This window comes from Vipera ursinii (assembly GCF_947247035.1).
Source record: "Vipera ursinii genome assembly, chromosome: 1".
NCBI lineage: Eukaryota > Metazoa > Chordata > Lepidosauria > Squamata > Viperidae > Vipera > Vipera ursinii.
In genome coordinates, this window is record NC_139512.1 from 57,843,309 (window position 1) to 57,987,487 (window position 144,179).

The 144,179-nt window shown below is 37.7% G+C and overlaps 1 protein-coding gene across 3 annotated transcripts; it reads left to right on the plus strand.

The window, feature by feature from the left end:
* Positions 1 to 7,694: 7,694 nt before the first annotated feature.
* On the plus strand, positions 7,695 to 120,816 carry PRKD1 (protein kinase D1). 3 transcript variants are annotated; one of them, XM_083348618.1, is made up of 19 exons: positions 7,695 to 8,114; positions 73,258 to 73,396; positions 84,744 to 84,875; positions 88,913 to 89,073; positions 89,844 to 89,867; positions 92,562 to 92,772; positions 95,900 to 95,977; positions 99,747 to 99,948; positions 100,678 to 100,801; positions 101,980 to 102,057; positions 103,859 to 104,138; positions 104,663 to 104,715; positions 105,141 to 105,213; positions 106,176 to 106,282; positions 109,514 to 109,675; positions 110,462 to 110,560; positions 112,911 to 113,178; positions 119,881 to 119,966; positions 120,543 to 120,816. In XM_083348618.1, exons 1-19 carry the CDS (start codon positions 7,923 to 7,925, stop codon positions 120,759 to 120,761), a joined length of 2,688 nt encoding a protein of 895 aa, XP_083204744.1. In that variant the 5' UTR covers positions 7,695 to 7,922; the 3' UTR covers positions 120,762 to 120,816. The 3 variants fall into 3 exon arrangements, with proteins under 3 accessions (XP_083204744.1, XP_083204745.1, XP_083204746.1); XM_083348619.1 differs by lacking the exon at positions 89,844 to 89,867; XM_083348620.1 differs by lacking the exons at positions 7,695 to 8,114; positions 73,258 to 73,396 and adding an exon at positions 81,659 to 81,845.
* The last annotated feature ends 23,363 nt before the right edge of the window (positions 120,817 to 144,179 follow it).

Here is a 144,179-nt window from a genome sequence, read left to right on the forward strand (position 1 = left end):
ATTTATTATAAATATAATGTGAAGTTTTCTTTATAAGAATATTTAATTCTAATGCATTCTGAATGTACTGTATTCCCAGATTTCAATTCTCATCCTGCTTTCCCACCATTTGTCAGGGTGATTTGCACTGGAATTCAATGGCATATACTGCCTTTTTGCACTTATAAAGCTATTGACCACGAAGTCTAGCTGATATAGAGAATGTTAACAGATGGACTTTGGATTTTATTTAGTTTCCTTGTGTAGGAAACGTATTTTGCATTTTCCTTCGCAACATGTGTCCTATTGATTAGACAGATATTCTCTGTCAGTTCATTTTTCTTTCTCTTCAGACACTGACCTATGCAGTCCAGAGTTGCACTCTCTCCATAAAAGGACAGAACACACTATAGGCTCTTAGCTAGGCAGAATTACCATTTTCTATTACCATGTTTTCTCCTAAATAAAGCTTATCATTGTTTCCTTTCATATAAGCACCAGTCTTATAAAAGTTGCAGTCCTAATTTTAATGTTTCTCTCTCCATGCATTGTCAGCTGCATAAAACTTTTGATTATCCAAGAATTTAAAAACTTGAATAGCAACTAAAAATATCAATTTATTATACTTCACTGAAGAAAAAGGTTGTTTTTTCTTTAAAGTAGAGAGAAGGATATGTTATTTCACAACACAAGAATATTATGAACATTATTATAGGAAAAACTTTCTCCTGTGATAAATTGAGGAAATTGACTTTACTAACTGGAATGATTTGTGCAAAGGCAAATAGTTAAATGCTAAACCATTTGGGACTTTAACAGTTGAAGCAATACTCTGAGTTCCCCACCCCACCCCAGAAAGCAGTGGATAACTATTTCAGGCTTTCCTATTGTTACTAGAAGAACCCAACCATGTTATTTTATACCAGTTGACATCTCTGGACACTTTTCAAGATAGCCACATGCACAGGATGCTTCAGTATTTTAACCATGATAAACACAGCAAATTGTTCCTACCTGATTTGAGGAAGATGCTGCTCCAGAAGAAGGGCCATATAATCCTACTAAGTCCTGTAATTAAGGACCTTCTACTTTGACTCCAATATAGCCTAAATGATATGCTTTCACATCAGGATATAAAGGATTACCCAGTAAATATAGGTAGGCAGAGGGATGCTGAATGCTTTTTTGCAGGGGAGAAACACTATAGGGTTAAGCTCTTTGGGAACAAAGTTCTATTCAAGAACAGCTCAATATTCCTAGATGGCCTGGCCATCTAGATCAGATTTAATGAGCCTCCAAAGAGTAATGGCTGGATAGCAGCAGCCTTTAGTAGAAAGCTTTCTGAGAGCAATGCTATTTTTATTATTTGTGAGGCCATGTGACCAATTATCCTTGTGCCTTGAATACTTGTCTGTCTCTCAGGTTTTTCTAATGTTTGATATCTGATGCTATACTTCGGGGTCACAACTTTGGATCTTGTCTTCATCCACTGGAACCTAAAGAAGGACCCAAACATTGCAGGTCTATCTTATTGACTACACTTTTGTGTGTCATTTTGACCACAAGTAACCATTGTTTGAATGAAGCCTCACACGTTAGGCTCCAGGGCAGAACACTCAGAATACGTAGGTAAAGCAGGTTTACTTTCTCTATGTACAGTACATATATTTAGCTTTTATCTCTTCTGTACTGTATACTTTTACTGCCCAGAGTCGCTTTGGATAATGAGATGGGGGGATATATAAATTAATTAAATGAATAAATATTTAATATATGCAATTGAATGACATAATACAGAAGAGTATAATAATATCATACCATGCCAGTATTTATTTCAATTTGAATAGGCTTCTCCGGATACCTGGAAGTAATATATGAAATGCCAAATATTCTTCTTATATCTCAATGAAGCTGAATTGAGTAATAAATTAAGCATGGGATGGAACTGGGTCCTAGCCAAATTTCAGACAGAAAGAATAATTGAAGTGATATATTTTTCCCTCCTCCTCCTCCTCCTCCCTTTTAAAAGTAGTGATGCATGAGATTCATTTCGCTTCTCATTGTCTAGTAATGATTTGCAACTGCATCTACCCCTATTCAGAACTGGGTCTGAATTGACAACAAGAGATATGGAAGTTCCATGCTTCTCAATTTATTTGTGGTGGCTCATTTATATGTGAAAAACACAACTCCAATAATCAAGATGCTTAAATAAATTAACTCACAATTTTTCATAGTTCAGAAAATGATGGGAAAATAAACAGAGCTCGCTACTTGAAACTCCAAAATTAGCAATCCCAAAAGTACTTGTTAGAGTTGCATTTCTTAACATAGCACCTTCAAATTATGCTAGAATGGACTACAACATGGAATGATAGTCCAACTCATTTGGATAACACTAACTTATCAACGCATATGATAAAGCAAGCTTTGCTAGTATAAAGTTAAATTTAAGATTTAATTCTAAAAATAATCTTTCAAAAATCAGTCTACTTTCCCCCTGAAATTCTTATATTGCTACTGAAAAATATCTGGCAATTGGTAAAAATGTACTTATATTTCCTGCAGAAGAACCCAGAACTTTTTGTGATTCCCCATAAACTCTTTATATCATGTGTTTTGAACTGAAATCAGACTAGTTACTCTAAAGTAGAAATTATGACTATATTTATGACTCCCTAGCCTAACCTTGTTTAAAAAGATATGAAGAACTTTTCTTAGTGTACATGTGAATAATGAGAAGAATAGAATCAGAATTCTAAGTATGATGAAAAACTGCTGAATTTTATATGGAGGTTACTCTGTTTACAGTTTTGAGTAGGCCGTAGCCAAGTGTGATGCTGGCTTATTGGCTTGATTTCCCCCATCCCACATTTGCCAGAGGAGGTGACAGGGGAAGATAAAGTATTGTTAACATGGATTGGGTTTTGTGATTGAATTAGTTGCTTACGTTTGTGGAAAAAAATATATTATAAACCCAAATTCTTTTTATTTTTATCAAGCTGAAAAAATAGATACCTTTTCATCAAAAAAAGCCCAAGTCATACTTGCTCCAGAAAGTCTGGTGAAACAATTTCTGAAGGAAAAGGGTCCAAGATTCAGAACAGTTTAATTTGCCATGCTTTTCAAGAGTTCTTTTGTTTTGAAGTGGTGTTTATTTCAGAATAATTACATAGTGACTTTCCTACTCAAATTGTATCATTTAAGAGTAGTGCAGGCTTCTTACGTTACATTCTCCATTTCGCTTAAGTTTCTGTACAAACCTCTTTATAGCTACGACTTTGAAGATTGGCTCTTTCCTGAAGAAAAAGTACTAGGACAATGTGAAAGTGTTTAGAACAACCACATTTCTAGTTCTTTTCAAAGAATGGGACAATAAGTTCAGTTGTCTTCTGGTAGCTTTTCTTTTATCTGAATCCCAAACGATTTAATCCCAGTTTTAAATACCATACTTGATGTGATCTTTTGGAGATAGTTCATACTGATTGGGGCTTCAAGGGGTTGCCATTCAAAATCACCAGACTGTTCACTCTATGAGAACTGGAGATGAATGGAGGCAGTGGAAAAATAATAAGGACTATAAAATTTCCTAAATTCAGCTAAACTGATGACAACATATTGTAAGTACAATATAACACAATATATCCTAAGCTGTGTGGCCATATCCTCTCATTTGGGGAAACATTACTCAGCCATAAGTCATGTCAATTTTACCGGGAAATTGCTTAACAGAAGTAAACTGACAGCAACTTATAAACCTGAAATTTAGACATGCATACTAGACTATCCTTTTTATCATCTGTCATTTGGTATTTAGAGAATGCAAATGAAAGTCTTATTATTTTGCATAGGCATGGGGGGGGGGAAAGAACAATTCTCAGAATTGAAAAGTGATGACTTCAAACTGTTCTGACACTAATTTGGTGTATTTTCATTCTGTAAGTCACCTAAAGATGTCTGAAGTAATCCATTGGTGATTAAATACTACAGATAATGATCAAAAGAAATCAACCACCCATGGTTGATTTGGAATGGAAAAGTGTTTACATTTTATGCAGTCTGGTATAAAGTCATTTGCCTGACACCAGAATTGTTTCAAATTAGATCCTAAATGATGATGTTCTGAAGGCAATAATCTTTTGATAGAGAGCACTATCTATCAAATCAGATAGCTAGTTTCCTAAGTGGCATGATTAGCACAACTATAAATACTGGGATCTAACCCAACCAATATTTTTGGTCTAGCACTTGGTGCGAAGCCTCCTTGATAGAACAGGAAAAGATACTTAGTCTACTCTAAATTTCATTTTTGAAAGAAAACATGACTTGCTTCCTGAGAAGCCTATATAAGATAAGGAGGACGATAAGAGTTGCCATATATGGACTGGATGTTTCTGCCTATTCATGCTCAAGAGTTCTTCAGACAGAACTGGAGGGAAAGTCCTTGGTCACAGATGCTTTAGTGGATCCTGCACAGAACAGGTGGTTAGAATAGATAACCCTAAACTATGATCCAGCTTTGTGATTCTATGATTCTATGAAGATCCTATGAATAAATTGTGCAAAACAGATGTATCTTTATGTACTTCTCAACCTTTTGTCTAATATATATATATATATATATATATATATATAAATTATATATACCGGTATATATAATTTATATATATATATATATAATATATATATATATATATATATATATATATATATATATATATATATATATATATATATATATATATATACACACACACATACATACACCGGTATATATAATTTTTATATATATATATATATATATATATATATATATATATATATATATATGTGTGTGTGTGTGTGTGTGTGTGTGTGTGTGTGTGTGTTTTCGTAGATTCTCGCGGGTGTCTGTATGTGTAGATCTAGAGTCTCGGGTTTCTTCCCGTGTTCCTTTCATCTTCAGAAAGTTGTGGCGACGTTTCGACGAAATCTCATCCGTCATCTTCAGGCTGGAGTGTTCTTCTTGCTGCTTCCTGGAATATATATATATATATATATGTTTTCTGAGGTTTTCGCGGGTGTTTGTATGTGGATCTTTGGTCATTCGGGTTTTTTCCCACGTAGAATTGAAGGTGGGGAAAAACCCGAATGACCAAAGATATATATGTATGTAAATTGTTTGGATTGCTAATGAAGAATTAAAGGGAGACTGATATGGCCATTTCAAAATCATTTGTTCTCACCAGTCAGCCATACCCTTCTGAGATTCGAACCTGGGCCGATTGCACACATTAGACAGTTGTTTTAACCTCTAGGCCACAGGCTCTTTCTCGCTTTGCTAGCTGAGAGGCAAGGGAGATATGTGTTAAGTATTTGTCAAAAATGCAAGTAGAAAAGTAGGGACCACTACGGTGGGAAGGTAACAGCGTTCTGTGCACCTTTGGCGTCTAATCATGCCGACCACATGACCACGGAGACGTCCTCAGACAAACGCAGGCTCTTCAGCTATGAAACGGAGATGAGCCCCTAGAGTTGGAAACGACTAGCACGCATGTGCGGGGGAACCTTTACCTTTACTTTTTTAAAGGATGGAGGCTGCATTTTCTTGTCTCAGGCTGAGTATAGCAACAACTCATGTCCTGTCTGAAAATGTATGCTACATCTTACGTCTGAATGTCTTGGTCCTGCCTTTATAATTATTGGGTTGTATTTCAGCAGGAACTCTTGCTACTTTTTTTTTAGAACTGTCTCTAAATGTATGCAGATATCCTTTTTGCCTCAGGGAAAAAGAAAATAAAAGTACTCTAAAACATTACAATATACATACAAAACAAAATACAATACACTGAAAAGCATTGCAAACATTAAATGTGTCTGCAGTTACAAACTTCCCACCAAAGTGTATGCAACTTCTCCAGATGTTTAAGTCTATAAAAATATTTTGGTATTCTAAAAAGAAAACCGCATTTTTAATCTAATATTTGCAGAAACAATTTGGAGGGATGAAGCATATCCTGTTTTTTTCTACTTTCTCTTAAAATACTTCTCACAAATAACTATCAGCACAGCTTAGATAGCCTACTACCTGACAACTTGGAATGCAAGCACCAAGTGTGGGCTAGACCAGATAGTTTCTTGGACCAGGGTAAAATAAATTTGAAAGCCTGTTTAGTTCACATGATTGCCTAATCTTTTCCCCCAGACATATTCCTAAGAGGCTTTCCAGCAATCTTTAGAGAAAGCATGGGATGCAAGCGTGCTAAACAAATGAGTGTTTTATCCTCCCTTTATTGTTTGAAAGACAGGAATACACGCAGAAGTAGGCTTGCATTTGTTCCCATGATGGAAAGACAAACTCCTCCTCCTTGGTAGATGAAGGGCTTCTGCTCCGAAAATGACAATCACTAGATAGGATGTTTCCCTCACTTCATGTTTGGTAAACAGAAAAATGACAGGTGGTGGGTGGGATTCTTGCTATGTTCTTCTTCTGTCACAAATGAAGGGGGAGGTGGAGCGGCGGCAGCAGCAGCTGAAATAAGGGACAGTCCCTAGAGCCTCAACTCTGTAGTGACAGCACACTCTTTTTCCTCTCTGCATGTGACTGCCTCTTGGTGGGGGTAATGGCACCACTCGCTGCTGTTCTGCTGGATGGGAGACAACTCGAAGGAATTAGCTGACAGGTTTAAGCTCCTGCTTACATGAAAATTGTAACCCAGCTCAGAAGCAGCCACAAAGCAGGAGGTTTCAGAATTTTCTCTGGCTCTCTCTGCTAGCAGAGCTGTTGTTACCTTTCACTAATACAAGAGCATCAACTGTGGAAGAACCATTAGCAGCCGGGATGAAGGCAGCGTTGAAGGTACTGACTTGAATCAAAGGGAACTTGGAGGATGTAACATTCTCTCTCGGGATCAACCCTTTTCAACTTGGTAGCCTGTCATCCTCAGCAAATGTGCCATGCAGGTTGGGGAAGATGGAAGTTGTAGTTCCCTTCCCCTTCGGAAAGCACCTGGATGGGAAAGACGCAATTACTGAAAAACCAAAGCTAAGTTGGGAGTTTTCTGAAAACAGAAAGGCTGTGATAGGTGGCTAGCAAAGAGCTAGGGCATACAGGGCAGGGCAGAGGGAGTTTAAAACAAAGTTAGGATGGGAAGAAAGGGTTGCCAACTTGCTTTTCCAAATCAGGCTCCTGTACTTTCCTAGCTATGAAATTAGCAGAAGTACCCAGGTGACTCTTTTTCTCTAGCCAGAGTTGGACTAAACTTCACCTACTGGTCAGTTGTTCAGCGCACTACTAGAGTCTCACCAGGATACAGGCCAGAGCAGCCAGCCCTGACCCACAGTTAGGCCAAGGTCGCGTCCAGGAGCGCTTGTCGGGGACAAAGCAGGTCGACGCTACCTTAAAGCGTCGGGGCGAGCTTGGAAGTCAACTCAGCGCCCCGCGGAGCGAGCGGGGCGGGAAAAACAAGAGGAGTGAGCGCCAAGGGGAAAAGCGTGTCAGAGGGACTTGTTTGGGCTACCTGAAGGGGAGGTCCGCCTCTTTGGCTTTGGGTCACTGCCCCGCCACTTAGGCGCCTCAGAGCTGCTGTTGCTACTCAAGGCCGCCGGGTGGTGACTCCGGCGCCTACGCTTGCTTTCCCGCCCTTCCTCTTTCTCTCGCAAAGCGCGCTTGACCGCCCAGTGGCCGCCGCTACCGCCTCCTCCTCCCTCTCCAGTGAGCGCTGGGAGACGCGGCGGCGGCGACAGAGGCGCTCCCCCCTGGAGGCTCGCCTTCCTCTCCCAAGGGTAGCCGAGGTCCGTTCGGCGTCCTTTGCCGCCGTCGCCTCCACGTTGCCAGCCGAGCGGCTTCCAGGAAGTTTGCAAAAGCCCCGCTTTATCGGCGGCCACTGCTTCTGGCAAACTCCTCCCGACTAAGCCGCGTTCTCTCTCTCTCTCACATCTTTCTTTGCTGCGGGAAGTTGTCGATGAGTGCTCCGCCGGTCATCCGGCCGCCCAGTCCTTCGCAGCCCAGCGGCGGCGGCGGCGGCGGCGGCGGCATCTCCTTCCACCTTCAGATCGGCCTCAGCCGGGAGCCGGTGCTCTTGCTGCAAGACTCCTCGGGGGAGTTCAGCCTGACCCACGTCCGGGAAATGGCTTGTTCCATCGTCGATCAAAAGGTAAGGCGCCTCCCTCCCCGGCTGGGTTTTTGGGAGCGGGCGACGTCAGACTCCGATTGTACCGTAGAGAGAGAGAGCATCTGGCCTTCCCAGCTAGGTAACCACCGCCGCCTCTTCTGCCATCCCGGCTCCCGCGGTCCCCGCTTGCTCGCTTCGTTTGGGCAAAGTCTCCCAAGATAGCGGGGCGCGGGGCGGAGGCCACCGCTTCAGGAAGGTTTAAATCCCGGCCCGGGATTCATTTGAGTTAATAAAAGCGAATTCCTTTGGACTGCAACGTCCTCGGACTAGAATACAATGTCATGAAGTTGGGATGCGTCTTTTCTTTGTCTTTCCAACCGAATCCCCTGGCTTTCCTCACGTTATGCTTTCCTTAGTGGTTAGTTGTATTTACTTGTTGACTCTTGGCAGAGTTTGATTGCCACGCGCGGGGAAAAAAAAAGTTTACTTCTCCTTCTCTCTCTCTCTCTCTCTCTCTCTCTCTCTCTCTCTCTCTCTCTCTCTCTCTCTCTCTCTCTCTCTCTCTCTCCCTCCCTCCCTCTCCCTCTCTCTCTCTCCCTCTCTTCCTCCCTCGTCCGTCTCCACCCGCGGGGCTTTCTCCTGTGTCCAGGAATGAGTTTAGTAGGAGGGGCTGGAAAGAAACCGAGAGATAGGGGCGCACTGGCAGCTGTCAAAATAATCCCTCGGCCCTGCATTATGCCCGCTGGGAAATAAAAGTTTCCACTTTGCAAGCCAGAAAGCAAAACAAGCCGGCACGCTTGGCAGCCTGCGCTCAGGCGAGTAATCTGATGCCTGCAAGCCGGTAAGAGCTGGGATATGTGGAATGCCGGCTCTGACCTTAACAGATGGAATCCGGCAGCCAGTCCAGGAAAGAAGACTCCTGGGCTGAAATGTGAGGATTCCATAAATCCGATTTAAAAAAAAAATATTTCCCAAAAGTATGCAGAGGATACAAAAGTGGCATCTTGCAATGCAACCCTAACAGCTAAACTCTGCTGAGTCAAATCCTGGATTGTTTCCCCAAAGTAGTAATCTTTGGATATGTCAGGAGCTCTCAGAACATCCAGACATCTCCCGCAACAGAGGTAACAAACTTGGGGAGCACCACGTGTGAATAAAAGTGCAGCCTCGAACCCTATGCCTATTCCGTTGAAAAGATATACAGTACTGTATTTTTATGGATGAATGTGCATTTTGCAGCAGCCTTGTTTGCTCATCTATGGAACTGTCAACCATTATACCAAATTTTAAAAGTTATTTTGACTCCCTTTCTCACGCTTTCCCTATCATCTGCTTTAGCCCCATTCCTTCACTTTGAGAGTGCTATTACATTTCCCCCTTCTTTGGTACATCAATACATGTATTGATTTGGTGAACATGGGAATGAATGAATGCACGTGGCTGAGGAAAATAGGGTAATTCATACCCCAGAATTGCTGACATGATATTATTTGTGCCATTTTCACCCAAGAGCACTATCTACCCCATGTGGTTTCCAGGAGTTTCCATCCTAGTTTGGAAGGTGGTAAAATTGCAGGGGCTATTATTTGGGGACATATTGCACCTTCCTCTTTGAAAGTGGTAATGTTAGTTCCAAACAGCTGGTGGTTTCACAGAAAGCCTTTTAAGATATGAAGAACTACTTTGTACTACTTTATAGACGAACTGGCTTGTTATAGAATGGGCTTTTCAAGAAACAGCCAATTTTCACAGATGCATAAAATGGATTTAGAAAGTAGCCCCTGATGACAGTTGATTAGATTTCTATTTATCCATAGCCAGCTACCATTTGTTTCCCATGAGATTCAACTTCCTGTTTACTGAATGTTTTTTTTTTTGCTCTCCCTCTTTTGTTTGTTTGTGTGTGAGAAGATAATGATTTCGTCTGAATGAGAAATTAAGGCTTAAGGTATAAAGATGGTGTCTGGAAGGAAATCTTTTAATGCTTCTTATGGGGGTGTAAAGGGATTTGCAAAGAAATAAACTATATTTTGTAATTGAGTACCCTAATCTACTTTCCTAATCAAGTAACCTTGGGTTTGCAACTGAGGGTCAGAAAAGGTTTGCCTAATATGTGTCTGTTCTACCTGTTTAAGAAGGAATGTTGACAAAATCAGAAGGCAGATGTAGCCTGTGAAAGATTTCTGTAATGTCAATACCATAGAAAACAATATATGCAGCTCAGGGTTGAACTATGGAGGCCTTGGTGCTCTCTGAGCTTGGTTGTTTGCTTGTAGACATTTCATTACCTGACTAGGTAACATCATCAGCACTGAATGATGTTACCTAGTTACATAATGAAATGTCTGCAAGCAAACAGCCAAGCTCAGAGAACACCAAGGCCTCCATAGAGTCCTTTATTCTTAGTTATTCTTTTTACTAACATCTTAATTGATTGTGGTTTTGTTATTATCATTTTGGTTTTGTATTGATTATGCATTAAGCTGCAATATACCCAATTTTTATTTGCTTTATTAGAGAGTGAATAGACTGTGGAAGTTCACAAGAGCGATGATCTGCCCTCATTGTACAGTAGCAATTCTGTGATGCATTGTAGCTTTTTGACATCATCAAGCATCCTTCATGGTTGAGTGACTATTCAAGCAGGGGTTTCCCACATTAAAACTCAACACACTGACTAATCACTGCACCATACTAAGTAGTTGGGGAGGAGAATTGTATTGTTGCTGCTGCTGCTGTTTCATGGTGATTATAGTTTGCATAGATCTAATCCTTTTGTTTATGAACAAAGATGGATAATTGTTTTAAAAGTTTTATTACAGCAAACAAATACATTATTTCCTAGAAAACAATAAAACGGATATAGCATTGCATGATTCAGGTGGGATATAGTGAGGAAAGAGTGATGTGTACTGCTAATAATTTTGTTTTTATTTATTTTTCCTAGTGGTAAAATGTTGTGATTTGAAGCATTGGTAACATATAAAATTGCAGTACCAGAAAGATGTTAGTAGTTGGAAATAAGAAAAAGTTGGCAGTTAAACTATAATGTGGAAATCTGTAAGGTACCAAAGCACTTCATATTAGGACATAATGAAGGGTTCACAAAAACTATTAGAAATCAATTACATGCCGCAAAAATATCAAATCTTGTGAGCATAAGGACAGAGGTCTCAAACTGTTGCAGCCAAGAACCTGATAACGGGAGCCACAAATACTTTTGGATTTTACCCTTTTATACTGGGGACTTCCGTAACTACATTACAGATACTTTTAACTTCTTGTTAAAGGAAATACCGTAGCAGAGGCTAAGACTTCTTAGGCACTGAAGGAAAAATGACAGGTGCACATATCTGAAATAACAAGGTCTTATTTTCTAACACCTGTATTGTCCTCAGTGAACTTTTAGGTGCTTAAGGAAAGGTTTATGTTTGGTAACAAACCGAATTTGGTGCAAATGATTGGGATAAGTATGTCAGGGCTTTTTTGTTCAGGACAAAAATATGATGTCAGAGTGGATAGGAACCTTTTAAATTTAAAAGCATTGGTGCTAAATTTCAGCTGGGGGAATTTCCAGGTGACCTCTTTACATAATAAACTTTGAAAGGAGAACCTGATCACTGATCTATTGTTGCAGTTAGTGCTTTCTGTAAAAAAAAAAATCAGTCAAAGAGATGCAGAAACCACTAACTCTTTGCAACTATCCAGTGATGGTTCAGATTTTTGCAGCCCAAATCTTTGAGATGAAAATATATGTTTCTCTCATATTCTTTCCACATTATTGACTTATTATTGATGGGGAAGGTTTGCAATAAAATCGGAATCAGATCCAATTAAATGCATCTTAGAGTGTAGATGGAGTGATGGGATCAATTGTCCTTCAACCTTTATTTTTTTCACCGCAGCTTGCATGGTAGGAAAGTGACATAGGGTAGGAAGTTTTATGTTCTTAGTCTAAAAAAGAAAAATAAGTCACCCCAGCCTAGGTGCAATCGTTCCCTTTTATACATTGGTGGTCCATTAAGGTGATTATATTTTCTGGGGGAGAAGATATCAGGGATTTTTGTCTTGTGGTAATAGTGGTAATGATGCGGGATGATGGGCCTTGTGCAAATCCGGATCCTTTCTATCAAACAATGACATTTTGATGAGCGTTGGAGCTATGCCTTCTCAATTGCACTGCCTCCCCTGTGGAACAGCAGCCCTCTGGAGATTCAGATGGTCCCAGCCCCACAACAAAGCATGTTGGGGCTGTTTTCCTAGGCATTAGGGCTAGGAGGTAGATGAACTCTGTTGTGGCTGATGTGTTTTTGGGTGAGTGGTGTTATTATTTGTCCTTAGTTGCCAGGTATTATATTTTGGGATTTTTCTATATTCAATCTTTGTAAGTCACCGAGAGTCACTTGTATGAGATGGGCAGCATTATAAATTATATAAAATAAATACATTTGTATAGATTATTTAGATAAAACGTTTTACGTTCTCAATGGGCTTAGAGCAATTTTGATTAAATCTAATACTTCAATTTTTTTTAGAATATTATAGGAAGAAAATGTGGATTCTATAGCACTGTTATAACATGTTTCCAAGGATAGCATTTTGAATTTGATCTTTCCTCTATTTAAATCTATTTATATCTATTATTACATAGGTTTTATGCCTGCAAGATTGTAAGAAGCCTGTTCATTAAACCTGTGTCCTTCCACAATATTTGCTGGAGCTGTTGCCATTATATTTGCTTTCACTTAAAACCACATTATAGACAATGGTTACAAACTTAACCTTTTCTGACAGTTTTTTAAAAAATAAAATATAACAGAATATAATCAAAAGTGTTAGGACTGAAATTTTAAAACACCATATCCCATTTTCAGTGTGTTAGGATTAACCCATAGCAAGCTTTTCAACTACATCCAAATATGATATAAACACATTTTATTAGTTTTAGTAGCTTAAATCCTTCACAATATAGAAGTATCTATTTGGACTTTATGGTTAAAGAGTAAGTATAAGAAATGTACTTAGGTCTGATTTTATTGGATGATCTTGTGTACTGACTTCCAATCCGACTTCCAATTTCTTGGAAGTTTTCTTTCCATGAGGAAGTATCTTTGGTTTTGGATCTTAATATCAGAATGCTTTACCTTTTTTCCGGGTTTTTAAAATTGTTTATTATTTCAAAAGGTGAAGAATGTTGATTTTTGTGCTATTATATATCTTCCCCAATTCTGTTTATATCCTTCGTGTTTTCTGATCTAGGAAAAAAAATATTGGAGGAAAATCAGGTGAAGCATAAGAAGTTGGAGAGGCTATATATTTCTGGTGATGCGATTATGTAATGAATCAAATACTGTATATCTCTTTAGCTGAAATACAGGAAGGAATATCTTTGGCTATATTCCTCCTGCCAAAACAGGACTAAAACTTCAACTGCAAGATCCTACACCATATCAATAAAAAGGTCACTGAAACTTCCTTAGTTTGTGAGCAAACTGCTATCTGCTTTTTATTTTTACTCATTTACATTGAATGACTGATTATAAAAATCTAGAATACATTTCTTTACAGCATTCATTCCAACATAACTTCCCTGGCAGTGTTTGTTTTTTTGAGAGAAAAAAAAAGGTACTGCATTGTGCCCCTTAAAGAAAGGGTACCAGACGTATGCCTTGTGAAATTGTTCTGCAATTCCTCTCTTCCTGTATTCAGACAGAGTCAACACTTGTAAAGCAAAAAGCATCAAACTATATGTTTTGAGTTCCTATGATTTTGTTATTAAGTATTAACCATTTCCACACATGATAAGAAATGATTCGTAGCTTTTATATGAAAGAAACATGGATTTCTTCATACACCTCTTATTTAGAAGCTATATTAAGTAAGCCCAACATTTTATTTAAAGAAGAATGGATACTGAAGAGAGTATAAAATAAACAACTCCATTAATTATTTTCAAACTTTAGGAACATGTAATCCTTCCCACCAAAATCCAGGCCATTGCCTCCCATTCCTGCCCATGAAACTGAAACAGCTAGTTAATTTAAATAGCATATAAATAGTTGAAAGCTAAATTGAGCTAGAGCTTTCTTATAGAACTAGAGCTGTGGTGGCGCAGTGGTTAGAATGCAGTATTGCAGTCTGACTCTGCCCACTGCCAGGAGTTCAATCCTGATTGGCTCAAAGTTGATTCAGCTTTCCATCCTTCTGAGGTCAGTAAAATGAGGACTCAGATTGTTGGGGGTAATATGCTGACCCTGTAAATCACTTACAGAGGACTGTAAAAGCACTATGAAGTGGTATATAAGTCTAAGTGCTAAGTGCTATTATATTTATTATAACTGCATTTAAAATATGTCTTCTAATAATTTCTGCTATGTAGAATTAATCAAAGGGAAACTCTGTTTATGCCTGGAGGTGGAGTGTCTTCCCAGTTTGCAGACAAAAGTGGGATTTCATTAGTCATTAGCTATACAGCTATACAAGGTGAAGTTCATGTTATTATTTTGTTTAGAAGTACATTAAGAAGCAAAAATCTACTATAGCAATATTTTGTTTAGCTTCACTAGAACCTACAGAAAAATTTGGATATTGCTGAAATTTTTACATTTTTAAAATAATAATAATAATAATAATAATAACAACAACAACAACAACAACAACAACAACAACTTTAATAATACTTCTGGAAAGCTGGCAGAGGATAATGTTAAATTATCCTTCTATGTGTTGTCTCCTCTGATGTTTCAGATTAGGTAACCAAGTCAAATTTGTTGAATTACCATAAAGAAAATAACTTTGGTGTCTGGTTAGATAAGAAGTAAAGTCTAAAACTTTCAAGTATGCTTTAATAAAGGAAATAAGCTATTTTTTTTCTCAGCTCCAGAGGCAACAGTCTTTTCTGCCTTTTCAGGAAAAAGGATGACTAAGTAGGAAGTCTTGTGAAGTTTGACTAAAAAACAATGAGATTTTTCCCTTTATATTGGAGTTGTTGTGTGGGAAAGAGGAGTGGGGAGAGGAAGAGAGAGTGAGTGCTAGCTGGCTGCATCCCAACTAGAGTCTTTACCTAACTTGCTCTGCAGGCTTTCTTCCTCCTTCGTGAATTTGATGAACCAAAACACACACGGTGAGGCAATTATCCATAGCTGTATGTCACTTCTTTCTTCTGCATTTAATCAAGGAGGGTATACCCTTTAACCTTAGTGCGTAAGTTGTTGGTAATGAACAGAAAACAGATACAAATTAGAAGAAAAGGAAAACTTTTGGGGGATGTATATGTACATCATGTGTAAGCCACAGGAGATGTGAGTTTGTGATTACACACCTACACTTTGGTTGTTCATGTGGACAAGGTGTTACTAGTTGGCTTCCTGGTGCACTCCACTGTTTTTGCATTTGGATATTTAATGACAGGCTACTGATTCTATTTTAAGTTCCCCAGTGCTTGAGAATTTGAGTGCTGACAGCAGGGTGCATTTGGCACTTTTATTGGAGCCATATGGAGCCATTTGCTCTGCCTACCCTGACTGTGATGCCCATTATTATATACTCACAATGTAAAATTCTTTATTATACATACAAGTGAGTGTGAGGAAAAGGATATGGTTTTTACTGAAGATAAAGGTGAAGTCTGAACTTTTTAGTGGATTTTTGCTGTAGGATATACATCTGGGACAGGTCACCAAATGAATCTGGAAGTTCTTAGAAGAGTCAGGGAATTTTGTATTTACAATCAGAGTTGCTATACATATGTAAAAGAGAGTCACTAATAGCCATGGAGCTGGCACATTTATAAAGGGTCTATGACAATTCACTGCGGCCAACTCGCCGTGGGACAACTTGCTGAGGGACAAGTGTTCTAATATCAAAGAAATGCTGGAATAGAATCATTAAAGAAAGGATGCAAAAGGAGGGATAGAATGAAATGTGAATGACAAAAATTAAAATGATTTTTTATTTAAATTAAATTGAATTATTAAATTGTCCAGTGGCACGTTGTCTCGTGTCGAGTTGTCTCATGGCGAGTTGGACATGATGAATTGGCCACAACAACTTGGCCATGGCGAGTTGTCCAGTTCTGTTTATTGAGGCAATGTATGTATGTGTGCAGTGTATCAATGACACTTACATTGATAAAAACCTTTGCATCACTTTTTCTATCATTTTCATTCAGTGCTATTAGCTGTATGATTTTTCAAATAGACACTTTCTAGTACCACTAAGGAATTGCGTAGCTTTTCTTTTTTCTATATCTCTCTGTTTCTTTTTTCTGGTAACAAGTAAGACAGAACATAGAAAGGCTCCAAGGAGGGGGTGTCTCTGTGGGTGGGGTTGGCCAGCAAAAGCCAAAGTGGCCATTATGTTTCTGTGATTGATTACCCTGTTTTACATGTATCAACATGATCCAGATTCCTTCAAAAATTCAGTTGATGAAATGAGAAATTCCATCTTCCAGCTAGTGTTCAGATGATACATTAGAGAATATTTTTAGAATACAAATTTTCTGCTGCTTTCTTGTTTTAATCCTTAGCTTTTTGATGCATAATTCACCAGGATGTTTAATCTGGCTACATTATGTTACTTTGTATGTGTGAACATATGTATATTTGTGAAAGAGAGATGGAAGAGGAACTGACAAGAAGATTTTACCTGTCTTCCTTGAGATCAGGTAGTTTCATCTTCCATTAAATATCTTGGAAGAGCAAGGATTGGTATGTAGCACCCACCAGCATCATGTCACTCATAATTTCTTCAGATAGCATCCATGGGATTCCCTCAAAAGTGTGAATATGTATATTTCAGAGCAATTGTGCCCTAAGATTTCAAGAGAAGATCCTATAAGATTTGATAGTGTTCATGTATTGCAACATGATAACAACACTATAGATGAGAAAGCACTGAGCTGTTAATAGGTTCTTTGACCATTCTACAAATAGAAGTGGCTAAAATAATCCACTTTGCACTTTTCAAATTTGAATCATTTTATGCATCCCTAACTCAAAGCATTTTGCAAAATTAGGTGACAGTGCCTGACATCTGACAGCTTATACGTGGGGGGAAAAGAGGGAAGAATTTCTAGGTACTGAAAAGTTCCAATTCACAAACTTGAATCTTAATTAAATCTCAGATTGCCTAGCTCATGGGAACACTTATGGTTTTAGACATAAGCAAAAGACAGAAAGAGGAGTGCACATTTGTGGGAAGAGGCATGTAGCAGGAATAGCACTGCTTCTAAGTAGCATGTGGGCTTGAAGTGCCAGGCCTTGTAATTAGGTCTGATAGGCACCAACTGTGCTTGGCAGAAGCTGAGAGAGTGTGTATTTAAGGCTTTACTCAAGCACTGTTAAGTGTTGAAATAGTTTTCTGTTACAGCTCAGACTGTGTTGATTGACTTCTGGATTCTTGGGTTCTGCTTTACGTAACTATGTTTCTGCCTTGTCTAGTGAACCTTGGCATCCAAGTTGTTACCTGTATACCTGGTATCTCTCTCTCTCTCTCTCTCTCTCTCTCTCTCTCTCTCTCTCTGTATGTGTGTGTGTGTGTGTGTTCTTCACCCTGACAATGAAGTCTGCTTTTCCTCTGAATCTGGTTTGCTGTTAGAAATTTTATGTTTTGAAGTAGACTTGCACTTCAGATTAAGAGCTTCCTTAATTTATAACCTGCTGAAAGATTGTAGGCCAAGGCAGTTGTTTGAATCTTGCCTCACTCTAATGATATAAAAAGAGATTCTACCTGTTATGTGAAATGTTAGGGATACAGGCCTAAGAAAAATCTAGTGACCCAAAGCATTTACTTCTATTTATCAACATGGGAATATTTTTTTTATACAAAGTTGGCTCATGATTGAAGTTGCTTCTTCTATGATTGTTTTTAAGGGGAACTTGGGTGGGCAAATCAAACTGCATAGTTGGTCACAACATATGGCAATGTAGAGTTGACAATGACTGATCTTATGTAGGGTCTATTCCTGTTAGATGAGATGAACAGGAAATCACTAGGTTATAGATTATAGGCCAGGTTGCCATCCAGATTAAATTCTATGAATGAATGACAAAAAGCATGTTTTGATTCTGATAACTATTAGAGCATATGGGTAGATGTAGAAAACTGAAATGCCAAACAATAGACATAAATGCTTTATATTAATCACTACTGTAGTATTTTAAGTATAACAATTCTTCCATGTTTTCCAGAAGTTATATTTGAAAAGGTTTTAAAAGTTTCAAGTGTTTGCATTAGTGAGTATTCATTTTCTTTCATCACCTTAAGTGTAGGAAATCATCTAAGTGTAGGTAAAAAAGATTTAAAAGTCAACCAGTGACGTTATTAGCACTGGAAAAATATCGCTTCAAGAAGAGAGTGATCATATAGCAGTATGTAAATGTTATCCATAGCAGTCTATTAGTTTGAAATGTTAGTTTTTTACTGTTGTAAGCAACAGAATGACTACTTCAAGTTAAAGATTAATGAAAAATACAACATGACAAGACTTGTTGGCCAGATTAGGAGAAAAATGAATTTTCACATTTTCAGCTCCAACTTTCATTTGTTTCCAGATAATCATTGCTCTGTTTCTTTAGTGACATCATCATAATGCAGTGAAAAAGATATTCAGTTCAGGCAAGCTTACTTGTTCTCTCCATCTGGTATCCTTCTAGTGGCAAATTCCCAAGAAAAACTAGTGCTGGATTACATGCTGGTAATTACTGGTTTTGAAAAACTTTTTACTGGCAGTTATTTGGGAATGGAGAAATGAAATAAATAATAGGTTAATCAACATTATGTGAAAATTAGCAATTTCGCTTTTATTTGTCCTTCAGTGCAGCTTCTGTTAATGCCAATATTCTGCTACTCCCACAAATCCACACGTTGATTAATTCAACTGGAAACAGTTAAACTGGTGGATGAATGTCTTACCCTATGTGCTTGTTTCTATATTGTGATTTCTAGACAAACCTGCTGTATTGTAGATAGTTTCTAGTCTTTGCAGATTTCCTGGACTTAAGTGTGCAGGATTCCCCTGTGTATCCTTTCATTGCTGCTATTTTTACTTATCGTTTGTATAATTCCCCTAAATGTAACCTGTCCTATGGGGGGGAACAGCTACTGAACTATTTTGGCAATGACAAGATTGCATGGCATCTCTCTGAATAGAAATTGTGCATTCTTTTCCTGTTTTTCAGTCTAATAGACAAGGACTTTGATATTCAGAAGGCCTAGGAGAAAAATTAAGGACAATACTTTATAAAAAAGAATGTGGAAACAACAAACAATAGTTGTCATTAATTTATACTGTTGCTAGCAATAAGCAATTCCTTAAAAATAGAATTCTGAGTCAGTTTTCATTAGTCCTCATCTATATTATGTTTACACTCAAAGTTATATGGATATGCACATGGGTTTTTACACTATTAATTTATTGCTGTTAGCCTGCAGTAAGCAAAAGATTCTAATTGGTGTTGATGGCAGTTTCATTTTGGGCTAGGAAGTGTTTCTGGAGGCCCTTTGCCCTGGAGAACGAGAAAGGAGCCAACAGTTTGACTTCCTATAACAGACATGTCAAACACAAGGCCCGGGGGCCAGATCTGGCCTGCAAAGTGGTTTCATGCGGCCCATGAAGCCATCCTGGAAACAGTGAGGGAATGGCCCCCACTGCCTTGGCCCTGGCCCAGAGACCCTCCTTCTGCCAGAGACCCTGAGATCTGTCCCACTCCTGCCCAGGCCCCCATAGGCACCCTTGATACGAATGATGTAGAGCTGGCCATGCCCACCCAGTAGGCCATACTCACTCTAGCCACGCCCACCCAGTAGGCCACGCCCACCCAGGCCATATCCACCAGGCCCCCTGAGGGCAACTGCAATGCTGATGCGGCCCTCAATGAAATTGAGTTTGACACCCCTGCCCTATAAACTTCGTAGTTTCCATTTCAATAAATAATATATAAGAACTGAATATTTTGTGAGGTTTTTTTTATCACAGATGGGCAGATCTGTGCAAGTATTAAGAACCAATAGACTAAATCACAAATTGTTGCAAGCTAGGGTTTTTTTAAAAACAAAAATTATGCTTATTTTAAACTAAAATAGGGATATACAGAAACGCCTTCAAAAATTTCTATTTTAAATGTACTGTAACATCGATTAGTTTTCTGTCTAGTTTCAACTATTTGTTTTTTGCTGCTTGAGAGCTATAGGACATTTTTGTTTGTTTTTTAAATATATAACAGGAGTGATAATGCCTAGATAGTAGTATTCATATTTTATGTAAAGATATTCCAACATCATGGTCTCAAGAGAACAGCTTGAGAGTTTGTAGATCTGGAGCTTTCCCCAAATCCGGAAAACACACTGTAAGGCAGCTAGCTTCTTTTGTTCTATATTCAACGATGATTAGTAAATTCCTCTATCTGAATGATTTGAAAACTGCTGTGTTTTTCAGGAATATACATCCAGATGGACAGTTTTTTCCATGAAAACCTGTCAATTCCTTATACTAATAGCTCTATATGATGTTTTTAAAAATAGCATTTTTATTTCCATGAATAATGTAATGCACAAGCATACAGAAAGTTATCTGAAAACATCTTTCTTCCTTTCTAATATTTAATCATTTCTGGCACTATATTGGTATTTATTTAGTTTTTGCTCCCATGCTTACTTAGATTGATAGCCAATGCTAAGGCAGAAGTAGGTTAATAAAGTAGTTTCTGATCATTAGAACCTCTGAACCTATGTACTGTATGAATATATGTATTTTTGTGTATGTATGCATGTGTGCACATACATACATAGAAAGCGAGAGAGGCAGAAGAGAGTGTTAGGACTAGGTTATTATTCTTATTGGTTGATTAAGCATGCCTGTGATCTAGTACTGTTCTTTGATTACTTCAGCTGCCTGTGTATGTTGTAATTCTTACAGATTCACTGGAGATATATTTTCCCCCAGAAATTCAAGTAAAGCACACAACAGAAAATTTAGTTCTTACTGAAGTGATCATTTAATAAGATCATCAGAAAAGGCACAGAAATGGTTGTGTAGGTGTAATTGGAAAAAAAAGACTCTTAAGCCTAGCTTTATCTCTGGAGAAAGAAAAGGCAGACCATGAAATAGAGGAAGAATTCCGTTGAAATAGTCACAGTGAGTAAATACAGAGAAAAAGAGCATAGTGTGATGCTGACTTTATTGGGAAGATTAATGGATTTGACAATGTCACAGATCCCTGGATGTTATAAACAGGGAGACTTAATTCTTTTTTGGCAAAGAAAATACTTGCTGTTGGGATAGTGTGGTTGGGGATCATCTGGCTTCAACTGAAGCTTGATAAGACTGAGTGGCTTTGGGCTTTGAGCCCATCTGGTTCTAGGATTTTATCATTTTTGGTCCTGGATGGGCTGCACTGCTCAACAGATACTCTGTGCAATCTGGGGGGGGGGTGTCTTCCTGGAATCATGACTCCTCCCAAAAGAGCAGGTAGCAGTCCTGATTAGAAGGGCTTTTGCATAACTTCATATTGTGCACCAGTTGTGCTTCTTTCTAGATCCAGGAGATCTACTCATGGTCACTTATGCCCTAGTGAATTACTGCAATTCACTTTATGTGGGGCTGCCTTGAAGAGTATCTAAAAACTTCAGTTGGTGTAAAATGCAGCACCTGAACATTTATTTGTGTTTTTCGTAAACCACACATTATACTTTTGCTTCATGAACTGCATTGGTTACCACTTCCCCCCCCCCCGAGTTTAATTCAAGGTACTGGTGTTGACTTTTAAAACCATTCATAGCATAGGAGTCGGTTATTTGAGAGACTGCCTCTCCCCAATTTCACCAATTTTTCAGTGTGGTGAAAAATTTAGTGGAGAATTTGATAACGAATTTGAAATCTGGATAGCTAATCTGGAATTCTATTCCCAGAAGGGTGAAATGAGATGAGCAGAATTGCAGAACTGAAATTAACGGCAAAACCATATTAATATAGTTGGATATTACTCTTGCTATTGTGGAACATATTACAGAACCCTTTTATGGATATTGAACAAAAGCTAAATGGAATGTTAATTTTACTGTAAAATACAATAAAGCAGCACTTGTACTTGTGAAAATAAGCATATCAGCACTCACTTGGGCAGCCAGGCCATGTATCATTGGATATCTTTCACTCCAATGGTACCTATTCCATGCCAAAAAGCAAAGACTGAGGTCTCAACTTCTCCTTCCCCATAAACGCTGATTGGAACTGGTTCTGGAGGAAGAAAGAGAATTACTGTAACACTTTGCCTCCCAATTCCCCTGAAAATATCTAGAAGAATGCCAAGATAAATGGTATTGAAAGCCACCAAAACATCAACTAGGACAGAAAGATGCACTGCCCCTATTCTAGTCCTGCCACCAGTGATCCATGGGTGCAAGCAATGCTCGTTTGCTATTGTATTTGAGCTTAAACATAACTGAATGGATCCAGATAATCCATTTCTTCAAGAACTCTCTCAAACTGCAACCCAATCATCTATACTGCAACCTTCACTAAAAAGAGAAGATTGGAAAGGAGACAGAAATTACCCAAACCATTGGGACTGAACTAGAAGGGGCTAGGACATGTAGTAGACCTTCCCTGAGAGTGCCAGGAGAAGTCATGTCTAACATGAGTTTGTCAAAAACAGATCATGTCAGACAAGTCTTATTGCATTCTTTGACCAAGTGACAAAATTAGTGGACCAGAGGATTGCTGTGGATATAATTTACTTGGACTTCAGTAAGGCATTTGATAAAGTAGATCACAACCTACTACTTGATGAGATAGAAAAATGTGGGTTAGACAGCATCACCACCAGATGGATTTGCAGCTGGCTGACTGGCCATACTCAGCGTGTGGTCCTCAATGGAACCACATCTACATAGAAGGAAGTGTGTAATGGGGTGCCCCAGGTCTCTGTTCTAGGCCCAGTGCTCTTCAACATCTTCATCAACGATTTGGGAACATCAAATTTGCAGAGGACACCAAGCTGGCAGGAATAGCCAATACTCCAGAAGATAGGCTTAAGATACAGGAGGATCTAGACAGATGTGAACACTGGGTGCTATCTAACAAAATGAAATTCAATGGTAAAAAAGTAAGGTTCTACATTTAGGCAGGAAAAAATCAAATGCACAGGTATAGGTGGTATCTTGTTCAATAGTAGTAACTGTGAGAGGGATCTTTGGAGTCCTAGTGGACAATCACTTAAATATTTATTTATTTTTTATTTTTTTATTTTAATTCCATTTATATCCCGCCCTTCTCCGAAGACTCAGGGCGGCTTACAAGCTTAGCAGTAGCCTTCATTCTATGTATATGCCTGCTTATTAGGGCTTTCACACCCCCCCCAAGCGGCATTATTACAAAGTCAGCTTAATTGCCCCCAACAATCTGGGTCCTCATTTTACCTACCTCGGAAGGATGGAAGGCTGAGTTCAACCTTGAGCCTGGTGGGATGCGAACCTGCACTAATTGCAGGCAGCTGGTGTTACTTAAGGAGGCATTAGCCCACTGCTAATGTGTGCTGCAGCTGCCAAAAAAGCCAACACAGTGCTAGGCTGCATTAACAGAGGAATAGAATCAAGATCTATTTTTGCCCAGGTTCGCCTGGTGCGCCAGTTGTGACCCTATCTGGACCGGGATGCCCTGTGTACAGTCACTCATGCACTCGTGACCTCTCGTATAGACAGACTACTGCAATGCTCTGTACATGGGGCTGCCCTTGAGGACCACTCAGAGGCTTCAACTGGTGCAGAATGCGGCCGCGCGAGTTGTGATGGGGGTCTCCTGATACTCCCATGTAACACCTCTACTCCGCGAGCTGCATTGGCTTCCAGTTGCCCTCCGGGTGAGATTCAAGGTGCTGGTGATTACCTATAAAGCCCTAAATGGCATGGGTCCGGATTACTTACGGGAGCACCTGCTGCCGGCGTCTACTTCCCTTCGTCCTGTGTGCTCCCACAGAGAGGGCCTCCTCAGGGTGCCGCCGGTCAGAGAGTGCCGGCTGGCAGCCCCCAGGGGGAGAACATTTTCTGTGGGCGCGCCAGCCCTTTGGAATCAATTACCGGTTGAGCTCTGGATGGCTCCTGACCTTTGCTCTTTTCACCGTGATCTGAAAACTTACCTATTTGAACAAGCCGGCCTGGTCTAATGGGTTTGGGGTATTTTATTTAGTATTTTTAATTATTTATTGTAATGGGCTAGCTCTATTTAATCTTATTTTTAACTTTTGTATATTGTATTTTTATTGTATTTTTATTGCCCTGTACACCGCCCTGAGTCCTTCGGGAGAAGGGCGGTATAGAAATTAAATAATTAAATTAAATTAAATTAAATCAAATTAAATTAAATTAAATTAAATTAAATTAAATAATTAAATTAAATTAAATTAAATTAAGTTAAATTAAATTAAATTAAATTAAATAAATAAATAAATAAATAAATTGTTAATACCACTTTACAATGCCTTGGTAAGGCCACACTTAGAATACTGCATCCAGTTTTGGTCACCACGATGTAACAAGATGTTGAGACACTAGAAAGAGTACAGAGAAGAGCAACAAAGATGATTAGGGGACTGGAGGCTAAAACATATAAGGAACTGTTGCTGGAATTGGGTATGTGTAGTTTAATGAAGAGAAGGTGAGGGAGGACATAATAGCAGTGTTCCAATATCTCAGAGGCTGCCACAAACAAGAGGGAGTCAAGCTATTCTCCAAAGCACCTGCAGGCAGGACAAGAAGCAATGGATGGAAATTAATCAAGGAGAGAAGCAAACTAGAACTAAGGAGAAACTTCCTGACAGAACAATTAACCACTGGAACAACCTGCCTCCAGAAGCGGTGAATGCTCCAACTCTGGAAGTTTTTAAGAAAAGACTGGACAGCCATTTGTCTGAAATGTTATAGGATTTCCTGCCTGACCTCCAAGGTCCCTCCCACCACATATTATTATTATTATTATTATTATTATTATTATTATTATTATTATTATTATTATTACTATTATTAATCATTGCACAGTCAGCCAGATGTTCAGACTGGATTTGGCATTTTTGTCTACCTATTGAGTCCTTACCAAGGACCTGGGATAGGCAGATGTGGATGTTTGATGGTATTATAGATATTGTTGCAGGATGGAAGCAGTTCCTAGTAAGGCCGCCTTTTGCAATTGACTAATGGTGAATTTGTCAATGCCAATGGTGTTCAAGTGGTGCTCCAGTTGTTTTGGGATTGTACCCAAGGCGCCTATTACTATTGGTACTACCCTTGCTTACCTTTGTCACAGTCTTTCTATTTCTATTTGTAGGTCTTTGTATTTTGTTATCTTCTCCAGTTTTTTCTTGTCTGTTCTGCTGTCTCCAGGCACTGCCACATCCACTATCTAGACTTTTTTGTCTTTCTTATCGATAATTGTTAATTCCGGGTGTTATGTTGCAGGTGCTTGTCTGTTTGAATTCTGAAGTCCCAGAGCAGTTTAACTTTATCATTTTCTATGACTTTCTCTTTTTTATGATCCCACCAGTTCTTGCTTACAGGCAAATGATATTTCTTGCAGATCTTCCAATGCACCATTGTTGCAACTTTGTCATGCTGCTGCTTGTAGTCAGTCTATGCGATCTTCTTGCAGCAGCTTACCAGGTGGTCCACTGTTTCTTCAGCTTCTTTGCATGGGTGGCACTTACTCTCTGTTGCTGTCTTCTCAATTTTGACTTTGTATGCATTTGTCCTTATCTTGTGCAGCCATAATTAGTCCCTCGGTCTTTTTTTAACTTTCCTGCTCTTAGCCATTGCCAAGTCTTGTTATTATCTGATAATAATAATAACAATAACAACAACAACAACAACAACAATAATCAGATACACCATCAGAGACAAAACGTCACTTCCAATCCCATACCTGCTGTATGGGGAAAGACACCTTCAGCACAATGTGATTGCGGGGCTCCCCGACAGACTATCCAACATATAGTGAGGGAATGCACTAGTTAATAGAAGATACCCAGGAGATTTTAAGGACTTCCTCTGCGTAACAACGGCAGCTACTGACTGGATCTCCAAACTCAACATTAAACTCTGAAATGTTATTTCTGTTTTCCTCTTAGGTTTTATAATTGCTTCTTTTTTAAAAAAAATTGTTTTAACTGTTCTAACTTGTAAATATGAAGTGCTTTTAATTCTGTGTGTGACCAGCCATACGCTAAATAAATAAATGTCAGGAGAAGTAATTGGGAGCACAAAACCTACTCTAACTCATTTACAGCTTAGAATGATCTGAGGGGGATATTGTTATCCACCAGTCCTTCTTCTCATATTCAAAAGAAAACAAATGAACTCAGTTATCACCAGTCTTAAAATAACATTCACCCTAATCTTTCAATGTACAGAACATAAATCTTAGTGTTCGGTGATTTAATTTCATTTGGTAATGTAAATGTAAATAACATAGAAGGCACTGCCAGCAGGAGGAAGAACAGCTAAAAGGTCCCAATGGCACAACCTGATAGCTGCTGCCCATGATGATGGATGCTGCAAAATCATCCAACTGGGTCTCTGGCTTGACCCTGTTGCTTCCTTATGTTACACAGTTGCCCTAGTATTCTGGCACCACTGAACCACAGAAGAATAAATATTTAGCACTAATAAAGAATCACTTGCTGTCTTCAGCCTATAACCCAACATCAAACGTGGATGGTTTGCTCCTCCATTGCAAGTATGCACAACCATTCAACAGCTGACTGGTGACATCTGTGTTTCTGCTGCTTTCTCCAAACTTGACAGAATTGCTTTCTGACTGTAGCATTTTCTTCAGCTCCTGGACAAGTTCCGATGATATTAAAGAGGTTGAAAAACCTGTTCTTGGTAAGCATATTTACCCAGCCACTCCAGAGGTGCCTTTGTTTTGATCTACAATGCTGCTGTTGCCAAAGTTTACAAAAGCTGCTGACAGACTCACCAGAACAAATAATATTGTGTAAGAGGTAGGATATCTGTATTGTGGAAGAGGTAGCATATTGGATTGTTATTCCTGTTGGTTAAGCTTACCTGCCATCTAATATTGTGTTGTTGATTGCCTTGGAATGCCTGTTTTATTTTTTTTATTTAAAAGATTTGTATCACTGTCCATCAAAACACAGTTGTGAGTGGCTCACAACAGTAATATGTCTTGTAATTCTTGCAAACTCAAGTGTTTTTATGAAAGTTTTAGTAATACAAGCAATTGAAGATTTATCCCGCCTTGAAGTGACTTTGATCATTAGAAAAAAAATCTTCAAAAATAGCCCAGTCTGAGACATACTGTGCATATCTTCTTTTCCTCCTTACTCCATTTTTTTCCTGACATCTGCAGGTCATGTGACTAAATATTTGATTTGCTGAAGTGAACATTTTGGATTTGACTGTCATGGTGTTTGCTCTGATATTACTGACATCTTACAAATGCCTTGCAGCATAGGAGCAATTGTCTCCAATTCCCAGCATCACATTTTAAGATATTAGTATGCATGGATGCATGTGACACAGAACTGCAGCTGAAGGGTGTGTGTGTGTGCACTCGTCACACTCTGCAAACTAATCTTGGTTTTTATTTGTTTCATGGATTGAATAGAATGTGGAAAGAATTCAAACTAGGGTTATTATCAGTTTTGATTGTACCCATTTTCTATTTCAGTTTTGGGAAAAAATGAGCATCCATTTTTTAAGGCAAAATAGTACAAAGACAGGAGTGGGGAATGAGTCCTGTAAAGCAACTTATGGAATAAGCAAGAATGCATACTTTTATACTGCAAAAGGAAAACATCTTTAGTGTAAAATAGATTTGATTCCCTAAGGATGTGATAGATGGGAAAAAATGAAAAAGCAGATGGAAAATGAAAGCAAAAAAGTTGGTAGTTTCAAGATTGAATTTAATATCTCCCTGAAATTGCTACTGACTCATAAAACTGAAGGGAACAACAATGACACCCATTTTAAAAAATATTGTATTTTTGGATATGACCTACCATTAGGTAGAGTGAGGTAACTCTCTGACTTTGACTGAACTGGAAAAACAAAGCAGGATCAAGTCTGGTTAGTAACTGGATGGGAAACTACTAGAAAATCCCAGGCTGTCGGAGACATCACAATTTGGAAAAATATGCTGGATATGTGTGTCCATGAAGTTACCAGGAGTTAAAGTGAACTTGAGGGAGTATTTATTTTGATAAGTAAACTATATTTGCAGTTGGTAGATTCAGAACCTATTAAGAGCAGGGTGAGAGTATTTTGCTCCATACAAAGCAGTTCTGGCTCCTCCATAGTATGAAGTGCTTGTTATAGAGAGGGAGATTATTTGGAAGAAGGACTTTTTTTCTGGATGTTTTCCAGTCATATTATTATATACTAAAGATAAGGGTAATCAACGTTGGGGATGGAGGGAGAAAATGGAATGAAACTGCCTAAAAATTTAGGAGCATTGTAAAATCATTTTTTGAGATGATGTTCAGAAAACATTTGTGAATTCATTTCAGAATTGGCCATTGAAGAGACAGATGATTTTATATCTCTGTGCTTCATATTATGCTCTTATTACTGCAGCTGTATCATGCATATACTGTATGCTTGAGCTTATTATAATCTCCCTTTACTTGTCACCAGTGCTTTTTTTGTAAAAGAAAAAGGTACCTGAACTCACACATGTCATACAACCCGCCTTGCCTACCCTACAAGGTTCCATCCAAAAAAGGTGCTGGAACTCCGTTCTGAGCGTTCTATGACAAAAAAAGGCCCTGCTTGTCACCCTTCAATAGCATTGGACTACAATTAGTCAAACATGTAGGGAGTTCCAAGTTAAGCAAAGATATTTTACTTTGTATATGAAGAAAAATGCCTACTTGCCATAGTGGCATAATATATAGTAATATGATTCATTAGAACTAACCATTATTGGTTCCTCAGATCTACTTTTGGATCTTTGCTTGCTTTTCTCTTGTTCATTTCTTTCCTCACATGTCAAGGCTGTTTGATCTGAATGCTATAGATACTATGGTGCCAGTAATTTCTTTTTGCAGTACTTCAAAGTACTAAAAATAGATAAGGTTCCTATTTCAATATGGATTTGTTGATATGATCATGGATTTTCAATACAGTTAGTTTTACTTTGCATACAATTTTAAATATATTACTTAGGCTTCTGGGATTCTTAACATCATTTTGAGCTTTAAAAAATTCTTGGTTCAAATGTTGCTTTATAATGCTCATTATGTGAATAAAAATACAGAAGTTAAGTTGGTACAACATAGTTTTATAGAACAAAAATTATATTTATTTAGTAAGTAAGTCTATCTTGGGGGTCACAAGAGGACTACCAGGAGATTCAAATCAGCACAAAAGCTTGAACCAGACATTATGCTTTTTAGTCCATCATAATAAAAACATAGATCTGTATGCAATCCTGTAATGAGATGGCATTATTTGTATGGTGCCTATTGATTTTAGTTCTGTATGAACAATCAGAATTATATATTGTTGGCTGATGTTCTGCAATTACAGCAGAACAAAGTTAACATAATTGAAACAATATACCAGCTGATTTCAGTAAATTGCATAACCTTGTCATGTCAACAGTTTTACATTTGTTTTAATATCATTTGTTTTTATTTTTATGCAATTGTTTCCCTTTCCAGATATTCAAAACAACATACACTTAAAACTGTAAAATTCAAAATTCATTATAGAAATCATACGGTCAAGGATAAACAGAAACTCATGGTGGTTAAAAGCTTTCTCAGTTAAGAAAGGCTTAGAAGAAAAGTTTTTATCTCTAAGAGTTTAATGAAATGGTTCTTCATTTTTCTACTAAGTTAGGGAGCAGTAACTTAAATCTATCACCTTGAACTTCCACCATAGCCTTTCTAGTCTATGTACTATTTATGCATTGTCCATGTGCTCTGTTGCTGCTGTGATTTTATTTTGGATTTTTATTTTGCCATGGTTGTGATGCTATGCAGTGCACTTACTTTTAAACTGTACCATTGCTGATTTCTATTGTTCATTCCCTGAATGTAGGAACTATATAAGAAAAACTTAATTTACAAATATTCTGAGAAGAAGCCTGTGTCAATAGCTTCCTGTACCAGGCCTTTTTCTAGATGCTATATTTTTATTATTACAACTTTACAGTAAAGCATGCATACACAGTCTATGTTTGCTGTATATGAATTCATGTATATATTCCCCTTTATTAGGAAATTTTCTGATAAGGATGCTCCTAAATATTTATAAGTAATTAAAATTCTCTAATGACTTTTAACATGGAAGACAGAAATTTTGCATGATTAATTAAGTAACTATGCAAGAATCTAACATAATTGAATAAGTTAAACTTAGTGAGAGAATTGCAGCTCTAAAATTGTGGGCATTACTTACTGTAACATAACTTTCTTTGATTCCTCAGGTTGTTGAAGAAATAATTGTTGTATTCCTTTGTTCACAAAGGAGATAAAACATGATTTTATATAGCAAAATTAAGGGGGATTAAGCATGAGTAGCCTAAAGTGTAACAAAGCATTTCAGCTGAGGCAACTCTTAAGCCTCTTGAAAAATAATGGCTCATAATATATTAACTGATAATGGCTTTATAGAGATCCATTTGTTGAAATGTCCCTTATAAAGAGCATTGTCTTTTAGCCCTGCAAGTTTGTAAAGGCTTCATGAGGTTGGTAATACATTCCTCAGACAAATTATTACTTTAGAAAAATGAATAAGAAAATTAGTCTCACTGGGAGATTTCAGCTAATCCTGATTTTGGTGCCCCTGCTGTTTAGTGAACTGTATGCCACTAGCATAGATAAAATACATTTTTTTAAAGGAATCTATTTATTCTTTTGGAAGAAAGTACTCATAAAATCAGACCCAAATACTCTTGGATTCTTCAGTGTAAAAATGTTACTTCTGAAACTGAAGGAGCTAAATTAATTTCTTGAATCTTACAGGGGAAATTTGAACCGTGAGTTTTTCAAAGAATGTTCATCAATCTTTCTGAAGCTCCAGTAGGATTAGAAAGGCTGAACATGATATGAAAAGTACATTTGGCAGTAAGAATTTTACTTTGAAATTTATGATTTAAATTGTGAGGAAGATATGTCATCAGTTCTAAGAAGATGACAAGTTCTAAAAAGTCATTTTTTAAAAATAAAGATTGTAAACTTGCAGATATGTAGTCATGTCTCTAATGATGTTGGTACAAAATGCTAACATTTTAATTAGAATTATTTTTATATATATTTATTTATTTGTTATTTATTATAAATTCAGTTTGAGATGCTATTTCATTGGACTAACACATTTTGGGGATTAAATGGAATGTAGAATCAGAAACCAAACAGACACATCCATATTGGGAAGTACCATTGATATCCATCAATTAATTTAACATGTAAGCAGAAGATATTACTAGGTGAATAAAACATGAAATTTGGTTCAGATCTCCGTTCTCTGAACCATTCTTCTCCATCTCCTTTCAACAATTTGGAAAAATAGTTCATTTCTTGTTGGACTGCACCTTGAGGGGCTTATTCAGAATCCTCTTGAGGGGAAAAGGCAAGAAAAGAAGGAAGAAGGAAAATAAAATAAAATGAAATTTATTATAACACATCTTTCTTTAGAAAGTGAAAAGACTGTTGCACATGTCTTTGGGACATTTCATCAGCAATGCAGTTTTGATTAATAAAAAGTTTAACTCTTTGTACAAATGAGTTTATATGCTCAGGAAGTCTTCAATTTCCCATGAAAATATGATCATATGTGCTGTGCTCTTATTTCTGTAAATAGGTATAAAATTCCTCATCGCATGAAACCAGTCAACATTGACTACCACAGTGATATTCAATGGCACTGGCAACAGGGTTAATTCCCAGAGGCGTTAAAAGGTTTCTCTAATATTGATGCAATGGAAGGAAGAAAACTGAAGCTCTCAATGTATGAGATTCTAACATTTACAAGCCTGTTTAATATATGCAGGAAGGCAGATGATGAAGAGGAGAAAGAGCAGAATATTGGATTGCTTCAAATATTTCTAACAGTTTGATACCAGAATTCCCACTGTGGCATTGTAAGGTCTCCAAAGTACCTTGCAATATTTTGATCACCACCAGTCAGGTTCCATGCCTCCTTGGCATATGTGTGTGAATGATCAGCCTTCATCAATCCACTGCAGGATGAATTTCTCACCACTGAAGATTATACTGTAGACTGTAAATTTGCATTGCTAGCTAATTATGGCTGGTGGATAGATGTTTTTCAAATTTCCCAATCTAGAGCTGAAAGAGAGTGTCACTGGCTGAATGTCATCCAGCCAGCTTCTGTAGCTAAGAGGTTTAGAATGTGGATATTCCTGCTTTTTAGTCCAGCACCATTATACCACTATCCACTTAAAGAGACCCAGTTTCTTGTAGTGGTTAAAGAAACTGGATTAGAAACTGGGGGACTGTGAGTTGTAGTGCAGCCTTAGGCATGAAGCCAGGCGGGGCACTCATACTTTCTGTCTCTAGGAAGAAGGCAGTGGTGAAGCACTTCCAAAAATGTTGCCAAGAAAACTGCAGGAATGTGTCCACTCACCAGGAGTTGAATGCACAAAAGAAAGGTAAATAAGGCAGCTACTTTGTGAAAAGGTTTGATAAAGAAAAATTTCCATAAGTGGCATTCAGAAAACTTGCACAGGTTAAAGCAGGGTAACTGATGTATTATAGGACTTAAACATAGGATATATAAACAAGACAATGTATACAAATGTCCTGAGGTCTTAACAGGATCTCTAAATAGCTTGTAGGTGAAATAACAAAACTCTTGATTACTGTATAACACTAATCATAATGCTGCTTTTGCAATGTTAAAGTCAAATTAGTCATGCAAGATGATTCAATAGTTTTATCCATATTCCTTTTAAGTAAAATATTTTTAGATTGACAGCTAATGTTTGCAGGTTGCTAAATAATACGCGTAAATACACAAGTTTCTACATGTAGCTCACTACCATAACTTTAAATAAATTTGAGATTACCCTTATTATCTAATGATATGTTTAGAAAGAAGAGGTCTTTGAGATTTTGGTTTTCCAGATGCTTAGACAATGTGCTTTAACTACTGCATTCACAGGCCAGTCTTGTAACACATAAGAACTGCTATTTTAAGATTTGTATAGTGAATAATATGCACAGGATTCAAATACCATCACATCATTACTACTTACAAATCTGGATAGCCTGAATTAGCAGTACTAACTTCAATTCTACATTCTGTGAAAATTTGGGATTTTTAGGTATGTGCATTTAAAAATTTAGCTTTGTAATATTGCTGAATTAATATTATCTGATCAATCATTCAACAAACATATCAAATTTAATTTAATTTAATTTATTAATATTTCTATACCGCCCTTCTCCCGAAGGACTCAGGGCGGTGTACAGGGCAAGAATAAAACACAGAATTACAAAAGTTTAAAAGTAATTAAATACATGCCCATTAAAAAACAGTTAATACATAATAAAAACCCCAATAAAATAACAGTAAAAACCCCACCAATCCCCCCTCAGGCCAGGCCGGCTTGTTCGAACAAGTATGTTTTTAGATCACGGCGAAAGGAGCGGAGATCGGGCGCCGTCCGGAACTCAACTGATAACTGGTTCCATAGTTCCGGGGCGCCCACAGAGAAAGATCTCCCCCTGGGGGCCACCAATCTACATTCTCTGACCGGTGGCACCCTGAGGAGGCCCTCTCTGTGGGAACGCACAGGGCGGAGGGAAGTTGATGTCTATATCATATTTTACCATAATTGAAATGTAGATAATTACTGTAAACAATAATATAAACTTCAGACAGTTCAGTCTTAAGAATTCAAAATTGTTAATTGATTTGTAAACCAAATGTACACATTTTTTATTTTGCCAAAACTTTTCCTTTCAATTTTTATTGTGTAAATGTGATTTAACTTCTTTAATAAGTCATTGAAGATCTGAGTATGGAATAAACTAAGAATCAAAACCTTAAATATGTGTGTTGATTCACATTTTATATCTAAAAAAACAATATAGGGGTTATACCGTAGATTCCAGCGTATAAGACTACTTTTTAACCCATGAAAATCTTCTCAAAAGTCAGGGGTCATCTTATATGCCGGGTGCTGAAACTTTAGGGACAGGGCTGGCTGGAAAACCTGGAGCGGATCTTCCATTTAGTCTGCGCAGGGAAAGCGGGACCAATTGGAGTAGAAGCTGCAGTCTGTGATTTTTTACAGGCTGGGGTCTGGGCTTCTTTCCTTCTAAAGTTGAAGAGCAGCTGTAGGCAGGTGGGGAATGCAAGAGCAATTTGAAAGGCAGGTGAGGAATGCATAGCCAGAGCAGCAGCTTAGTTCTAAGGACACATTTGACTCAGGAACTGGGCGGGCTGGCTGGAAAACCTGGAGTGGATCTCCCATTTGGTCTTTTTTTAAAATCCCATTTATATCCCACCCTTCTCCGAAGACTCAGGGCGGCTTACAATTTAAAGCACAAATCAATGTGCTTAGCAATAGCCTTCATTCTATGTATATGCCTGCCTATTAGAGCTTTCACCCCCGCCCCTCAGAAGCAGCATTATTACAAAGTCAGCTTATTGCTCCCAACAATCTGAGTCCTCATTTTACCTAGCTCGGAATGATGGAAGGCTGACTCAACCTTGAGCCTGGTGGGATGAGAACCTGCACTAATTGCAGGCAGCTGGGGTTACTTAAGGCTCTGTGCAGGTAAAGCTTTAGAGTGAATTAGGAAAAGTGAAAAAGTGAATTAGGAAAATAGGAAAAGGGTTGCTGGAATTGGGTACGTGTAGTTTAATGAAGAGAAGGGTGAGGGGTGACACGATAGCAGTGATCCAATATCTCAGGGGCTGCCACAAAGAAGAGGGAGCCAAGCTATTCTCCAAAGCACCTGAAAGCAGGACAAGAAGCAATGGATGGAAACTAGTCAAGGAGAGAAGCAACCTAGAACTAAGGAGAAACTTCCTGACAGAAGTTTACATGTTTGATGACAAACAGCCTTATGTTTATAAGTGACAGTTTTCCTACTAAGTACCTGCATGTCATAAGCATTTGAATTAAAATTACCATATTAAAATCAAATCTGATGTTTTTTAATTTTTATTTGGTGTGCGTTGGAAGAGGGGTAGTCTTATACGGCGAGTATAGCCCAAACCCTATAATTTAACAGGAAATGTAGGGGGTCGTCTTATACGCCCAGTCATCTTATACGCCAGAAAATACGGTATCTTGTAGGTAGAGTTCTAGAAATCAAGTTTCAGTAATCTTTGAGTGACCAAAGTATGGAAATGGAATGAAAATGAAATTATTTCAATCTTCTAGTTCATATATGTATCACAGGTGGTATTTTTCAAGCTGTCTGAAACATACTCAAAGACCTGTAATCATCAAGGTACCGTTGATTATCCTGATTACAATGAATGCTTGGATGGGTGAATGTATCTTGGATTTGAGAGAACTTTGTTTAATCATTAGCTTGACACAGCTGATCCTTGCTATATTTGTCTATCTGCCTGAAAGTACTGCATGTTTTCTATCCTACACCTACCTGGACATTACAGTACTTTGTGTTGCTTAAATTTAGAAACCAGAAATAATACAATAATATAATTCATTCATATATTTGTACTACAACTCCTAACATAGTGATTTTGTTGTTGCTGAAATAAAAGGTTGCGTTGATCCGGATGACATTTTCTTGAAAGATTTATGTTGTAAAATATATTGTGCAGAAAAAAGCCAGCTCAGCTTTGAAGCCAATACAGTTTAATGGGTAATATGAAATAAACCATGTTGGATTGGATTCAGAGTAAATGAGTCAAACTCGAATTCTATTGATTTTAACTAAGAAAAACATATTATAAATGTTAACTTTATATTCTTTGTTGTACACTCTTTCAATGTAGAACATAGAGAAACTTTCCTGAAGAAAGCAATGACAAATCTTTCTATATTATTCCCAAGAAAACTGTATAGCTGTGTCTGTGACATCACCAGGGCCTGACTCACTTTATATTACCATAGTCTTGAATATATTGAAGTGGCAGAATGCTCTCCAGGATTGTGGGTCTAGCCTTACTATATTGGATGTTCACAAATAACACTTCATTAGTGTTTGGAGAAATACAGTATGCTTTTTTTGGACAATAACATTCAATAAGTCATCCAGTATTTGAAACTGGAGAATATAAAGGCAAGATTGGCATGTAACATTTTGTTCTACATTTGGGTAAATTTCTGAATTTTAGTTTCCTGTTTGTGGGGTGTTTGGTGCTTTCTGAGCTTGGTGGTTTTCTTGCAGATGTGCACTTATGTGCACTTATGATGTCACCTAGTTTGCTAATAAAACATTTGCAAGAAAGCCACCAAGCTCAGAGACCACCAAAGCCCCTCAGAGATAAATTCTGAGCTACAAATAATTTCTTCTGTCAGTTCACAGTGTCTCTTACTTACAGTATCCATAAAAGGCTTGTGGAATGAATTTGATGAATAAGCAGTTAAAAGGACATTGTATTAATATACAGTACATCCTATTTTTTATAATTGAATTTGATCACGTGATTCATTTTCTGTATCTATTAATACATGGCTGATTGAAGATATGCCATAAGTTTGGGCTAAAAGCTAGATGATTTTCAGTTACTGTAGATTTCAACTACCAACTGTCCAGCTAGCATTGCCAAGGACCAAGATATATGGGTCATCTAAAGTCCTGGTAGCTCCCTGAAAAAAAGGAAATAATCTGGGAGATTTCAGGTAACACCTTGCCAGAATTGAATTTGTCTATCTAGTGTGGTCATGTAATGGTTCAGGTGAAAATTTCCGCCCCTTATAGGATTTACAAGGTGTAGATGAGATACCAGCTTTCATAGCTTTACCATACGGAATTCTCCCCACAGATCTTGCCTTCCCACAATACAGGTGTATTCCAGTGACTGGGAACAGTTGAATTATTGCTGATAATTTTGTTATTGGAGGTTTTTATTCTTTGTGATGCTGTTCTGGGTTCAGTTTTTTTACATGGCTTCTTTTTTTGGGATTTTTTTTTGATGTTGTATGCCACTTACACTTGGAATTGGGGTGGATTACACATGTTGCAAAATAATAAATGTTTACCAAGTAGATAAATGTGTTGCGCAGAATATTGGAATTTGTTTTTCCTAAAACCTGGAACAAATAATAAGCACAAAATTTCAATATAGTTTAAAGTTAAGAATTTACATAGTAATAGAAAAATATCTAAAGTAAAATAGGGTCTTAATATTAGTGAATTTATTTTCAAAACGTAATGATGCCATTTATAATTGGGGGCTAGGCTTGAAAACATTGATTAAATCCAAAGTTAAAGTATCTTAATGTCATTAGTAACTTTTTTTTGGGGGGGGGAGGGTGAAATCAGAAAAGAATCCTGAAGGATGACAGTAGCATTTCCATATTGTTGCCAAGGAAATGACTTGGGCATATCCACTGAATCATCTAGGTCAAGTTTGATCTTAGGACATAACGTGCTCTTACTTAGCCAAACCCAAAATTTAACTGCAGATCATAATTATGGGATTAGAATGTCTATGTGCATTGTGTGTGTGTTTATTTCTGATTTGGTAACATCAGAAATTACCAGAAATTACCTTTTAACATTTAGCAGATACAGTCTTGAAACAATTTTATGGCTGGGAAAAACTATACATTTATTTTGTGTATAACCCCCATTGCACTGCTTTAAGGTTTTTCAGTATAACAGTCTGGATCCAACTGTTTCATGCAGTTGGTGAAAACTAGGGAAAATTAAAATTAATATTAATCTATTAATAATTTGGATAAATTCTAATTGGTTAATATTTCTGAAATTATGTGTACATAGTATGCACAAGAGTCTAATATTTATAATTCAAAATCTTTAGAACTTCAATTTAATTTTATATTATGCAAACTTAAATTGAGATGTTAAATGTATTGTGTTGTCATCATTTTAAATTTGTAAAAGCTGCCTATTGGCTTGTTTCCTTTTTTAATGTAGCTATTTTAGAAGTGTAACAGCACCATCAATGCAATCCTTATTTAAATCAATATTAACATAATTGCTACTTTAAGGTTTCAAAGTTCTCAGCTTCACTTTTTTATCATTTGCATAAGGATTTTCAACTAAAACTATATTTTCTTTTCCAAAATTAGTTTCCTTCAGTTGTTAAGAAAGTTGGAATATAAACTTATTTAAATTTATCAATATAAAGTGTTGCTTTTTCATAAGTGATTTTGGAAGTTTGTTGGCAAAGATTTCATTTTTATGGTTCTTTGCTTCAGTACATACCTGGAACAAGTATTAATAAAGTAAAAAATGTGAAATAAGTTTTGCAGATGTTAAGAAGTAGTAGTTATTAAAGCTAAAGTTCAAGCTAACTTTTGTTTTTGATCAAATTTATGCTTTTGTTTTCTCTGCTGAACTCTTGAACCACATAATTTTATGTAAATAATATAAATAATTTTATACTTGATTCTTCCACATTGCAAATTGTACCATTCAGACAACCTGATGTTTTCTTTCTCTTAATATATTTTTTCTGTAGTGATTTTATTGTATATACAGATATTCAAAAAATGCAATAGTAACTCAGGTATTTTCAAAGCAGCAAGTGTTTAGTGGTGCTGTCTTGCAAATTTAACAGAATTTACAAGAAATGTTGCAACTTAGAATTATGGGAGCTTGGAACATTTAATAATATTGAAGTTGCATTGTGGATATGTCATTTTCTTTTTCAATAGCAAGTTCAAATTCGTATTGATTTTTTAAAAGAGGGAACTGTCATACTGATTGCTTCATCTACAATCTGCCATTCTAAACTGTCACCAGAATTAATTGAGCATTAATCTGAATAATTCAGCCAACAGTGCACTTTATTAAATCTGTAGTGCTAATTTGAAAAAAAGAGTAACTGCATTAAAAAGAGAGAATTGCATAATTTGCATTAAGATAAATTTCTACTTTATTTTTTTGGCTTATTTTTGCTTATTTTTTTAATGCTTATTGAAAGATGTTGAGATTCTTCACAAGAAAAAGATCCCCTCACCATTTCCTAGTTTATGTATAATGATTTTTTTTAAAAAAAACCTTCATTTCCTGATTTCCTTCCTACACTTTTTCTGTCTTTCTTTTCCTTCATGGAGACAAATACATAGGTTTTAATTTCTGCTATTCTGTAGTTTACTGAGTATTATTTAGAGTAACAAAAAAGTAAAGATGATACCCAGCACTGATATTATAATGATAACCATTATGTAAGATTTTGAATAATACAAAGTTTTAATCAGTGGTGGGATTCAGCTGGTTCGCACCAGTTCAGCAGAACCGGAAGCTAATTTTTTGTTGCCCAAGTCCAGAATGGACTTCTGGAAGGGGCATCCACAGAGAACCAGTTGTTCACATATTTAAATCCCACGGCTGGTTTTAATGTATTATTGGAAATCCACACATGTCCTATTTTCTGTGTAGCTGAAAGTATTTTGTGAGAAATCTGAATTTTTGTTTGTGTCCTTATATGTTTTCAAGATTAAAAAGCATTGTAATGCAAGTGTTTTGGCTAACATCTAAAATCAAACACTATTAATGGATAATTAAAGAAAGAAGATTAAATGAACAATAAAATTCTATTGTCAGATTTGCCATCACACTGCTGTGGCCCTGCTTCGCTTTGATGGCAGTCTGCCATAAATGTGGGAGGGGAAAAAAGAGGATATTGGGAAGGGGAGGGGGAGTGACAGGAACCAGAAATGTGAACCAGAGACTATGGTTGAACAATCTAAGGACACAGGCCTGGGAATGGAATGCAAACACCCACCAGAAAGATATCAAATCTAACAACTAATTTGAACTCTATTGGACACTTGCAAAATGACCAAAGTGGGGAGGGCAAGGGAGAAGGGAAAACTATCAGCTTTATGTGGGAATATTCAGATCTGGCTTTTTTTTTACACTGTAACCACTTGGCTTTAGTAAAAGTATATCTTTTGCTACAAATTGAGTCAAAGGTCTTTCTTTTCTAAATGCCCAAGCTAGGACAGGCCTGACATCTATGATTACAGTAAAGTCCTATGGTTACAGATACAGTAAGACTATTCAAGATGGTGACTATGGCTCCCTATAAATGTAGATATTCCATTTCAAATCTTAGCAATGGGGGAAAGTAGGAACATTTATCTGTGGTAACTGTAGTTAAAGGAGAATAAGATTCAGCACAATTTAAATTCTCTCTCTATTCATTTAAGATTAAATTGAGAAAAGCCCAAAATATCTATAAGAACATCTGTTGTTTTGCATACATTACAGTCCCTGTTTTTAATATGTAGCAGTTTTTTTATGCAAAATATGTTATCTTTTTTGATAGTCTTACCTAATTAAAGATCCATTTAATTATTTAATAATGTCACTGTGTATAGAATCATGGGCAGCCCGAAAGAAAAATTCTTTTTCTTTTGGAGAAAGAATGAAGGTTTTTTTTTTATTGAAAAGTTTTACATTTTTGAATACAGAAAGCCCCCTCCTCCCCCTCCCCTCTCCCCAACCCTCCCCAACCCTCCCCTCCCCTCCCCTCCCCCTCCCCGACTTCCCAGAGCTGAATACAGGGTATAATAATACAAACAAGCATAGTCTAAAATAAGCTAATAACAATAATAAAACATTAAATTCTATCGCACTTTAACTCTCCATAGTCAAAATATTAATAAAATAACTACTAACTACTTATACGTCATAAAAATCCACTACTTATTCAAATGCTAAATGATACTTTTTAGATCCATATTTATTCTGAATATATTCAATCCATCTTCTCCATTCCACAATGTATCTCTGTCGGGATTGATCTTTCAAATACCGTATATACTTGAGTATAAGCCGAATTTTTCAGCCCACTTTTTGGGCTGAAAAATTCCACTTCGGCTTATACTCCAGTCAACAAAAAAACTTACCGAGGACTTGTGCGCGGCCGAGGCTTTGGTGCTTCCGGGATCGCGCGCACCTCTCCCAAGCCACCGCCGTCCGAGACCTGCCGAAGTTTGGGGAGGTTTGGGGAGGTGCGCGCGCACCTCCCTAAACCTCCCCAAACGTCGGCAGGTCTCCGTTCCTCCGCGCCCTGCCTGCCTGCTTCAGGGCGCGGAGGAACGGAGACCTGCCGACGTTTGGGGAGGTTTGGGCGCCTCCCCAAACCTCCCCAAACGTCGGCAGGAGGAACGGAGACCTGCCGACGTTTGGGGAGGTTTGGGGAGGCGCCCAAACCTCCCCAAACGTCGGCAGGTCTGCGCGGAGGAACGGAGACCTGCCGATGTTTGGGGAGGTTTGGGGAGGCGCCCAAACCTCCCCAAACGTCGGCAGGAGGAACGGAGACCTGCCGATGTTTGGGGAGGTTTGGGGAGGCGCCCAAACCTCCCCAAACGTCGGCAGGTCTGCGCGGAGGAACGGAGACCTGGGGAGGTTTGGGGAGGCGCCCAAACCTCCCCAAACGTCGGCAGGTCTGCGCGGAGGAACGGAGACCTGGGGAGGTTTGGGGAGGCGCCCAAACCTCCCCAAACGTCGGCAGGTCTGCGCGGAGGAACGGAGACCTAGGGAGGTTTGGGGAGGCGCCCAAACCTCCCCAAACGTCGGCAGGAGGAACGGAGACCTGGGGAGGTTTGGGGAGGTTTGGGGAGGCGCCCAAACCTCCCCAAACTTCGGCAGGTCTGCGCGGAGGAACGGAGACCTGGGGAGGTTTGGGGAGGGCGCCCAAACCTCCCCAAACGTCGGCAGGAGGAACGGAGACCTGCCGACGTTTGGGGAGGTTTGGGGAGGCGCCCAAACCTCCCCAAACGTCGGCAGGTCTGCGCGGAGGAACGGAGACCTGCCGACGTTTGGGGAGGTTTGGGGAGGCGCCCAAACCTCCCCAAACGTTGGCAGGTCTGCGCGGAGGAACGGAGACCTGGGGAGGTTTGGGGAGGCGCCCAAACCTCCCCAAACGTCGGCAGGAGGAACGGAGACCTGCCGATGTTTGGGGAGGTTTGGGGAGGCGCCCAAACCTCCCCAAACGTCGGCAGGTCTGCGCGGAGGAACGGAGACCTGGGGAGGTTTGGGGAGGCGCCCAAACCTCCCCAAACGTCGGCAGGAGGAACGGAGACCTGCCGATGTTTGGGGAGGTTTGGGGAGGCGCCCAAACCTCCCCAAATGTCGGCAGGTCTGCGCGGAGGAACGGAGACCTGGGGAGGTTTGGGGAGGCGCCCAAACCTCCCCAAACGTCGGCAGGAGGAATGGAGACCTGCCGACGTTTGGGGAGGTTTGGGGAGGCGCCCAAACCTCCCCAAACGTCGGCAGGAGGAACGGAGACCTGCCGATGTTTGGGGAGGTTTGGGGAGGCGCCCAAACCTCCCCAAATGTCGGCAGGTCTGCGCGGAGGAACGGAGACCTGGGGAGGTTTGGGGAGGCGCCCAAACCTCCCCAAACGTCGGCAGGAGGAACGGAGACCTGCCGACGTTTGGGGAGGTTTGGGGAGGTGCCCAAACCTCCTCAAACGTCGGCAGGTCTGCGCGGAGGAACGGAGACCTGCCGACATTTGGGGAGGTTTGGGGAGGTGCGCGCGCACCTCCCCAAACCTCCCCAAACTTCGGCAGGTCTCCGGACGGCGGCGGCTTGGGAGAGGTGCGCGCGATCCTGGAAGCACCGAAGCCTCGGCCGCGCGCAAGTCCTCGGTAAGCTCCGGGCGGTCACTTGCTTCGCGTCTCCTGAGGGAAGGGGGGGCGACTTGAACGGGCGTGTTTCCTCGCCTGCTGGGCGCCGCGATTTGCCCGGGGAATGCGCGGGCCCCGAATGGCAGCGTGGAGTGAGGAAGCGGACAGCCAGGGCTTCCCCGAGAGCCGCGGCCACACAGGGTATTCCTGTGTATTCAGGCTTGCAAAATGGCGGATCGAGCCTCTGCTGGCAGCAGAGGCTTGCAGAGCGTGGATCCAGCCTCCGCCGGCGGCGGAGGCTTGCAGAACGGCGGATCGGCTTATACTCGAGTCAACAACTTTTCCCAGTTTTTGGGGGTGAAATTGGGGGTCTCGGCTTATACTCGAGTCGGCTTATACTCAAGTATATACGGTATGCTGAAATCTTTGCCATTTCCACCAAGTTAGAAACTTTCAAAGTCCACTCTTCTATAGTCGGCAGTTCTTCCTTCTTCCAATAGAGAAAGAATGAAGTTTTGTATAAAATGCAGATGAGGAGACCTAACTAATAATTTATCACAGAGTCAAAGTATCAATATATAGAGGAAAGAATCAAAAGGTGATTTGGTTGCTTCAGAGCATAACACAAAAATATGAAGGAGGTGTTATATATAAAAAGCTGTTTAGCACAAAACAATCCACACTGTTAAAGTATCATTAGCCATTATACCCTAAGATAGAAGCAATGGATAGAAACTAATCAAGGAGAGAACCAATACAGAACCAGGGAGATATTTCCTGATAGTTAAAATAATTAATCAGTGGAATGACTAGCCTTCAGAATTTGTGGGAAGAGATTGCACAACCATTTGTATGAAATGGTATAGCAGGGGTATCAAACTGCCAGTCCGCGGGCCAGATGTATCATGGCAAAACCGCACCCATGCCATTGCCAGCAATGCAAAAAAAGTCACGATACATCATGACACGTCATGTGATGTTGCGAGTTTGACACCCCTGTGGTATATGGTTTCCTGCTTGAGCAAGAGGTGGACTAGAAGACCTCCAAGGTCCCTTCCAACTTTGTTATTCTGTTATAGTTGTTGTCATCAAATTTATTCCCCGTGGCTGATAACCAAGATACTTGAAACTTGGAAAGTAAATATGAACTTAATCAATAATCCTTTATTAAATCATGGCTAAATTTTTGTTTAGCAATTAGATAATTTTTAACTATGCTAGCAAATGGTTTTGAACACCGGTATTCTGTTCTATGCTGGTCCAAAATGGTTCATTAGAATACATTCCTGTTTAAAGCTAAGGAGTGATTTGCAATCACAGGCAAATTTAGGGGTGATATTTTATAATTTGTTGTTGTTAGTTGCAAAGTCGTGTCCAACCCATCACAACCCCATAGACAACGTTCCTCCAGGCCTTCCTATCCTCTACCGTCTTCTGGAGTCCATTTAGGCTCACGCCTACTGCTTCATTGACTCCATCCAGCCACCTCATTCTCTGTCGTCCCCTTCGTCTATTGCTCTCAACCTTTCCCAGCATTAGGCTGTTCTACAGTGAGTCCTTCCTTCTCATTAGGTGGCCAAAGATTTTGAGTTTCAACTTCAGGATCTGACCTTCTAAAGAGCAGTCAGGGTTGATCTCCTTTAGGACTGACTGGTTTGAATGCCTTGCAGTCCAAGGGATTCGAAGGAGTCTTCTCCAGCACCGTAGTTCAAAGGCCTCAATTCTTCGGTGCTCAGCCTTTCTTATAGTCCAACTTTCACAGCCATACATTGCAACTGGGAAGACCATAGCCTTGACTATACAAACTTTTGTTGGCAGGGTGATGTCTCTGCTTTTTAGTGTGCTTTCTAGATTTGCCATGGCTTTCCCCAGGAGCAAGCGTCTTTTAATTTCTTGGCTGCAGTCCCCATCTGCGGTGATCTTGGAGCCCAGGAAAATAAATCTGTCACTACCTCCATTTCTTCCCCATCTATTTGCCAGGATTTGAGAGGGCCAGATGCCATGGTCTTGGTTTTCTTAATGTTAGGTTTCAACCCAACTTTTGCACTCTCCTTCTTCACCCACAACAAGAGGCTCTTTAGTTCTTCTTCACTTTCTGCCGTTAGAGTGGTATCATCTGCATATCTTAGGTTGTTGATATTTCTTCCGGCAATCTTAATTACAACTTTTGATTCATCTAGCCCTGCCTTTCTCATGATGTGCTCTGCTTATAAGTTAAACATGCAGGGTGACAGTATACAGCCTTGCTGGACTCCTTTCCCAATTTTGAATCAATCAGTGGTTCCATGTCCAGTTCTCACTGTTGCTTCTTGACCCGCATATAGGTTTCTCAAGAGACAAATAAGATGGTCTGGTACTCCCATTTCTTTAAGAACTTGCCACAGTTTGTTGTGATCCACACAATCAAAGGCTTTAGCATAGTCAATGAAGCAGAAGTAGATGTTTTTCTGGAACTCCCTAGCTTTCTCCATGATCCAGCGTATGTTGGCAATTTGATCTCTAGTTCCTCTGCCTCTTCGAAATCCTGCCGGTACTTCTGGTAGTTCTTGATCCACATACTGCTGGAGTCTGCCTTGAAGGATTTTAAGCATAACTTTACTAGCATGTGAAATGAGTGCAATGGTGTGATAGTTTGAACATTCTTTGGCACTGCCTTTCTTTGGAATTGGAATGTAAACTGATCTTTTCCAATCCTGTGGCCACTGTTGAGTTTTCCAAATTAGCTGGCAAATTGATTGTAGCACTTTTACTGCATCTTCTTTTAAGATTTTGAATACCTCAGCTGATATACTGTCACCTCCACTAGCTTTGTTGTTGCTCAGCTTTCCTAAGGCCCATTTCACTTCACATTCTAGGATGTCTGGCTCGAGGTCAGTGACCACCTCATCGTGGTTATCAGGGACTTTAAGCTCGTTCTTGTATAGTTCTTCTGTGTAATTTTGCCACCTCTTCTTAATCTCTTCTGCCTCTGTTAGGTCCCTGCCATTTTGGTCCTTTATCATGCCCATTTTTGCATGAAAAGTTCCCTTCATCTCTCCAATTTTCTTGAAGAGATCTCTAGTCCTCCCTATTATATTGTTTTCTTCTATTTCTTTGCACTATTCATTTAAGAAGGCATTCTTATCTCTTCTAGCTATTCTCTGGAATTCTGCATTCAATTGGGTGTTATCTTTCTTTTTCTTCCTTGCCTTTCGCTTCCCTCCTTTCCTCAGCTATTTGCAAAGCTTCCTCAGAGAGCCATTTTGCTTTCTTGCATTTCTTTTTCTTTGGGGTGGTTTTATGTGCTACCTCTTGTACAATGTTGTGAACCTCCATCCATAGTTCTTCAGGCACTCTGTCTATCAGATTTAATTCCTTAAATCTATTTGTCACCTTACTGTATATTCAACAGGGATATGATTTAATTCATACCTGACTGGCCTAGTGCTTTTTTCAGTTTAAGCCTAAAATTTGCAACGGGAAGCTCATGGTCTGAGCCACAGTCTGCTCATGGTCTTGTTTTTACTGACTGTATAGAGCAGGGGTAGGCAACCTTGGCTCTTTTATGACTCGTTGACTTCAACTCCCAGAATTCCTGAGCCAAATATAGTGGGTCAGGAATTCTGGGAGTTGAAGTCCATGAGTTATAAAAGAGCCAAGGTTGCCTACCCCTGGTATAGAGCTTCCCCATCTTTGGCTGCAAAGCACATATTCAATCTGATTTCTGTGTTGACCGTCTGGTGATGTCCATGTGTAGAGCCGTCTCTTGGTTTGTTGGAAAAGAGTTTTTTGCTATGACCATCGTATTCTCTTGACAAAATTCTATCAGCCTTTGCCCTGCTTCATTTTGTACTCCAAGGCCAAACTTGCCTGTTATTCCGTTTATCTTTTGGCTTCCTACTTTAGCATTCCAATCTCCCATGATGATAAGGACATCATTTTTTTGTGTTAGTTGTATAAGGTGCTGTAGGGCTTCATAGAACTGGTCAATTTCATCCTCTTCAGCACTGGTGGTTGGGGCATAGACTTGGACTACTGTGATATTGAATGGTTTGCCTTGGATTCGAACTGAGATCATTCTGTCATTTTGGGGATTGTATCCCAGTATTGCTTTTCCTACTCTTTTATTGACTATGAAGGCTACTCCATTTCTTCTGAGGGATTCTTCCCCACAGTAGTATACCTGATAGTCATCTGAATTTCAATTCACCCATTCCTGTCCATTTTAGTTCACTGATTCCTAAGATGTCGATGTTCAGTCTTGTCATCTCTTGTTTGACCACTTCCAGCTTTCCTTGTTTCATGGATCTTACATTCCAGGTTCTTATGGAGGAAAAAATGTGTACAGCATTGGACTTTCTTTTCACCATCAGATACATCCACAGCTGAGCGTCCTTTCAGCTTTGGCCCAGTCAGTTCATTTTTTCTGGCGCTACTAGTACTAGCCCTCTGCTCTTCCTCAGTAGCATCTTGGACGCCTTCCAACCTGAGGGGCTCATCTTCCAGAGTCATATCTTTTTGCCTTTTGGTACTGTCCATAGGGTTTTCATGGCAAAGATACTGGAGTGGGTTGCCATTTCCTTCTCCAGTGGATCACGTTTCATCAGAACTCTCTGCTATGACCTGTCCATCTTGGCTGGCCCTGCATGGCACAGCTCATAGCTTCATTAAATTACGCAAGCCCCTTCGCCACGACAAGGCAGTAATCCATGAAGGGGATTTTATAATTATAATAATGTAATTGTTATGATACTTAAGGTTAACATATGAATGCAAACAATTGATCCTAAGAGATAATGAACAGATGGGAATCACTAGTACTTCTCTTGAATGTAATGTAACATGAGTTGATGCATGTAGTGCTAGTTTAAAAAAGAAATCTGTGGATCTCTGTAGGTTTCAAATGTATGCTTTGTATTTGAGATGAGAGAAGGAAAATTAAAATGATATAACTACAAGTAATGGGTGATAATTTCACATAATATTGGCATTTATAAATCTGCCTAACATAATAATACCATAAATAAGAGTTTCCGGGTAGTTTTGTTAAGTAAATTATGATTACAGATATTTTAGGATTCCATTATGCATTTAAAACCTATTTCATAAATTCATATAATATAATGTAAATTTGATAATATAATGTAAAATTAAATTTGGTACTTGTACAGTGTATGAACTAGAGCTTCACTTCATTCAAACAGTGGATGGTCCTGCTGAGAGCTTATAGTTCTGAAAGTTCCCTTAATAGAGTGGAACATAAGAATTGTAATTCTAAGTAATTGTATAAGTTTAGTTTTTTCTTTGTCTGTTCTTCTCATTCCATCCCTTTCTCTTTGTCTTTGTGACACCATGATAGTAAAACTCAGATGCAGAAACTCTTATTTTAAAATAAAATGTTTTCCAATGTATGAGTTGATCATTATAGGTAATATTTGATTTATGATGGCAATTAGGACTGGAATTTCCACTCTTAAACAACATGATGATATAATGCAACATCATGTGACCATGTTGCTTAGTGGCAGAAATTCTGATATTCTGGTTGCCACTGTTAAGTGAATCATCTCAGGTTAAGCAAGGACATCAGAGGGTTGCAAATGGTAGTCACATGACCACAGGCACCTCAAACCAAAAAATACTATGAGGATTGGTTTTAGCTAGGACCACCTGTTGGCACTGTTGCAAGTTTGAATGCTCACTGAATGAGGGATCATTAAATGAGGATCACCTGTATATTTAAAAACAAACATTCATTTTGATGTATGCCGATTGTTGTACATTCAAGTTGTTGTTGTTAATGTATGCATATCAAGTACAAAACAGCTGTCTATATATGTATAGTTATCATTCAAATACAGTATTTTATAATATATGTTTTTCAGGTAATATCAAATCACAATTTTACAAAATCCCAGATTACTTTCCCAACTAGGTGTTTGTTACAGTTATAACAATATTACACAAGAAATTCAAGTTGAAATGCATCCTGAAAACCCATAGCTACTAACTGTTTTGGTGATATTGCTTAAGGAACACTGTATCCATTAGTTGTGGAAAGTATGCTATAATACCACTGTACTTGCAGGAAATTCAGCATATTTTTCAGTATTAAGTCTTATTTTTGTTCCACTACTTTATTGTATAGTGAGTATTGCATTTCATGGCATTATATTGTACTGTGTTGTATTGCATGGGTAGTCTTTGTTCAGTGACCTCTTGTTCAGCAACTATTCAAAGTTACAACAGTGTTGAATGAGGACACTTATAAGCAATTGTCATAGTTGCAGCACAGTGCCCCCATGTCACATAATTGTGATTCAGGTGCTTGGCAACCAGCTTGCAATTATGATATAACAGAATCCCTCAATGATATGACCATCATTTGTGACCTTCATTACCAGCTTCCAACAAGCAAAGCCAATGAGGAGCTAGCAGGAAGTCACAGATGGTGACCATGTGATGGCATACCTATTGACCACAAGGAATTTGCCTAATGATGGCAACCGGAACTGTCATAATTTGACATGGTCACAAGATACAAACCTGTCAATTAGGAACCCTGGTCCCAGTTATCATGATTAACTATGTATATATTATGTTTCAATTTAAAATGGAATTGCTTATCACAGACTGTTCATTCATTTAGCTTTCTTGGCACTATTACATATATAAAAAGGAATGGCGATTGCTCTTTATATAACATAGAGATGGACATTGCAATATCAAAGATCAGTTTTAGGATATCATATAAAAGAAGTCAACGTTGGGATCTAAAGAGCAGCTTAGGAGATTTATGCAATTCCAGCAGAATGTTTTAATTTTTCTCTTCTTCTTTAGATGGATGTCTTTCTTGTGGTGTTTGAAAATATTTTTGAAAACTGCCATCTGTTTCAATCAGTGCTACTACAATCTGTGCTACTACTATGGCTACTGTGCAAGAGAAAACAACTACTTTATGGTTCTTTGGATACTAAAAATTGACAGCTGCATTCTCATACCTACCCACTAGAAGAACACAAATACAATTATTCAGAAATTAATAATTACTACTCTAGTAATAGCCTTTAAAAACTATTTTTAAAAAATAGACTTAAAAAGGTAATTTTATTATTTGGCACATTTCTTGTTTCCAGTCCTTTTAGAATATTTCTCCTTCTTCATACACAATGCACTTATCTAGAATTCTTCTATGACATAATTGTTGATTAAAATATTTCACGTTAAAATGTTCAGAATTTCCATTAAAATGTAGATAATGTACAGGTGGTCCTCATTTAATGATCCCTCATTCAGTGACCATGCTTACAGAGGCATTAACCAAGTGGTAGTTGTGACTGGTCTGCATCTGTATGGCAGGTGCAGCATCCTGCAGTCATGTGATTATCATTTGCATCCTTCCCTGCTGGTTTCTGAATAGCAAAATCAATGGGGAATCCAACAGGAATTCTGAAGTTGCCATTATGTGAGGTCCTTGCTTAACGATCTTCTCTGTCCTCGCTAAACAATGGCAGCAAGGAGTGCTGGAATTGCCTTCTCTAAGTTGCATGGTCAGTTGACTTAATGAAATAACTTCTGGTCCCAATTAGTGTCATTAATTGAGGACTACCTGTATATAAATATATACCGATTTCATGCATTGTATTTGACAACCATATAAAAGATAAATATTGTTAAACTATACAGGTGTATTTTGAGAAACTACCTTTGAGTGGCTTTTGAACATCTGTTGAATGCACACTTGGTGGATAACTAAGTTTGCTTTTCCATAATGTATAAAACAGTCTTTTAACCAATTCATGTGCATTAAAACTTAAATAGTCTACTGAGAGAAGTGTAATATAAAATTGATCTTTCTTTAGAATCAAGTTATTTTATTTACATGTGTGCCCTATCTTGCCTAAATAGGTTTGGTTTGATATATTTAATGCAAATCCAAGAGCATTTTAATATTAAAACTATCACACTTAAATGATATTTTCCTTTGATGTGACCTTATTTTGACTTTGATAGGTTGATTATCAAGACAATAACCTTCTTTTATTTCTGCAGTAGGGACCATGACAAGAAATTTCTCATGGTGAAATTTTTAGAAATATTTTCTAAACATTTTATTATATCCAACTATGGCTTTGAAAAGGGACGCGGTGGCTCAGTGGGTTAGGACACTGAGCTTGTTGATCAGAAGGTCAGCAGTTTGGTGGGTCAAATCCTGAGTGCCGCGTAACAGAGTGAGCACCTGTTACTCGTCCCAGCTTCTGCCAACCTAGCAGTTCAAAAGCACGTTAAAATGCAAGTAGAAAAATAGGGACCACTACGGTGGGAAGGTAACAGTGTTCCATGCGCCTTTGGCGTCTAGTCATGCCGGCCACATGACCATGGAGACGTCCTCGGACAAACGCTGGCTCCTTGGCTTTGAAACGGAGATGAGCACCAGCCCCTAGAGTTGGAAACGACTAGCACGCATGTGCAGGGGAACCTTTACCTTTACTTATGGCTTTGAAACTGTTGAATGGCACTAGTCAGACTGAATATGTGACATAGATTTGTACACAATTTCACTTGTTGCTACTTTGTTTCTGAGCACAGTTCATACTAGTTTTAATCTTTTGAGCTTTATATTACCTGGGATTTTTGCATCTGAAGAAGCATATTAGGCTGTCTTGAAGATATTTACAATCCTAATAATGCTAACAATTAGACAGTGGAATTCCTCCAAGTTTGATTTACAATTTTTCTTCTTTGATATAATAGAATGAAATGGAAATCAGTCTAAAGCAGACATGTCAAACATCGTGCAATGTATCGGGATGGTTTTGCCATTGCCGGCAATGGGATGGGCGCTGTTTCCGGATGATGCGCCTGGCTCGCAGGCCGGCAATATGACACCCCTGGTCTAAAGAAAGATTGATTCCAACCATTAACCTAGATTTTGGGTAGGTGGGGGGTGGGGAGAAGCTTACCAGTGTTGCAGGAGTTTATTCTTTAACAAAGAGAGAATTTTGATTAACATATTAAGAGCAATTAATGCTTGGTAAAATGAGCAGTCATCCATTTTCTAAGTTCCATTTGATGAGTTTCATTAAAGCCTTCAGTATTTGTGTATGTCTTACCCAGGTAGGTGGGGTCAGACTTGGGTTGCAGGACCCTGGATAGCTCCAAGCTGAAAATATCCTGAAAAATATCCTCTTCAGTTATTATTAAAGTATGTAACCTCTATTAGGTTTTGGCAGGTGTCAACACTTACTGTAGCTGACTTTGGCTTGAAGCTAAGTAAGATCCACTCCATTGAGTACTTAGATTGGAGATCACCATGGAAGGCTAGGGGAACAGGCTTGACTGGGAAGTTGAAAAAAATTTCGGAAAAAGTATTAGCAAATATTTTTGCATGATTGTACACTGCATTGCAATCACTGCACTGGATGTTTGTGTTGATATGATTAATTTGAAGGAGTCTATATTTTTAAAGCAGGAGAATAGGATTTATAGACAGAATGCATATAGACTATATATGAAGTCTTAATGGAATCTTAAAACATTGAAACATAAATTGTACTAAGACTTTTGGGACATCCTATATTAGTTCTGTCTTTGTTGCCACTTTTTGATCAGCTGCCTTTTAATCTTTTCCATTGTTTTTAATGTTGCTTATATAGACATCAGGTAGTACAGAGTTTAATGGCCTTACCACAAACATAGAAGTTGCTTGTAAAACTTTGGAATCTCTAGCCAAGAAGTACCAATTTGTTTTTTTTACCACATAACTAATAACATGACTCTTCTATTTTACTCAGGAAAAATCAGTTTGAATTATCACTTTTAATGAAACTATTTCATCATTTCTAATGAAACTAGTAGAGGTACACCTCATTCAATTCAGTGTATTCTTTCTGGAAGTCAGTTCACTTTGTCCAAAACTATGGATAATATAAAAAGGAACTTCTGACTTGCCAAGAATATCATGTAATGTCTTTGGACATTCTAAAAAAAGCAAGATATTTTGGTCTTGCCTCTGAAATTACTAGTTTAAGTTATTTTCTGAGTTCTTACACTATTGGAAAAATGATGCACTACATTCTGAAAAGATATAACTTGGTGCTACTTGTATAGAATGATTGATATTTGCTAATTGTAGTATTTACTTGGGTATTTATATGTATATGCTATATGTATTTGTATAAATACATAACTATTGCTAGGCATAATAGTTTTATTATTTCTTTAGAACTTTGAATCATAAAATTGCAAAATATGTTAAAATTAAAACTTAGTACAGGTTTTATAATTTGACTGATTTTTTTTAAAAAATATGGTTTTCCTTTTATTTGCATGAGTCGTTATGCAAATTTCTGAAAGCTTTAAAGAGAGCTTGATATTCTGAAACCTTCTTGAAAAATGACTGTTATATTTATAGTAGAGAAATGTATGGCTTTATCAGCTCTATTTTGTTCAAAAGTAACACCTACTAGTTGGCTAAAATTGTAGTGCTCTCACAATGGAGAAAAAAAAATCCAAAGCTCTTTTGTTAAGTTTACATATTTTTGCATGTTTTATATTAGCCCAAAGGATTCTTTTCTTATTTTCTTATTCTTGCCAGAACATTTTATTTTTTTTTTTAAATGTTTTGCTTTTTAAAAAGGGCATTGGTGTAATTTAACTCATTATATACTCTTCCTATAAGCATAGCTTGTGTTATTTTATCCCAGTCCTGAATTTTTGGTTCTCTCTGTATAAATATAAATAAGGATGATCCAAAATTCATGGTGCATTTAGAATTTCATGGTTTTGATTTGGGCACTAAAACTGCATTGCCTATCTTGTGAGTGACCTTTTCTGACCAAGGAAATAACATAATCTGAGACTATATCATACCGAATCTTTTAAACATATTCTTGGAAATTTTGTATGTGTTGAATATGGGCTATATAGCAGTTCTGTTGCATTCTCTTGAATTTGCAGGAGTAATGCAGGTGGATTTCTGTGCTATCTTTGAGATCCTTAACAGTTCTATTTAACCTCTCATATTAGTTAACATTTGTGTGAAACTGATGTGTAAAGCAATATGGAAATTAGGGCTGAATTCACATTTTGTGTTAAACCAAGCATAGTTCCTCAAGTAAGGCACAATAAATTGATTGACAAATAATGCCAAAATAGAACTCAATAATCTTTTTTAGCATCAGGCCAATTATTATATAATCTTATATCATGGTATAGTTACCATGATTGTTTGTTAAAATGACATAAACTTGAATATGTCACCAAAGATTTCAATTATCTTAACCTTGATATCTCATGAGAACAATGAAATTTCATAAGATTTTCTAATGTTGCAAGATTTTGTTCTTAAAATAATTAAAACCGTAATGAATATCATAGTTCCCATAGGTGTTATATTGTTAACTAAGTACTTGACTATAAAGTACACTTTTTAAATTACATTGGCTAATAACAGTTCTTACCCAGTAAGAACCAACCAAAACAAACCAAAACAAAACAAATTTTCCACATGGTGGTGAATCCAGTTGTCAATGTCATGATGGGCTCAGTCTCTCCAGAAGTGAGATTTACATAAGAGATGGATGCAGAGATCTCCTGGTTCCATTTTGTACTCAGACAATCACGAAGTGAAGTAAGAAGTAAGAACATTATAAGAAGATGTGACTTTATCTGATATAATTATTTCAAAATACCCGCTCTGGGCTGACATGTGTGCTGAATAAATTAACATGAGTTAAGGCCTAAGACGTTAAAATGCATGGAGGATTTTAAGCTGGTGTAATGATTAACAATCACACATCCTTCTGAAAAAGCATTAGCTTAAAAAGAATGCAATCTAACATGTGAGGTTACATATTTCTTGACTGCTACATTACGATAATGTACAACAGCAAGCTTTCTGGTCAAAAATTAACTCAATTGCAAAGCAAGTAGAAAGAAACTGTTTAGACAAAGTAATAGGACATAATGGTGGACTGATGCTGAGCCAACAAGTGCAGGGAAAGATGACCTGGTGAAGGGATAATGAACATGATAAGGTTCTTTGACTACAGCAGAGGCACCAGGATTCCATGAAGAGAGGGTTTTCTGCGCACCAGAGGGGGCATGGTTTTACGTGATGCCTGCATTCTGCGAATGGGGCTTTACTTGTTTGCGTGGCCCAGTTTCTGGCATGTGTGACCTAGTGCTGGTCCATGGACCAGGGGTTGGGGACCCATGGACTACAGGGAACTAGAACGAAATAAAGTTCATAATTAAAGAAGTAGAGACCCATTAATACAGAACGGAGCAACATTATTTCATTGTAAAAAGATTCAAGGATACTTGGGGACAATACAGTCAGAAATTAATCTTAAGATTGTCTGCTATTGTAAAAATGGTTCCAAATGAAGTTATGGAAGAGGAACAGATTTTACTGGATAAAACAGAATGAGGCTGATTTGAATGAGGATTTGAATATAGTTTTAAATATGTCAAAATAAGAATAATTTGGAAAAAAATGACTTGCTGGATTTAAACTAGATGAAGTCTTGATAATTAAAGGAGATATAGAAATAAATCAGAAGAGTGACTTGGATTGCTTTCTCTTGGATTTACAAAAGGGAATTTTGTAAAATAGTGAAGGAGTTTCTGAGAGGACGTAAAGAGAAAATGATAAGAAATCAACTTGTAAGAAACTGTGTGTGTGTGTGTGTGTGTATGTGTGTGTGTGTACGTTAAGCGTTTGTTAAGTATTTGGAATACCTTGCTAGGCCCCAAACATGGGACAAATCTTATTTTCTGTTTCGGCCTAACCCAAGGCCTTCCACAGGCAGTAGTCACAGCAGTGACAGCTCATATTTGTGTAAATTTTTTGGATTGCTTTAATTCTTTGTTAGCAATCCAAAAAATTTACACACACACACACACACACACACACACACATAAAGGTAAAGGTAAAGGTAAAGGTAAAAGTTCTCCCGCACACGTGTGCTAGTCGTTTCTGACTCTAGGGGCCGGTGCTCATCTCCGTTTCAAAGCCGAAGAGCCAGCGCTTGTCCGAGGATGTCTCTGTGGTCATGTGGCCGGCATGACTAGACACCAAAGGCACATGGAACGCTGTTACCATCCCACCGTAGTGGTCCCTATTTTTCTACTTGCATTTTTACATGCTTTCGAACTGCTAGGTTGGTAGAAGCTGGGACGAGTAACAGGCGCTCACTCTGCTACGTGGCACTCGGGATTCGACCCGCCAAACTGCCGATCTTATATATACAGTATATATATAAAATTCTTAATAATTGTAAAAATACGAATCCCAGGCATATTTACTTAAAGTATAAAATCTTCGAACAGTGGGATGGATAAAAACAGTCGATTATTGCTAAAAGATCATAATGAGCAATAAAAAGTAACCATTTAAAGCATATCTACCTAATCTAAGCTTTCTCTGGTCCTCTGCCAGCGTCATCAGAGAAAGCATTGAAGGTTTGAAAAACCATTGGTAAGCCTGTTTGGTTCCGCGCTCTGCTCATAGGCCGTGTGATGGATCTTGCTCTAGCCAATCGTGATTGTTCTGACTGTCTCGCATCGCTTCCCTTGTAATCCGGTCTTACTGTCCCTTTTTTAGATCTTTCTCCTCCCTATCTGTTTTAGTTTGACAACCTTAACTGATCTTGTTTTCTTTTGTTGTTCCTCATCCAATGTCATAGTAGTTGGTATTTGTATTTCCTTGTTCTCTGTGTCCTCTTTCTCTACCCTCCTTGCTTGTGATTGGCCATTCTGTGCTATGCCTGGGTTTCCCTCTTGACTCCCTTCCGTGATTTCTGCAAACAGCTCCCCACCCCAATTCACTTGCACGTATGACTTTCTTTCAGTGCTTATCCACTGATCTTTATCTGATCCCTGGACTAGCCACCCCAATGTTTTTTGTTTATTTGTATGCCGCCCTTGCTTTCTGCTATCTGATTTAGTTGATCTTGCTGTATTTGGATGTTCTTTGTGTGTTGGTGTGTATGTGTGTTGCAGCGCTCTCTTTCCTTGGTTTGTCCATATCTGTTCAATTGGGGTTGTCTTCAGATCATTCCTTGTCTTCTCGGCTAGTTGTTGCATGATCAGCATCTTCTTTTTCGTATGAGTCGCGATTGGCTAGAGCAAGGTCCATCACGCGGCCAATGAGCAGAGCGCGTAACCAAACAGGCTTGCCAACAGTTTTATCAAACCTTCAGTGCTTTCTCTGATGACTCTGGCAGAGGACCTGCGAAAGCTTAGATTAGGTAGATATGCTTTAAACAGTTACTTTTCATTGCTTATTATGATCTTTTAGCAATAAATGACTATTTTTTATCCATCTCGGTGTTCGAAGAGTGTTTGTACTCATTTATTATATGGATGTTTCCATTGTTTTAATTATAATTTAATTTTATAAGTTTATAAAGTCTTAGAAGATTTTAAGCCACCTAGGGTTGCGTAGTTAAGTAGGGTGGGTATAGAAATTGAATTTTGAAAAATTCAAATCAAATTTTAAAATCTAAGATGTCAGAGTTCCTGCTAAGGAAGAATGTACCTCATCTTATTATAAATTACTAACCTCTTGCCTTAATCCTATCACCATTCATGTTCAAATTAGTGAATCATGCAAGAAATGTAGAGTGGGATTTTTCTCTTTTACAGACAATTCTTTTTGTTAACTCCAATCCCAATTTTATTTAAGAAAGAATAAGACATAAGCAAGAATTACAATTAAACAAAGTGCATAAATTATTACATAAAATTTCTGCAGAATGAAGCTATTTGGGTGTTAGGCTAAAGTATGTATTGGTGAATACTACAATACAGTCATTCAAGATTAGCTGCCTGAACTTATTTATTACAGACAATTTTAAAGATTCATAGCATGATTCACAAACAGGACAAATGGAATTTTGTTGTCAACTATTCTGAAGTCAGTGACGATTGACTGGGGGTGGCTGTGTTTCCACCCACTATCAAACTGAATATAATATGTCAACAGTTATATTGTATGAAACCAGTCCATAGTCCTGGGGAGGAAAGGAAGACAAATTTTAAGTATTTGCAAGCCCCAAGAAAACACTGAAGGGCAGAAAAGAAAGTGGCATGAATGTGCTGTTTTTGTAAAAGAAAAAGAATCTACATTGTACCAAAAGAATATGCTTCTATTCTTTTTGATAATCAGTTAAGAATAATAGTTTCAACTGAATGCAGATGTGTAGGCTTGAGTCTGTTCATTTGAGAATATTTACTACAAAGCAGCTCTTTAAAGGACTTTTCAGTACAGTATAAAGTTTAAAAACAAAACAAAAACTCTTAACATTTTAATACAAAGGTGGTGACTAATGTAATATGCATTTTGTTTCACAAGCCTGTATGAACACTTATATGGTGCCACCACTCCATTCTTCAAGACTTTTCCAAATCAACTTCTCCTATGTAATTTCGGTCTTTTCCTCTTAAATTCTATTTTCTACTGTTTCAAGCTTTAAATAGAGAGATCTATAAATAGAGATATAGATGGCCACGTTATTTCCTTTTCCTTAGTGTTGCTTTCTCATAGGTAGATTGTATCCTGGGAATCCTGGGAAGCAAGGATTTGTCTGCTCAAATTGAATGCACCAGAAGTCACATGATTAAAGAGGTTTAAAAGTCAAATAAGCAAAATCCTCTTCCTCTTCAATTTCTTCTGTATAATATATTGGCTTTGTTTAAATCAGGAGTGAGTACAGGTAGTCCTCGACCTACAACAGTTCATTAAGTGACCGTTCAAAATCACAACAACACTGAAAAAAATGACTTATGACCATTTTTCACACTTATGACCGTTGCAGCATCCCCATGGTCACATGATTTAATTCAGATGCTTGACAACTGGTCCGTATTTATGACAGCTGCAATGTTCTGGAGTCATGTGATCATCTTTTGCAACCTTCTGACAAAGTCAACCGGGAAGTCAGAGTCATTTAGGAACCAGTATTTAGGAACCATTTAGGAACCAGGGACGCGGTGGCTCAGTGGGTTAGGACGCTGAGCCTGTCGATCAGAAGGTCGGCAGTTTGGCGGGTCAAATCCCGAGTGCCGCGTAACAGAGTAAGCGCCTGTTACTTGTCCCAGCTTCTGCCAACCTAGCAGTTCGAAAGCACGTAAAATGCAAGTAGAAAAATAGGGACCACTCCGGTGGGAAGGTAACAGCGTTCCGTGCGCCTTTGGCGTCTAGTCATGCCGGCCACATGACACGGAGACATCCTTAGACAAGCGTTGGCTCTTCGGCTTTGAAACGGAGATGAGCACCAGCCCCTAGAGTCGGGAACGACTAGCACGCATGTGCGGGGGAACCTTTACCTTTACCTTTATTACTAATTTAACAACTGCAGTGATTCAGTTAACAAATGTGGCAAGAAAAGTCGTAAAATGGGGCAAAACTCACTTAACAAATTTCTCACTTAAATTCTGGGCTCAGTTGGGGTTGTAAGTCAAGAAGCACCTGTAATCCTTTTTCCTTGTGGAAACCACACTGCCAAAGTGTGACAGAGGTCAAGGTTAGGTACTATGTGGGACCTCTCACAGTTCCTTTCCCAACCTCTTCTACAGCTCCTAAAGTTTCTTCTGCAGTTGTTCCCAGGATTTGGCCCTGATATTTGGTAGCAAATGGTGATTTCATGATTTTCAGTGCTTTCAAATCATTGCCCTTGAGTGCAGTTAAGTCTTTTTTTTTAAGTGCAGGTAGTCCTTTAATCCCCATGGTGCAAATTAATGACATCACCTGCAAAAGTCAGCTCAGACCTTTATTTGAACTTATTTGAACTATTGCACCCCCCCATGGTCACATGATTGAAATTCAGGCACTTGGCAACCAACTCACATTTATGACTGGTTGCAGCATCTGTGTATGTGGGATTGTGATTTGCAATGTCTTTTGCTGGTTTCTAGCAACATGTGCCATTGGTTAATCTGGATTCACACTTACAACTGCATTACTTATGACCATATGACTCGACTTATGACTGTTGTAAAAATGGTCTCAAAATTGGGTCTGGTCATGTGATGACTTGACTTATAACTGCAATGACTTACAGTATGAGGGAAATCCTAGTCCCAATTGTGGTTATTAGTTGAGGACAACCTGTGTTTTATTTGAAGAGAGAGCATGAATTTGTTTTGTGTATGGTCCCAGTCTTGCAAAATGTTGTGGCCCTTAGCTGTATAAATCACCTTCCTCCTAATTCTAAAAAGCATGTGGAACAAAAAAGGGGTTTTGCAGAAACCACTTCCACTTTTTAGAATCAATCTTCTGTGTAGGAATTTTTTTTTTATTTTTAATCCCATTTATATCCCGCCCTTCTCCGAAGACTCAGGGCGGCTTACAATAAAGTTGCTTCATCTTTGTTGGGCCATAAGGTATAATAAGCCTACCAGTGATTTTCATATGAGGTGCTTTATTAGTCCAACCCATGTTATTTATGGGAGAGAAATTTATGACTAAAGTATTATTATTATTTATGTCAATGGTGGCTTTTGTTAAATATGATAACATTTTTTAGGAATGTGGGAGCGCCTTCTTTCTCAAAGAGGTTTTAATTGCTATCTGGAGCCACTTTTGTTAGGTATGATAAATCACAATGCTCAGCTACTTTTTCAAACATTTTGTCTATATTTTTAGGTTTACAGCATTGGAAATTTATTTCATGGTCTAGGATCACATGTTACTCTGGACTCATATTAAGTGCTCCAGCTATAATATAAAGGGTCTTGTTATTTGCAATCCCGTCATTTACTAACATGTTTTCACCTCTTGTACTGTTTTCCTGCTTTCACCCCCCCCCAAGCGGCATTATTACAAAGTCAGCTTATTGCCCCCAACAATCTGGGTCCTCATTTTACCTACCTCGGAAGGATGGAAGGCTGAGTCAACCTTGAGCCTGGTGGGATGCGAACCTGCACTAATTGCAGGCAGCTGGTGTTACTTAAGGAGGCATTAGCCCACTGCTCCACCAAGGCTCCATTACACCTCTTCATAAAGCTTGTTTTCCAGACATTGTACCAACCTGGCTGTTCTCTGAAATCATTATTCCCCCTTTAAAGCATGATGTTCTTCATCTGGACACAGTACCCTAAATCAGAAAGATCTGGTAGTACCTTTTCTAACTAACAAATTTAATTAAAAGCCTTAAAACATTTGTGAGCTGTGGCTCATTTCGTCAAATGCTTAGAGCAGGGGTCTTCAAACTTGGCCCTTTTATGACTTGTGGACTTCAACTCCCAGAATTCCTCAGCCAGGCTGTCTGAGGAATTCTGGGAGTTGAAGTCCACAAGTCATAAAAGGGCCAAGTTTGAAGACCTCTGGCTTAGGGTGACTTAGTGTAGGACTTTAATGAGAGGGAAGGGAAAAAAGATTGGTTATGCAGATGCAGGTTACTTGTGAGTCAGATTACAAGTACCTTATCAATTAACAATTCTACTATTTTAAAAAATAACATTGTATCTGTTGTGACCTTTTGATGAAATGTGTTAGTTAGAAAAGGTACTACCAGACCCTAGATTTTTTGCTACTATGGACTAACATAGCTTTTCTTCTTGAAGCAGTAGGCGTGAGCCTAAATGGACTCCAGAAGATGGTAGAGGACAGGAAGGCCTGGAGGAACGTTGTCCATGGGGTCACGATGGGTCGGACACAACTTCGCAGCTAACAACAACAACAAACCTTTCTTCTAAGATTTCCAAATATTGACTTATCAATCCCAAGTAGACTGGAACTATTTTAATTCTAATCTGAGTACAGTTTTTCCCAGTCCCTTGCCCAGTACAAATAATAAACAGGTGTAGTTTTCCTTCTCCTTTCCCTTTTTGAATATTGAAAGTCTGTTTGCTATTTTTCAGTTTTTCAGTGTTGGTAGGCCAAGCTGTGGAATGTCCTTAGAAAAAAAGGAATCCCAAAATATTCATTATCCTTATGCAAAACTGATACTTATAGACCTATAAAGAAAGGGAACCACAGTTAAAATGGAAAATGAGGAAACAGATTAGCTCTAAATCAGTAAAGGAAGGATAAGAGATTAATGGTCTTATTATCTATTCTGTTTATATGCTAAACAGATATTGAGGGTAGCTTGGAAGAATGTTTTTAAAATTGGAAGAACAAACATCAATAAACTGCACTATGTAGATGAAACAACTCTGAAAACTGAAAACCCAGATGATCTGCAAACAGTGCTAAAGAAAGTGAAGGAGAACTGTGAAAAAATGGGACTAAAATTAAAAAGTGACAGATAACAGAAGTCATCCATAGAACTGACAATTAAGAAATTAAAATAATTGACACTGAAGGTATTGAAATAGTGGATAAACTCTGCCTTGGATAGTGGATAAACTCCGCAATGTAACCAGCAGCCAAGAAATATGCCACAGACTAGCTTTTGGTAGACTAGCCACAAAAGTATTGAAAAGGATGTTTAGGTGTCATGACTTGCCTACCTCTACAAAGATCACAATCATGCAGCTAATAATTTTTCCCATGACAGTCAATGTAAAGAGGAGCCAACCTGGGGAAAGATTATCCTGAAAAAGGTTTAGCTATGTTGTTTCTAATAGTTAACATTGACTTGATGGCACATAAGCAATCAACCCTTTTTTATTTTCAGTTCTTTTCCTAATGATTCCCAGCATATAGTTTGCTTTTCTTCTTAGCTGTTGCCCATTGAATTTGCTATCTTCACTGAGCTAGTCATTTTGTCTCTAAAATCTTTTTTGTGGAGTCCTTGGTGCTCTCTGAGCTTGGTTGTTTTCTTGCAGACATTTCATAACCCAGTTAGGTAACATCTTCCCTGCTAGAGGGGAATGAGGCTTGTATATGCTGTTTATATACTGTGGCTTGCCCCATCAGTGATGGTAGGAATGTAGTTTTCTTCTTGTCATTTCTTGATTAGGAAACAAAAATGCCATTCACTTCCTCACCAGCAATCAGTATCAAGACAATAGAGATTAACATCTGATTAATTTTAATCCCGATGTTAAGAGATTAACACTAGACCAACAATTAGCAGTAAACAATACCCTAATCAAGGAACTACCAATTCAGACAAACAATTAAGCAGTAAACAAGAGCCTGATCAAAGAGCTGCCAAGAAAACCGCACACATTCACCAACACTGACAGAGTAAGCTACTGTATTAAACAGAGGGCAACCCCACCATTCTAGTATTGGAGATATTACCTAGTCTGGTAATGAAATGTCTACATGAAAATAACCAAGCTCAGAAAGCATCAAGGACTCCACAGACCGACCAAATGTTTCCAATAACTGTGTATGTGTACTGTCCCTGTCTATATATGTGTTCTGTACCAGCCTACTACCAGCCCTGCAGATAAGGCAGGGACAACCCCTTTACAAGAAGGCAAGAGGCTGGAACTAAGCCTGCCAAATTTATGGACACAAAAGCAAACAGAGCAAAAACAAGACACGAACCATGAAACAGGAGCTATTCAAACGGTTGCCTTCAGCAAACCAGCCCTCCCACGCATTCCCCTTTTAAACAGTTCAGGGCGTGGCTTCTCTCTGCCTCCTTCCGAGGTGCTCCATTGCCTTCCTCTGTTTACTCCTGATTGACTGCCTCCTGCGTCGGGCGTCCTTGAAGAGGGCCAGCTGTGGGTCATCTTCATCCACGCTGTCAGGCTCACACAGCTGGGTCTGTGTCATAACCAGGTGGGAGGGGCCTGGCTGAGGGCTCTCATCAGCAAGCTCTCCAACACCCTCAGCAACCTCTCCAACACCGCCCTCCTCCTCCTCTGAATCATCCGACCCAACTGCCGAACCCACAGGCTGACCCTGAATCACAACAATATGTAGCTATCTATACATGAAGTTAGAGAGGTTGTACTTATTTCCATCTATTTACAATTATCTAAATTGAATAACCTTTCCACTTGTCATTCATTTTAAAGAAATCCTTCTGGAGCCATTCCCAAACTTTTTGGTTGCTTTTTTTTATGCTCATTGGACATGTCCATCCATACATATACCTAGCATATTTTGAGATGTTTTCCAAGAAACAAACCATACTTTTGAGTTTTGCATCTTTAATGTGGAATGGTCTGCACAATCCTGTACTTTGTACATTTTTAATCAAAGGAGTTCATACAGTATAGAAATCAATACATATTTTGTACTTACTTTTCCTAATATGAGTCTTTTTGTTTTAATTCTTTGCTTAATAGATATATTTTCTAAGCAATTTACCTAACAAAGATATTTGTATATATCAGTTTCACTGATATACATTTGTGTGGCAATTCTCTTCAATATAAATATTTTTGAAGATATTTTTTTGTTAGAGAATTGCATTGCAAAGTTGAGAAGAACGTATAAATACTAAATAATTACTTAATTTAAGAATAGTGCACTCTTTCTCCCTAAGAATGAGTTTGCTATCAGCATCAGATATCATTATGTGTTTGTCTTCTATATTGTTTTATTACATTGTCTATAATTCTATTAACTGAAATTCTTTAAAGGGAAAACACACACACATTTTCTATTGAGTCTTTTCAAGTAATGTGTTTGGTCTGCTTTCAAGTGATGTGCTTGTTTATTCTGCTTATAAATGTTTAATATTTTACAAAGCCTTTGCTTTGGCTTCCATGGTAACCAAAGGATGGTTGGAAATCCACTGTCGGAATGACTTGTCCACCTTCCACTTTATTACCATGAAACTTCTGAAAATTAAGGCAGACTAAATGGAATTGGAATTGTTATGAATGAATAGAGAACAGCTTTGTGTGAACACATAAGTAAAGGGATAGCAGAATACAAATGTTTTCCCATGGTTATCCTTGCCTTGTATTTTCCAGATACAGGGGCAGAAATAGTTATGATTTGCACAATACTTGCTGACCAATAGTAGCATGAGGGACATCAAAGTTATTTCTCAGGCTGCATTGCTGATGAGGATATTGGATTGACAAGAGATTCTGCAGAAGAACAACAAGTTCCTTGCAGTACATCATTAATTTAAGAATGTGCTTTTGGCCTTTAGTTTAGTTGGCTTGAAAAGAGGCAGAATCATGGTGAATGGGCCTTTGAATAGGTTTTTACTCAGTGGAAATATATTGTAGAATATCAGCTGGGCCTGAATAACAGAGAAACACACTTATTTTTGAGTTTCTATATTTTCTACACCGGTGTCCTGGAAGGTATGTCACAGAGCACTGTTGCAACAGGATCCAGAGGTGGATAACAATAGCAATAGCACTTAGACTTATATACCACTTCATAGTGCTTTACAGAGTTCTCTAAGTGATTTACAGAGTCAGCCTAATGCCCCCATCAATCTGGGTCATCATTTTACCAATCTCGGAAGGATGAAAGGCTGAGTCAATCTTGAGCCTATCAGGATTGAACTCCAGACTATGGGCTGAGTTTGCCTGCAATGCTGCATTCTCACCATTGTGCCACCACAAATGGACTATTGATTCAATCTAGTAGGGCCATGATTATATTGGCTGAATCAAAGATACTTTTTAATTTGTGGGGGTGTCAGGTGTATGGGTAGATGATAATATTAGTTTACCAAAACATGGATATTGGGTACTGTATGTGTATGTATTTCCATATAGTATTGAACTTGCCAACATTTTATAGTTTCATTTAGATAACTGAATGGAGATGCAACTGCAAAACAGTTCATGAGGCCTAGCATCACAGAATTAGAAATAATGTATCAAGGAGTTTTCTAAAACTGAAGGAAGAAAAGATTAAATCTTTGAATTTTATTAGTTCCAAAGATTAAAAATGGGTCAAGAAAATTGCATCTAAAATTAAAACAAGTTACTCACCCACACGATGCTTATTTCTTATCTGTATTAGCTTGTCATTGTTTTTATTCCCAAATTATGAGACATGTAGAAGCCGCAGCCTGCAATCTTACAATTAATATCTTAAAACTTTGGGGGAAAAGAGATGGGTTTCATATTTATATGAAGCTAACAGCAAAATACGTGACTAATATGGGATGATAAATCTAATTAAAAACAAAATACAAGAGAAGAATTTGTAATATTTTTATAAAAGGAAGGCTAAAGAAGGGCTTTTCTGAATTTCTCAGGGAAAGACTTTTTCGGGTAGAATTGGTAGGAGAGAGTGAAAACATACAAAGAAAATAGCATAAGGGGTAGAGGTTAATATTTAAGAAATAGAGAGAATAAAATGCACAGTTTAAAAAAGGCCTGCAGATAAACAGATACAGTAAAAGCACAAAGAAAAATTAAGCAGATATATAGAGAAAGAGACAGCTGAGTTGAAATAAAGTTCTGTGAAAACTAACTTTGATTAAATTCCATGAAGCTTGCATCAAAGTAAGACAGGGACAGAGTTGCAGACTTTAGCAAATAAAGGCAAAGGCTAGGAAGCAGAAGGCTTTAACAGAACAAAAGACAGACCGAATTCGCATATTTCATTAACCTAGGTACGTGGAGCAAAAGTGTAAGGATAAAAGTTAACATTTAAACTCAGGACTTGCTGAGAATTCCTAGGAATTGGGAATAACTATTTGTAGCAACTAATAGACAGAAAAAAGGAATACAGTAAGCTATTTGTATATTAATTTTTTATTTATTGATTGAATTTATTTGACATCCATCTTGTAACGAAATAACTCTTACATAATCTTACATAATGATAGGCTGCTGGAATAAGCAATATTTTTAAGACTGGTATGCAATGCCACAGTGAAAGTGGAAAAGTGAGCTGGGAACTTTAGAATAGAATAGAATAGAATAGAATAGAATAGAATAGAATAGAATAGAATAGAATAGAATAGAATAGAATAGAATAGAATAGAATAGAGCTGGAAGGGACCTTGGAGGTCTTCTAGTCCAGCCCCCTCTTCAAGCATATCTCAGACAAGTGACTGTCTAGCCTTTTGTTAAAAATTTCCAGTGATGGAGTGCCCACAATTTCTGGACGCAAGCTGTTTCACTGGTTAATTGTCGTCACTGTCAGGAAGTTCCTCCTTAATTCCAGGTTGCTTCTCTCTTTGATCAGTATTGTCCTGCCCTCTGGTGCTTTGGTGAATAACATGACCCTCTCTTCTTGGTGGCAGCCTCTCAAATACTGGAACATGGCTATGATGTCACCCCTATTTCTTCTTTTCTTTAGACTAGCCAAACTCAGGTTCTGCAGCCGGTCTTTGTATGTTTTAGTCTCCAGGCCTTTAATCATCTTAGTTACTGTTCTCTGAACTTTTTCCAAAGTCTCAACATCTTTTTTGTGATATGGTGACCAAAATTGGCTGCAGTATTCCAGGTGTGGTCTTACTAGGGTTTTATAAAGCGGTACTAATACTTTGCATGATCTTGATTCTATGCCTCTGTTTATACAACCCAGGATTGTGTTAGCTTTTTTGGTTGCTGCTGCACACTGCTCACTCATGTTTAAGTGATTGTGCACTAGGACTCCAAGGTCCCTCTCACAGTTACTGTTTTTAAGCCAGGTTTCGCCCAATCTATACTTGTACCTTTGATTTTTCCTGCCTAAATGTAAGTCTTTGCTTTTCTCCACATTGAAACTCATTTTATTGGATAGGGCCCATTGTTCAAGTTTGTCAAGATCTTTTTGGATCCTGAGCTTGACTTCTGGGGTGTTGGCTACTCCTGCCAGTTTGGTGTCATCTGAAAATTTAATGAGTTCCCCTTCAATTCTCTCATCTAAGTCATTGACGAAGATATTGAAGAGTACTGGGCCTAAGATGGAACCTTGTGGTACCCCACTGCTTACTTCTCTCCATGTGGATGTAGTGCTATTGAGGACTACTCATTGAGTATGGTTTGCCAGATCCATCTGGTGGTGATGTTGTCTATTCCATCTTTTTCTAGCGTACCAAGGAGTAGGTTGTGATCTACTTTATCAAATGAAATCTAAGTATACTATGTTCACAGCATTTCACTGGTCTACTAGTTTAGTTACTTTATCAAAGAATGGTTTGGCATGATCTGTTTTTAACACACGTATGCTGGCTACTAGTTACTGTATAACTTTGTTTGCTTCTAGTTATTCACAGATGTTTTTTGATGATCCTTTCTAGGATCTTCCCAGGTACTGATGTTAAACTGATTGGTCCGTAGTTTCCTGGGTCCGTTTTTTCCCCTTTTTTGAAGATGAGAACCACACCAGCCCTTTTCCAATCCTCAGATATTTCCCTGGTGCTCCAGGATTAATGAAAGATGTGGTGCAATGGTTCTAAGATAACATCTGCTAGCTCCTTCAGAACTCTGGGATGTAATCTGTTGGGTTCCAGTGATTTATACTCATCAAGGTCGGATAGATGTTCTCTTATCATTTTCTGTCTTATTTTAATTTTTATTTCTAGTTAGTCTTTTATAGTGGGATTTTTTTTGATATGTTGGGCTTTAGATACTTTTTGTGTGAAGACTGATGCAAAGTATGAGTTAATCAGCTCTGCTTTCTCCCTGTTGCCTGTTATTTCCTTGCCAACTTCTCTCTTTAGTGGACCTACAGTTCCTTGACTTTTTTCTTGTTAATATGTTGGAAGAAACATTTTTAAAATTATCCTTGATTTCTGTTGCAAGTTTTTGTTCGTTCTGAGCCTTTGCTTTCCTGACTTCATCTTTGCATGTCCTGGCTGTCTGCTGATAATCAGCCTTAGTTATGTGCCTTTCTTTCCATTTTTTGTATTTGTCCTTTTTGTCTTTCAGTTTGTCAGAGAGATCTTTGGACACTCATGTTGGTTTCTTCTTGAATCTTTTCTTTTTCTTTTTCAGCAGTATTGTGCTGGTCTGGGCTTTTATGATCACATTTTTCAGAGTTGACCATGCTTCTTGGGTTGTTTTCCCCTTTAGGATTTTTCATCCATGGAATCTTTCCTAGGTTCTCTCTGACTTTGTTAAAGTCAGCTCTTTTGAAGTTTAAGACACTGGTTGGGTTGTTTTCTATTGCTAGTGTTTGCATTATGTTAAATTCCAGTATGACGTGGTCAGTTTCACCCAAGGTTCCGGCAACTTCAACTCCCTCTATCACTTCTTCTCAGTTAGTAAGAATTAAGTCCAGTATAGCTTTACGTCTAATTCCCTCCTTCACCTTTTGGGTGACAAAGCTGTCAGCTAGGTTGGTTAGGAATCTGTCTGATCTCCCACTCATTGCAGAGTTTGTCTCCCAGTTGATAACTGGATAGTTGAAGTCTCCCATTACAGCAGTGTTCCAATATCTCAGGGGCTGCCACAAAGAGGAGGGACTCAGGGTATTCTCCAAAGCGTCCAAGGGCAGGACAAGAAGCAATGGATGGAAACTAATCAAGGAGAGAAGCAACCTAGAACTAAGGAGAAACTTCCTGACAGTTAGAACAATTAACCAGTGGAACAACCTGCCTTCAGAAGCTGTGAATGCTCCAACACTGGAAGTTTTTAAGAAGAGACTGGACAGCCATTTGTCCGAAATGGTATAGGGTTTCCTGCCTGAGCAGGGGGTTGGACTAGATGACCTCCAAGATCCCTTCCAACTTTATTATTATTATTATTATTATTATTATTATTATTATTATTATTGTTATTGTTGTTGTTGTTGTTGTTGTTGTTGTTGTTGTTGTTGTAAAGTACTACTGTACCTTAGGTAATTTGCAATATATGGATTATCCATCCAAATCATATTTAGAAATGTCCAATGGAAATGGAGTGGTTGTACTTTAGCGATTGGATATTTTGTTTTACATTACATTACATTCTCGTGCTTTACTGGTGGTAAGAACTTCTGTTAATATTTTCTGTACTAGTCAGGTCATGACACAATATTATGAAATCACAAGATCATTGCAAGAAATTAAAGCACAAAATGGTAGCTGAGTATGAAGATCCAGTGTTGGTATTCAGCTTAATTCTCTTTATGTGATTGCTCTGACTTAAAAAGTTTGTATGAGTGACGTGTTGCTGTGCTTTAAACACACTTGAGGCATTTTTAGTGTTAAAGTGTGAGAGAAAAGACTTCTTTGCCACCTTATGCATTTAACAGTGCGAAAATAACCTTTCTTGCCACCTCTGCAATGTTTTAAAAAGAAATTCTTCCCTCTCTGCAAAAAAAAAGTGGTAAAAAACAATGTATTTTACAGAACCAAAGATTTGCCTGAAAGTAGGTGGCAAAATTTGTCACAGCACTATATAGAACAAAAGGTTTTCGTTTTAACAAGCCAAATTCATCCTTGTCCTACCAAAAGAAAGAATTTAAAGGCTGAAAGAAAAGAGGTTGCAGGTTTTTGGCCTGCTAAGAGTGAAAGGAAAGCTATAACAGGCTTTAGTTCTGAAAGACTCCAAGGGAAGAAGGAAATTGAAAGGAAAAGAACCAATCAACAGATAATTTAAAATTTACGTGGGAGGGGGGAACCCTTAAAACAAAGAAAGTACTATACCATCAAAATATGAAGAATGAAGAGAATTATGAAGCTTTCATGAAAACAGGGCAACAGCAGAACTCAGTGAGAGTAATTAACTTTAGAAAACTGAATGAAATCAGCAGGGAACTAATAAGCTAAGGTAGGTGAAAAAGGAGAGGTAGAGAAAATTTGAAAGGCCAGCTGAACAGTAAAAATGAGTGGTGGAATGCAGTACAGAATACTATTGCTGAAATGCTATATAAAATTATAATGATGGTTAATCCTGTTGTTCTTCTGCAGGAAAAGAACTGATCACTTATCCTAAAAGAGAGAACAAATTTTGTAAAGCCTTCCTGCCTTCTTAAAGAAGGGAGATGTAGTTTCTATATGCATGCAAAATTAGGGGCCATTTACACTCTTAAGTAATACACAATGGATGAGAAAACAAAAACTATGAAATCAGTTCTCCATGTAAGTTCTCAGTTGCCTTTTGAAAAACCTTCATTGTGTAATTCCATGCTAAAATATACTCCATTGAAAGTTGAAAGTTAATATTTTTAGAAATCCAATCTGTGTATAGCATACCATGAATGGAGTCAACATAGACAGTATTTCAGTTTTGATGACAAAATGCACTTTATATGTTTGAGCCACTGTTTGTAAATACATTTATATGTACATGTCTATGCATTATTGTTTGATTGTGTGATGATTAAAAAAAAATCTTGAACCCTATACCCGGGCCTATTTACTTGGAAATAAATCTTACAGTTCTTAATGGAATCTGCTTCAGTGTTGTTAATTTACTGTTTTTTCAGGAGCTTTTTCCAAAAAGCAACTGCACTTCCCCCCCCCCTTTGAAAATGTTTTGTTTCTCAACAAAGAAGCTTCTTTAGTTCAGAAGCTTCTTGGATGAGAAGTGAAATGTTTTTAAAGGGGAAAAAAGTCCAGTTGCCTTTTGGAATAAGCACCTTTGGGACAACCATGACCTGGATGATTGAAAATATCCATAGATTGTTCTTTCAGGAGAGTTACATGTTTCCCAGAGTCACTTTCTGTCACATGGGCAGCCATATAAATTTGATGGAGATATATGTACAGTATCAAATCTACAGGGTGTTTATTATCTTCTGTCATTTACTAATTAGCTTTTAAAGTGTTTAATTTATTATTAGACCAACCATGAACCCTCTTTTTGTCATGATTCTAAAATATTTTCCCTCAGGACTAGGCTTATAGACTCCATTCATGGAGCGCAGAGTAAATTGTGTTCAAGAATAAAGCTTTGACAAATCTATTTTTAGATTAAAGCTTAGTAAAATAGTACCTATAGTCCCAAAAATTAAATCATACATTTTAAAAAGAATTAAATGACAAAAAGCACAGAAGACTATAATATTTTTTGATATTCAGACTTTTCATGGTTCACACAATTTTATGAATGCTAAAATCATTGATTTATTTTCTAATATTGTGTGATGTAGAGCAATTTGGGATTGTGGGAGAATTAAGACACTTGGGGCTAGATGTTACCAGGTTCTTGAGGTAGAATAATTGGAAGATTTTTTACTTGTATATTAAACAAATGTTTTGATGCAAATATTTCTTTACAGATTTCTTTTGGGGATAAATTCAAGATCATAAGTTATACTATGAACATTTAGGATATTGTTTTGGCATGGGAAGTTCATTTACCACTTTATGGATTTAGGATGAAGCCCCATAGATAACTGGGAAGAAAAAAATTATTACAAGGGAAAGCTCTTCCCTTTGCATCTGTTCACTCTATTTCTGCCAAAGGACAATTATTACCATAATACAACTGGCTCTGGACTAGTTGCCAGCTTAGCATATTATTATGCTTTTGGTCTGTATAGGGAAATATCCCCATAATCTTTAAGACCTATCATTTATTTTTTGAAAAATTATGGAAGAAACACAAAACAGCTTCTAGATGGAAGTTTATTTGGCATAAAAGTATGAATGTCAGCTCATTTAGCTGAAATAGGGAAAGTAGAATAAAAGGGGATGAAATTAACAAATAACCATCTTTACTCAACAAACGTATTCTTTTCCTTAATTGCTATCCTTTACTCATGATTAACTATTTTCTGTTACAACTTCTTAAGTTGGCAAGAAACTCAGTGACATATGATTGAACAACATCCTTCAAGGACTTTATTATTTTTCCATCAATTTGTATCTGCCAAAATTAGGTGGACTCTGCAGATGTGATTGTACATGGAAGGGAAACATGGTTCACTGCTACCAGGAGTGATCCAGAATGCTACCATAGCAGATTTGAGAAGTACTGGAAAATACACGGTGGAGAAGAGGAACAGAAAGGACAAGTTGTACTGTGCAAATAAAATTTATGTGACTTTTGATGCATTCTGCAATATTAAAGATAAATAATTGAGAAGGGCTTGGTATCACTGAAATCATGAAGAGCTGTCAAGAAACAGATGGATCTATTGTCTGACAAAATATTACAGCTTCTTGTCTATGGAGATTCTCAGTCATCCAGGTCATAGTTGTTCCCAAAGATGCTTTTTCAAGAGGCAACTGGATTTTCTTGTTTTTCTTTGAAGACGTTTCACTTCTCATCCAAGAAGCTTCTTCACCTCAGAGAAAGAAAAAAACAAAGAAAGAAAAACAAGAAAGTCCAGTTGCCTCGTGAAAAAGCATCTTTGGGATTACAGCTTCTTATATATCATAGTTTTATTTCACATCGAAATGACTTGCTGGATGTACTGAGACTAAATGACCTACTGTATAAGAGAATAAATATGTATCTGAGATAGAAAATACTTCTGGATTTTATGAGGAATATATGTGGTTGGGACAGTGCTTTCACTTTAAAAAAATATTTAAGTGTATATTTCCATGATGAATATATAGGAATTGTGCTGTCTAAAATGTCTATCTGAAAATTGTAGAAATTATATGTACAACTTTATGGAAAGAGAGACTTATTATGAGCTTCTCAACTAATGATTGTATTACTTTTGATTTTTCTAGGTTAAAACTAATAATTAATAAAAATATAATATTTAAATACTGTTTATAATTGAGATAAAGTCTCGATACTATCCATTTACAGTTTCCTGAATGTGGCTTCTATGGGATGTATGATAAAATCCTGCTTTTTCGTCATGACCCAACTACTGAAAATATACTCCAGCTGGTGAAATCAGCTGTTGATATCCAAGAGGGTGATCTGGTTGAAGTTGTCTTATCAGGTAAAATATTTATTTGTATTCTTTTTTTCCTAAAAACTTTAAATATATATTCAATGACTACTAATTATGTGGGGAATAAAAGAGGGCAAGTAGGTGGTATTCTGCCCTTTCCTGCAGTGCAAGAACAAGTAAGAATACAAATCCTAAATTGGAAATATTTATTTGAAATGTACTGTAACAAATGCACGGCCATGTTAAAAAGAAAAGAACAGTTTAGAAAGAGGTGACTGCATGTAGCAACTAACATTTCTAATAATGGAGAACATTTAGCCAATTTGATTTCAATTCTTTCTATGAGAAAAGATCATTTCTTTTAAAATTAGAATTAGAAGCTAAATATCCAGAAACAGCCTTTCCATATAAATGTATATTGCAACATGCTCTATATGGGGCTTCTCTTAAAGACAACCTAGAAAGTTCAATTGGTTCCGAATGCAGTGGCATGAGCAGCAATGGGTATGCCTCAGTATTTATTTATTTATTTATTTATTTATTTATTTGGTTTATATACCGCCCTATTCCCAAAGGACTCAGGGTGGTTTACAAGGCAAAATTTAAAAACAATCCAATATAAAATTAAAATAAATTAAATTAAGTCTAGCCACAAAAATGAAATCACAATTTAAAAACATTAAACCCCTCAGTCCAGACCAGATAGCTCAAAGAGCCAGGTTTTTAGGTCCTGGCAAAATGAACGAAGGTCGGGGGCAGTCCTGAGTTCCGTTGGCAGTTGATTCCATAGGGCAGGCACGCCCACAGAGAACGCCCTCCCCCTGTGGATCGGCCATCGGCAATCCTTGACCGGTGGTACCCTGAGGAGGCCCTCCCTGTGGGAGCGCACAGGACGATGGGAAATTGACGCTGGCAGCAGGTGCTCCCTTAAATAATCCGGGCCCATGCCATTTACGGCTTTATAGGTCATCACCAGCACCTTGAATCTCACCCGGAGGGCAATTGGAAGCCAATGCAGCTCGCGGAGAAGAGGTGTTACATGGGAGTATGCCTATGTCATACCTTCACCTTAGTGGTTGTTGCCTATAAAATTGACATGGCCTAGGCCTAGTTACCTGAGAGACTGCTTATCTCTCATATATCTGCCAAGTCAATTCAATTCAATCCTGCAGGATTGGTGCATACTGGGTTTCTGATTAACAATGTCATCTATTAAGATCCTAAAAGTGCATATTCTGTGTAACAACCCCTGCCCTCGGTTCTCCCAGGAGTTAGATGTCTCTGATTCTGTGTTATTTAGAAGAGTTGTAAAGACCTGGCTCTTCACCTAGACATTTGACAAGGGGGTATGAGATCCCTTGCTTCGTTCCATCTGTCTGCCATGCTTGCCATCTTTTATCTTTGGTTGATTTTATTACAATTTTTTGATGGCTGTAAGTTACCCAGAGTCATTGGGAGTTGGGTGTCATGCAGGTTTAATAAATTATTAAATTATTATTAGGTGAGTCATATGAAGATTATAAATTAATGAATATTGATATGATGAGGAAAATTCACCAACAATCATGACTAAAATGCTCAATCTAATAGGGGACCATTGTGGGTTTTATGCTAGGACAGAGAGTTAGCTGAAGAAGGTGGCTTAATTTTTCTTCAACCAAATGCTGTGATAAGTATTGTCAGATGATTAAATGTTTGGATGCCAGGGACAATGTCTTGCTGTAGAACCACCTGAGAAGTAAAATTCTAATTACCTTTCTCTCACAATTTGCACAAATCAAGAGTTTAATTGATACATAATATACCATATGATTGTACTACTCCATAAGTTTATTTGAGCTTAGTTGAGTTATTTCCAGATAAACCTGTTTATTATTGTATTTTGAGTGTAATTGTTTGCAACATAATGAAATGTAGTCAGAATCTAGATAAGCCATTTGCCTATATATTTTCTTCTTTCCCTTAGTCATTTTTGACCATATTGTCTGGTGAAATTTAAGCTATAAATTTAGGAAAGTTGGTTCTATTTGTGTTAATGATATAGAATGTGATGTAAGACATTAAGACATTCAAATAATATGAAAATATGTTATTTTAAAATATCCATATTTTGATGTAGAGGTTATCTTTTCTTTTCCTACCAAACATTCTACTATGTGAAAGATTTTTATATCCTGAATTTGACAGATCCCACAGGGATAAGCATCTTCTTCTTTTTGAAGAGACAAAGAATAGCATACTCTATACTTAGTAGCATATTTTAGTAACGCTGGATCAGAATTCATGTGTTTCTTCATACATCTGTTCTTTTTTGTTCAGAAAGGAAAAGTACATTTAAAATGATGGTCTATAAATCTGAATAGGCATTCAATTTGAGATGATGTCTTCCCTGGCATGTAAAATTACAGGTTTCTTATATAATGTAAAAAAGTAGAATGCTGGAGAAATTTTCACAAGTTTGTTCCTTCAGGCATTAATAGATTAATTTTTTTTAAAAAACTCAGATTGATGCCACTTGCCAATGAAATTCACAGCAATACATAATTGAAAGAAATGAAAACTGTTATGTAATAGTTTTATCTGAAATATTAAATTTTATACCAGCACTGATTCAATATAAAATTACATTTTGCAGATTTATCCTTGAAGACGCATGGAAATCATTGCATATCAACTTAATGTAATCAGAGAGAAATGAGATATTTCATACAGGCATTTTTTTAAGAAGAGAAGCTGGTTAGAAGGAGTTATTGAGGTTTTGCACATAATTCTAATAGGGGCTCTTTTAACCCAATGATGGAATATGATTTTTTAAAATCCTTTTCTGCATCTGAGCACTAGATTGGACCATATGAAATAGCACTGCACTAGTAACTGTCTAGAAGTAAGCTTAAAAATATAAACTGTTCAAACTATATTCCTCTAATGAGCAAATCTGATCTCCAATTAGAAATGGAAAATAGAAATTTGGTAGTTTTTTAGTGTTATTAAGCATACCATTTACAACCTATGTATAGTCACTCTACAACAAATCATATACAGGATTATTTTTATAAGCTTTCCTATGATGTTATTCTGTGGTGTCTAACAAATTGGTTATTTTTCTATGTATCTCATTAAGAAAACCCCATTCTTTCATATACTGCCAAGAATGTACAGTAGTAATTGTTCTTATATGGAAGAAATGTAGCACTGATTATTGTATGGAAGAAAAAATAAGAAATTATTCACCCAAATCCACATTTTGACTCAAATATAAGGGCATGTGTATGCTGCCAGTTTTAAAAATATTTTATTAATTTTATCTCTGTGTCAGTTTGTGATTCATACTTATGTCAAACTTCTATGAATCAAAGATAGACTGGCAGGTAAGTAGATGATATTCTTTTATTTTTTGGTAGAAAATAGTTTGTTGTGCAGAATTTTTTTTTTAAAACCATTATACCAAAGTGGAAAGCATATTTATTGTGTAGCACATTAAAAAAAATCAAATTCAATGTGATGTAATCAGTCTTTTTATGATACCTATGTTTATATAGCATGTTTTTTGATGATCAATTTAAATATGGTCTCTTCAAATTATCATATTTTTTTCTAATTTCACATGTTGTTCTGAGCCATAGGCTACAAACTGTATACAACCTGATAGGCTATAAACTATATTTTGCTGGTTTATGGTTCATTGTGTCATGTGAAAACAATTGATGTGTCCAGTTGAAAGTTCTTAGTATATTTTAGATTCTGATATAACTGTTTAACTGGATTTGATAGACTGTGGAGGATGACAAGCTAGGAATCTTACTGCAAGTCTGACAGCCAGTTGTGGCAAACTTCATTTATTCATGATTATTCATCATCAGTTGATATTTCTGAACTTAGCTATAATGGTTGATGGCTGTGATTAACTAGGATACACATTCCAATGAGGCCAACTGAAATGGACTGTTATTGTGATATGAGCAGGGAATTAGCACATTATATAAGATAACAACAACATCATTTCAGACATATTTCCTTACCTAAAGAATGAAACAGAATTTGAGGTCCTGGCTTTCCTAGGACCCCTTCAGGAGCCAGACACAGTTCCTAAGGAAGAATTGCTTCTGCAAGGCAGCAGAAAACAGCAATCAGAAGTAGATAAGGACTTAGGTGAGAAATGTGAATTCCAAGTCTGCAGTCCAAAGACAAGCAGATTATTTACAGGGCAAGCCAGGGTGTAAATAACTGGATATCATGAGTTATGGCATGGTATGCAAGCCAGGTGCTGGAGTCGCTTCTAGCAAGAGAATGATGTTTCAATAAGACTTAGCTCCTTTCTCTGCTGCATATGCACAACTGTTGTCATACTTTGCTAATGAGTGCAATGTTTTGCTGCTTGTTCCTGAGTTGTACACTTTGGAGAGGTGCAGAGATCCTAGAAGTAGCTGCTGCTAATTGTGGGAGGGAGGGAGGGAATGTACACGTAGTTGATGCAGTGCAAGCATAGAAGGAATGGCAGAGATTGCTCAGGTGGGGGAGACCTTCCCTACCAGATTCCCCCAAGCACTAATTTTGCTAGTGGTAAGGTGGAAAGGAGCATCACATTAGTTCCCTCTGGCTTCCATATCAACTTCTGGGAAGCTGTCAGGGAATGTTGAAAATGAGAATAATCTGACTGCAGTTGACCAGTGCAGTGGTGGCACTGAACAGCAGTAGCACAGTGGCACTGAAGTGGCAACAACTGTCCCAGATTTCGTTCCCATGGGAATCATGGGTTCCAGCATTCTGTAAGTCAACATATTTAGATTTCCTTAGTTAAATAATTGTTGTCCTGCACCTTCCAATTTCACCCAATTTAAACAAACATGAAATCTTTAGTAGTATATAGATTCAGCGGCATAAACCCTTCCAAAGAATTATTGTGGGGCATATGTTAATTAAACAAATTACTCAATAACACAGCTATAGTGGAGTATTGGTAAGGTTTCTAAGGTTTATATTTTATCCACAGGATGAAGGTAAAGCAACTAAAAATGTTCAAGGAAAAGAAGTGATTTATTGGAGTTTAGCATTCAAATGAATAGGAAAAACAATTGCACTGCAATCCTATATATATATATATATATATATATATATATATATATATATATATATATATATATATATGTATATATATGTATATATATTCGTAGATTCTCGCGGGTGTCTGTATGTGTAGATCTAGAGACTCGGGTTTCTTCCCGCGTTCCTTTCATCTTCAGAAAGTTGTGGCGACATTTCGACGAAATCCCATCCGTCATCATCAGGCCGGAGTGTTCCTCCTGCTGCTTCCAGGAGCAATGCGTGGTCTGGCTGTTCCTTTCCTTCCAACTGCCAGTGGGGCTGTGTTCTGACTGGGAGGAGGCGTGGCTGCTTTCTGATTGGGTGGGGGTGTCCTCCGACTGGGTGGAGGCGTGGTTGTCTTCTGATTGAGTGGAGGCGTGGCTGTCTTCTGATTGGGTGGATGCGTGGTTGTCTTCTGATTGGTTGGTGGCGTGGCTGTCTTCTGATTGGGTGGGGTGTGTTCTGAATGGGTGGGGTTTTTTGTTGTGTTGTAATATCCTGAGTGTTGTGATTTGGTGTCCTGAGGAGTGGGCTGTGTAGTGGCCTCCAGAGCTTTGGTTTGGCTCCGAGTTCGAGGACCTGCTATGTATCTCTGGTATGGGTCAGTCAGGTTCGTGTGTGCGTTCTTCTGCTTGGGTGATGGCACTTTTGCTTGACTTGTTCTGTCTTCTGTGTGGGAGAGTTTTTGTTCTGGGTGTGGATGAGTCTTGCTGGGGATGGTGGCATTTGGGGTTGTTTGTTGGTTTTTTAAATCCTTGTTTGCTGAAATTCGTTTCTCTATCAATGCTGGTTTCCAAATGGCATGTAGGCGGGAGGTGTCGTCTCGCTTGTTCATACTGTCTGGGTGTTTTTCTATTTCAATGGCTTCTCTGATTATTCTGCTATTGAGATGTTCTATTTTGGCGATTGTTTTTGTACCTTCAAAATTGATGTTGTGTCCCGTAGTGTTTATGTGTTGTACTAGTGAAGATGTGTGATCTTTCTTTTGTACTGAGTTCTTATGTTCTTCTACACGTACCTCTATTCTTCTGTTAGTCTGTCCGATGTATGTTGCTGGACAGGAGGCACATGGGATTTGGTATATGCCCTGGTTTTCCAGTTCTATTTTGTCTTTGGGATTTCTCAGGATGGTTGATATCTTTCTGTCAGTGTTAAATGTGGTTTTGATGTTATGTTTGCATATACAAACATAACATATACAAACAGAACTACACACCCTGACAGACATATTGACAGCAAACAAGTTCCAAAAAAACAAAATCACCAATATGATTCAGCAGGGGACTCCGAAACAGAAAAACATCCAAGAAGAAGAACAGAACAACGGACGAGCCATCTTGCCCTACATAAAAGGAACAACCGACAAAATCAGTAAAGCACTACGCAAACATAACATCAAAACCGCATTTAACACTGACAGAAAGATATCAACCATCCTGAGAAATCCCAAAGACAAAATAGAACTGGAAAACCAGGGCATATACCAAATCCCATGCGCCTCCTGTCCAGCAACATACATCGGACAGACTAACAGAAGAATAGAGGTACGTGTAGAAGAACATAAGAACTCAGTACAGAAGAAAGATCACACATCTTCACTACTACAACACATAAACACTACGGGACACAACATCAATTTTGAAGGTACAAAAACAATCGCCAAAATAGAACATCTCAATAGCAGAATAATCAGAGAAGCCATTGAAATAGAAAAACACCCAGACAGTATGAACAAGCGAGACGACACCTCCCGCCTACATGCCATTTGGAAACCAGCATTGATAGAGAAACGAATTTCAGCAAACAAGGATTTAAAAAACCAACAAACAACCCCAAATGCCACCAGCCCCAGCAAGACTCATCCACACCCAGAACAAAAACTCTCCCACACAGAAGACAGAACAAGTCAAGCAAAAGTGCCATCACCCAAGCAGAAGAACGCACACACGAACCTGACTGACCCATACCAGAGATACATAGCAGGTCCTCGAACTCGGAGCCAAACCAAAGCTCTGGAGGCCACTACACAGCCCACTCCTCAGGACACCAAATCACAACACTCAGGATATTACAACACAACAAAAAACCCCACCCATTCAGAACACACCCCACCCAATCAGAAGACAGCCACGCCACCAACCAATCAGAAGACAACCACGCATCCACCCAATCAGAAGACAGCCACGCCTCCACTCAATCAGAAGACAACCACGCCTCCACCCAGTCGGAGGACACCCCCACCCAATCAGAAAGCAGCCACGCCTCCTCCCAGTCAGAACACAGCCCCACCGGCAGTTGGAAGGAAAGGAACAGCCAGACCACGCATTGCTCCTGGAAGCAGCAGGAGGAACACTCCGGCCTGATGATGACGGATGGGATTTCGTCGAAACGTCGCCACAACTTTCTGAAGATGAAAGGAACGCGGGAAGAAACCCGAGTCTCTAGATCTATATATATATATATTTATTTATTTATTTTATTTTATTGTATTTATATACCGCCCTATTCCCTGAGGACTCAGGGCGGTTTACAGGGAATTAAAAATCCAAAATACAAAAATTAAGAACCAAATTAAAAAAAATAATTAAATTAACCCTGTAGTCAGTTAAAAAAGAACCCCAAATTAAAAATTCCTCCTCAGTCTGGGCCCGAGAGCTCGAAGAGCCAGGTCTTCAGGCCCCGGCGGAATGATCGGAGGTCGGGGGCAGTCCTCAGCTCCATATATATATATATGTCTGTGTGTGTGTGTGTGTGTGTGTGTGTGTGTGTTTTCTGAGGTTTTCGCGGGTGCCTGTATGTGGATCCTTGGTTTTTCGGGTTTTTCCCCGCGTAGAACTAAAGGTGTAGGCGCAACGTTTCGACGGAATCCCATCCGTCATCATCAGGCTTTAGCTTCCTTCTTCTGGGAGAAGCATGTGGCTGTTTGTTCCTCTTTTTTAAACATATATATATATATATATGTTTCTAATCAGTTTCGAAGAGCTTAGTGAGGCTAGATTTATAGAATTAGTATTCTGCTGGTGTGAATTACACTAGTATGATTTAAACTAGAGATTTGAGATTAAAGAAGGGTCTTATTTAAATTTATAATTCAGGATTAAAATGCTTTAAAAAAAGATCTATAGGCTGTGATAAAGAAGGATCAAAGCACCTGCAACTGTTTCATCAATTGAAAGAGTAGGATGAGAGTAGCTAGGGCAGTGAACTTGTTAAATGAAATTGGCCCTGCACTGTGTCTTCCCATTTTCCTCTTTAGTTTTTTAAAATATTCTATCTGCACCTCTTTTCAGGTAGGGATGTGAAGGATAGTACGACAGCCTTTGAATTGCCCAACAAAGAACCTAAATTATCCTGAACTAATGCAATGAGTTGTACCCCAACTGAATACTAAACCTTTTCAAAAGCTGTTTAAAAGGTATTTTTCCCATTTTCTTTTCTAGGATACCTGACTGAACTTTGTGTGGTAGTGTAGTTTTGCTGCCTCTGAATGTGACTTTTCTGGGCATGGCTTAGCTACCTGATAAGGTTGGGCCCTCTGAGGGAGATCCTTCATCAGTGACAGGGTCAGGCTTGTGCCTTACTGACATTACTATATACAAATGTCCCCATGTTCATGAATGTGCTTCCCTGGAGTGATTGGATGGAAGCTTTTGGGAATCAAAGCAGTCCCCTTACAGCTTTGCACATCCCTTGAAAGCATACATTCAAGTATGGACAAACTACTTTTAAATATTCACCCTGGAATATTGCTGAGAAGCTTTAGAACTATATTTTTGTTAAATAAAGCTAGGTTAAATTATCAAATGCATAGTTTACATTACAAAAATATATAGGGCTAGTTAACATAAACAACTGATCTCTTTGTGATTTTCAATTGCTCTTGGATTATAAGGAATAATATTTCATAGATATGTTTCCACTGCAATTTCTCTAACTTTGGTACTACATTCTTTTTCTCCTGTGACAATTAAAATTGCATTACAGGTATATTTATGGATTATTGGTTCACATAATTCACTTCTAAATGCATTTATGTGTTCATCATTTGTGCTCAGATTGTTTTAACATTTGTGCTCAAATTATTTTAAATGTAACAAAAGCTGATTTATAGATATCATAAGCGTTCTTTTGTCTTTATCCCATTTTAATGCTGGTGTGTATTGCTCATTTGTGAGGAAGAATCACTCTGCATGCCTTCCAATGTACTGTTATTTTAATTTTTTTTATCTTCACATGCTGCAGCTGAAAAAAAAACTAGATTCATTTTGAAGCCCTGCTTACCATGCACCCTACTTAATGAGATAAATTAATAGGAAACATGTTTGATTGATTTAACTTTTTTTGAATTGTCATTTTTGTTTGGGTTTAGTCTCAAGTCTGTTTACTCATTCTGATTTTATGTCAAGGATATGAGTTGTGATAATCCCACAATTAATTTGCAGAGAGCCTTGCTGGACAAACAGTGGTTTTAATAAGATATATGTCAGTTATTTCCCTATCAACTGACTTGGAATATTAGGATGAAGGCTGTATAATAAAATTGTTACAGTAACAGAGGCTGCAGTATTGGTAATTATTCCTATTTATGTTTACTTATGAGTAAGCATACATGGGATTGTGTGCCTATCATGAACAGAACAGTTTAATTTGAATGCCTGTTAAAACACATAGGTGCATAAAGCTAAAACTAATATTTTTGTACATGTATCTGAATATCTGCCGAAAATGATCCTGTCTGTTGAAATGAACACACTTGTACATCAAGAGAAGAAACTAAATGTTCATGTTTTATTGTTGTTTATGGCTTCTTGTTTAACAACAAAAACATGTTTCAAAACAAAGCTAAAGTAAGTCCTTGTTAGCTTAACTCAAATATGCTATCTACAATATCAGGAGAAGAAATTACTGCTGGAATTGGTGAAGGCCACAGTAGTAGTCAGAGAACCAAAATATAACCCATGGAAAAACCAAGCTATTGTTTGTTTAGAAGTGATGTCCTCTTTGCAGGGGAAAAAAATTCCTTGATCTCTGATGCCTTAACATATTTGGAGTACATAGGTAATTCTCACTTACTGACCTCAATTGGGGCAGGCAACTGTTGCTCAGTAATGGGGTCATAAAGTGAAATGTCATATACCACATCCAACTCATGTTACTCCCAGTCATTAAGTGAATCACTGTGAGTCATTAAGTGTAGCATCATGTGCCTGCAGCTTGCAACTTCCTGTTAGTTTCCACATGGACATGGAAGTCAGCGGTGAAGATTGCAAATGGTAATTATGCTGTCATGGTTGCAACAGTGAGGACCATTGTAAGTCTCCTTTTTCAGTGCCATTGTGTCTTCAAGTGGTTGTTCAACAAATGATAGGAAAGTGAGGGTCACCTGCATTCCCTTTGATACATCAGGGAAGCACACAAACCAATATTTAAACCAAAACAAAACAAAACCAATACTTTAATCAAGGAATTATCAAGGAGAAAACCCCAACCCCAACCAATACTGGTAGGGCAACCTTCTGCAAATAAACAGGGAACAAGCCTGATACTCACTAACACCAATGAAGTTACCTTAGTTGATAACCAGTTTGCATTTGTTTTCTGAGAAGACATCTAACATATATATTATTTCTGAGCCCTTCAATTTATTCACACTATCCTCCATTTAGTGGTTGATCTAAACATTTTTATTCCATTAGGCTATCAAGTTTGTGTTGTGTGAATGGATTTGCCTTATATCAGTCAGGGATAAAATGCTGCTTTTCCCACCTGTTTGGCTATAAAGAATTAATCCTTCTTTCTTCATTGGGACATATATTTCTCTATTCTTTCTTAATTTCTGGAACTAAGTAGGAAGACAAGGAGCCATACCTTTGTTGCTGGATTGAGAAAAGGCTTCCCTGTTAAATCTGAGCCCTGGATTTCTAAAAAATTCCTCTTCTATTTTCCTTCGCTGCCATATCTTTTAGATTATAAATCTCAGGGCAGTAATAATATTTACAATATTCTTTAGGAGCATGTTTAGCTAAAATGCTTTTAATAAATAATCTTTAAAAAGGTTTCTATAGATGCAGAACTCATGCAAATGATTTGATGACCACTTTGGAAACTCTAAGTAAACTGTTCTATGTGCTCCACTCATTATTACTATCCTCCTAAAACTTTTGCATTTCAGTTTAACAAAAGTCAACAAATGTATACTCCTGTGGCAGACTCAAGTATTCAGTTGTTTCGATGAACAATAAACAGTGATAAAATATATGTAGCTCTTAAATCACCATCTTTTGAAATCTTCAATTATCTTTTATTTCACCAGCTTCTGCAACTTTTGAAGACTTTCAGATTCGGCCACATGCTCTGTTTGTCCATTCCTACAGAGCACCAGCCTTCTGTGACCACTGTGGAGAAATGCTCTGGGGGCTTGTACGTCAAGGACTTAAATGTGAAGGCAAGTGAAACATCTACCTTTATGTATTTGGCATGCCTCAGAATGATATATATGCAATGTATACATATACATATACATATACAGTGAAGAGGAACTAAAGAGCCTCTTGTTGCGGGTGAAGAAGGAGAGTGCAAAAGCTGGCTTAAAACTTAACATTAAGAAAACCAAGATCATGGCATCCAGCCCTCTCAATTCCTGGCAAATAGATGGGGAAGAAATGGTGGTAGTGACAGATTTTATTTTCCTGGGCTCCAAGATCACTGCAGACGGGGACTGCAGCCAAGAAATTAAAAGACGCTTGCTCCTGGGGAGGAAAGCCATGGCAAATCTAGACAGCACACTAAAAAGCAGAGACATCACCCTGCCAACAAAAGTGCGTATAGTCAAGGCTATGGTCTTTCCAGTTGCAATGTATGGCTGTGAAAGTTGGACCATAAGAAAGGCTGATCGCCAAAGAATTGAAACCTTTGAACTATGGTGCTGGAGAAGACTCCTGCGAGTCCCTTGGACTGCAAGGCGATCAAACCGGTCAGTCCTAGAGGAGATCAACCCTGACTACTCTTTAGAAGGTCAGATCCTGAAGTTGAAACTCAAATGTTTTGGCCACCTAATGAGAAGGAAGGACTCACTGGAGAAGAGCCTAATGCTGGGAAAGATTGAGGGCAAGAGAAGAAGGGGACGACAGAGAATGAGGTGGCTGGACGGAGTCCCACTGAAGCAGTAGGCGTGAGCCTAAATGGACTCCAGAAGATGGTAGAGGACAGGAAGGCCTGGGGGAACATTGTCCATAGGGTCGCAATGGGTCGGACACGACTTCGCAACTAACAACAACAACAACATATATATATATATATACATATACATATACATATACATATATACATATAAATATTTTGGAGCATATACTGTGTTTTCCTGAAAGTAAGACCTACCCCGAAAATAAGCCCTAGGTTGATTTTTGCAGGTGGGCCTAATATAAGCCCTACCCCAAGTCCTAGTTTTGGGGTGAGGCACATGCCTAAAAATTAAGCTGGGGCGGTGGTGTGGAGCTACCCCACATGCCCCGCACTCATTTACCACACAGCCAGACCTCTCCTTGCCAGCCTTCTACTGCGGTGTCTTCTGCAGCCAGGTCTGCATTTTGCAGTCAGAGGCCTTTCTGGAAGGCCATTGCAGCTGAGAACCAAACTATGGATTGAATCCATAGCTTGGAGCCCTGCTGCAGAGGCCTTCCAGAAAGGCCTGACTGCAAAATGCAGCCTGGAATGCAGCTGCAGAAGAAGTGGACCAGCTAGGTGGGGCTGTCGGTGCCGGAGGTGAGTATAAAAGACATCCCCTTGAAATAAGACCTGGTGCTCTTTTGGAGGCAAAAAAAATAAAAATAAAATAAGACCGTGTCTTATTTCCGGATATGAAGAAAAGACATACTTTATTGTTAAATATGATTGTCGAGAAAGTAAGATCATTCATCTGGGCAGGACCTAAGTATTGGATCCTTTAACTTTCCATATATGTTATTTAGCTCAATCAGTAGGAGCTATTAAGTTTATTCTCAATTCAGTCTAGTTCTAGTTCCAATCCATCTTTGCCATTCCATTCAGGCTTTGCCTGCCATAGAAAAACCATAAGAATATAAAATGCTACCTTATATTTCATCAAATCATACTGGGTGCAAAACAGCTTTCCAAGATTTTATTTCAAACAATAGTCTTTTCTTGGCTTCTCTGATGATACATTAAACAAAAGAGAGGGTGAGGAATTCCAAGTTGCAATAACAAAAAAAAAAAAAGTTTTTATTTGCCCCAACATATTTTGAAAAGTGTATTCCTTTTTCACTAGAATGACTTGCAACTTATATATAACAATATTTCTAAAAATGGTCAGTGTTCTTTGTGTATATTCAAAATAAGTCAGTAAAGGTCCAAAACAGAATAGCCTCATGTTACAAATGCAAATCATTTATAAAAAAGGAATAAGATATCTGTTTGCTGAACTTAGCTTTTAAAGATAGGAATATTGCTGTAACAAGTACAAGAACAGTTATCTACAAGTAACACAAACATTCTTAGAACATGTACCAAACATTCACTTCTATTGTGAATAAAAAAAGAGTACCACAAACACAAAATTAAGCACAGGATTGTTTTAACTTCTGGAATGTCCATGAGCTTAATTGACTGGTGTGCTCTATAAACCTGACTGATGTTAATAGCAGTTGTGGCTGTTTGTAGTGCAGAGGAGACCAATGAGCTGCCAGGGCAAACTTTTAAAGAGGAATATGTTTAAATAAAAAGGTACTGAATGTTTTCCTTCTGTAGTTAGGATTGTTCAGTACTAAAATCTATTTGTTATTTTTTGAAATGTAACTCTGTCTTATAAGCTCAATAGGGTTTTATTGCCCCAAAGTTAAATATGAGTTGAATTATTTTTCCTAGAAAGGATCCAATTTTGTGTTTGTTATGGTGCCCAAATCATCTTTAATTTTGGCTTTGAGAACTCCAGTTGTTTGTCCACATAAGGTTCAGGCCAAGGGCACTCTATGGCAAATACTATGTGAGCTGGAACTCGTAGGAAGCATAAATCAATTAATAGAATAACATTGAAAAGGTTGCTTTCTGTGTGCTTGAAGAGTACGAGGAATTCTTGTTTACACAACATGGTCATTGGAGGACTTGCTGCTTCTCAGGGTCATTTTCCTTGTGGTCAGTGCTTTTCTTACAAAGATACCCCTCCCCATCTTTTTCATCAATCTTCTGCATGTACAAAGACACTCTCTGCAAGGGACCACTAAATATGCAAACCTTCCTTGTTAGCTGGTTTCCTATAAACAACAGTTGTGGTTTTTCATGCTGGTTCACAGAAGTCCACAGAAACAGGTTGAAGAGTAGATTTTGATGGTGATCAATAAGTTAGCCAGACTCTGTGATGGTAAAAACAATTTTATAACCATAAATACTACAAACAGAACACTTTTTAAATACATTGATAAAGCACTAAGAAAGATTAAAGAAGAAGAAAAAGGATGTTAGGGGCCGTGGTGGCACAGTGGTTAGGATGCTGTATTGCAGGCTGACTCTGCCGACTGCCAGCAGTTTGCTCCTGACATGGCTCAAGGTTGACTCAGCCTTCCATCCTTCTGAGGTTGAATGAGGAGCCAGATTGTTGGGGGCAATAAGCTGACTTGGTAAAATTGCTTAGAGAGGGCTGCAAAGCACTGTGAAGTGGTATATAAGTCTAAGTGCTATTGCTTTATTTGTTGAAAAGTTGCATATTTATTTTACTTACTAAATATGGATTTGAATTTGGATCACTTCAGAAAGAAAAAAAAATCTAGTTTCTATAAGGGAAACTAATATAAGATGTGTTAGATCATCCCTAAGTGAAGAATCTTTTTCAAATCTAATTGCTTTTTAATGCATGCTCTTGACAGCATAAATGGAATCCATATATTAGAGATTCGTTAGTATGTGCCGGAGTATGAAAATTTGCTTTGATGAGAAGGACTGTATTACAGAAACAAACCATGAAACATTGGTGAACCTGTACATTTTTTTTGTTATTTAAAAATGTAAACTTAAAAAAGTTAGTCTTTTTTTTATAAAGGTCTAGTATTCTATGTTACCTTCCCACCATAGTGGTCCCTATTTTTCTACTTGCATTTTTACGTGCTTTCGAACTGCTAGGTTGGCAGAAGCTGGGATGAGTAACAGGCGCTCACTCTGTTACACGGCACTCGGGATTTGACCCGCCAAACTGCCGACCTTCTGATCGACAAGCTCAGCGTCCTAACCCACTGAGCCACTGCATTCCGTGCGCCTTTAGCGTCTAGTCATGCCGGCCACATGACCACGGAGATGTCCTCGGACAAGCGCTGGCTCTTCGGCTTTGAAACGGAGATGAGCACCGGCCCCTAGAGTTGGAAACGACTAGCACGCATGTGCGGGGGAACCTTTACCTTTACTAGTATTCTATGTGCTTGATTTCAATTTTTCCATCATATTGTAATATGGCATAATAGTTTTTTATGTTCTTCTCAGGATGTGGCTTAAACTATCACAAGAGATGTGCATTTAAAATCCCTAACAACTGCAGTTGTGTCCGGAAGAGACGATTATCAAATGTTTCATTAACAGGACTTGGTAATATCAGAACAATGTCTGCTGAACTTTCATCTACACCTGCAGATGAAGGACTCCAGGTACAGAATATCTAAATGTTGAAAATAGGCCAAGTAATGAATATATTTAAATATTTTGTTCTAGTGTAGATGAGCTTTTCACATGTGTGTCCCAGCATAACTGCTTTTGGAATCCCATAACCAAACTCATTGTAGAAACAGCACAACAGTTATGGGAGAAAAAATCTTAGTTACTTCTTATTTCTTCAGTATGGAAGAATTTTCAAAATTTTTGTATCAAAGTGTTCCAGCAAGATAAACATGTTTGGGATAAAAAACATTCCTTAGCTTTTTTAGGCATGCGGAGCCTTCTACTCCAATCTACTTCCATTCTTTTTTTTTGAACTTTGAAAAGTTACAGTAGTTCATTTCTGGTATTAAAGTTCAAATTTTAAATTATACAACTTTATGTTTTTAAAAAAATAGCAAACAACACCCAACTTTGGATGAGCAGAATTTAATTTTCACAGAAGAATTCTCTCTCTCTCTCTCTCTCTCTCTCTCTCTCTTTTATTGTAAGAAGCAGCAAACATACAAGGAAATCTTTGTTGTTAGTTATTTTGTTGGCAGATTAGTTCAATTGGGGGTATTCTTGAACTTGATCAATTAATTTTATAGAATCTGTACACATTTTAAAAATGACCAATTGGGAAATGAGAAAGCACACATTAAATAATTTCATGCAAGTTTCAGTTTTTTACTTTTTGTTCTAAACTTTATATTTACTTTCTAAATAATATTGCTCTACATTTTCTTTTTCCCTTGTTCTGAATGTGGTCTTCATTTTCTAGATTCCTGCAAGCCCCAGTTTTGAGGTGGGTTTTTGTTTTTTCCTCTTCTCCCTTTAAAGTGTCATATCAAAAGACGTCTGGAATTTGGTCTTTCTAAGTTTTGCTGCAAATTTCATACAGATAAATCATGATTCTTTAGTTCTATTCAACTGGAAGTTGTAATAATAATAATAGTATGATTAAAACATATATTCTCAGCACAGAAATAAAACATTGAGAAACTCTTCTATAGTTCCAGATGCATTATGCTCCCTTATTTTAAGTGGAAAAGGCATATTTTTGCATGTATCAGCCAGAAGTACGGATATGGATAATGTGACAAGGCTTCATTATGCTATATCATAACATAGCTAATGCCAGAAGACAAGGCTCGTAATGGAAAATATCGATGTTTTAAGAGATGGTACATTGCAGCCTAATTCTTCCAAAACTTTCATTATCAAATATTATTTTATGTATGTATTTATTAAATTGAAACAAATCTTGTAGAATAGTGACTTATACTTCTGGTGCTTGGAGGAAAAGATTTAGTTGAATGGAGAGAAAAATGAACTTGTGATTAATGGGTTTGGAGATTAGGGTAGTTTATAGAAAGAAGGAAATTATGGTAATTTAGGGCAAAATTTAAATGTATAACTTTTGTCAAGAAACTTGGAAGCACTAATATATATTTTTTCTTTCTATTTCTTTTTTTCCTTTTTATCCTTTTACTGTTTTCTTTATTTTCTTTTTTTACTTTGTTAAAAATTTCTTCAATAAAAATTAGTTTAAAAAAGTTTTAAAGAAGAAAATGCAATGCAAGAGGAAAAAGATGAAGCTCTGTGCTAAAAGGGCTAAGATGCTTTGGGCATTAGAGGTTTTGCAAACAAATAGGATCAGTAAACAGAAAGCATCTGAAAGCAAATGTGTTGACAGAAATAGAAATTTGGAGAAAACACTTTGGGAAGGTTATTAGTTTTGGGATTTCAGGTGACATTTCAGCTTTCATATCTTGAAACAAAACAAAAATATACTATGTCAAACTCTCTCTCTCTCTCTCTCTCTCTCTCTCTCTCTCTCTCTCTCTCACACACACACACACACACACACACACACACACACACGTGTGTGTGTGTGTGTGTGTCTGTATGTCTGTGTTTACTGAAAACCTTTGTATACCTTCATGAAATGTGGTTCCAAAATAACAAAATGAAAATTCCAAGGAAAAGCTTAACTCTTTTAAGGATTCATTTCTGGAAAAAAAAAATCCCAGCAATATTAAACATTGCCAGTTTGCATTATGGCACTGTTCTGAGAACTCTGGGAGCCCAAAAGTGGTGATGGGAAGGCCACAGATAGCTCAGAGGCCTAAGGCTGCCTATTCAGATTTAGCAGCTTCCACCATTTATTTTTCCTTTTGTGGCTGACAATCCTGTATTTGGGGGATGAAGATCTATGGATATTTTTATTTCACAACTTTGGTTATAGTTGGCCAAAGCTGAACTGCTACATAGTGAAGTTTTGCTGTTGAAAGGATAGTTTAGATTTGATCAGTTTTTCTAAAACATTTGGCAATGTGGCACTTGTAGCATTTGCACATGCATGTAACCTCCACAGTAATTGCAAAAGGTTCTTGAAGTATTTCAAGGATATTATTGCCCAGACTCAGTATACTTGCTGCAAATTAATGGAAGCAATTTGCTTATTGCCTGACAAACAGCTGTCTTCTGTAGTTTCCATAGTGTAATCTGAGCAATTGCTTCCTGGTCAGAATCCAAGCTTCCCAAGTCAGGAATTCTGGCTAGCTACCCGGGGAAGCAGGGCCAAAGAAATCTGTAGCTAACCAAAACATACTGGATTTAAAAAAAAATCCCCTATGACTTTGATACAAGATACCTGAGCTTTAGCAGATATTTCTGCAACATAATATAATTTTCTGTTGAAAACTTCAGACCTAGTGCTACCATTCATGTTAATGAAACATTTCTAATTGTATTTTATTTTGGGGAATTCATGTTTGTTGCTCTGGAAAAAAAAGATTTATTTATAACCTTTATTTGTAACAATAGGGATGTATATATAACATTTGGGCTCTGTGATAATTTGGGTTCAAAAACAATGTATTATGTTGAAGGCGTGAATCTAGCATCTGTCTGCAGCTCCTGCAAGCCCTGAACGTAGATTCTTAGAGCTTCAAGGGATGAGAGAATAAAGGTAGTCTTGGACGTAGACCACACTGAGGCCAAATTTTCTGGTGCTAAGCAAGAGAGTTGTTAAGTGAGTTTTGTTCCATTTTAAGACCTTGCTTGACACATTTCTTAAGTGAATCACTTTGCATTGTTAAGTTAGTAACACGGTTGTTAAGTGAATCTTGGTCTTTCATTGACTTATATGTGTGTGTGTGTGTGTATGTGTGTGTGTGTCTTGGTGTATTCGGATCTTTTCCTGTGTAGGATTGAAGGTGTTTTGGCGAGGTATAATGCATCCTACACGGGAAAAGACCCGAATACACCAAGACCTACATACCTGCACCCGTGAGAAGCAATGAAAACATATGTGTGTGTGTGTCTGTGTGTGTGTGTCTGTGTGTGTGTAAATTTTTTGGCTTGCTAACAAAGAATAAAGGGAGATCGATATGATCATTTCAAACTTATTTGTTCTCATCAGTCAGCCATACCCATATGCAAAAAATACCTTCCATACTAAAATGACTTTATGTATTTTATTGACCTATTGTAGCAGAAAACACCACCTGACTTTTCATTTGGAAGAGAGAAGAGGTCTAATTCGCAATCACACATTGGGCGACCTATTCAGCTTGACAAGATTTTGCTTTGCAAGGTTAAAGTGCCTCATACTTTTGTCATTCACTCATATACAAGGCCAACAGTTTGTCAGTACTGCAAAAAGCTACTTAAAGGACTTTTTAGACAAGGCTTACAGTGCAAAGGTAAGCAATTTAGAACTGAAACAAATATGTTGCCCACTTGCAAGTATGATAATAATGCATTTGTTTTAAAGATTTTTAAAACATTTTAATATTTTATTTGTTACTACTGTGTCCTGAATTATCTGGTGATATATTTCCTAGCTGGTGGGATACAGGCAACAGTATGTCAGCTTGAAATATAGTATTGTGGAGAGCAAAGTCTCAATTGGTTTGTTTGCAGCTATGCTAAACTCTTCATTAGCTTAGAATACTAGAGATATAGCTTGCACTACATGTCTCTAGTGTCTCTCCCAATTATTATACTCTAATGCAAGGTTTCTCAACCTTGGCAGCTTGAAGATGAGTGGACTTCAACTCCCAGAATTCCCCAGCCAGCTCTGCTGGCTGGGGAATTCTGGGTGTTGAAGTCCACTCATCTTCAAGCTGCCAAGGTTGAGAAACATTGTTCTAATGTATTAAGCTGAATAAAGCTGGTCTATACATTGTCTACCTTATTAAAAGCTGCTATGTGAAGGCTTTGATTGACCTATATTATAGCTGATGGATGGAAAATTAATATGGATGTGCCTATCCACTGATAACCATATATGGAAGATTATGATGAATAAATGCTAAAATTATACATCAGTTAATGAAATAAAATCAAATAGTTATGCTGTATGTTTGCCAAACTAAAAGGATGGTAGATTTGATTGAAAGTAGCCTGATTTTGTACAATGGAGCTATGAAGAATGGTTGTGTATAAAAGCTTGGCTGTAAAGTTTTAGGTTGAATTATGAATCAAAGTGCTAATAGGTGAAACTGATAATAATGTTAATAGTGATAATAAAAGGATGGAAGCTAAACTGTTTGTAGGAGAATTCATGGGAAAAACTCATGTTCCTAGATGTCATTAATGAATGGGGGCATAATAAGACAGAGCGCAGAAAAAGAAATACAGGGGCCTTTGGGAGAGTCAATAAAAGAGGAATAGTGACAGATTAATACCTTCTTAAGAAAAAAAAATCTGTTTAAAATGCATAGTTTAAACAATCTATCAGTGCACAGACATGTAAAAAGAATGAATTGACAAGCCTGATCTGAGTATGGTAAAAGACTGACACAGTGAAAGATACAAAGATAATGAAAAGTTCTGAACAGGGACAGAGCATCATTTGATTGAAAGAATTGCAATAGTAAAGAGGTGTATAAAGTGCGTATAAAATAATGGAAATTAGGATAGAAGAAGGATATGTTATAATGTGCATAGAGGGGAAATATAGTTGCAACAATGCAGTTAAGGACAGTAAGGTAAAGGTAAAGGTTCCCCCGCACATGCGTGCTAGTCGTTTCCGACTCTAGGGGCCGGTGCTCATCTCCGTTTCATAGCCGAAGAGCCAGCGCTTGTCCGAGGACGTCTCCGTGGTCATGTGGCCGGCATGACTAGACACCAAAGGCGCACGGAACGCTGTTACCTTCCCACCGTAGTGGTCCCTATTTTTCTACTTGCATTTTTACGTGCTTTCGAACTGCTAGGTGGGCAGAAGCTGGGACGAGTAACAGGCGCTCACTCTGCTACGCGGCACTCGGGATTCGACCCGCCAAACTGCCGACCTTCCGATCGACAAGTTCAGCGTCCTAACCCACTGAGCCACCGCGTCCCTTTAAGGACAGTAAGGAACAGTAAAAATATGTAAAAAAAAATGTGGAGGAGCTTTGATAAAAATAATAAAAGACTAAACAAGGGGCTTGCAGTATGGAATTAAAAATGGAAGTAATGAAATAATTTGGGATGACATTCTAGTGAGGGGATGTAGAATGAATATTTTAGATATATAGAGATATCTTATACAGAGAAATATTTGGAACAGTAAAATTGAAATAAATCCTATAAAAGTTCATTTCATAAATTTCTAAAAAGAAAGTAATTATTGTTATTCAAGACTGAAGGTGTAGATGTGGGAAATGGAGAAATAATAAAATACAGATGTACGTGTTTATAGAGTGATTGTAAGACTGACTGATATGTCAATCTGTTCCTTACAGCTAAGAAAAGGCTTTCCCCCATGCAAAGATGTCAGTGTGTCAACCAGGATTAGTATAACTGTGCCTAGGAAAATAATGGCAGAATTTGGAATAAAATGGTATGGTTAGAATGCACTATTGGAAGCTGACTCTGCCGACTGCCAGCAGTTTGATCTTGACAGGGCTCAAAGCTGACTCAGCCTTCCATTCTTCTGAAGTTGGTAAAATGAAGACCCACATTGTTGGGGACAATATGCTGACTCTGTAAACTGATTAGAGAGTGCTGTAAAGCTCTATGAAGCACTTTATAAATGTAAGTGCTCTTGCTCTTGTTTGGAAGTACAGTACAGCATGTCTTTAACAGCAGGTCTTTAAGAAATGTGTGTTTATGGGAATTTTTTTTCTACAATTGATGGCTTACTGCACCATACAGTGAATAGGCTTGAATCTTCGAATAAGTTTTCAGAAATATGTTACTGAAAGATAATTAGTTATTTTAGCTTTGATGCTTGAATGTGTCCCTGAATGTATTTTTGCTGCTTATGAAACTTTCATATGCTGTAGAGGAGTGAAGAATAAGATTTCTCGTAATTAGACTGAAATCCTACTGTGTCCATCATAGTAACTTTCTGTAACAGTGTAGCAAAATTGGAATAAAAGTTACAAAATATTGGAGGATTCTGAATATAAGATGTAAAAATTATGCTACAAATATACAAATAGAATGCAGATTTTCTTAGTGTATGATCCTTGCTGGAATTGAGATAAAGCAAAGCTTTTTTAAGATGTGAAATGTCATACTTTATTTAGATCTATTTTGTCATTGCCTTCTAAAGATAGGCTTACAAATATATTTTGTATGATCCTATATTGTGGAGCAGCCACTTGATTGAATTTCATGGAAGAGCTGGCAGGGAAGTAATTCCAGGAAGAGGAGGAAATATCTGGAACTCATTCCCGGTTTTTCCCCATAGGATCAGACCTTGGTTTGCTCGAATTGACATCTGTTGTCTGGATCAAGAACCACTGTCTCATAGCCAGCTTTAACAATGTTCTTTGTATCTGAAACTGTCACATTATAACCAAGCAATTTGTGCAAATTATACATCTTTTCTTTAAAAAGATTGTAGATTCAACTGTCACAAACGCTGTGCACCTAAAGTACCGAATGATTGCCTTGGAGAAGTAGCCATTAACGGAGGTAAGTTGCATCAAGGATATTAGTGCTCTGTATTCTAAAAAATATTTGAAAAAAACCCCAGCAGTCATTTATTACTGAGATGAAGAAAAAAAAACATAGGTAAAAAAGATGTTGAGACTCTAGAAAGAGTGCAGAGAAGAACAATGAAGATGATTAGGGGACTGGAGGCTAAAGCATATAAAGAACGGTTGCTGGAATTGGGTATGTCTAGTTCAGGGGTCAGCAACCTGAAACAGTGAAAGAGCCACTCGGAACCGGTTCCCTCACAAAAGGAAAAACTGGGAGCCACAAAAAATGTGTGCACATGCGCGTACATGTGCACATGCGCAGAACAGGGTTTGACTGAAGAGTGGAGCCAAGGCGAGATATGCACCTACCCTGCATATTTGAATTGATTGGTTGAACTTTTTTAGTCCCACTTTTTTTTTTTGGACTGCACATGGCAGAGGACTGGGAGCCACAGGAGACGGCTGAAAGAGCCGCATGCGGCTCCGGAACCGCGGGTTGCAGACCTGTGGTCTAGTTTAATGAAGAGAAGGGCAAGGGGCGACATGATAGCAGTGTTCCAATATCTCAGGAAGAGGGAGTCAAGCTATTCTACAAGGTACCTGAAGTAGGACAAGAGGCAATGGATAGAAACTAAGGAGAGAAGCAACCTAGAACTAAGGAGAAATTTCCTGACATAAAAATTAATTAGTGAAACAACCTGCCTCCAGAAGTTGTGATTGCTCCAACACTGGAAGTTTTTAAGAAGAGATTGGACAACCATTTGGACTAGAAGACCTCCAAGGTCCCTGCCAACTCTGTTCTGCTATTCTGCTTAGATCATAGTGTGTCAAAGAATACGTATGTCAATAAGCCTCGGCTTAAACACTTAAAATACTGAGAATAAGCTATTAATACACTTGTTGTAAATGTAATAATCTAGTCTTTAACCATTCTATTCCATAAATAATAAATAAGACAATCAAAGTTTGAAATATGGATATATAAGTTTTTAAAAAAATAAAATAAATCTTCCTGTTATATGTAATTTTTAATGCTTCAACATAAATGAATTTCATATTGGAGACAATAAAGCAGCTCTCAGATGTTCTTCCGCAGAACGTGGACCACCTCTGGGATTAGTGACAAGCCAAAGCCATTTCTTGATTTGTGTCTGCCCAGTTTTGGAATACAGCTTCTGGCATACAGTATTATTCAACAATTTTGGAATGACCTTCTGTCTGAAAAATGTTGCCCACAACTCATCAAAAAATAAATAAATGAGACATTTAATTATTATACATGCTAGGGTCAGTGCAATCAAGATCTATCATGAAGTTGAGAATTAAGAACCCCAGACTTCCTAATAAAGAGTTCTAATTTTACAGTTTCTATTGACAGATTTTTAAAAATATATTTATATTCCAATAATAATAATTGATCAATGTTGTATTTATAAAAGACTTTTTTTCAGTAGTGCTGTCTTTCAGTATTTAGAAGCAACCTTTCCTGTGAAGAATCACTCCAAAATGAATCAATTTATAGGCAAACTGTATTTGCTTCTGCAATTGTTATGTCTGCCAAAGGGGAATGACTTTCAGGAAATTACACAAGGGTGTTTGCCATCCTTAAATAACCAACCAAGGATAAGAAAAATGTTTATTGAAAATTCATTCCAGAGAGAGAAGCAAGATAACAGTACTGGTACTTACAGCATTATATTATTCTAACTAAAGATAATTAAGAAAAACAATTTCTTTCTGGCACAAAACATGTATGCTTACAGAAAAAGATGCTAGAAGAAGGGCCGATTCCCCTAGTGTGCTTACAATATTGAATAAAGCTGGTAAGAAACTATTGTGAAATATTCAATTGTGATATTTTAGATTCATTTTCAGTGCTTAGAAAATGAATATCTAAGATATGGTGTGACAAAGATTTGAGTTTTATATGTTGCCATTGATTTGATAAAATCTTATTTGTTGTAATCTGTGGATATGTTTCTAAAATGCGTATGTATTCTTACATCTTTACAGGCTTATCTCTTATATTGTAATGCACTATTTTGTTCACTGTGGGCTACAGTATTAAGCTGCTAAAATGTTGTTTAATTTTGTCAATAGTTCTATTCATCATCATTTGATCTCCTCTCCTTCATAACACCTGGTGATCTGCTCCTTCATCAGTGACTTCTCCTTTTTTGAACAGTTTCTATGAAGATTTTGGCTTAATCTGTTTTTTTTATTTATACAATTAGATAAATGTAGATTAAAAGCTAGTTACATCTTACTACATGTGTTGCTTTCACCTATGTGCATCTGATTACAGCAGATGGAAGCCAATATTAGCTGATCTTAAAAAGCTAAAAAAATAGATATGAATGAAAGATGAACAAGAAAATAGAGAGTGTTATATTAGGCAAAGAAATTGAAAAATATCATTGAAAGCAGTCAATACCCTTGACCATAGCAAACTATTTCTATATTGTTGCCAAGAACAATATATATATATGCATCTGTGGAATAGTTTATCTTTATCTTTATTCATCAGGTAACCCACGAATACACTAAGGTAGAAGCTTGTCCATCCCATGGATAAAATATCCAGACACAAACTGAGCAATGTGGTATATGCAGTACAATGCCATAAGCCATGTGCAGATCTGTACATTGGGGAAACAAAACAACCACTTCATAAACACATGACACAACATAGGAGGACAACCCCACCAGGACAAGATTCAGTGGTCCATCTGCATTTAAAAGACAAAGGACACTCTTTTGAAGACAGCAGGTTCCACATTTTGGATAGAGAGGACCACTGCTTTGAAAGAGGGGTCAAAGAGGCCATCTATGTCAAAATTGGACAGCCCTCTCTCAACAGAGGGGGAGAGATACAACATCTATCTTCAGTCTATAACACAGTCCTTTCAACAGTTCCATGAAGGCTCCATAGCCATTTGACCCTGACAACACAGATAAACCTCCCGGTGACATCAACAACTCTCTAAAACATGGCTGTCAAACTTGCTGCATCACATGACATGTCACAACATATCACAACTTTTTTTGCATTGCCAGAGCTGGGGTGGCCGTGGCCTCTGCATGATGCAACCGGCCCGCTGCCTGGCAGTTTGACACCTCTGCTCTAAAAGAATGCAAATGACCAGCTGTCTGCAAGGAATATAAATCCTCTCCTTTCCCACCATCCAGTCAGAGCTGAAGAAGCTTCTTGGATGAGAAGCAAAATGTCTTCAAAGAAAAACAAGGAAGTCCAGTTGCCTCATGAAAAAGCACCTTTGGGACAAGCTTTAGGACCTTTTTCATCCCACAGATAAAATGAATCATTACATATTCCTACATTGTTTATAAAAGTTGTGCTGTTTTTTGTTTATTAATAGGAAGAATGCTTGGCATTGGCTAATATGCTAATTCATGGTCACAAGTACAAGATAGTATTTTTGTAGAAATTAAAGAATATTCTTGATGTAGCTTCACTTTTGATTTTCTACATTTATTTTAGGCATAAAGGTAGATATAGATATAATATTCTATTCAATTAGTTTCAGCCAATGACTAAATTTGTATTTACCAAAAAAAGGAAATTTTATTCTTCCTTCCCTCAACTGAAAGATCTGCTCCAAAGGTAAAGAGCCCTCCAAAGCAGATTTAGAGACTTGAGGATGAGATGAGGGATAATGTATGTGATGTGGGATAATGTAGCCAATTAAATTTGAACTATTTTTCCAGACTGCTAAACCAATGTAGTTTTTTAAACATTTCAGACTTGCTTAGCCCAGGAATGGAGACTGATATAGTGATGGAAGAAGGAAGTGATGACAATGACAGTGAAAGAAACAGTGGCCTCTTAGATGAAATGGAAGATTCTATGGTGCCTGATGCTGAGATGGTGACTGTGAATCCAGGTGACAGTGGAGACATGCAGGACACTGATCTTGACCATGATGAAAGTAACAGAATGATCAGGTGAATTTAGCATAGTTTGATCTAGTGGTTAAGACACTGGGCTAGATAGCTGGAGACTGAGTCCTGCCTTAGCCATGAAAGCCAGCTGGGTGACCTTGAGCCAGTTATACTTTCTCAGGCCAGCTCACCTCACAGGGTTGTTGTTGTGGAGAAAGGAGGAGGAAGGTCTTTTTGATATGTTTACCACCTTGGGTTTCTTTTCTCTAAGTAATATACTGAATTAATATGATACATGTCTAAATTTAAAATTCCACGTTAGTTTTATTGTAATATATACTATTGTACTGAATGAGTCATTTAGATATAAGATTTCTTATGTATGATCTGGATCAGGGGTGTCAAGCTGCTGGCCCGTGGACCGGATGCGTCATGCCAAAACCGCGCCCACCCCATTGCCGGCAATGGAAAATATGGCGCAACACATCATGTGACATTGTGAGTTTGACACCCCTGATCTAGATCAACCTTCTGCATTGTGCAAAAACCAATTTGATTATATCGAACAGGTAGCCCTGTAGCTCCTTTCAGAACCTTCTAGTGACATTTCTGTGCTGGGGTGGGGCTATGTAAGTTCCTAAATGTAACAAATGAATGCAATTCTAGATATTACTATGCTGCAATAAATAGCTGTTCAGAATTACTTGAGTGGAACAAGTAACCCTTTAAATTGTCCCTCTTTGAAAACTTCATTCAAATAATCTTATTCAGTTTACTGTTCTTTTTTTCAAGCCCTGCAACAAGCAATAATATACCATTAATGAGAGTGGTACAATCTGTCAAACATGCAAAAAGGAGAAGTAGTACAGTAATAAAAGAAGGATGGATGGTTCACTACACAAGCAAAGACAGTTTGGTAAGGAAGTAATTAGCTGAACCTATTCATTTATTTAACACTAAAATAAAGAACATTCAGGTTACTTTGCAGAAGTCTTTTGTTGTTCATGATTACATTGTGTGTGCTGTAGTTTAATTTCCATGTATACAAAGTACTTCAGAAGTCACACAAAAAGCAAACAACCTGGGATGGTATTCAAAGAACTTAGGTAGTGTACAAAGGGAAACTCAGTTGTTCCCACAAAATAGGTTTCCTATTGTATGTATTGGAATAACATCTAACATCTATTTTTTTCTAAACTGTAACATTTCATTTAAGATTTGGTTATAAAGGGAGCTATTTCTGTACTGAGTAATCTTTTCTCATTGATGTCTATAAGAATAAATATGTTCCACCACACATTTCATGATTCCTTTCCATCAGCTTATGTTGGTTAGTATGAAGTCAAGAACAGGGATCCTCAATCCCCAGTCCACAGCCTGGTGCTGAGCTGCGGCCTGTTGGGAACTGGACCACACAAACAGTGGGCAAGTTCGTGAAGCTGCATTTGCGCAGGCGCTGCGTGCACAAATCCATTCCCTCTTTTTTCCCCACTGCCACCGGAGGTCCACAGAGCTGGAAAGGTTGGGGACTGCTGGTCAAGAACATCTTGATTGCCTGACACCTTGGATTTATAAACAGGCAGTGTAATAGACACTAGTTTCTTGCTTTGAACAGTACCCTGTGTATAATTAGAAAACAATATATAAATTTAATAAATAAATAAATATCCTTTTTCTAACACTTCAAGATTTCACATATAATACCAGTTTTGACTCAAAATGTTGTATATTAATCAGTCTGTATCTGATCAATTAATGTGAAACGATAAATAGAAACTTTGTATAAATTTTGGCAAGCAAAATGTTATCTTATAATAAATATTTATAAGGAAAGTTAAAGAAAACATTTGATGAATGTTACCCAGTGGAAAATGCAATCTTCAGAAAATAACATAATGAAACATGCAGAGAAACATGTGTCACTATTGGAGATTGGATTTAGCATACTACTTTTAGGCAATATAAAATGATGTTCCAAAGCACTTATTTGTATTACCGGTAACTTATTAGTATAAATCTGCATCATTGCATTATTTCATTATTGCTGCATTCTTTACTATAAGGAAAGTATTTTAATTTTCTATTTCCATACAGAGAAAGCGGCACTACTGGAGATTGGATAGCAAATGTATCACTTTGTTTCAAAATGAAACTGAAAGCAAATATTACAAGGTAAAAATGGTTTCAGGTTCAATACAAAGTTTAATTACATACTTACTGATTTGGACTTGGATGCTGCCTGACTCCAATTGACTGTATGGGCACAATATGAACAAATATAATAATAATATAATAATAATAATAATAATAATAATAATAATAATAATAATAATAATAATAATAATAATAATAATAATACAGCCTATGACACTACTGAGAGTTGCCCTCTGAAGAAGGTTATCTAGCTGCTAGGAGTGGGAAAGGTCCTTTCCTCTTTCACATGCTAATTCTAGGAAAGAAACTTGGTTTAGTTTTCCCATTAGTACAGTGATTTGGGAGAATCTGATTTCAGCTCCAGTTTGAATCTGAGCAAGAAAATACATTTTTAATAAACTTAGTGTGGAAATTGTGGGTTTCCAAACCTCAAATTAAACCCCATCTTACCAAGTTTCTCCAATGTTTCTAGTAAGCCTGAGCAAATTATCTGATGAGTCTTTACTGATGAATTAAACAACCCTCTGGATCTGCTTCTCAAAGCCATGAAGCAGCTGCAGCTGCTTTGAAAGCTCAGAGCAACTGCTTCCAGGTCCTCCCGAGATCTTTTGGACATGCATCTGCATGCCCAGAAGACATTTCCAGTGGGGTAGTTAGCAAATCAGCTCATCAAATGATTTGTAAAAACCTAATGTCTAATACATCACTATTGACGCCAATATTTATCATTTAATTACTAAACATAATTATAATATTTAAATCGGCAGATGCCATGCAAAATACTGGAGGTAATATTTAAACCTAACCTTTCTCTGAGCTTTTTTTTAATTGGAGTTTCTAAGAAGAAAGGGTAAAGAAAACTCTGCAATTATCTTTCCAGTTATTCTAATATTAACCATGATTTTGGCTAAAAGTACTATTTGGATTCTAGCAGAATATTTGTGAGTCCCTCTGTGAGGGAGATGGGTGGTTTTAAAATCTGATAAATAAAGAAAGTAAAAATTTTTAGGGATATGTAGATTGTTAGGAACAAGGTGTGAGGGAGGTAGGATCGAGCTGTTGCTATTTAGAACAGGGTTTTGCAAACTGTGAGGTATATCTTCCTCAGGGAGGTATAGATCATGTCCAGAGGAAGTGTGAAGAACCTCTTATTTGTCCATTGTTAGAATAGATCTATGGGGCCAGGTGGCCTAGTGGTTAAGAGGCTGGCTTGTTGGCAGTTCGATATCCAAGTACCACATGACAGGATGTGCTCCTGTTCTTGCCGCAGCTCCTGCCAACCTAGCAGTTTGAAAGCATGCAAATGAAAGTAGACAAATAGGTACCACTTTGGTGGGAGGGCAACAGTGTTCCATGTGCCTCGGCATACAGACATGCTGGCCATGTGATCTTACCATAAATCCTATCATAAATCTACCGTTCCCAAAGTTTCATTGTGTTGTATTCACTTTGTATTTGAATTTTTAAAGGAAGTGTGACATTAAGATTAAGGGGAGCTATTGTGGCAAAAAGTTTAGGAACCCCTGATTTAGAAGTTAGCTTGTTAAGTGGAAGATAAGTTTAAGCTCTTGATTCTCAAAGTTTGACACTGTAAAGAACATTTAGCTTCCTCCCCAGGTGGAGTACCAAGATGCAAGGACCAGAAAATCATAGAAGAGATAGAACTTCATGAGCTGAGAATTGGATTTCACTAAGTTCTCAAAAGTTGGGAACAAATCAGTTTTTAGCTATATAAAGTAAGCAGAACACCAGTCCTGCAAAGAATAAACAAACTTTGGAAAAGAAGTCTTGGAATAACGTGAATAACCGTTCTTCACAGGAAATTCCATTGTCTGAAATACTATCCCTGGAACCTGCAAAAAATTTGAGTTTTTTACCACAAGAAGCAAATCCCCACTGCTTTGAAATAACTACAGCTAATGTGGTTTATTATGTTGGGGAAAACATTGAAAACCTACCAGGTCCTTCAGCTAATAACAGCATTCTCACAAATGGTTGTGGCCCAGATGTGGCGAGAATGTGGGAGATGGCAATCCAGCATGCCCTGATGCCTGTCATTCCCAAAGGAACATCCACTGGTTCAGGACCAAGTTTGCACAGTAAGTCTGAGGTCTCTGATCCCTATTCAGGTATACCACAGAAACATCCCAGACCAGTTAAAGACTCAGTTGACATCTCCACAACACTGAAGTGGCTCATAACAACAACAACAACAACAACAGACATTTATTAGAAACAATTTGTTGGGTAGTGAACTAATGTTTAAAAAGTATAGTAGATACACTAGTGCAAAGAATAAAATGGATTTCTCCATTTTACCCCAGCACCTAGGTCCATACTAATAGGCAAAGGTTCAAGTCAGTGCTATCAGGTGAGCGGAGTCAGAAGAGGGCAGAGTCAGGCAAAAATCTAAATATATTTTCATTGCAATTTAATTCTAATTTACTTTGGTTACATAGAAGTAATATATTATGCCTTACTCTTATTCCTGTTTTCTTCTTTGCATGTGGCAAGTTCTCACAAATGCATGCATGACTACCTGCTGTTGTAGTTTACAATACTGTAATATTCTTTTATTTGATATTCCATGTTATAAAATAATGATTGGATCTTTTCTTTCTAGGAAATATATCCATAAGCATTTCTGTATCCAATTGTGAAGTCCAAGAAAATGTGGTAATTCGTTAGTTATTTCCATATTTTATTGTGGCAGTATGATTCCCCCCTTATTTACCTGCATTTAAGAATAGTTAAATAAATGAAGACATTCTCAAATCAAATTTAATTCCATTCACAGTGACATATGTATTTAAGTATCTTAGTTATGCTAATCTCAGAAACTACAGAAGACATTAAATGAACCTAACAAGAGAAAGCTCTTCCTTAGGCTGGTGTTTTCACTGTTTTTACTGTACCCGCCTGACACCGTACTCAAAATCAGATTGGACAATTGACTCTCCTTGACCAAAATTGATTTAAACCTCCTTGACCAAAATTTAGGATACTGCCTTTGTGCAGAATTCAGTGGCATGTTTGTTTGCTGTTTGTTTTAATTTAAGTTTCAAGAAATTAATTCAAGTTGCAAAAATTTGTATTCCCAGGATATCAGTGCAGTGTATCAAATATTTCCAGATGACGTTTTAGGATCTGGACAGTTTGGAATTGTTTACGGAGGTAAGACTCTTTACCTATACTTTGGGGAAATGAAATGTAAATGCAGGATTTCTAGGAATTTAGATTTTATATTATATAATAGGAAGTTATGCAAAATTTAATTGCATGTTAAACAGAAGACAGAATAATTATTTAGTCATTTTTAACAAGTGGCACAAGATTGTTTAATGTGAGAAATATTGTTCATGATTATAGGATTCTGAAAGCTCTTTGCAATACTTTCTTTTGCATTTTTATTTCTTTGAATTTGAATTCAGAGAAATTTACTTCCCTGTCAGGATTACTGTGCTGCTTTTTTAAAAAGTAAAAACTTGCTACATTCATTTGAAAGCAAGACGTCAGGCTGATGATCTCTTGAGACTTCTCTCATATTCTATTATTTTTCTATAATAGCTTGTGGGAAACATGTACACACATTGGACTATGACTAGTGGCACTTTCAAGTGCCCTGGTTTGCATGGCAAAATTATGAACTATGTTATCTATAGTTCTTAGACAAGTGTTATAATTTCTTGACATTTTACAAAACGTAGAAGCAGAGGTTGTAGTTTGGGTAGAATCATAGGCCTTTGCTCTTGTAAATGTCTATAAAAATTATTGTGCAGAGCAAGAAAGAGAGAATGGCTCATAACCTTTGTTCTTATCTTGTTCTCTTCTGTAATTCTCATGTACTGTTTTTGTCCCATCAGAAATGTTTAAAAAGTTTAAATGTGAAGATATATTGCCTTTCCTCTTTATATTTGATGTGGGAAATGTAGTTGTGAGTGATGGGTATTGTTATCCTAGAATATGCTAAGGTCTCTAGTTGGGGAAACCTGCCTTGGGTTAATTGTTAATTGGACGAGAAAAATTTCCATTGTAAAAGGAAAAACTTAGATTTTAAGAAAAGAAAAAAGTGAATTTTAAGAAGGCTCTGCTTCTTAGAACCGATCATGTTAATTGGCATATTTTTCATCAAACAGGAAAACATCGGAAAACAGGAAGAGATGTAGCAATTAAAATCATTGACAAACTGAGATTTCCAACTAAGCAAGAAAGCCAACTTCGTAATGAGGTTGCAATTTTACAGGTATCTTTTATTTAATTACCAATTATATCCTGTATGTATTTAATTTGGAGCAGGGCAATAAAACTTGCTGAGAAAGGCTCCAGCAGGAGAAATCTATGGAACTAGTTTTACGCTGAATCACCACATAAAGTTCTCAAGTGATGTCTCTTTATTAGATAATTTCTAATCTATTTTAAAGACAGGAATTTGGAAATCAAAATGACCAGTATTTATAGTAGTTAATATACATTTGTAAGATAATCCATGACAATTATAATTCATATATATATCAGTGCTTATTAAGGTTCTGTTTCTCCTTGTAAATGTAACAGTGTAAGATTAACCCATATCAGTCGTTTAAAAAAGGGAGGAGCTTGTTGAATGTTTATGTGTGTGAGAGAAAGAGAGAGAGAGAGAGAGAAAGAGAAAGAAAGAAAGAAAAAGAAACAGAAAGAAAGAGAAAAATGAATTTCTCCCTTGAACATGGGCAGATGACATCTTACGTTCAAAATTATCTAAATTTTAGCAGCAGTGTTTACAGCAAGAAAGCTTTCCTGTATCTGGATCTAGATGTGAACACTAAGCTGAAATGAGGCAGTGTACGTAGTTTTACAGTTAGATGTTAATGGAATAGGTTATACAGCATAGATGCTAAAGACAAGCTGTTTTTCCAAATGTTAATAAATCAGAGACACTCGTGGCAAATTCATAGAATTTTATATGATGGATGCTAATGGGGAACATGTTCTCCACTGTCAATTCTAATTCATCATAGTTCACTTCACAGAAACATTTTAGTTTGTCTTTAGGCCTGGTTCTTAACTGGAGATTGTTTATGTTTATGTTTATTGGACTTATATACCACCCTTCTCCCATAGGACTCAGGGCGGTTCACAAGGTATTTAAAATAACAATACAAATTACAAAAGTTAAGAACAATTAAAATAATTAAATTTAGTCCTTGAATAAAGTATAAAAACCCCTGTTAAACACCAATTAAAACCCAATTAAAATAAAATTAAAATTAAAATTCTCAGTCCTGGCTGGAAAGCTCAAAGAGCCAGGTCTTCAGGTCCCGGCAGAATGAACGAAGGTCAGGGGCAGTCCTGAGCTCTACGGGCAGCTGGTTCCAAAGGGCAGGCGCACCCACAGAGAAGGCCCTCCCCCTGGGTGTTACCCGCCGGCAGTCTTTTCCTGGCGGCACCCTGAGAAGGCCCTCCCTGTGGGAGTGCACAGGACGAAGGGAGCTTGATGCCGGCAGCAGGTGTTCCCTCATATATCCTGGACCCAAGCCATTTAGGGCTTTATAGGTCATCACTACATATCTCTGGAATAAATATTAAAGAGCAGGTGTGATGACCCAGGGCACTGCACAGCTGGCAGTTCAAACCACCCCTTTATTGCTCCAAATGTTCCCCAAATGCTCCCACGTTTCTGGCAAGTCCCAGAACAAGTAATCACACACACAGACACACACAGACACACACACACACCCCTCTTCAGCAGCCTCTGCCTGCAACTAGTTTCAAAAGTTTTTAGATTAGAATAGCAATTTACTCAAGACCAATAATAATAATAATAATAATAATAATAATAATAATAATGATGATGATGATGATGATGATGATGATGATGATGATGATGTTAGAAGGGACCTTGGAGGTCATCTAGTCCAACCCCCTGCTCAGGCAGGAAACCCTATACTATTTCGGACAAATGGCTGTCCAGTCTCTTCTTAAAAATTTCCAGTGTTGGAGCATTCACAGCTTCTGGAGGTAGGTTGTTCCACTGGTTAATTGTTCTAACTGTCAGGAAGTTTCTCCTTAGTTCTAGGTTGCTTCTCTCCTTGATTAGTTTCCATCCGTTGCTTCTTGTCCTGCGTTTGGGTGCTTTGGAGAATAGCTTGACTCCCTCTTCTTTGTGGCAGCCCCTGAGATATTAGAACACTGCTATCATGTCCCCCCTCATCCTTCTCTTCATTAAACTAGACATACCCAATTCCAGCAGCTGTTCCTTATATGAAACATACATCCAAATCTAAGGAGTCTGTGGAAATACTTGCTTGCCTGAGTAGTTTCAGAAGAGAAGCCAACATTCAATCTGAGGTTTGGAGCACCAAATCAAGTTTGTCAGCCAGTCCAATGGTCAGAGCTTCAGGGTTTACAAGGAAAAATCACAACACATAAAAAAGAGATTCGAGAGTTGTTTCCAATGTCGTCAATGGCACACAAACCTCCAATAATTCAGCATTTGTTCCCAACAAATGCCCCTCCCCACAGGGTCTCCTTAAGTCTCAGTCCCCAGGTGTGCCTTGTGAAGAGGGGCAGGGTGCTCTCCTCCCGAGTAGTCGGGCCTGAGCTCTGTCTCTTATGTTCATCCTGCCCCTGTTCCTCCCTGCCTTCAAGCCATGCCAATCCTGAAAGGCCCTGGCCTGCCTCGGCCTGCTCCTCCCCATATTCCTCCAAAGCCAATGACGCCTCTCCCTCAATCTCCATCGGCTCCAGTTCCAGCTCATCTTCCTCAGCAGATTCAGGCTCCGATGGGGATATGACAAGAGGGAACATTACTTTGTAAATTATAAAATACAGGCAGTCCTCAATTTAAGACCACAATTGAGCCCAAAATATCTCTTGCTAAGTGGGACATTTTTTAAGAGAGATTTGCCCCATTTTATGACCTTTCTTGCTATAGTGGTTAAGTGAATCATTGCAGTTGTTGAGTTAGAAACACGTTGTTAAGTGAATCGGGCTTCTCCATTGACTTTGTTTGTGAGAAGCTCTCAAAAGCTGATCATATGACCCCGGGACACTGCAACTGTCATAAATATGAGCCAATTGCCAAGCATTCAAATTTTGATCACTTGATCATGGTGATGCTGCAGTGGTTGTAAATGTGAAAAACAGGCATAGGTCACTTTTTTCAATGCTGTTGTAGTTTTGAATTTGTCACTAAATGAACTGAGCCAAGCACAACCTGTAATTTGATTAGAACAAAACAGCCAAGTTCCCTATCTAGAGAAAAATGTTAATGTGTCAGACCAAATTTTTAACATGTTTTAAGCAGATGTGTGCTATCCTGGGTACTTAATTAGCACAGCATTACTAATGTATTTTCTTCCTGCCTTGTTGTACTTACGCTGGTACCAAGGCACTTGAAAAATGAATGGCTGAACAATAACCTAATATTTCCCGAAACTTGTCATTGGATGGAGACAAATTGGCTCATTTAAATAGTGTTTATCTTTTATTATAGAATCTGCATCACCTAGGTGTTGTAAATCTGGAATGCATGTTCGAGACACCAGAAAGGGTGTTTGTTGTTATGGAGAAGCTCCATGGAGATATGTTGGAGATGATTTTGTCAAGTGAAAAAGGAAGGTTGCCAGAGCGGATAACCAAGTTTTTAATTACACAGGTAAGAGCCTATTAGGATGGACATCAAATATGATACTTCATTTCATGTAAGATTCAATTTTATAAATAAAATATATTTTAAAAAATTCTCTATGTATTAAAGAGGTCATTTAGAGATGAATGTACAAGCCATTTTTGGCATTGTTTGGCTTGTAGTGTTTTCAGTTTTGTCCTATTTCTACATTAGTTTGCAGGTTTTTTAAAAAAAAAACTTTACAAGGATATTTCATGTGTGTTTCTCCTAATTTACACATTTTGCATGCATTTTTGCATCAACACATTTTTTACAAGCAGTTTTCCTTTATAGTATTTCACCAATATACATATTTTTGTTTGGAATATTGCTGTGCAAAACTCTTAAGAAGTGTGAATACCAAAAATGACTATGGCATTGTTCATATATTGATTCAGAAGGTGTGAATTGGTAATTGGATATTAAATTCAAACTGAACAAATTCTCCAGTGCAATTTAAGTTAAGCAAAGAATTTGCTGAACTGCTTTTCCTGAATTAGTCTGACAGTATGTGTGAGCCAATGTTTTTGTAGAGTCAGTAATAGCAATAGAGTAGTGGTGATGTTTTATAGAAACTTAATATGTTCCTCTCAGTTTGTAAATTGTTTCTCCAATTTGGAAAAGGATCATAAAATATTTTTTTAAATGAGCTCAATTAAATCACCATCTTTGTGTTTGTTGATGTTACATCACATTTCTAGGAATGTATTAATATATAAATAAATATTGAATGGTTTTTCTATGTTACAGCACAGTTAATTTGTTTCTTTACAGATTCTTGTCGCTTTGAGGCATCTTCATTTTAAAAACATTGTTCATTGTGATCTCAAGCCAGAGAATGTATTGCTAGCATCAGCTGACCCTTTTCCACAGGCAAGTCAGAGTATTTTTCTTTGCAGTAATATAATTCAATCCTTTATTAAAACAAATTACAAGTTGCTGAAACTGATTTATGACACTCAAGCTTTAAGTATGATTTAATTCTTTGTTCCAATAATGCTCTCCATGACCATAGTCCAATAACATAACTAAGGAACCAGTAACATTTATCATTTTATACTTTTTTAAATTGCAAGATGTGAAACAATGCATCTTGATTTTAACATGAATTATATGGATATAGATTAAATTATATGTGAAAACCTGCATGAGATTTTCTAGATTTTCTTTGTGTGCATCTATACATAAGTTAGTTAACTGTAATGGGGAATTCTGACATTATCACCGCCTCTTATAATAATAAACTTTAATATGCATGAAGTTACGTGAAGATGAACTCCAGATTGTATCATGTTTCCCCGAAAATAAGACCTGGTCTTATTTTTTTTTCTCCAAAAGAGGCACCAGGTCTTATTTTTTTGGGGGGGGGGGGTTGCCTTTTCCATTCACCTCGTGACGGCAGTACCAACAGCCCTGCCCAGCCCGCCCATTTCTTCTGTGGCTGAAGGAACAGCTTCATTCTACAGCTGAGAATGGAGCTCTGGCCTGCATTTCTCAGTCAGAGGCCCTTCCAGAAAGGCCTCTGACTGCGAAATGCAGGCTCAGGGACACCGCAGAAGAAGTGGGCTGTCAAGGGCAGTGAGGTGTCAATTCAGGGGAGGTCTGGTAAGTGGGTGCAGGGCACATAGGGCAGCTCCACACACACACACCACTCTAGTTTGATTTTTAGGCGTGCACCTCACCCCAAAACTAGGGCTTATTTTGGGGTTATGGCTTATATTAGGCCCATCCCCCAAAATCAAGCTAGGTCTTATTTGGGGGGTAGGTCTTAAGTGAAATATATTAAGAGTATCTAAATCTGCATAATTTTTGCTGTAAACTCTCTATGAAGTATAGTACACTTGCAAATATAGAGACTAAACGCAGATGAAACATGTTCTTCCTGGTGGTGATCAAAGCCAAAGTCCTAGTGGCTACTGGTTGATTTCCTAGGATGATAAAGCATCCTCCTCCTTTTCTCCTGGAATAGTTTTCTTAATTTTAAAGCAATGCATCTTTCTCTATATGACTTTTGAATAACAAAGAACAATTAATTAAGTCAGAAAACATACATACCTGCCTTTATTTTTTTTATTTTTTTAAATAAAAGCTTTTTTGAGCATGGAGCAATCAACCAAATATTTGTATTACAAATATATGAGGAACAGTAATTTATTTATATTGCTAGGGAAATGTATAGTCTGATATTAGTTACATCATATACATTCTATAAGAAACTGTATTTACCAGTCCTTTCCTCTGTTCTCTCTTTAGCTCTACAATTATTGCTTTACATGAATGTAAAGTTATTTCAACACTATTACTACTAATAATAATAACTTCAGAATTCTAATAGACAAGCCAAATAACATGCCAGACTTAAAAATTCTTGATCAGAAAGAAAAAAAAAAGTCTGGATAGTGGACATGACGGTACCTGGAGCTAGCAGAATAGAACAGAAAGAATTGGAGAGGATAACAAAATACAAACACCTGCCACTAGAAGTAGAATGACTGTGGGAAAAGAAAGCAAAGATAGTATCAATAGGTACCTTGGGTGCAATCTCAGAAGAACTGGAGCACCACTTGAATGCTATCAGCATTGGCAAAATCACAGTCAATTGCAAAGTGCAGCTTTACTCAGAACAACTTACATCCTGTGGTGATACCTCTAATACCATAAAACATCAACATCTGCCTGAGAGGACTTGATAGGTAGACAAAAATGCCAAATCTAGTCTGAACATCTGGCTGACTGTGTGATGAACCATAATGAACTATAATAATATCACTCTGAAGCATGATTTTAAAGAAAGGGTTCTATGTGTTTTGTATGTATTTAGTACAATTTATGAGAATAGATCAGTGATATAAAGAAGCCTAGTAAGTTACTATTAAAATGCCACAGTACCAATATGCACAATGCTAACACAAATCAAATATTCTGTGTACTAAATTCCCATGCCAAACTGAAACTCTTGTGCATAGTTTATTGCATTTTTGAAGCTATAAATATACAGGGATTCTAGCTCCAACTATTTTTGTCCACTAGCAAAATTGATATTACACCAAGTACTGACCTACCACCTTTCCCCAGTAGGTGAGAGTATCTTTTACAGTAAATGAGTGGGATGTATGTGGAAAGAAGGGGGCACATCCTGTTATATAAGTAAAAATTAATTTATCTGATATTGGATATGGCCCTTCTTCATAAGAGTTATCTCATCAATTTTTGTACCCAATAGGTGAAGCTTTGTGATTTTGGTTTTGCCCGGATTATTGGAGAGAAGTCATTCAGACGTTCACTTGTGGGTACACCAGCATATCTTGCTCCTGAAGTTCTGAGAAACAAAGGATATAACAGATCACTTGATATGTGGTCTGTGGGGGTCATTATTTATGTTAGTCTCAGTGGTACATTTCCATTCAATGAAGATGAGGATATTCATGATCAAATCCAGAATGCTGCTTTTATGTACCCACCTAATCCCTGGAAGGAAATCTCTCATGGAGGTATTTATTTATTTATTTATATTTGTACTTATAGATCTATTAATTAAACAATATATTCTGCCTTTTCATAGATGATGTCAAAATATAATTATAGGTAGTCCTTAATGTACCTTAATTTATTGACTCTTCAGAGTTACAATGGCACTGAAAAAAGTGACTTATGATGTTTTTCACACTTAAGACTATTGCAACTTCCCCATGGTCATGTGAACAAAATTTGGATGCTTGGCAACTGACTCATACTTATGACAGTTGCAGTGTCCTGAGGTCATGCGACCTTCTGACAAGTAAAATCAATGGGGAAGCCAGATTCACTTAACAGTCATGTTCCTAACTTAGCAACTGTCATGATTCACTTAATAAATGTGGCAAGAAAGGTCATAAACTGGGACAAAGTTCACTTAAAACACATCTCACTTAGCAATAGAAATTTTGTGCTCAGTTGTGATCAGAAGTCAAGGGATACTTATATCTGTTATCTATTAATAAGAGCCATAATTATCAATAAATACAAATATTAAAAAGATATAATTAAAACCTTACAGACAACATTGTGGCTGATATTCAATTTATTATTTTATTGTTATATTTTAAATAAAAAGTGGGTGAATTCTTTCTTCCTTTATTTTTATCAAAAATCAAAACAAAACATATCATATTCTATATATCCCCTTCATGGATTACTGCCTTGTCGTGGCGAAGGGGCTTGCGTAATTCAACGAAGCTATGAGCTATGCTGTGCAGGGCCATCCAAGACGGACAGGTCATAGCAGAGAGTTCTGACAAAATGTGATACATTGGAGAAGGAAATGGCAACCCACTCCAGTATCTTTGCCATGAAAACCCTATGGACAGTACCAAATGGCAAAAGATATGATGCTGGAAGATGAGCCCCTCAGTTTGGAAAGCATCCAATATGCTACTGGGGAAGAGCAGAGGGCTAGTACTAGTAGCACGAGAAAGAATGAAGCGACTGGGCCAAAGCTGAAAGGACGCTCAGCTATGGATGTATCTGGTGGTGAAAGGAAAGTCCGATGCTGTAAAGATTTTTTCTCCATAGGAACCTGGAATGTAAGATCCATGAATCAAGGAAAGCTGGACATGGTCAAGCAAGAGATGACAAGACTGAACATCAACATCTTAGGAATCAGCGAACTAAAATAGACAGAAATGGGTGAATTTAATTCAGATGACCATCAGGTATACTACTGTGGGCAAGAATCCCTCAGAAGAAATGGAGTAGCCTTTCATAGTCAATAAAAGAGTAGGAAAAGTAATACTGGGATACAATCCTCAAAATGATAGAATGATCTCAGTTCGAATCCAAGTCAAACCATTCAATATTACAGTAGTCCAAGTCTGTGCCCCACCACCAGTGCTGAAGAGGATGAAATTGACCGGTTCTATGAAGCCCTACAGCACCTTGTAGAACTAACACCAAAAATGATGTCCTTATCATCATGGGGGATTGGAATGCTAACTTAGGAAGCCAAAAGATAATTGGAAGATAACCGGCCTTGGAATACAAAATGAAGCAGGGCACAGGCTGATAGAATTTTGTCAAGAGAATACGATGGTCATAGCAAACACTCTTTTCCAACAAGAGACAGCTCTACACATGGACATCGCCAGACGGTCAACACAGAAATCAGATTGACTATGTGCTCTCCAGCCAAGACAGAGAAGCTCTATAGAATCAGTAAAAACAAGTCCAGGAGCTGACTGTGGCTCAGACCATGAGCTTCTCGTTGCAAAATTTAGGCTTAAACTGAAGAAAGTAGGGAAAAGCACTAGGCCACTCAGGTATGAACTAAATCATATATCTGATTTAGTAGTGGTGGCAAATAGATTTAACGAATTAGATCTGATAGACAGAGTGCCTGAAGAACTATGGATGGAGGTTCACAACATTGTACAAGAGGTAGCAACTAAAACCATCCCAAAGAAAAAGAAATGCAAGGAAGCAAAATGGCTGTCTGAGGAAGCTTTGCAAATAGCTGAGGAAAGGAGGGAAGCGAAAGGCAAGGGAGAAAAAGAAAGATACACCCAATTGAATGCAGAATTCCAAAGAATAGAAGAGATAATGCAAAGAAATAGAAGAAAACAATAGAATAGGGAGGACCAGAGATCTCTTCAAGAAAATTGGAGAGATGAAGGGAATGTTTCATGCAAAAATGGGCATGATAAAGGACCACCTAACAGAGGCAGAAAAGATTAAGAAGAGGTGGCAAAATTACACAGAAGAACTATACAAGAATGAGCATAACATACCTGATAACCATGATGAGGTGGTCACTGACCTCGAGACAGACATCTTAGAATATGAAGTGAAATGGGCCTTAGGAAAGCTGAGCAACAACAAAGCTAGTGGAGGTGACAGAATAATAATAATAATAATAATAATAATAATAATAATAATAATAATAATAATAAGAAGAAGAAGAAGAAGAAGAAGAAGAAGAAGAAGAAGAAGAAGAAGAAGAAGAAGAAGAAGTAGTAGTTGGAAGGGACCTTGGAGGTCATCTAGTCCAACACCCTGCTCAGGCAGGAAACACTATACCATTTCATACAAATGGCTGTCCAGTCTCTTCTTAAAAACTTCCAGTGTTGGAGCATTCACCACTTCTGGAGGCAGGTTGTTCCACTGGTTAATTGTTCTAACTGTCAGAAAGTTTCTCCTTAGTTCTAGGTTGCTTCTCTCCTTGTCTAGTTTCCATCTGTTGCTTCTTGTCCTGCTTTCAGGTCCTTTGGAGAATAGCTTGACTCCCTCTTTTTTGTGGCAGCCCCTGAGATATTGGAACACTGCTATCATGTCACCCCTCACCCTTCTCTTCGTTAAACTACACATACCCAATTTCAGCAACCGTTCCCTATATGTTTTAGCCTCCAATCCCCCAATCATCTTTGTTGCTCTTCTCTGTACTCTTTCTAGAGTCTCAACATCTTTTTTACATCGTGGTGACCAAAACTGGATGCAGTATTCTAGGTGTGGCCTTACCAAGGCATTGTAAAGTGGTAAAGTGGTATTAGTACTTCACGTGTTCTTGATTCTATCCCTCTGTTAATGCAGCCCAGCACTGTGTTGGCTTTTTTGATAGCTGCAGCACACTGCTGGCTCATATTGAAGTGATTGTCCACTAGGACTCTGAGATCCATCTCACAGTTACTATTATTTAGCAAGGTACCACCTATACTATACCTGTGCATTTGATTTTTCCTGACTAAATGTAGAACCTTACTTTTTTCACCATTGAATTTCATTTTGTTTCCAGCTGAGCTATTCAAAATCTTAAAAGACAATGCAGTAAGTGCTACACTCAATTTGCCAGCAAATTTGGAAAACTCAACAGTGGCCACAGGATTGGAAAAGATTGGTTTACATTCCAATTCCAAAGAAAGGCAGTGCCAAAGAGTGTTCAAACTATCACACCGTTGCACTCATTTCACATGCTAGTAAAGTTATGTTTAAAATCCTACAAGCTAGACTCCAGCAGTATGTGGATCTAGAACTGCTAGAAGTACAGGCAGGATTTTGAAGAGGCAGAGGAACTAGAGATCAAATTGCCAACATACACTGGATCATGAAGAAAGCTAGGAAGTTCCAGAAAAACATCTACTTCTGCTTCATTGACTATGCTAAAGCATTTGATTGTGTGGATCACAACAAACTGTGACAAGTTCTTAAAGAGATGGGAATACCAGGCCATATTATTTGTCTCTTGAAAAACCTATATGCGGGTCAAGAAGCAACAGTGAGAACTGGACACGGAACCACTCATTGGTTCAAAATTGGAAAACAAGTCCAGCAAGGCTGTATACTGTCACCCTGCCTGTTTAACTTATATGCAGAGCACATCATGAGAAAGGCAGGGCTAGATGAATGAAAAGATTGCTGGGAGAAATATCAACAACCTAAGATATGCAGATGATACCACTCTAATGGCAGAAAGTGAAGAGGAACTAAAAAGCCTCTTGTTGCAAATGAAGAAGGAGAATGCAATAGTTGGGTTGAAACTTAACATTAAGAAAACCAAGATCATGGCATTCGGCCCTCTCAATTCCTGGCAAATAGATGGGGAAGAAATGGAGGTAGTGACAGATTTTATTTTCCTGGTTTCCAAGATCACTGCAGACGGGGACTGCAGCCAAGAAATTAAAAGACACTTGCTCCTTGGGAGGAAAGCCATGGCAAATCTAGACAGCACACTAAAAAGCAGAGACATCACCCTGCCAACAAAAGTGCATATAGTCAAGGCTATGGTCTTCCCAGTTGCAATGTATGGCAGTGAAAGTTGGACCATAAGAAAGTCTGAGCACCAAAGAATTGAGGCCTTTGAGCTATGGTGCTGGAGAAGACTCCTGCGAGTCCCTTGGACTGCAAGGCAATCAAACCGGTGAGTCCTAGAGGAGATCAACCCTGACTGCTCTTTAGAAGGCCAGATCCTGAAGCTAAAACTCAAATACTTTGGCCACCTAATGAGAAGGAAGGACTCACCGGAGAAGAGCCTAATGCTGGGAAAGGTTGAGGGCAAGAGAAGAAGCGGACGACAGAGAATGAGGTGGCTGGATGGAGTCACTGAAGCAGTAGGCGTGAGCTTAAATGGACTCCAGAAGATGGTAGAGGACAGGAAGGCCTGGAGGAATGTTATCTATGGGGTTGCGATGGGTCAGACACGATTTCTCAACTAACAACAACAACAACAATTTTGTATATAAAGCCATCTTTTATAATCACCTAGCTAGTATAAATGCTAGCATAGTCATATTGATTTGTCTGTAGAGAATAGATATATCAGCACACAAGAAGACTTTATTTCACTTTTTACCACAACAGTTTTCCAGCCAAACAGCTTGTCTGGCAATGAAAACTGCACAGAGAAAAGCAAAAACGAGAATGTGTACCGTATTTTCCGGCGTATAAGACGACTGGGCGTATAAGACGACCCCCTACATTTCCTGTTAAATTATAGGGTTTGGGCTATACTCGCCGTATAAGACTACCCCTCTTCCAATGCACACCAAATAAAAATTAAAAAACATCAGATTTGATTTTAATATGGTAATTTTAATTCAAATGCTTATAACATGCAGGTGCTTAGTAGGAAAACTCACTTATAAACATAAGGCTGTTTGGCATCAAACATGTAAACATAAAACAGTGCAAGTGGATTAAATAATAATAATAATAATAATAATAATAATAATAATAATAATAATAATAATAATAATAATAAGAAGAAGAAGAAGAAGAAGAAGAAGAAAGAAGGAGAAGAAGAAGAAGAAGAAGAAGAAGAAGAAGAAGAAGAAGAAGAAGAAGAAGAAGAAGAAGAAGAAGAAGAAGGAAGAAGATGATGATGATGATGAAGAAGAAGAAGAAGAAGAAGAAGAAGAAGAAGAAGAAGAAGAAGAAGAAGAAAAAGAAGAAGAAGAAGAAGAAGTAGTTGGAGGGGACCTTGGAGGTCATCTAGTCCAACCCCCTGCTAAGGTAGGAAACCCTATACCATTTCAGGCAAATGGCTGTCCAGTCTCCTCTTAAAAACATCCAGTGTTGGAGCATTCACCACTTCTGGAGGCAGGTTGTTCCACTGGTTCTCACCTCTCAGGAAATCGCTCCTTAGTTCTAGGCTGCTTCTCTCCTTGGTTAGTTTCCATCCATTACTTCTTGTCCTGCTTTCAGGTGCTTTGGAGAATAGCTTGACTCCCTCTTCTTTGTGGCAGCCCCTGATTCCAGCAACCATTCCCTATTTTCCTAATTCACTTTTTCACTTTTCCTAATTCACTCTAAAGCTTTCCCTGTGCAGAGCCTTAAGTAACACAAGCTGCCTGTAATTAGTGCAGGTTCACATCCCACCAGGCTCAAGGTTGACTCAGCTTTCCATCCTTCCAAGGTAGGTAAAATGAGGACCCAGATTGTTGGGGGCAATAAGCTGACTTTGTAATAATGCTGCTTGGGGGGTGGTGAAAGCCCTAATAAACAGGCATATGCACAGAATGAAGGCTATTGCTAAGCACATTGATTTGTGCTTTAAATTGTAAGCCACCCTGAGTCTTTGGAGAAGGGCAGGATATAAATGGGATTAAAAAAAAGACTAAATGGGAGATCCGCTCCAGGTTTTCCAGCCCGCCCGCCCAGTTCCTGAGTCAAATGTGTCCTTAGAGCTAAGCCCTGCTCTGGCTGCTGCCTTCCCCACCTGCCTTTCAAGTTGGGATATACTACAGCTGGTCTTCAACTTTAGAAGAAAAGACGCCCAGACCCCAGCCTGTAAAAAATCACAGACTGCAGCTTCTTCTCCAATTGGTCCCGCTTTCCCTGCGCAGACTAAATGGAAGATCCGCTCCAGGTTTTCCAGCCAGCCCTGTCCCTAAAGTTTCAGCACCCGGCATATAAGATGACCCCTGACTTTTGAGAAGATTTTCATGGGTTAAAAAGTAGTCTTATACAACGGAAACTACGGTATATTGTATGTTAAGGTCCTGCCCATTAAGTTATTGAATCAAATGTCAAAATAAGACTGATGTAATTGCCTTTCTGTTCAATTGAACTTCTCTGCTTAACACATTTAAGCTACACTTTTTGGTCACAATGGATGACAAAAACTGAATTATTTGTTTGACCTTCCTATTTTGACTTTGTTGTAGCATGATACTCAAGCATATTTTAGAGATTGTGTCGTCTGAAATTGTATTTTGTTTTCTCTCTAGCTATTGATCTCATAAATAATTTGTTGCAAGTTAAAATGAGAAAACGTTACAGTGTGGATAAGACATTAAGCCACCCCTGGCTGCAGGTAATGCTATAAATTTCATACCTTTTACCGCTTTTTTAATTTGTAGTTAAGATAACAGTTTACCACAATTGCTATAAATGTAAGCACAATTACCTGGACATTTGAAAAACAAAGGGCTGGTTTAAATGCTAATAGCCTCCTGTCCAGGCTGGTCCAGTATATGATGAGCTTTCCAGAATCCAAGTGTAATTCTACCTGAATTGTACACAGTGTTGCCCAGATGACAAGAAGTTATGATGCACTACATACTTTATTGTCCTGGGTTCAGAACTGCCAGAATCCTGGAAGACTGTTGCCATTTAGTGTACATCATCTTTCCCCAAATTGGAATCTCTGACATGATTGGATTTAAAATCCCACCCACAAGCCTCAGTGACCTAGGAATTCTGTAACATAGATTAAACTGAAATAGCTGAACTAATGGTCCATCTGCATATTGAGATGAATCTTTATCTGAACATTTAAAAAGTAAGGGGCGCCATATCTCTTATTACTAAGAATATGAAGGGTTTACTATTTCTTTATGCACTCAGTGGTTTTTTTAATATTAATTAAGATTGTTATTTTGTCTTACAGGATTACCAAACCTGGCTAGATTTACGAGAACTTGAATGCAAAATAGGTGAGCGTTATATCACCCATGAAAGTGACGATTCCCGGTGGGAACAATATGCAGGAGACAATAGTTTGCAGTATCCAGCACACCTTATGAGTCGGAGCCTTAAACACAAAGAAAATCCTGAACCAGAAGAAGCAGAGTTGAAAACGCTCAGTGAGCGTGTCAGCATCCTTTGAATCACAATCTGTCAAACCACTGTGGAATTTAATAAATACATACGGTCATGTTTAACTTTTGCTTTGTAGAACATGCCATTAATTTCTGTCTGATGGGAACAAAGCTGTTATGCTGTTGCCACCATTTGATGTATGGGAGTTGCCAAGTCACATCAACAGATTATTACTATTGTTATTATTATTTGTGAACAAATGTGTTATATTAACAAAAAAAGTTCCCAGGAATAATTCACCTGTTGTTGTGAATGATTTCTATTATACGTTAAGCATCCAGACCTGTTTCCACTGTGCCTTTTCAGGTGAAGATTTTCTCTTATTCAAACTCTTCTGTCTCAAATGGAACTGGCTGTTCTTCAGTTTTATGTGCAGCATGAATGAGCATTGTTTGCAAACTCTTGAGGAGTAGATTACTACTACTGTTCTATGAACAACTTTTTACTGGTTTTTTTAAATAAAGTTAAGGACTTGTGATTTTTGTTTTTGCCATGAAATAATGTATTGGAATCCTGATACCAGGAAGCATGAATAGAAATTGTACAGTTTCATAGTAAGGGTGCAGCCTGTTTTCAAGCATGGACACCTTATAATGGAAACTGCAGCCTCCTCTTAATAGTTTATTTCCTTGTTCTTATAAAAGTCTGCTGTAAAATGTACATTTAGAAGCTGAGCAAAATGATATTTTCATGAATGTTTTGAATAAAATTCTGCTTAAAGCACTCAACACTTTGAATTACTTTGCCAGGGTCAATGCTTGCCAGGCTTAACCTGTGAGCATTTGTTGAATAATATTTATAAAGACTCTGTAAAATAATTTTCTAACCCAAAACTTTTGTTGCCTCACAAAATAGGTTTCTGCTTTTTTTTTCTCCGTGTGCTTCAGAACTACTTCTGGTAACGTTTGAAATTATTTTATTGTTGACTGATGATGCAGGATGTGATGGCTGCACTTACAGAGAGTCTGTAGAACACTGAAAATATAGTTGTATAATAAGGCAGGACATTCATACGTATCCCTTAGCCATCTTATAACTAAAATAAAGGCCTGAGTGGCAGTCATTTCATCAAAATGTATTTTACGTCAGAGTAAAGGAAAGAAGTGTGGGAAATTGTTGGCACAGCACTAGATTATTTATTCTCTTCAAAGTAATCACAAAGCAATGTTGTGATTCTGAAGATAATTATCCTGAAGATATTATTGTGATCTGATCAATTTTGGAATTACCTGCAATGCTTTTTTTTCATAAAACCAGCTTTAGCAATCAGCTTGTTGTTTTTTCAATGCAGGTACAGTTGAGATTCAGTGGCCATTTATGGGGTTGTCTCTTTGGATAAATGAATTTGCAAAGATCAATGACAGTCACTTTTAGTAAAGATTTGTAGTTATTCTAGGGGAATGAGAGTAGGAGGTAGATTACATCCATTGTACATTTAATTCATTTTACTTTCAGGTTGTAGAACTTACATACCAGGATAAAAGGATCAGTAGCAGATGTCATTGACAGAAGAAAATGCTGATTGAGATGTAATACTTATATCCAGAAGAAATGACCTTACAGTCCCAGAACAAAATCCATTTTTAAGATGTGCAAAAACGATCAGGTGCTCTCAGCATACCAATCCAAGCTATTTACTATTCCATTAGTAATTCTTCAAAGCTAACTTTTTATAATGCATTTCCACTTCCTTTGAGTAATAGTTGCTAGACCTTATTTAATGGTAAATCTGTTACTTATTTTTAAAATGTATTTATAAATACTGCCCATCTGTGTCCGCAAACCAGCCAGCAAAACAAAAGGACAAAAAGATTCTTCTTTACATCAAGCAGAAGATCAGCAAATGCCTGAGAAAACTGCAGCTATTACTGGGACTTGCAAAGTTAGTAGCGATGGAAGCAACAAGAATTGTCTAAGGAAAGAGTGTTAGGAGTAAATTGGTAGAGAAATGACACTCTTGTATATTTATAATTCTTGCCTCTAATTCAATTTGTGCCTTAAAAGTCTGTGATGGCTCCTGGTGACCATCTGGACTAGTCTCTGTAGTTTTCTTGGCAGGTTTTTGGAAGTGCTTTGCCATTGCCTTGTCCCTAGGCTGAGACAAATTGACTGGTCCAAAGTCACTGGAACGACTTTGTGCCTAAGGTGAGCCTAGAACTCATGGTTGCCCAGTTTCTAGCATGGTCGCTACTACACCAGACTGGCTCAAAGCATATTAACAGAGTTAATTCTAAAGCACTTCACAAAAGAAGGCAATGTATAACCTCACCACGAACTGCTTCTTTATATATTAAAGTAAACAATCTGGAAATGTGATCTTGATTCAGGAGCAGTGCTCTATATTCATTTCAAAGGTCACAAGGAACGCATTGCAGTATTTTAAGGAGTTGTATTTAAGGCATAAATAGCTAGTTTGGTATAGTGGTAAAGCCACCAGAAAGAAACAAATCAGAAGGGCATGACTTCTAGTTCTGCCTAGGCAACTTTCAGCCAGCTGTAACCTCTTAGCCTTAGGAAGAGGCAAAAGCAAGCCACCTCCAAAAATATTGTCAAGAAGACTCCAGGAATTAACAAATATTCATGAGGTGTAAAAACTGACTTGAAAAAACCCCACAATAACAGTAAACAAGACATGAACAATTATGATCAGATAAGCTCTTAACTGAGTGCCGTGTAACAGAGTGAGCGCCTGTTACTTGTCCCAGCTTCTGCCAACCTAGCAGTTCGAAAGCACGTAAAAATGCAAGTAGAAAAATAGGGACCACTACGGTGGGAAGGTAACAGCGTTCCGTGCGCCTTTGGCGTCTAGTCATGCCGGCCACATGACCACAGAGACGTCCTGGGACAAGCGCTGGCTCTTCGGCTTTGAAATGGAGATGAGCACCGGCCCCTAGAGTTGGAAACGACTAGCACGCATGTGCAGGGGAAACTTTACCTTTACCTAAGTTCTTACCAATAATCCCAGTGGTGCCCTTAATCAAACTGCATTTTGAATTATCTACATTTTCACATGCTAAGATAGATGCTTAGAAAAGCTTATAGTGGTTGACCATAGACAAACATTATGAATTTGGATCTTCAGAAAGAACACAATCCCATTCAAAAGAGATACTACAGTATTTTAATCCCAAAATGAGAGAGGTCAGATAGAAGTGAATTCTATCTTTAATTTTCAAATTTGTGACGTATTATTGTCATTTCTAAATAATGAAGAAAAACTATTTGGTGCAAGATAAAAGATGGCAAGTTTTTATTTGGCCAAGTTTTATTCCTAACACTGAAAGTAACTTTAAGGGCTCAGTCTTGGAAAATGTTAAACAAATTAAATGTTGAAGGTAATATATAATGAAAATCTTTTCATGGTAATATTTTGGAATTTATATAACCATTTTAAAAATGTAGAAAATTATTCTATGAAATAGCATTCAACAGTTTATGCTCATCATAGCATATTATTTGTAACCCATGATGCCTATACAGGTAGTCCTCAACTTACAACCACAATTGAGCCCAAAATTTCTGTTGCTAAGTGAGACATTTGTTAAGTGAATTTTGCCCCATTTTATGAACTTTTTTGCCAAATTTATTAAGTGAATCACTTCAATTGTTAATTTAGTAACACGGTTAAGTGAATCAGGCTTTCCTGTTGACTTTGCTTGTCAGAAGGTCTCAAAAGATGATCACATGACCCTGGAAATGCTGCAATGGTGTAAAAAATGGTTATAGATCACTTTTTGGAGTGTTGTAATTTTGAATGGTCACTAAATGAACTGCTGTAAGTCAAGGGCTACCTGTATCTATGCAGACTTTTATGTCCTCAGAACATCAGAGTAAAGAAGTGAGCATCCAATACATTCGTCTCTTGAACAAGCACCAATTATTCAAATTATTTTAAAAAATCTGAAACAAATCCATAGGTGACACAGCAACTTGACAACTCCAGAAAAGCCCTATTCATCAAATTAATTAAATTTTTAGAACTCTACAACTCCATCTACTACTACTGTCATTGTCATGCCACTAGCATCAAGTCCCTGCTAAGAAGATATCAGATGTACAGCCATTTTCTTGGACTGATAAGCTTTTTAGTACTGAGACATCCTTATCCCAAATTTGCAATGAGAAGAAGCCATTGTAGAGATTGCTGTCCCGGTATAACCATTTGATATAAGTAGTATAGCAGCTCCCCTGGACTGCCTTGCCTGGGTGTGGAAGTGTGTCGTTTTGCTATCCCAAGAAAGAGCCAGTCAGGCTCAGTAAGCTATCATTCTAACCCACTCCTTCAGAGCAACATTGCAAGCTGCAGAAAAACATATGTGACCTGCAAGCTTACATAAAAGATGCCTGCTGGGGAAAAAAAGAAGTTGGAGTAGAACTGATTTCATAGGTTGCTTTTGTTAGTGAAATTTCTTTCTGTGAGTCCCTGAGTTGTGAAATTCTGGAGTATCTTCTGAGGTAACCAATGGTGTTAAGGTAAGACTGACTTAGAGTTTCTCCTCTTTGCCAGTAAGAATCACCATTGGCTTAGAAAAGTGATGGTGAATCTTTCAGAGACTGAGTGCCCACACTGCAACCCAAAACCCACTTATGTATCATCGGGTGCTGGGTGGGCATGGCCCATTGGGTGGGTGTGGCCAATTGGGTGGATGTGGCCCCTTGGGTAGGCGTGGCTGCGGTGGTAAACAGCAGACTGGATGGGACTAAAAAGTTCAATCAATCAATTCCAACTCTGCAAGATATTTTTTCCCCCGTGAGAAGTTGAAATTAATTGATTGAACCTTTTTTCTTTTTGCACACGGCAGCAGAGGCCTAAAACAAAAAAGGTTTTAAAAACCCAGCTGAAGGCCTAGGACTGGGGCAACGGTGCACATGCCCACAGAGAGGGCTCTGTGTGCCACCTGTGGCACGCGTGCCATAGGTTCGCCACCATGGGCTTAGAATCTTTTTTGTGAATGAAAGGAGCTGTTTTGAACATCACAAGCCATTTCAGGATATAAGCTGCTAAGTTAACCTGCTGACACTGTTGTGAAACTATAGAGGAAAATGCACAGCATGCTTCCTTGAGCTCAGAAGACATGTTTCTGTCACAGCTGAGAAGAAATACAGTAGGCAACTTGGTGTTTTGTAGATGTTTTGGACTTCTAATTAACTTCATCCCCAGGCATTATGTCCAATGCTGAAACAGCATCAGTTGCCTTCTCCTGAGCTCAAAGATAGAAAAACCATTATCTAGAACTCCTATGATAAAAGTAAGTTCTAGGGTGGTTTAAGCCTCACTTGCTTCTATTTTATTTTCATCAAAGAATATTAAGCTACTTTATTTGTTCTCAGAAGAAGATACCTTTTGAACTGGGCAATCCAGTAAAAAAATTCATATTCAATATTCTTGCAAATATTTTGAAAACAAATCAGCTATGCTTTGTTGTGTCTAAATGATGTGGAATATAAAGAAAACATAAAGCCAACTGAAAAACCAACAACTTCCTCTGATGTGGCACAAACTGTCTCATTATCTTCTATTGTATTGTTTTCATTTAAAATTCTTTTAATCATAGAATGCCAACTGAATCATTACTCTACACAAACATACACACACACACACAAACAATAATGGTCTCCAAGAGAACTTGCCTTTGAAAATGTGTCAAAATTGGAGATACATGCAAAAAAACAGCACAAATATGGCTTTTGTATAGCTGAATTTTTCACAATTATTATAATTAAGTTAAATTTTCTCTGACAATAGCAGGATACGTGAAATCTGCAAAGTATTTAACTTTCATTGTATTTTAAAACTTACCAAACCTGTTTGTTGTTGGAAGTTATACCTAGAAATTAAAACTGATAGAAAAGAAGGTGCAAATTAGTATAATCTTTCAAAAGGCTGCATTTTGAATCAGATGTTTGCTCAGAAACTGGATCATATTTCATGGCCAAAGCTTGCTTTGAATTACACCCTTGAAAGTTCAACAGAAGGAATTGGCAAGGGTAGAGGAAATGAGGTGACTATTGTGCTGAAATGAACATGTTGTTATTTGTGTGTTTGGGTTATGTAGCCTAACCTTTTTTAGGAATAGAAAAGGGTGTGATTAAAAACAAATATATACATGGAACATCTATATGAAACTTGAGTTCTGTAGCCACACTATGACTCGCTAAAACAATTTCAATCTAAATATGCTCTTGTTCTTTTTTTAACTTCTTGGTCCAAGTGTTGCAGGCTGCAAATCATCTTACAGTAAATTTTGTTTGCTGCCCTTGAGATTTCCCATCATGGAATTCCATGCTTTCCCATTGTTTTAATCACCGACTGCTTGTTTCAGCCTTTCTTCAGGCACCAGCTGTCCATTCTGCCCCATATGCAAAATGAGTTGAAACTCAGAACAACCATTGCAAAGTTTTGAGCTCAAAACAAAATACATGCATAGTGAAACTTCATTTAAAGGTCAGAAAAAAAGTCGGTGATTGTGTATAGCACAGTGTTTCAAATGTTCTGGTTATAGAAACACTGAATTGGGATGTTTGAAACTTTGAGAGCTATTTCAAGTTTTTTTACACTCAAAATAAAACATATGTGGACTGTTCTATGGTTGGAGCAAAATAAAGCAAATTGTTTGGATGAAATGTTTTTAGTGGAACTACATTACTTCAAATTTGAAAGAGTATGCAATCTTCATTTCACATTTTCCTCTATTATTGCTTTGGGGAGGCATAACCTGCCCTGATACAGAAAAATTGCCTGCCTGCCTGCCTGCTGCCTGCCTATCTATCTATCTATCTATCTATCTATCTATCTATCTATCTATCTATCTATCTATCTATCTATCTATCTATCTATCATCTATCTATCCTCTCTCTCTTTCCCATCTAGCTATCATCTCATAACATTGCATAAAGTCTTAATGCAAGTCTTAAGAGAGCTTTAGAAAAACTTTCTTCATATATTTGCCAGATGAGTTGGATGCATATCTAGGAATTTCCAGAAAGCATTTGTTCACTGTCAACATTTTTTGTCAGCATTTTGACTTTGGATATGGGAGCTGTAATTTAACAAAGATATAGTTTGATCTAGTGACTAAGATGCTAGACTACATACTGTACTTGAATAGGAGTGAGATAAGCTCCTTTCTATCAGCTCCAGGCAGAAAGCAACAGTGAACCACTTCCAAACATTTTGCTTAGAAAACTATCTGGACCTCTCCATGTGGTTACCATGAGAGAGATCCTCATGGTACCTGACTCAGGACCACCCTCCCCCACTTCCTCTAAGAAAGACCACCCTCACCAGTCTGATGCGCTTGATGTGTTACCTATCCAGAATGGCCCCATATTATGAAGTGCATCACATCTAGAGGCTGCAGCTAAAGAAAGGTGCCATTATAATGTCATGAACTATCTTATAGCCCATTTGTAGCTCCAACCAAGCTTTTCCAGAATAGTGTATAAGTAAATATTGGACTTTATCTGTGGAAGCAATTTATATTGCTCTAATTTTGAGAGTGTCTAGGATCTCAGTCTGAGGTCTTTCACATCATCTTTCATTTAAAATAGCAGTGATGGCACTATGGAAATTCTGCTTCTCATTTTCTTTGGCCATTGGCATCCCTCCATGTTATTTCATTTTTTTCCAAATACAACCCATAATCCTCTAGTTCACAGGCTGAAGAAAATGTATGCATGAGACAGATTCTATTAATTCCTTAGTTTGCTGAATAAACAGATGAAGATCAAGAGAATTATTTCTCTGATGAAAGTTAGAAAGAGAGATGGATACTGGCTTAACATATACTTTTCCACAAATGTTTATTATTCATTAAACTATAACAAAGTGGGCATTTTCTCAATAAAGCAATACTTTCTTCTCTGCAAACCTTTTCATTTGGGTTATTGAATATGCCAAATTTTAGAAAACATATAAAATATTTTTATACTAGCATGCATCATTATTAATGAAGAGAATACATCTCATTTTTCTTCATAGCTAAACAAAAAAAGCCTATTTGGTGAAATCAGAACAGTTGGCAAATCAGTCAGGCAGGTATGCAGACAAATCCTTAAAATAACTAGTCTTGTCTAAATTACTATTAAAAAATACCATTTCAGTGGGCTAGATCAGTATTCTGTTCCTTTTAATAAGCAGCTTTAAAATGTGCTATTATGTATGTTGAAATCAGTCCCGAATGATTCCTCAATATTGGAAATATCTATCTACCTTAATTGTAGCTGCAGAGAGCAATTTAAATTATTGCTTCAACTCATCTTTGAGGAATGAATATTATGAATTACCTGAAAAGATGTAATGCTAATGCCACAGGAAATTTTTAAAGGAACATCCAACAACTCATAAGATATCCAGGAGCCCCCTTTCTACTATACTTCCAAAAATATTAGTTTTAAAAAAGTTTTTAGGTGTCCAAAGAAACTTTTAAATAACACAATAGCTGAAGTTCAACAACTTAAAAAAATCATGCAAAATGATACCTTAAAATGAAATTATTACTACCAACTTCTTCTTTATGAGTGTATTAATTTAGATATTCTTGGAAAGGAGTATAAATCTCTCTCTCTCTCTCTCTCTCTCTCTCTCGCTGGAGTTAGTGTATTTGTGTACCTTGCCACCTTGTGGCTATTTTAGATATTTGCATAAGTCTGTTAGCAGTTTCCAATAGTAAGTACAGTGGACAGGATTTCATTAATGAAATCAGTATCTGGCAAATATTTGAATATCATTTAGTACCTGCACTGGATTTCATTGTGCCTATATTTTTATATTTAGGAAAGAGTATTTTACATATATACTTTGTAATACTAAGAAGCACAGTTATTTGATTATTCTCTCTCTCTCTCTCTCTCTCTCTCTCTCTCTCTCTCTCTCTCTCTCTCTCTCTCTCTCTCTCCACCCACACACACACACTGGATGTACTGTTGCTATACATAAATGGTACACCTTCCTAGATTTCTTCTTGCTAGCATGATCACATATCATGAAATGACAGGAATTAGCACACCAGCCTTTGTTGATAAGAAAAGATTTTCTCTAGTCTAAACCTTAAGCGACATATCCTTGACCACATGCTTAACTTATACGTAACCTGAGGTTTTTATTAATTTGGATCAATTCTGGAAACAGGGAAGCTAAGAAATGAACAGGAACAGGCCATGACAAACCATACTGGTCAGCTTGCTTTGGTTTTGCCCTAGCTACTTGTAGCACGGTGACCAGTATGGTTTGTCATGACCTCACTTCTTAGCTTTTATTTTCTTTTTTCTATAGCACTTTTTTCTATAACACCAGAGGGAGGGCATTTTCTGTGGGCACGCCTGCCCTTTGGAATAATTTACCTGTGGAACTCTGGACTGCCCCGATCTGCATTCATTTCACCGGGACCTGAAAACCTGGCTTTTCGATCTATCAGGCCTGGACTGAAGGGGTTTTAGCTTTTTAATATTGTTTTAATTGTTGGGCTTTAATTAATTTAATTCATTTTAATTTTATATTATCTTTTTATATTGTCTTTTATATGCTGCCCTGTAAACCACCCTGAGTCCTTTGGGAATAGGGCGGTATAGAAAACTAACTAACTAACTAAATAAATAAATAATCTGGAAATCCTTGCAAGGGGTTTGCTGTGGGAAATTGGCTTAGGATTCTCTGGATCCCTTGGCCTCTCACTAAGCACTCAATCTCTCAATGTTTTTACCTAGACATTCAGTTAGTTATCTGCTCTGCCTTAAGAAAATATGTTCCTTTGATCAGGGACCTAGTTCCTACATTTCTGGATGGCAGTTCATTGTAAACTATTTTTATTTCTTAGCAATATAACATCACATGATTTTCTTATTTTAGTGTTAGTTTTCATTTATGTAATTCAAAACTGAGCAAGGGTTTACTTAAAGCAAGCAAGATGTGGTTCCAACAATTTGCCACATATCTTCAAAATTAGAAAGATTAGTGTAGTTAATAATAGTCATTTTTGTAGAACATGTAGTGAGTCATAACCACACCAACAAAACAGAGTTTTTCAAACTTGGTGGTGCCATGAACCAGTAAAATTTCAAACAGGCTGACCTGTAAAATCCTGATATTATAAACTCAGGAATCTACTCAAAATAATACAATTTAACTAAAGATAAATTGAAACCTGTGAGAAATGCAGCAGTTTTGGGATGTAAGAGTGACAGGAAAAAAATCTTCCATATAAAGAATTTTCTTTGAGCTGGATGGTGTTTCTTGATAATAAAGGACTTTTGAAAATTGGTCTTGATACTTTATTCAGAGAACTGAAAAAATAATTTGATATTCTTCTTGAGTATGGATGATAGAAATATTAGTGCTTAGATGTATTTTCCTTATTAGGTCTTCCCTTCCTAATTTCTTTTTAATATTGCTGATATGATTCTCTGTTAAGTCAAAAAAATAGTTTTAAAGGCTTTACTAGCTAAGAGGTAAGATGATTTTATGCCCAAAATCTTACTGAACTAAATAAGCATTCATGTACATGAAAAATTAGGATACACTGTCATTCTTAAAATCACAATAATGTGCATCAAGTTGAATTAAAAATGAAACATCATTATATACTTTCTCAAATCTCAGTATTTTCAATACAATTAGAGCTATTACTACTATTAAGTTTATTGAATCAATCACCAGCAAAATTTTAAAATATACAACACAATAGTAAGGTGAGGTAAAATGCTAACATAACAAGAATTCTCTACAATAAATATGATATGCTACCATAATGGCATGTTAATTAACTGCGCAAATATAAAGTATAAGTGCAAGTATAAATCTGAAACATTACAATCTGTAAAGGAAAAAATACAGGTCACCTCAAACAAACAAGATAACACAATAAGCCTGATGTGATGAATAAAACAGAATTGGTCATTCTTGTCACTAGTTATGCCTTATTTCCTCATGGTAACAGAATCTGGTTATTTTACAAGCAATGAAAGGGTTTGAATCCTCTAGAACAGGGATGTCAAACTGGTGGCCCATGGGCCTGATGTGTCACTCACCGGCTATGCCCACCCCAACTCTGCAAAGGCAAAAAAATGTCACAATATGTCATGTGATGTGATCGAGTTTGAAACCTGTGCTCTAGAACAATCTCCAGAATATTCAACCTTGGCAACTTTAAGATGTGTGGACTTCAACTCTCAGAATTCTCCAGCAAAAGTTCAGAATTTTCTCTTTTGGGAGTGGGATGTGACAATTTAACAACTGGCTGTCATAAACTGGACCAATTGCTATTGAATAGCCTTGCTAGTGAGACCTTTCTATGAAGATCTCTCTTTGCATTCGGACTACTGGAGGCTTTATAGGCCTTTAAAAACCAATTTGTTTGGAATTCCAGGACTGCTAGTAAAGACCTATCCTATATTCAATGTCCTCCCCTTCCCGGCCATGATCCTCATCACTGTAGCTGCAATCTGAAAATCACTTTCTTGTCTGTTATTAGCAACAATAGTTTAGATAATGTCAAGACTGGATGTTCAAATCAAAAAAGAGTTTTGTAGAGAGCAGGAGCAAGAATATGCACATAAATATATATACAAGCAAATAGGATAATTTAGAATAATTTAAATATATATATATATATAGTTTTCCCCTACCCAGTTGCATCTAACTCTGGAGGGCAGAATCTCTGTTTCTTAGTCATGAGAGCCAGCATTGTCTGAAGACCCTTTGTGTGCTTCTGTGGCCAGCATGACTATATGCCAAGGTGCAGGGAACGCAGTTACCTTCCCATCAAAATGGTACCTATTTATTTACTCACAGTTTCTTGCTTTTGAACTGCTAGATTGTCAGGAGTTGTGGCAAGTAACAGGAGCTCATCCCATCGCAGGGTGCTCAGGTCTCAAATTCATGCTGTCAGCTTTCCAGCTGACAAGCTTAGCATGTTTACCCACTGAGCCATTGTGCCCTCCATTTCAAATAATTTGTGTTTACATCCAAATGGAGTTAAATAAAAGTTTATGAATTGCCATGCATCCATAGTTAAGTTTAAATGCTCAGCTTTATGCATTTTTCCTACTTGGCAGGAGAGTAGGAACTAATAGATGAAGCTCCTTCGAGCTTATAATTCTAGTTGGAAGGTAGAGTGTAGTTTAGATGATGAATATTGTAAAGACAGGTTTTTTTAAAAAAATCTTCATTTCCTATAGATTTTAAGAAGCAAGATAGGAAAACTGGTAGAAATTCACAGTGTCTAGGACCAAGGACTGCATTTGAGAAGCAGTAAGTGGGCCTGGAGGAAAAAAACTAAATAATTTAATATATTTTATGCATCAATATTATAATTAAGTAGTTTGTAATTAGAAGGGGACGACAGAGAATGAGGTGGCTGGATGGAGTCACTGAAGCATTAGGTGTGAGCCTAAATGGACTCCAGAAGATGCTAGAGGACAGGAAGGCCTGGAGGAACGTTGTCCATGGGGTCGCGATGGGTTGGACATGACTTCGCAGCTAACAACAACAATTAGTTTGATTATTCTCTATGTATTTAATATTTTGATACTTTTCAATAACATTCTGGGAAGTGTATTTCAGGCTTTTAAATTCAGAAATGGCCTTCAATTTCAGATTGTGTTCTCCTGTTTTAGAGTCTACTAAACATGCACACACACACACACACACACACACACACACACACTTTTTTTTTACTGTCAGGAACTGATTGATTGATTATTTGCCATAAAGTCATTGTTGACTGCAGGAACCAATCTGGATCTCTCTACCAGAATGTGACACACAGAGAAGTTCCCTGAGGATGGGCTCCTGCATGAGTCTGAAAGCTTGGAAGACTAAACCTCTGACCCTGGTGACTGACTTAGATTGCATCCTGCAACATGATCCTGGGACACGTATATTTGCCTCCATTGTTGACACTTAGCAATCATGAAGACATATTTTCTCTATGATGATGTGTCCCTGATATGGCCTTTCAATCTTCCAACCATACACTCATCACTTAACTGACTCCATCAATCTTGTTGCTGATTATCCCCTTCTTTCATTCCATCTTTCTCTTTGGTAGAGTCTTCTCTAGAGAGCTAGACAATCTTACATTGTGTCTGAAGTAGGAAACTTTGCACCTGGTCATTGAGAACTCTGGGCTGGGTTAGTTCATTTGAGGATTCATTGGTTTGTTTTCTTGGCTGTTTATAGCATTCTCAGGAGTCTTCTCCAACACCAAAGATCAAAAGTGCTTATCAAGAATAATATAATCTAATTTGAAATTGGCTAATTATCATAAATTTAAATTATGAAGTTCAGGATATATTGATTGACAAATTCTTAATAGAAAGCTGTCCTTCCTTCCTTCCTTCCTTCCTTCCTTCCTTCCTTCCTTCTTTCCTTCCTTCCTTCCTTCCTTCCTTCCTTCCTTCCTTTCCTGCCTTCCTGGCCCAGAATGGTGCTGTAAAGCCTCCATCTCAATCTAGATAAAGTCTCTACCAAGAATCTCAGGTTGTAAACATTTCCCCCCCAAAAAATCCTGTTATTTGTTTTAACTAAACAATTAGTTTATCACTTATCAGGAACATTTAGAGATTTTAAAGCATATTTTCAAACTTCCTGCAGGACTTGTATCTCTCTGGAGTCCTAGATATATGGAATTTACTTTTTAAATAAAGATAGTGGTCTCTCTTTTTACTCAAATGGTCACTAAATGTTATTCATAACTCTACTGAATTAGCAAACTCAAATCACTAATACATTTTTATATCTTGGCTGGAAAAGCATAATTAGTTATGATCCACTTAAATTATAGAGTAGTCAGAAGCAACTGAGTTTTCCATTTGGGAAAAAGTAGCTCCAGCATTACTTAGATTTACTAAATTCTCCCAAAGACAGTCATGGCTATAATTCATTAGGACAGACTTTTCAACTCATTGACCTCTTCATGAAGTTTCAAATTGTTCAAATGCTGCCTCTGCAAAATATCTGAACCAATAGCGGACCAGTTACTGTTCACTGATGTGGTGATTTTTTTTTTAATCCTACCCAACTCCATATGGAACTTTGGAAAATGGAAAGCGCATTTTATGACAGGCAACGTGGTGGTGTAATTGTTATGTCAGACTTGAACAAATGCATTAAAAGTTCAAATTCTTATTTATCAATGATGGTTATTTGATAACTTTGTGCCAAAAATATTCTACTTTAGAATAGAGGATAGAATGTGGAAGATAGAGGGAATGCTATTCATTTTCAGCTGTTGCAAGATTGTACACAGAATGATCACCAACAATGGCATGACAAAGTAACAACAATGGTTCAATGGAAGATCTGCAAGAACTATCATTTGCCTGCAAGCAAGAACTCATGGAACCAAAAAATAGAGAAAGTCATAAAAAATTAAGAAGCTAAATTGCTCTGGGATTTTAGAATTCAAACAGATAAGCACCTTTCTCATATCACAGCAGACTTAACAATTGTCGATAACAAAGACAGAAATATCTGGATAGTGGACATTACAGTACCTAGAGACAGCAGAATAGAAGAGAAAAAACTGGAGAAAATCACAGCATAAAATGATTATAGAAAAAGAAAGTAAAGTTAGTATCAATAGTAATAGGCAGGGCTTTTTTTCTCATAGAACGCTCAGAACGGAGTTCCAGCACCTTTTTTTGATGGAACCTTGTAGGGTAGGCAGGTTGTATGACATGTGTGAGTTCCGGCACCTTTTTCTTTTACAAAAAAAGCACTGGTAATAGGCATCATGGATGCAATCTGAAAACAACTGGAGCACCACTTGAACACCACTGGCATTGACCAAATCACAACGTCAATTGCAAAAGGCAGCTTTAGTTGGAACAGCTTGCATCCTGTGATGATATCTTTAATACATCAACATCTGCCTATTCCAGGTCCTTAAGAAAGTCTTGAATGTGGATAAAAATGTCAAATCCAGTCTAAACATCAGGATGACTGTGTGATGAGCCATAATAATAATGGATAGTCACGTTGACTCTTGGAGGTTGATATTGACCCTGGATTAGTGGAATATAGCCTTACTCATTTTTGATGCCTGAATATAGGCTTAGATTTTGGACCATAGTCTGACAAGAAAATTCTCTTCATATTTTTCTCTAGCAATTCTCACGCAAACTTGCTTTAGAAATTCTTCCAAAGAGCATATATGTAGAGCATTATGTGTTTGCAATTATTTAGCTAGAAGGTTTTATTTTTATTTAGCACATGGCAGAGGTTAAGCAATCACTGAAGTACAACACTAATAAAACACATTATAGGGGCTTCCGGTGGCGGCGCGGCGCCGAAGACAGCCTCTCCGGGCTGCCCGTGGCTCAGCTGAGTTATTTTCGCCCGAAACAGCGCCGATCAGCTGTTCGGGCGAATTTGAAGCCCCCTCCTCGGGAGAAGAGGAGGGGGTGAGCTCCCAGGTAGGGGTAGAGTTCTCCAGGGCCGCCTGAGCTTATGGCTTGGGCGGCTGAAGGATTGAACTCCCCCGTAGCCTGGGCTGCTCCCAGCTGGCCAGCGCCTCTGCTCCTGACTTCTTGGAGCAGAGCCAGGCGTCTGCGACCACCCCTGCCTGAAGGAATGACTATGGATTAAAGGAGCAGGCAGAGCGATACAAGAGGAAAAGGTGAAGAGGATTATTATATTTTACTCTCCAGCTTGATGGACTTTTTTGGATTATAAATCTGAAGTGAAAGTGCGTCACAATTGGTAAAAGATGGCGGCTAAACCACCCCCTAAAACTCTTCGGAGTGCTGGAACTTCGCCGGTGCAACAATCATTACTGCAGGCGCTGCATCCTCCTGATGTATTGACATCAAAGGACTTACAAGATGCTCTTGAAAAACACACCCAGGTAATTTTGGAATCAATTAATGATAGATTTGCACAGATGGAGGAGAAATTGGAGAAATTGGAGGAGAGAATGGAGGAGAGGATGGAACAGAAGTTTAGAGTGATGAAGGTAGACATCTTGTCTTCAGTGTGTAAAGTGGCTCGTTGTGTGGAAGAATTGGAGGAAAAGCTAGAAGATTTGACTCAAAAGAATGCTATATTAGAAGCAAAAGTATTGGAGAATAAAGATAAAATGGAAAAGGAACTGAGTCTTGCTCAATATTACCAGATGCAGTTTGCCATTAGAATTAGAGGCTTAAAGGAGAATATTAAGGAAGATCTAAAGCAGCTGGTTTCTGAGGCTTTCGAAGTAGTATTGAAACAGCCAGCATCTGAAATAAAAGGAGGCATGGATAAAGTGTTTCGTGTGAATTCATGGATTGCTGGACAGAGAAAGTTGCCTAGAGATGTGGTGGTATATTTTGCAAAAAGGGAAACTAGAGATGAAGTTATACGAGCTGCTTATGATACTAAAGTTGTGATTGCTAATCAAGAAGTTTTGGTCTTAAAAGAAATTCCTCCAAAGATTTTAAGGAGAAGGAAGGATTTTACATTTCTTGTGCAAGAGCTCAAGCAACGAGATATAAGGTTCAGATGGGAGATCCCAGTTGGGTTGATGGTGACGCACGAAGGTAAAAGGTACCGTCTGGTTACTGTGATGCAAGCGCGTGATTTCTACAATAATGTTTTAAATGCAATGCCATTAACACTTCTGGAAGCTGAAAAGGGATCTGGAGAAGGAGTGCATCAAGAGGCTGAAGATGGTCAGATAGAAGACAACGGTGTTGGAGGAGATCAAGATATAACCTCGTTGGATGATCCTATAGAACAGAGGGTGATGCGTGCTGCTGCAAAACGATCTAAGAAGAGAAAATAGCAGAATTTGCAGAAGTCTATGGAATTTCTATGACGTATTTATAGTCAAGTATGGGAGGTGGGAAAAGGTTTGGGTGTAGACGCAATATATTTTTATATGTGGTGGTTTTGTGGAAAGGGTGAGGTTTTTTGGATTAAAGTTTGGTGGAATATACAGAAGATTCTCAAATGGAGGTTAAAGTTTTGTTCGCAATTTTTTTTTGTTTTTTTTTGTTTGGAATAATTATAGATGTGGCACTGGAAGAGGAACGGCCGATTATAGAAGAGTTGACTTTAAAGTTTTCTGATTTGGTTGAGGTGGTGAAGATTTTGGTTAATTTGAAAGATTATCTGTAAGAACATTATATCATGGAATGGACAAAATGGATGGAGTCTATTTAGGATAAGTATAGGGTTGGGAAGTATTATGTAGTATTTGAATAACTCTTTTTTCCTTTTTTTTCTTTTTCTTTTTCTCTTTCTATCTTGGGGTTTTTTTTCCTTTTTTTTGTTTTTAATATATATTTAATACTATTAAGGTTTGTTTTATCCTATATAAGCTAGAGAGTGTTTCTTTTTTTATTTTAGTTTTTTATATATATTTAATATTGCTAAGGTTTGTTTTATCCTATATAAGCTAGAGAGTGATGGATTTTAGAATTTATAGTTGTTAGTATATGGTTGTTTATGTTTGCTTTTTTTATATATACCTTGTATTTAGCTCTGGGAAGTCGGGGGGGGGAGGGGGGAGGGGGGGAGGGAGGGGGGGAGGAGGGAGGGGGGGAGGGAGGGGGGGAGGAGGGAGGGGGGGAGGGGGGGAGGTAGGGGGGAGGAGGGAGGGGGAAGGGGGGTTTTTTAAAGGAAAATTGTATCTTAAAACTTTTTAATAAAAAACACACATTATACATACAAACACAAATATAAGTTTAAGCAGAACATCATTTTATATAATATATAAAATATGTGGACAATAAAATATACGAGATAAAAATTTAAATTAAGATAAATTCCTGATAAAATCATCATAATATGGTGCCATAGAGTAACCAAGAAGCATATATTTCCTGTCTTTCAAAGTACAATTATTTCTCCAGTGATTTGCAGCCTCCCTGGCTTCCTCTGCTTTGATCAAATTACAGTGAAAAACTTAAGAAACAATTCTTGCCATTGTTCATTTGTGATATGTCACCACTAGGGGACCTTCTGCCCTGAGGAAATTGTATAAATTATATAGAAGAATTTGTTCAGATCTGGTTTAAAAATGTCATCTACATATTTTTTTTCTGTTCACAGATGTGGTGATGTGGTGGATTTTTTTTTATTCCTGCCCAATTCCAAATAAAACTTTTAAAAATGGAAAGTGCATTTTATGACAGGTAATGTGGTGGTATGATTATTATGTCAGGGTCAGACAAGTGTAATAAAAGTTCAAATTCTTATTTATCAGGGAGGGTTATTTGATACCTTTGTGCCAGAAATATTCTATTTCAGAGAATTTGGAGAGGATAAAATGCAGAAGATAGAGTGGATACTATACATATTATTATGAATCTCTTGATGAAAGGGTAGAATAGTCATAAAGAAATACTATAAAGGGGTAAAATGAAGTTCTTTACCTCTATTGGTTTTATTGATGCCTAAATATTCACTAAGGAGGAGGGGGTAGATTTGTGTTTGCAGTTGCTGATTCTTTGCGTGTTTGAACCCCTAGTTTGGTATTACGTGAATAGCAATAGCAATAGCACTTAGACTTAGATATCTCTTCATAGTGCTTTACAGTCTTCTCTAAGTCATTTGCAAAGTCCGTATATTGCTCCAACACTCTGGTTCCTCTTTTTACCAACCTCAGAAGTATGGAAGGCTGAGACAACCTTGAGCCGGTCAGGATCGAACTGCTGGCAATCAGCAGAGTTAGCCTGCAATACTGCATTCTGATCATTGTACCACCAAGGCTCTTTGTGCCAGAAAGAATGGAAGGAAGCATCCCTATATAAGTGCAATTGCATCCACATGAAGACTTTATTATTATTATTATTATTATTGTTGTTGTTGTTGTTATTATTATTATTATTATTATTATTATTATTTGTAAAGGTGGATGTTTAAATGATGGTCAAAAGTTGTGACACTAAAAATCACAGGTTTGTAAATTGTTAGAGATTAACAGATCAAGTCTAAATCTTAATGAATGCCCATATTTTAAATGCAGCAGGACTCATCAACCTTTCCCAGATCAATGAAAAACTCTTACAAATTATCCATTTTTATCTGAGTAGTATTTTTTAAATTGTCCTAAATCTTGTGAGAGGCTGTAGGATGGCCATTCTTTCTTAAAACCTTATGAGATTTTGACCATCTGCAACAAAATCTTGTGAAATTTAAGAGGGGATTTCCCAAATTGTAGATGGTTTGGTGACTTCAAAAGATTTCAGCCACTATTTTTTATTTACTGTATTGTTATTTAACTTTAGGATCTACATATACCATCTGAGAGAAGACATATGGGACAGGATGCTGAGAGACTATACTGCCATTCTCTGTTTCTGATTATATCATGGTCCCAGCCTAGTCAAAAATAAAATCAAGTTTGATGTAGCCATGACTAAATCCAGAGCTAGGGTGGCAAACATGGGTGAATAGTTGAATAGATCATGCTACTTTTTCAGTACTGATACTGTATTTCAGTCAATCAGGTTTGAATCCTTATAAGGGGAAAAAATCGATGTAACAATTTTCTATTAAATTAGTCAAATATTTTGCCCAAGATATCTGTGGCTAACCCTTCTGTCACAAGTTATCTTCTCTAAAATGTTCACTGAAGATAAATACATAAAGTATTTCAGCTAAAAGCAACTAAAATTGAAAAAGGGGGATAAACACATTTGCTGAAACCTATTTTTCCTAAAAGAATCTAATTATACAAAGAGCTATTGAATGATGCTTTTGAATGATCTTTCGACACTATTACTACTGTGAACAACAACAGCAATAACCAAACCACCTTAGCAGTTGCATATGAGAAAATAAAAATGTCAAGGCAACTAGATTAAGCTAGTTCTCTTCTTGTAAAATTTGCAATTTTAGCATAATGTCAATAAATATTAGCGGGGATTTAGAGGCAAAAGCATTTTGGAGATAATTCTTAGCAATTATCTACCAGGAGATGGCACCATTGACAAAATAATTTTGAGAACCACAAACAAGGTCCTTGCAGCCATCTGTTTATCTGAATGTATTGACAGCCCCAGGTGTTCATCATGGGCCCAATCCTGTCAATTAGTATTCACTCCAGCAGTCTTTCATATAAGCTTTAATGTTCTGGTAGTAAGGGCAGGTAGGTAGCAATGGATGGTTTGAGTCAGATCTGCAGCAACTTGTGAAATGAAAAAGGCTGTTGGGGGGGAGGGGGAGGAAGGTTTCTTTTATTGGAAGATTATCTCTGTTGTCTCTTTCTCAAACTGCAATCCTGTGCATTTACCTCTGAATAAACCCAACCAAACACAGTAGGGCTTCCTTATAGATAAGCACGGAATGAATCAGACTGTATTTTAATAAACTGTCTTTCATCAAAAGATATCTAGGGAAGGCATAATAAATACCAAAAAAGTCATGGAGTCATGAAATGCAATAAGAACAATAAAATGCCAACATAAAAGAGCATTGGCAAGCACAAATACAATAAATAGAGCGGGCTGGCCAACTTAAAATGTTTCAGAAAACTGATAATGTAAAGTGGAATTGGTTTCTGAAGAAAAGGTTATTTTGTTCTTTTGCAAAGGAATTTTTGTCTTAAGTAGAAAAGACAGTTCCAGATATTATTATTTTATATAGGCAGGCTAGAGTGGTAGAAAGCCACCACTCAACTTTCTTAGCACCTGTTTTATTGATACGAGCCATTGAACTTTTTTTTTCTTAAAAAAACAAACAAACCCAAATGGTAATTGATACAAGGGGTATCTTGGGGGTTGTGATCAAGGACAACAATCTGAAATCATTGCATTCCAATGGGTGGAATGTTGTTATTCTGAAATTTTTGTTGGACATATCAGAGGTGTTGGTGGAAGATTGTGTCCTTGGAGTCCTATGTCAGATTAAAACCTGGTCTGAGGAAGTTTAGTGGGGTGATTGGATGACAATGGTGAGCATGGCTGGGTATCTTGGGAAACAGAAGTGAATGCTTATTGCACTTGATGGAGAAGACTAGAGTGCTTGATGACATTACTCTAGATAAGCCTCTTCCTGTTCCTAGATCCCGGATAAAAAGGACTTGATTTGCTGAGAAACACTGGCAGATGAAGTAGCAGATGAATCTCCCAAAGTATTGTGGGATGAAGAGAGCAGGAGGTAAACTTGACAACATATGGTTAAGAGCTCACATTCAGTTATAAGTTGTATTGATAAGAGTAGCGAAGCAAAATTAATCCTCTGCTGTCCATGCTTTAGTGGCTTGAGTTCTGGCAGTCATTTTCTGAATGACATGCATCTATTGGGGGATAAGGTGTAAGAAGGTCTCTTGAGTGCTGCTGTGAGAACTTTGTGCAACATTTAAGACAAGATGATAAGATAAGACATAAGGCAAGGCAAGGCAAGGCAAGACAAAACAAGACAAGATATTTATCTTTATTGCCAATTTTTACTGTGAGCACACTGGCCCACATTAAAAATGAAATTCTGTTGCCTGCTCACTTTTCATTTCTCTGAAAATCACTTATGGTTCAAAATGAGCAAGGTCAAAGGTGAATGGGATAAAGTCTTGCAAAGTTATCTGGAATGAAATTCAGTTTGTTAATTCTCAGGAACTGAAAAAAGTGATTTGCGATGTGAATTTTGCCACCCATGGGTTAGATCCATGACCAATCTTCATGAAGCTGCAGGACCAATAGTGCTGGCCTTTGTCTGAATCTGTGAAGTGAAGCAGAGGAAAAGTGACCATGACCACTCCCACTTTAAAGAGATTCTAGGTGGATCTGTCCAACTTAGATAGTGATTGTCTTATCTTTTCAGAAAAGATTATGATTACTACGGTGAGGCTAAATTGACAGAATGCCCTAGAGAACACAGATTATCCGGAGTACCTTAGGGAGCACCTGCTGCCGGCATCAACTTCCCTCCGCCCTGTGCACTCCCACAGAGAGGGCCTCCTCAGGGTGCCACCGATCAGAGAATGTCGATTGGTGGCCCCCAGGGGGAGGTCCTTCTCTGTGGGCGCCCCGGAGCTATGGAATCGGTTGCCGGTTGAGCTCCGGATGGCGCCCGACCTTCGCTCCTTCCGTCGCGATCTGAAGACATTCTTATTTGAACAAGCCGGCCTGGCCTGAAGGGGGATGGGTTGGGTTTTTTGGTCATTTTTAACATCTGTATTTACTGTTTTTAGTTGGGCATATGTTTAATTTTCTTTTAACTTTTGTATTTTTGTATTTTTTATATATCTGCCCTGTTCACCGCCCTGAGTCCTTCGGGAGAAGGGCGGTATATAAATAAAATTATTATTATTATTATTATTATTATTATTATTATTATTATTATTATTATTATTATTATTATTATTATTATTATTATTATTATTATTATTATTATTAGGTTCCATTTCAGTCAGGCTTAAGACATGGATGTGAGATGAAAACAGCATGTCAACCATCCAGCTAGCGAATTCAAAACTGAAGAAACTCTATGGCCTTAAGGTGCCATAAGAGATAATCTTTACTGAATACACATACCAGCACTGAAGAAGCAAAATCGACTCTAGTTTTCCCACGTAAAATTCTGCTTAGTTAACAATGGCTTTTCATAACCTGCACCCACCATGTGTTCACATTGCCCAATCACATTCTTTCTGTTTGTAATGGGAAGTGTCTACTTCTCCATCAGACATCTGCTTTTGATGACCTTGGGTCCCACAGTCAGTGGACGGCTTCTTGAAACTCCTGTTTCTTTCCCAGGCTTTCCCTCCTCCCTGTTTCTATGGCAAGTTGAGTAGCAACAGAGGTTAGCAAGCATCTTAGCAATTCAATCTTGATGCAGCAATGATATAAACTTTGCTATAAACTTTGTTGAGCTCTGGATGGAAGAAGTGGGCTCAACTTTGTTCTTTTGGATCTCCCAATGGCTTTCAGTTGTCAGAGCCCACTTCAAAACCTCATCCCAAGAAAGCAGAACTCATGGAAGCGAACTCTTACAAAAGGAACATTTATTAGGAGAAGCTGATAGCAGGTATAATAGACAGGGTCTGAGGTTTTCCCACGTAAATCGAAAGGTTAAAGTGTCCCCAAGCAAACCCTACCCCAAAGTTTGTCCGGTCCATTCAATTCGGCCAATCCCCAGGTGTTAAGTCCATCAATGGGAAAGGGGCGATAACATCAGGCCAGCTCTGGTTGTAATAGCGATGTTTATGCGGCTCTTTGCACCTTCTTTTGAGAGTGCAGAGATAAGCCAGTTACATTCCTTTCTTCCTCCCCCCCTCTTCAAGCTGACAGTTTAGAGAAAACAAAGTTCAGAGAGAAATAATGCAGGAAAGCAAGTGTTACATTGTAGCAATAGAGGAAGTCAATGCAATAATCCTGCAAGCACTCCCCCCTCCCTTCCAGGAGTATGGCAGAACCCAGGGAGAAAAAAGAATGGAATTTGGGTCAGGGAAACATAGGAAATATAGGCAAGCAGGAAAAATATGGGTTCTGACATCCTTCCCCC

Excerpts from the sequence above, each read along its gene's own strand:
- PRKD1 (XM_083348618.1), top strand. The coding sequence starts at position 7,923 with ATGAGTGCTCCGCCGGTCATCCGGCCGCCCAGTCCTTCGCAGCCCAGC. Across the intron at positions 73,397-84,743 it reads GGTTGAAGTTGTCTTATCAG|CTTCTGCAACTTTTGAAGAC; the intron begins GTAAAATATTTA and ends TTATTTCACCAG. Across the intron at positions 109,676-110,461 it reads CCAAGTTTTTAATTACACAG|ATTCTTGTCGCTTTGAGGCA; the intron begins GTAAGAGCCTAT and ends GTTTCTTTACAG.